A 139,214-nucleotide genomic window follows, 5' to 3' on the forward strand; every position below is an offset into this window, starting at 1 on the left:
TTAGTATAAGGAGTGGTTAAGAAACATTGACGTGGAAATGGGTGGGCAAACATGAGGAAATTGCAGCTATTAATACTAAGCAGGTATATGATTAAATGAAATTGGGTTTTGGACACAAAGACCTGTCCCTATGTGGGTTTGGAACAATAGGCAATAAATCAAAACATAAATGCAACATACATTTGCAGATCTTAATGGTCAAGTTATTACCTCTGTAAAATTTCAGGATTTATATGGAAAGTTATTGAACCTTAAACCCCTTTAATATTTAAAAATATAATTTTGAAGCAAAAACAGCTGTGGGAGAATATCTGGATCCAAAATTTCATTTTGGATTTTGAAGTGCATTCAAACATTCCTTTGAGATAAGTAATTTATTTGGTAGTGAAGTGTAATTTGAGTTATTAATTTACATTATCTTACAAGGTACCCTCCCACTCTAAGCCTAAGTTTTTATTGGACATATGAAGTAAAAGAAAAACAAAACAAGGCAAGTTTGACCACAGTTCTTACTTTGTTCTCTTTTGCTCTCAATACAGTAATAATTTTTATGAGAAGTTCTAAATATTTCATAGGGTTAACTTGCCTCAGCCAGTAGCAAAAATAGGTTAACCCAAAAGATTTTGGGCTTATGCTAACTAGCCACAGTTTAGTATCGCTACTGTTCCCTAGTTTTAACATAGGACATCTGCTGTCCCACAATGAGTATTATACCATGTGTCATGACCTTGTGATTGAGTAAAAAATATATATTTAAAATAAATTTTAATTTTAAGTATTTTTCTGACCAATTATAAGATTATGGCACTTGAAGTGACACTCATTGTGAGCGAGCAGATTTGCACCCTAGTTTGAAACTAAACATAAAGGAGGCAAAGTGTGTATATATTATAATTTTGGTCAAGAGAAACTGTGAACAAAGTAAAAACTGAAGTCAAATCCCAATGTAATGAAACTTAGTCACATTGAAACTGTGGTCAAAATTATAATTCAAGGCAAGTGTACACAATGAAACTTGGTATATAACTTGGAAACTCATTGTACAATTACTCTTGCTTCTCCACTTTAAATTTGGTTGTTAATTCTCTAACTTAGTAACTTTACACTAGAAATTTCTCAGTATTAATTCTTCAATTACATTTGGTCCAAATCAACTAGCCAATCATGCCTAGTGTAAAGGTTGCTGCAGATGCACCACAGAAGGAGCTAACAAATTGTCCCATCCTTTTCTTCATCCTTAAACATCATTTTTAATTTAAAAGTTTCCAAAAAGAACTATGTAATACAGAATTTAATTTTCAACTCTTGATGCTCCTCAAGGCAAGGTAGGCCAATAATCTATAACCCACAAACATGAGGAACAACACCCCAATACTTCCCACAGTGCTAATTTGCTCCACTACATCTTCTTCAACAAATTTGCAGCTGGCCCTATCACTCCCACCATGATAGCATCCCAAAAGATGTAAGATTTTGTTGCCATCACCATATTGGATTCTTATCAGAAGCCTATAACTGTAAAAGGTTGTGGAAATGTATTTGATCCAAGCCATACAAGGTGGCACCTTATGGACATAGTAGCCACCTGTTAAGACAAATGCTAACATTGTCACTGTTGATACTGTGGAAGCCTGTTTAGCATCCATGATTGCAGCACCTAAAGCAAGCCCAAGACCTTGTGACACAAGCACATATCCAAGAAGAACCAACAAAGTCAACACAAAAGACCAAAAATCAGGATTTAATCCACCCATCCAATATGTCACAATGAGGAAAACCGTGGGAAGAATAAGCTCCATGGGAAGGTCTCCAACAATTCTAGCCATAAAATAGGAAGACAATGTGTACATACCAGAAGCTCTCTCTTTCATAAAGATGGCACGTTCTTGAGGAAATGCAAAAACAGAGTTGAAAGATGGGAATACTCCCCAAAAGATGGAAATGAAAAAGAGCAAACCAAGCCTATCTTGAACATTCCTATAGTCTGAGTGCCACCACATTAAACCAGCTAATAGTGCTGCAGCAAGAACTTGAAAGACTCTCAGTGTATTGAAGGATTCATGTTTTCTTTCTTTGATGCTTCTATGGAGCAGAATACTAAACTGGCTGAACCAATCAAATAAGCTAACCCTGTCACTATGTCTACATTTTTTGGAAGGGTTGCTTCCTAAAGGGTGAGTGTTTTTGTTAGGAACACTGGCAGTGTCCATGCAGGCAGCTTTTACCTTAGGAGCCAGTATTGTGTTGTATGAATGAATTAGGTTCTGCTTAATGTTTGGCCTATCTCTTTCACCTAGACCATCAACATGGCAAACACCTGCAGAATTCAAGGCCAAATTTAATTAAATATCATGTAGAAAATGATTTTCCATCAAGCAATATAACGTGCATTCTATATATTGTTGCACTTCAAATATGTAGTTGTCTTCCTTATTTGAAATAAACTAAGATGTTCAGTAAATGAAGGTGAGCAATACTATACAATGACAAAGGAAGATGCAAAATAACTAGAAAAAACCAACAATTGATTTTAGAGTTTGGATTGCATTCAGTTAAAAAAAAGATGGCTTCATAACTCGTTTTTAAACTTTATTCTGCTTTTAGTTGGCATTATACTTGGCAAGAAATATAAATTATTCAATTTTCAACTTTATGATATAAAAGAAATAAGGGACCACAATAGAGGGAGAGAAGGAATTATGACAAAAAAATAAGAGGAGGAGAGCCTTATCTACAAACCAATAATATACAACCGAATAATTACAGAAAATGATAGCTGTGGCATCATGGTGAGGCTCTATGGGACCATATCTTGTAAAATCTATTTAAACAAGAAAATTGAAGCTAAAGAAAGTATATGATAGGTTGAAGTCGGGATAAAGTAAGTAAAAACAAGGAATGTGCTCAAATTAATTAAACAACATTATTCTAAAGGGAAAAGGGGCATTAATAGGAACAAGTATGATGGCAGAACTTGTAAAAGCTGGCTTATGGTGGTGTTATGGTGGGTCTCCATTAATATATATTGGTGCTGACTCTTCTGATTGGGCCACCATCCCCACTTTGATTTGTATAATATCAATATCAACTTAGCTATTTACTTTTGTTTTATCAAACCATTCTGCCAACAGACTTTACTTTTGTGGGAGAAAAATATTTCTAAGGATGTAAAGCAATTCAACACGTGTAGCTCTTCAACAGATCCTAAGATAAAGATTCTATTAAAGTTGGAGGAAAAGAGAAAAGGAAGCAAAGTAAATGAGAAAAAGATATCGTTTGATCAGATCAAAGAAGTTATGGGCAAGTGCTTTTCCACCTGTAATTTTGAATATGCAAACAGCCACCAAGACCATGTTCTAATGTTGGTCAATAATAAAATTGTATGAACGTACATCAATTGTGCAGTGCCACAAGCGAAGCATTTCATGATCCACTCTGAAAAATGGAGTGGACCGGTCCACCATGCAAAATATTTTCTATAGCAAGTTTAATAGGTAACCTTTAAAAATTGTTATTTATTTATCATTACATAATTTAAGGGCAGACAGTGATTTAGATTTTAGTGTGCCACTTTTTCCAGTGCTCTTTTCACTATTTTCTTCTTCTTTCTTTTACAAAAGATAGATGGTTTCTCACGCTAGCAATGTTGTCATCAACTCCTCCATCTCAATATCCATTTGATGAGGCACATATAACTAATAATAGCATCTTTTAGTGCCAACAGCCTAGGATGTTGAACGTCATATAAAATAAAAATAACTAGACAAAGAGCACTTTACCATGCAGTAATTGATGGAATAATTAACTTAAAACTATGCTTAGTGACATTGCCCACCAAATCTATTCTTAAAGAAGCAACGTTGCTGTCTACTGGTATAACACTAATACTTACAGAAAGACCAGTAATCTACAACTTATGACTCCAGTCCACTACCTACGCATTTTCAACTTTATAATGTCACGTCCTCCTTTCACAATAAAATAGCTTTGGCCCACATGACGGACATTTCCAATAGGCACTAAGGATTTCAAATCTTTCAAGATTTTCAACTAATTAAACTCAACTTATACAGCTAGTATAAGTGTATATTTTTATTTATTTTAGGGTTGAACTAGGTAAATATCTTAAGAAATGGAGAAAGAGAACAACAAGAACCAAAACCTTTATTTTCTAATAGGATTGAATGTTGAGTTAAAAATTTCTTCGGCAAAAGGAAGAATAAAAATGAAAAGAAATCCATTGAAAACCAGTAGTGGTTTATCAATTGTTATAAGTGATAACAATACATGCCAATATGTGCAACAAGTGGCTACATTAATTTCTAATAATTTATGTTATCTATGTATAAGGCTTAAATATCTTCTCTTCTCCTCCACTAAATTAAAAATAAGTCAAATTCAAACACCTATTTTTGGACTTCACAACAAATGTGTTTTTAATTCTAATATTATTCTTTACAATGATATGGTTGATAATTAATGGTTCTAGTAATAAGCTGGGGCCATGGCTGAATAATTCCATGAGTGAATAATATGCATCTATATTATTTTGCTTCTAATTCGGAATATGTCCGGACCCACAGAAAGACTTGCACCAAACCAAATTTCATCAATTGGGAATTGGAAACTCTGTCACTTTCTTAAACCACCCTTCTCCGTTTCAGAAAATGGGCTTAACAGTTTAGCCTTCCAATGATCTAATATATATGTGTATACATGTTTTTATTAAGATTCTATCCATGCTGTTAGTAATTCATTACTTAAAATGTTAAAGAGGCATATTTTTCCAACTTAATATATATCTGGGATATGTAGAGTTGAATTTTCTTATCAAACAAGCAGAAGGTAGTAGCTTTAGAGGGATGAACATGGATCCTGCCTCACTCTTTGGTTTTGATGATTTACTTACTTCCTTACATTCCTAATTAAAGTCTAATGGTATGAGAGATTATATTAGTTCAAGTGAAACTGTACAATACATAGATCAAAATTAAGTATACTAAAATAATAAGAATTATGCATATATGAAATCATATCCCTCTCACGTAAATTGTCCTTTATAAAACATGAAAGCAATAGGAGTCAAATCAGGTTGGCCCCAGAGAAAGAAAATATAACCATTAATAGAGAGGCAAGAAAAAGTAAGAGCCAGTGACAGATAGTTGCCAAAAAAGAGGATCAAAGGAATTCTTTAAATTAAAGCATCACATTTCTGATGCAAAAATCAAAACCCATTAAGTATCTCTGATCAAATTGTTCCACTCAAGCTGAGAAGTCTTTACTAAATACTATAATAATATAATATATCCTGATTTAAATGAATTTCTAATCCAATCTTAAGTTTAGAGTTTATTTTTTTTGTCTAGGTTTTGCTTATGTCCTTTCCTAGTTCACTATTCTCTATTTTTTCCTTCCATTTTAGGAGTTTTTGTACTTTTATATGTTGTATCATTAAAGTATAACGTGGTATAACCTTTTCCTTAAAAAAAATATCATAATAAAACGATAAATTGTGTGAATTAAAGTGACAAGGTAAGAAAAAGAAAAAAGGTGACATACCGTTAGCGAGATCGAGCAGAAAATCTGCGGGATTAACCGGAAAAGATGGAGCGAACCCAATCGATTCAAAGTAGCTCATAGCATCGTTTCCTTTTCCGGAATACAAACACTGTCCTTCCGAAAGCACTATCACCTTATCGAACATCTGGTATACGCGACTCGACGGTTGATGCACCGACGTCACCACCGTCTTCCCTTTCTTCGCCAGTTCCCCCAGCGTCTTCACCAGCCGGTACGCCGCCGTCGCATCCAGCCCCGAGGTAGGCTCATCCAGTATCAGCAAACTCGGGTCCACCAGCATCTCATGCGCTATGCTCACGCGCTTCCGTTCACCGCCGGAGACACCACGGATGAAGCTGTTTCCGATTATAGTGTCTTGGCACTTTGATAACCCTAATTCGACGATGACCGACTCCGCCGCCGCGATCTTAGCCTCTCGCGGCAGGGTTCTCGGGAGGCGGAGCATGGAGCAGAAGACGAGAGTCTCGCGAACCGTGAGGTGAGGGTAGAGGATGTCGTCTTGGGTGACGAACCCGGTTCGACGGAGAACCGGTTTGGTTAATTTGAAAGAGTTAGCGAGGATTGTTCCTGTGAGTGCGTGTCCATGGAGTCTCCCTGAGAGAGCATTTAAGAGCGTTGATTTACCACTACCTGATGGACCAAGGATGGCTAAGATCTCCCCCGGGTACGCTATTCCCGTTACGGATTTCAAAATTATTCTCTCTTCCTTAGATATAATTTGATCTGACGGTTGTGATGATTCAAACATAGCCTTAATGATGCACCCTCTTTTATTATCTATCATCTTAACTCGGTAATTCACGTCCATGAACTGCATGAAAACAATAATATAATCAAGAAAGGAAATAACAATACTAGTAGCAATATCAATCTAGTAGTGTAAGACTATACTGTCGAGAGTTCGATTTTTGGAAGCAACATTTGTTAGGGATAGTAAGGAATCATAAAAAAGATTAGTTTTTTACTAAATTTTTTAATGAAATACTCTTAGTAGTATAAAAAAAACTAAAAGTGGTAGAGAATGAGTTTAGTAAGTTTGGTACCTTAAGAGTGATTGGGTAAGAAGGAGAGAATACAGGGTGAAGGGTGTGTTTGGATGAGTGTTCATTTGGAGTTTCTAAATCTGTTGCTGTTGTTCGTGTTGGCATTATTATTATTATTAGTATAGCTTTTGTTTGGTATATACTATATACTATATATATAGTTAAGGGATAGAGTGTTAAGAAAGAAGGAAGAGAAGGGTTGGAAAGAGAGGGAGTGGTGTGAGCAGTGAATGAAGAAAGAAGTGAGAGGAAGAGAGGATTGGAGGGGGTATTTATGGAGATTGAAAATGGAACTACCAAATGGGGTTTGCTACGTGGCAACCATGTAGGTGCATTGCACTTTGCACCTGCTAAAATGCTTCATGCAACACTTTCTAATTTACCTTTCTCTCTCATCAATAACTCACACTTTAATTTTAATGCCTATAATAAGTGTAATGTTATATGTGCAACAAATAATTTATAACTTTTTTCTAATTTTTTATATCACCAACTATTTACGTTGTGTTATTCAAAATAATTTTTCACCAAATATTTTGAATACATTAGATATTAATTAAGTAACTTACATAGTAGAAACGAGATTTTCAAATCTGGTTAGGGGCGCACCTAGGCCACCACGTCCCTGATCAGTCGCATTCGGCTTGTGGTTCCCTTCTTCTACCTCATCTTATAATACAAAACAATTCTCACCTTACTATTTATATATTTAATTACAGTTACACGTAACTTTGGATACTGCCTTAAATTAAAGCCTAGGGATTTGGAAACTAGGAATAAGATGAAAGAAGTTACATGTCCATGATATAATACAAATAGAGGAGTGTGGAGTAATAAGTAAATGACATGATAGCTAGGCTAATTGCATGCATGCCAATTTGAGATGAATTTCATCACCCAGAGATATTTTTGTGTCTCCATTTTCTTCTACTACTCAATCATAAAATAGTATTCTGATTTACATGTGAAAAAAATACACATAAACTGCTTTTTGTATCGAATTGATGGATATAACATGTCATGACCATAAATCTCATTAGACTCTCTCTCTCTCTCTCTATCCATTCATAAGTTGTGATTGATAGTGACTTCAACGCTCTTGTGATATTTGACCTGTTCTCAAATATGATTAATGCATTGAACTTCTTCACTTATAGGAATGTGACTTCATGACATTGGTCATCATGCATGAAATTATTTTTTTTGCAGTTCTCGGCTCACCCTATAAACATTTAATAATATTATCTGATCTTGAAATTTACTTTACTTATTTGTTGTTATTTCATCGTTCAGACTAGCTTTTAAACCCAAACTCAACCATAGATTTGATTAAATATAATATATTCCATTTTTAGATAGTCTTCTCAATATAGACTATTATGAAAATGTAAGTTCACATATAAATTATATATATATATATATATATATATATATATATATAGATGTTTACTAATAACAGAGGAAGTATAACTCCACCCCGAGAGTTGACATTTCTAATGGTCCATGCATGCATATTATTTTAAAACTTGTACCTTTGTGTTTGTGCATATATAGCTTCGGAATCAGTGTCATCAAATGTTTGCATTATCCACACTGAGTTGGTCCAGTATTAGTGTTAGGTCTCATTCTTCAGATATCATATATAAGATTAAAAACAATTACTCAGAAGAGCATCTATAGACCCCAAACAGGTACACTTTTTTTTACCAATGGGATAGAATATCCTTATTTAAAAAAAAAAATTACAAATAAATGATTTTTTTTAAACATTATGTTGGAGATTTGCTTTCTTAAGAATTAAAGAATGAAAAAATCCGTGTATAATAAATGGGTTTTGCTCTATGTAAACTTATCCCTCAAAATTTCTTCTAATACAAAATAAAAATGTACCCATTATATTAAAAATATTTAAAAAAAAATATCCTCTTTAATTATTTAGTACTCAAGAGTGTATGGAGAAAGTAGATTGATGGAGAATTTATAGGGAACTGGCCGCGTGTTTTTAAAGGGTTGACTGTGGTGTGTTTAATTTATATTAGAAAAATCTTCTATGAAGTGAAATTAAGTATAAGTGAGAAATTAAGAATATAATCAGCAAAATTTCCATGAATACATGTTTTCTTTCTCAATTATACTCAAACTCAATTTAAAGAAATCTCCCCATACAAATTTCCTATATTTTTAACTTCTCTAATGTATATTTTGATGATATGCATTAATCTAGAATTTTGAATATAATGAATGATTGAGATTATTTCACTTCATTAATAAACCTATGGCTATGCTTGATCTAAGATATTGCTTATTAAAATTTAATATGCAAATTAGAGGAACCCCTCCCTCTAAAAATATTAAGAAGTACCCATATTGATCTGGATTAAAAAAACATTAAAAGTGATAATTTAACAATTCTAACACTTGTTTTTCGATACAAATTTTCCATACTTGAATTGACTCATGACTCCATACCCTTTAGTCTATTTTGTCTGTGGGTTTATTTTAAAATGGTGAGATTTAAGGCGGTGAGACTTGTACAGAAATTTATGAATGCATTATCCATAGGTCATAGCAACCCTCTTAGTTAGATATTTTGTATACAATCATGTAGAATTGATAAATGATTATGAGAACACACACAAAGTATAAAATGAGAAAGTCCTCACATGAAATACAATTTTAAACAGAGTGGGGGACTAGCACACAAATCAAAGAAGGGTACATAAAATTCCCAAATAAGCTAAAATTCAAAGCATGGGTCTTAGTTTATCAAACTACTTGTTTTCAAACATCACATTATCCTTCAACAACCAAAAAGACCAGATAACAACATGCTAAATAGATCAGATAATTACAATATCTTTAATTAGTTATTTATTCTTCTTTCTATTAAGAATAAATACGGTTATTTTAGTCAAATTATTACAATAATCTTTAATGTTTTTGGAGCTTTTAATCAGGTATCCCGGAAACATAATTCTGAGGCTAAACATTATGTTTTAGTTGTTTAAATCAAATCAGGTAGCAAGTTCAGTATAAAGGGTACTCAGATATAGAAAGAAAAAAATAATAAAAAAGACTTTAACTTTATATGAGGTATAGACACGTGTAGTGGCACGTGCTGGCCACTAGTTTTTAGGGTTAATGCACAGGACAAAATGAATCTGTTTGCCCCACTCTGTTTTGTTTTGTTTATTTTTTGTGATGTTGTGACCTTCTCATTGGGCCACATATATCCACTCAAACTCAATACTTGCCCTTAAATTGTTAGGTACATTAACACAAGCCACTTACTTTACAAAAGTAATACTATTAAAAACAAAAGGAATTGTAACCTTTTTCGTGTAAGAAGTGTATCATTCTTTCCCCCTATAAAAATGTATATATTTATTTGTAACGAAGGATAGTCAGAATTTGAAATGAAATGAGTTATATTTGGTTTTATAATATTATATTACAGCAAAAGGGCTCTTTATTTTTAGTGAGAGTAGTTAAGTTTATTTTTTTAAAGTTAAAGTAATCTTCTGCCAACAAAAAAGTTAAAGTAATCTACTATTTAAAAAAAACATGCATATCATGTGACGAATGGTATAAAAAATAACAATGATAATTATTATATTAATTGTGCATATAACATATGAGTATGACATATGTGCTTCGGTTAGACAAAAAAAGGTTACAGTGAAACCCTTAATTATGTCATGTAGTAAAGTTTAAATTGTGTAGGACTAAGGATTAGGCTTAATAAGTGTAGCAAATATATATTTCAAAAATTAGCACTAGCATACTATTATGATTTTTTTATCTTTTAAGACAAAGATTAGGCTCATCACAACAATTGTTTAGATTCATATAATGAGAAGTTGGCTAGAAGCGTGAAGAGATGTTTTGCTATAATTTATGCAAAAGTCGAATATATGTTTAACGAGTTTCCCACTTAATAGCAAAAGTGCTTGTTCAACGAGTCATTTATCACACATATCATGGTCCTGTGACGCGTAATGCACACACGGTTAAATAGACTTATTTAAACATATTGTAATATTCATTGTGTTTTTTTTTCTTTGTATGGTAATGGTATTACTATTTTCGAATCAGTTTTCGTGCAAGTGAGATATTTTGGCAAAACTAGTTATATCAGGCAATTGCTTTTAGTAAAAAAATAACTAATATTAGGCACTTGACAAGACACATTCATTTATCTATTCCATATTGAATTCACTTACTTGTTTTACTAATGCACACGTATCCAAACGTTCAAGCAATTCAGCTAACAAAACCACATTTAAATGACAAAAAAGAGTGCACTTCCGGTTTAAGATAAACAAAAAATGGTGGCATATGACCCAAAACTCATTGAAAGGAACTAACTGTTCCCCTTTAAAAACAAAGAAAGAAACAACACAACAATGCATAGAATATAACTTTTATCAACTTGCGCACCGTATCACGTGAGCAGCTGTAATATTGTGGTTGTGGTGATCGCCGCAACCGCATCACACCGAATCAGTGATGCGACCACAATAAGTTGTATCACAACCGCATCAGACTGCATTTTGACTGTATCAGGCAGCAACACAACATCAGGCCGCATTGCATCGATGTGAAAAACATGTTTTTACTCACAAAATAAAATTCACATCGCAACGGCCACAATCCACATCATGAAAGCTACAATGACTACTATCACAATAACTGCAATCACAATTTAAAACACCTTCATTTACTGAACAAACAAAAATACAAGAATAAATATATAACAGGCAAACAAGGTAAAAGAATAAGGGTGCTAATTTATATTCATCAATGTCCATGCCGTGGATAATCAAAGAGGAACATAGCTACGAACTCTGAAACTCAATTATCCAAAACTTGAACAACAAACAATTCAAAGAACATCAAAATCCACAACATAAATGTGTTCACCAGATAAATTAAACAAAAAATAAAAGTAAATTGTGACATATATGAACCCTAACAAACAATCACAGCATACCTCAGCCTTCATAAACATATTTCAAGCTACTAGGTTCCTCGCCATCCCAGGCACGATCATCATCCCGCGACGCTGATCTTCCACGATTCTTAGACGTCGTAACTGGATCTTTAACATTATCCTCATCACCGCTTGATATGCTCAGCATCTCAACTTCGGAATCGTCATCGTCGTCATCATCATCGTCGTCATCATCATCAGACTCTGCCTTTGGTCGACGTTCAAAATGGTTTGCAATTTTGCTTTCACATTAAGAAACCTTTTTTCTTCTACTCCTGAGGTGATATGGATGTTTACCTCAAATAAATAAGGGTAGAGATTCTAATGAAAATAATAATAGAATCTGAACTTTTTTATTGAATTATGCAAAAATTACAAGAAGAAGAGCGTATTGTGAATGAAATTGTACATGTTAAATTAAGCACCTAGTTCTACAAATTACTTATACAACTCATTTCCCTATCAATGTAATTTTTAAGTTTGAATGTTAAACTAAGTAACTGCTTCCTCTTTTTAAGTTTCAATGTAATTTTCATTTTTTGGGATGCTTTGAAGTGGAAAAGGCAAATGTACATAGAAACCATTATTTAAAACCTTATATTGCAATAATATACTATGATAAGTATTTTACTTGTAATTGATTCAGTCGTGACAATTCCCTTTCATGGATTGAACCAAACACAGCATTGATAATAGTTAAGTCCTTGAAATTTCAGTAATGTCCAGTTTAATATTAATGCTCTTGCATTTTTGTTTTCAGTATGGAGAGTTTGCATTGATGATGAAAAATGGAGATCCAGAAATATAGGTAAGAGCAGAACCATGAAAGTCAATTTGAACTTCAACATAAAAGAGTACTAGTAGTAGTATATAAAAACTAGACTCTGGTTATGGCCATTAATATACCAAGTTTGTTTGGGAGCATTCATATGGTTTAAATCTGATTCTACAGTGTCATATTTACTTTATTTTATTGGTTTTTGTTTTAGTGGCCCCCACTCGTATTATCATGGAGTTCATTGTTCATACACTTTTATCATTAAATTTCATCATTTGAATAACAAAGCTCAAAACCATAGATAATTGGAATAAGTAAGTGTTTACACCAAGGAATTAGTGTTTTAGTATTCTGTTTATAGGCATACTCAGTTTATTATTACAAGAACTAAGAACAATGTATCTTGACCATATTATTATGTATAATTTTTTATTTTTGGATCTGGAAGTTTACAAAAGAGACTTGTTAATTTTGTTTCATTGATATTTTAATGGAGTAATGGTATGTGGATTTTCATATATATAATGAAGAATCAAAAAATGAAGGGGTAGGATGAAGAATGTTTGTAAGATCTCATATGTTTTGTAAGTACAATTTACAATGTATGTTTCTTGGTTGTGTTGTCTATGTAATGGAATGATAGACATTTATGAGTTGAATGAAACAAATATGGTTCATGAATGTCAGAGATTATCTACCTTATCCCAACATTATGATCTAAATTGTCCACTTTTTGTTTACATAAGCATTGACAATTAACAATATTCTCATTCTTTATTTTTTGCTTTTTATATTTTAAGTGTGATTTAACGTGGTTTCCTCTAAAGAAGCATGGACTAAATGCTATGAACTCTGAGAAGTTTTACAAATGTGGAATGCCACGTTTATTGAGCTGGAAATGAAGATGATAGAAACCAATTTTAAAATGGTGAATGCATTGCATTTAGAAAGTGGTAGGGGAATAATCCAGGGTGGTCTTATTAGATAGAGAAGTGTGTGTGTGATGAAAGGTGGTGGTGGTGTAGAGAGATAGGTTGGGGTGGGTGAGAGATTTATTGTCTCATATCATATCTCATACATTGTCTCATGTTAATGAAAACATGATTAAAAAGTTCAAACATTCATAATTATTATTGTTGTTTTTGCTTTATTATCATTGACCCGAGACAACATATGAAATACAATCTGGGACAATAGAACTCTCCATTGGTTGTGATGTGAAGAATCATGTGGATGCATGTGCAATTGGATTGAAGAACATGCCCAAAGCTACAAGCAACACATTTAGGTACACCTGTCTCTCTCCCATTCCATTGGAAGCCTCCTTAGAAATTGTTGTGTGGCCCCCACCTTCTAATCCTTTAAGTTAAAATCTCAATTATCCTTAATACCTGCAAGCTCATGCACCATATATAAATATCCTCTTGTTATGTGTCATTTCATCTATAGCCCTTGTCTTGGATCCTGAATTTAAAAACTCAGAGCTCCATTAATCATAGTTGAGAGAAAACCTTGTGTTGAAGCTATGGGAATTTCTTCACAGCCTTCCCTTGTTTCCATGTCTTTGACAAATCTGCTTCAGGGAAGTGAAGGACACAGAAACTCATCATATGGGTATTTGTGGAACAAAGTGTTGGAAGGTGGTAAAGTCACAAAGAAAAGTGTCCAATATAAGAGGCCAAGAAGGATTCTAATGAAGAGAAGGGTTGGTTCTAGAAGAGGGGTTAAAGGAATACAGAGAAAGGTTAGAACATTGAAGAAACTTGTACCAAACAGTGAATCTTTGGAGTTGGATGGACTCTTCAGAGAAACAGCTGATTACATATTGGCTCTACAAACAAGAGTGAGAATCATGAAGGTTCTGGTTAATGTGTTGACAGGGTCTGATGAGTGATTCATTCATTTGTAAAGACATTATATTTATATTTTGTTTCTGTGTGGCTTATATAGTTATAGAAAGATTTGTTTTGGATGTTCAGTATATGTTTATTTTCATGTCATGCAAATTTAGATCAGTTATTTTTTATCATTTGAAAGTGTCAAAAGGTGAACCTATATTACTGGTTTATCCCAATTCATTGTTCTTAGTCATATATGTCTTTTTTGTATTAGTCAATCACCAATTGAGATACTTCTTATTTTTCACATTAAGATCGTAATCTTTATAATGTTTACAATAAAGAGGAAATGAAGTTAATATAGTTTTAACCATTGTGAATTCTTGATGTAACCAGTTCAATAACAAATTATAGGAAATGAAGTTAATATAACTAAGCACTATGAAAACATAAAAACTGATTACAGAGTGAAAATGATGCAAAGTATCCAAGTATTTTTTTTGTGTGACTTCATAAAAGGTGAAGGAAATATACTGGATATACATGTTTTTCAGTATATGCTTTCATATTATTGACCTTCTTATATGCAAGGTTGGTCCATGATATGATACTGTTATATATTTTTGCAAATCACTTATATCCATGATATATAGCTAAGCCACCATATGCTGATGGTGCTGGAAGTAGTTGCATAGAAAGTACAAAGTATACACATTCGTGGACCCTTTTGACCATTCCATTTTATATCTATAGTAAAATTATATTGAGAGATATGTCTCTGCAAAATTATTGTCGTGTACATAAATTATGTACATTATGCAGGGACCACACTACCTATAAGTAAGTTAGAGAGACAAAAACTTAAGAACTTCTTTTTTAACCCAAAAAGTTAGTGTTTTTAACAGAAAAAAGGGAAAATATTTTTAATGGACAGAAAATACTTAAATAGATATATAATATATGATACTTGGATTTGTATGTAAAGAATGATATATGACACACTAAGAATATATATTATGAAAAATGATGATATAGTATTATTTAATTTCCAATAATATTTAGTGCATGGTGATGCAGGAAGATATTATAGAATGAGTGGATTAACCCCACCAATAATATGAAGTAGCTTCTCAACCATTGAATATCAAATAACTAATTCAATCCAAGTTTACATTTACCCAAAAAAAACTGAGAGATCGAAAAAAAGGTAAAGAAACAAACTTTAATATCTTCAGATCATAACCATTTTGATTTTTCACCATTTCCTATTGAAAATTGAGATGCAGAAGCCTAACTTAGCATCAAAGTCTTCTTCAAAATGCACTACTGTGTTACCATATGAAACACCAAGGCTAAGAGATCATTACCTTCTTGGCAAGAAACTTGGGCAAGGCCAATTTGGGACAACATATCTATGCACTCACAAGGCCACAGGGAAGCTCTATGCATGCAAATCAATCCCAAAAAGGAAGCTTTTATGCAAAGAGGATTATGATGATGTGTGGAGAGAGATTCAGATCATGCATCATTTATCTGAACACCCAAATGTGGTGCAGATACAAGGAACCTATGAGGATTCTGTGTTTGTGCACCTTGTGATGGAGTTGTGTGCAGGGGGTGAACTTTTTGATAGGATTATTCAGAAGGGGCATTATAGTGAGAAAGAAGCTGTGAAACTGATCAAAACTATTGTTGGGGTGGTTGAGGCATGCCACTCTCTTGGTGTTATTCATAGAGATCTCAAGCCTGAGAATTTCTTGTTTGATACCCCTGGTGAAGATGCCATGATGAAGGCCACTGATTTTGGCCTCTCTGTGTTCTACAAGCCAGGTTCTTCATTCATTAATTTAATCATGTTTTGTGTATAACCCCATCTTTATTTTATTTTTATCATTAGGAGATTAATCATGTTCTGTGTATAACCCCATGTTTATTGTTCTTTTGTTTTCATCTTGTAATTTTAATCACTAGGAGATTAATAATGTTGTGTATAACCCATGTTTTTTTTATTTTAAATGATTTATTATCGAAAATTATGTCATCATTCGATCAATCATGTAGACGACCCCACCTAACCGACATCACTATTTGTATTGAATTTCACAATGCATGTACATGTCTTGGGTGATTTTACCATTGGTGTGTATACATTATATGCAAGATAAATTTGCATATCTCAGCAAAAATTAGTACCCAAAAATGGTTAGATATAGTTACCACAAAATATAAAATAAACACAGGGGAAGCAGGAGTCTAATAAAACACCCCATTTACAATACTTAATTATGGCTGACTTGTTCAAAATGCATTATTCTTCAGGGTTGTAGATAAAGGTATAGTTACTAGTTAGGTTGAATGTGTAAAGAGCAATGTTGTGCACCAGATGCACTTTCCTCTTAGTTTTGAACATAGATTTTCCATTGGCCATTTATCAGTCCCTAGTTAGTATAACTTATTATCATCCACTTTTATTTGTTTATTTTCTCTGTTCAGGACAATACTTCCATGATGTAGTTGGAAGTCCCTACTATGTTGCCCCTGAAGTGTTGTGCAAGCAATATGGACCGCACGTCGATGTATGGAGTGCTGGTGTTATCCTTTACATCATACTCAGTGGAGTCCCACCTTTCTGGGCTGGTAATGATCTTCATCTGCATTGCAGCTTTGAAGCTTTTCTTCATTGTATGTTCTTTAATCATCTAATTGTTATCTTATTTTTCCCTGAGCTGCTTTCACAGAAACTGAAGCCGGAATTTTCAAACAGATTCTACATGGAGAGGTAGATTTTGCATCTGAACCATGGCCAAATATCTCAGAAAGCGCTAAAGATTTGGTTAAAAAGATGCTGGATAGGGACCCGACGAGAAGAATTTCTGCTCATGAAGTCCTATGTGAGTTCCTTTTGTACTAGTTGTAACTTGATTTTCATGTTTTACTGGTTTATTAGAGTCACTGCTTTGTATCAGATGTAATGACACTGGGGTTTGTGTAATCAGGCCACCCATGGATTGTTGATGATACAGTTGCACCTGACAAACCTCTGGACTCTGCTGTTTTGACACGCCTGAAGCATTTCTCGGCGATGAATAAACTTAAGAAGATGGCGCTGCGTGTACGTTTAGTTATATCTACATGCACCTTAACCCATTTCACCTCGTGTTTGATTTCAACAATGATATTAATTTTGACTGAACTTTATTTTACTCAACCTATTCGTTGAGTTACGCAAATGAGTGATTTATTTGCATGAGCATATCAGTCTACGTCGATTTTATATGATTTTTATGCTCATCCATTTTGTATTATTTTATATGTATGTTAGTTCGAAAAATTGTTTTCAGGTCATAGCAGAAAGACTTTCAGAGGAAGAAATCGGCGGGTTAAAAGAGTTGTTCAAAATGATTGACACAGACAACAGTGGGACGATAACATTTGAGGAACTCAAGAGTGGTTTGAAAAGAGTAGGCTCTAATCTCATGGAATCTGAAATTAAATCCCTGATGGAAGCGGTAGGTAGATCATGAATATCATATAATGGAAATCAAAAGGAATCTGTTTTGTATTATTTCAAATAAGTTCATATTGTTTTTGCTTATTATTTTTAGAATGTTGAGTTGAATGATCATTCCCTTATTTTAAAAACTTTGGCAGGCTGATATAGACAATAATGGAACAATAGACTATGGTGAATTCCTTGCTGCTACACTGCACTTGAATAAGATGGAAAGAGAGGAGAATTTGGTTGCAGCTTTTGCCTATTTTGATAAAGATGGTAGTGGTTATATCACCATTGACGAGCTTCAACAGGCTTGCAAAGACTTCGGCCTAGGCGAAGTACGTCTGGATGATATGATCGAAGAGATCGACACAGACCATGTAAGTTACTCCGAACATGTTTGCGTAATTACCAATAGTACTTGTTGGATTGTTATCACCAACACCATCATTGATACCATCTATATTTTGTCTACAAAGTTAATGTCATCACCTGAACTTGTCTAGATTTTTTGTTTGGATTAGGTAAAGTTGATCTATAAGTCCTATCTCAAAAGAAATGTTACCTTGCTATACTACATATTCATTTAAGTCCTTAGTTCATAAATACAAAACAAATGAAGTCCAAAAAATAGGATTTTTCCTCTTCTTTCTGGTGTAGATATTTGGTTACTGATCCTAATTCTGTTACCTCTTTCTCAGGATGGGAGAATTGATTATGGAGAGTTTGCAGCAATGATGAAAAAGGGTGATCCAGATATGGGTAGGAGCAGAACCATGAAAGGAAATTTGAACTTCAACATAGCAGATGCATTTGCAGCTAAAGAAGATTCTTCTTGATATGCTAACTGAGCTAATCATTTGTACAGTTAGGAAAACATGATGGTAGAAGAAAAACCATATTCAAGTTTATTGTAGATCTACATGATTATCATCTGTCAAGTACTGGAACTTTGTTTACATTTTTAAGCTATTGTTTAATAATTTCTCTGGCAACATCTAATGAAGTTGAGTATTTTCTACACATGATGTTGTCTTGAATAGAAAAAGAAAGCATGGGCAAGTATTTGGTATCTAAAAAAAGGAGCTTGTTAACATGTTGAACCTCTTTTTTAGTTTAATCATGTTAGTATTGTTGTGTAATAAAAGAATGTGACTAAAATGTCCATAATGCTATGTTGGAATAGGTTTGATGACAATTTTCAAACCATTCTAACTAGGTTCATGATCATGAAGTTATGACTCATTCCCTGCTGCATTAAATACACTTTCCCTGTATCTCATTTGCAGTCTCAATCTGCACTAAAGTTGAATAGTTGATTTCAGTCTCCTTAATGTTATGTTATCATTGAGTTTGTGAGTTCAATTTTGAGTGACTAAAATGAACTTATTATCTTAATAAGTTGAATTTGCACCTTACATATTTCACCAAACTAAGCACATTGGGGCCCTAACGAAGATTGTTTTAATAGCTATAGAGGATGAATTCGAAAAGGATTGGAGGGCCCCACATAAATAAAAATATATTTATTGAATTTTTTTAAGAAAGTATTATTTTTTTCTGAAAATTTGTTATATGTGTAATAAAAGAGAGCAAAAAATACAAAAGTATATATATGTAAAATAAATATTTAAAAAAATACATTTTTTGTTTTGTTATATACATGTGAAATAAATACAAAAACATTAATTTTTTTGTTTTGTTATAACACTAAACTGAGAGAATAAACAACGTTGTGGCTGTTATTGCTCACCAGAATCCAAATCTTACACGGTCTACCATTTCCACAAGCATGAAAGGCACTGAAAATACCATAAGGCTATGAGATGATGGAAAATAAGTAATAAAATAGAATAACTAACAGAAAGAATAACGGTAGAGCTTCTCTGCTATATATATATCTTAATATTCAATAAACAAGAATTGGTGCAGAGCAAAAGCCAGTTCCTATATGATGTAAGGCATGTATGCATACACACTGCAAAAGAACATGAATCGAACTACATAGGATTGAACGACATCATATTGTTCTATCAACATTAATAATTTAAATGCTGCCGACCAAACCCCATGAGCTGAGGCTGAACAGGTTTGTCACCACTCACTAAGTGTAGCATCACTATCCCCTCCCAATAAAAAAGAAAAAGAACAAAGAAGAGGCTCCACCCTAAATAAATTGGAGGGTATGCCACTGTTATAATTAACAATAATAAGCCTTTCATTCGTATACTCGCTTCCTCTTCAGAAGCGTCGGAAGTATGGCAACAAAACCAATGAAGAAAAGAACTGACAATGTCTTAATATCATATAGATCCCTCACTGACTTTAGATCTCCAAGAGCAAGACCAGCCTGGTTAAACAACAATGGAGGAGTTAGGAGTATCATAAAAGAAATGCAGAAAAACAGCTCCAAAAAGTTACACAGCAGAATAGAAAATAGTCTATTAATAGCTTCTCCATCCATCAGTTTGGACTTACAACAACCAATCCTTAATTCCAGTGGAGCCGGCTAAATGGATTGAACGACGCCCATCATTTCGGAATTAAAGGAAACAAAAATACATGCTGGTTAAAAATCAAAGCATGACATTCAGGGGTCACACAGGAAAACCATACTGACATGTAATCAGAGAAAAAAAATGTATGTGCAACAAACTGTTTTTTATTGAATAAATGAAGAAACAAATCTGCCATGAAACATTCTCTTGGAAATACATGGTAAGACTGTGTACTGTAGACCACATAATAGACCTTACGCATAGCAAGAGCTTTATAGCACCAGATTGCCCTTTTAGCTAAAAATCGGTGAGTACTGGATGTCAAAATGGAACCAATCTAATCACTTCAATTATAAAATTCTGCCAAGTCACTGAACTTCTGAGCCTATGAGAGAAGAGGGTTTGGATGCAGTTCTCTGATGGCAGAGTACTCACAGGAAAGTCTGCAATATGGACTGGAGGAATCTAAATGTAGAAAAGGATTGGTAGGAAATATGGTTAGTTTTTAACTAGTTAGGTTAGTTATAGGAGCAGAACATATGAATGGGCCATTGGTGTCAATGTACCAAATTATTGAATCATATTGGTAAATATGAATTCATTTTGAGTCTCTCATGAAAGTAGGCAACCACAAGAAACTAACTAAAATGAGGTGAACACACGTCATACTTAATGCAAATAAATAGAGTTCATAACAGCAAGATTTTACCTAAAACTTAAAATAAAATAGCAGTAAGATGGGCACAATAACTTACTCTGACAGTGATATATGCGGCTGGAATAAGACCGATCAATGTTCCCAAGAAGAATGTATGAAATGGTACATCAACAATTGGAGATGCCAAATTGATGAAAAGATTTGGCAATGTTGGGGTTACCCTCAGAAAAAGCATATAGTTAAAGAGCTTATCCCTACGCTTTGCTATCTGATTAAACCAACAAAAAACCAGGTTAACACAGTTGAGTGTTGACTCAATAATATTTCTATGTTAGGTAATCTCGAGATAAACATCATAGAAGGTGGAAAAGAAACACAAACCTCAGCTTGGAAAAACCTTAACTTCTCAGGCCACAACCAAGAAACTAAAGGCCTTCCAATTAACTTAGACAAAAAGAAGCATGACGATGCTCCAGCGGTGGCATTGAAAACAACTAACATGATCCCTCGAACAACTCCAAAAAGAGCCCCAGCTAACAAGGACATGAAAATTGTTCCTGGAATCATAAAAGTCTGCATGAAGATGTAGGTGGAGCAGTAACCAAGAATGAATTGTGCAGGATGGTTTTTTGCATACGTTGAAAGATAGTTTCTGCAGAAAAGTAAACCATGTGGATGAAACACAATAACTATATGTAGGTTGAAAGTTGAAACCATCAAGCAACGCATTACAACTCAAATCCTACTTAGTGTGTGTTTGAATTGCTTTATATCATATTTAGAATAGCTCACAACTAAAATCTATATCTTTCAGAGAGTCCTTTAAGGGAATGTTTGCAAGTTGGGTTTTGAAGGGGAAAGAAGGAAAAGGGAAGACTTCAGAGCCATGAAATACACTTGTGAGATGACTCTGAAGCCTTCCCTTTTCATTCTTTTCACTCCAAAACCCAACTTAGCAGACAAACCCTAAGGGTACCCGAGTTTGTAAAGTTCAAATTTGGTCCCTATGAATCTCCAATGACAATCAGAATAATCCCTAATAGGGACTAATGTGCATCTAAATATTGTCCTGAAATGACTATTTTGATATGCATTTGAGCTTCTCGAGTGCCAAATTTAGATAAAAAAAATTATGATTTTTCATTTCACATGACTAAATTAGATTGAAATTCTTTCCTAGGTGTGAATTCAGGTATTCACTCTTTCCCTTTGATTTAATCTAATCAAAATGTCTAAAGATGATCTCTGCAAGGAAGAGAAGAAATTATAGTAACCGGCTAAATGCAAATAGATTGAAACATTGAAGCTCATCACAATTCACATGTATCACTTTCTCTCTATTCTCTAACCTGCACCCAATAAATAAAAGCGTGTAGGACAAACACTTTTCCTATGACCATATAATCATAAAAACAATAACTCCTTCGCCATAAAAAGAAAGCATTTTTGTACAGCGAATGAAATCAAAAGCTAATAAAAAGAGAAGAAAAATAATGTACTTGAGGAGGCGAAGATCCGAAAGGGTGCGAGGGAGTTTGATGTGACCTTTCTCAGCAGGAGGCATAGTGAGATAAATGAAGAATAACCCTATCGAGAACACCAAGAACACGCCAATGGCCACGCCGAATTCCCACGTCTTGAATGGAAACTTCTCCCATCTAGGCTTCTTGGCGGAAGGGGAATCTTCTTCCTCCGCCTCCGTCGCGCCACCGTCATTCTCTATGTCCCTTGACAGCCAAGCACTGTCACCCGCCGTCGCCAAGTTCCTCGGCGCCGCCATTATGTGGATCCAATCACGGTGATCCCATCCAAGTTGGTGATGGATCAGTGAGTGAGAATTGGAGAAATTGAAGGTGAAAACGAAAAAGCTTAGTGAGAGAGAGAGTGTGTTGATTTGATGAAAACCCTAATAATTGAATTTGGGGGTTGAAGAGAGAGAGAGATTCTTATAATGAAATGTAGCTGGATACGTTTTTGTTAGAGAGAGAATAAAAGCTTTTGTGTTTGAAGACAGTGTGAAGAAGAAAGTCATTATTCATTTATTACACCTATTCTTTTATATTTCATGTTGTTATCTTCTCACCTCAAGAGTTAACTGTATATATCTATATGATATAATTGAGGCTCTTTCTGCCATGTTGTTCTTTTTTTCCTACCATTAAAAATGTGACATATATCATAATTTAAGGATATAGCACTACTTTTTTTTCTATTTGGGTTTCCTTTTTGTCTTTGGCTTTTAGCATGTTGCTACCAAATAAATAAAGCCTCCTGGTCAAATATTATGTATAATAAATTTTGAGTTTGCTTCATTATGTTATATAATTTGCCTCAACTATGATTTATTTACTATGCCCCTAATTTGGTTAGTGCCCTTCTTGTTTCATCATTTTTTGCTCATTTGTTTGTATTAATTAGAAGTTAAAGAAAATTTGACAAAAGAATCTCAATGCAAAGTAAAAATAATGAGATTAAAAATATTGTAAATGATTATAGTTTATTACCTTTTTTTTATCAGATATCATTAACCCATTAGGGGCTTAGAGGAAGTATACATTTTTAGTAAAAGAAAATCATTTTTGCCATAATCAATTATAAAAATGGGCTATTCAACTTGATCTAACTCAATCTAAAAAAACTTATCCTTAATTCGATTATCAAAACAAAGTTGGAGTCTGACTCTATGTAAGTAAGAAGCTAACTCTGAATATTTGTTTAGATATTTCCTTTTTAGAGGAAATATGAAAATATTACCCTATTTCTTTTTTCACAAAATGGATATAATACTTGATGTGTTAGAAAACTAAAATTGCTATATCATTTTGGAGAGTGATTTGAGATAATTTTTTTAAGATTTATTAAAAAATATATATATATCCATGTACCACCAAGAAATTATTAGTGATAACTTCCAAAGAAAGTGACAAAGAAAATCAAGAGGGAAGCATTGAGACCATTTCCTTATAAATATAACAATGCCAAGGTGATTTTCATGGACAGTATTTACTTAGCATCTTTGTTTTATAAGAGTGTTATTCGGTTAGGATATTGGATAGTAGTATAACGGTTTAACTGGTGGTTCATTAATTAAATCGTATACCAATGAAATTAAATATACATATATAACATATTAATTTTAAATAAAACCAATTATTTTATATTTTCATTAAAAAATTAATTTTAAATAAAAACTGGCCGGTATGACAAGTACGGTTCAATTGAAAACCGGTAGGATGAATGGTTTTGACCGATTTTAACTGGTTTTAATCGGTATGATTGCACGACCAATATAATTATTATACCATACTAATATTAAGATGATTCACCAATTTACTGGTTGAAGATGAAATAGTTTTAATAACAATTTATAAGTGAGGATTAAAGAGAATGTACATTTTATAAGTGACATAGGCAAAACCAATAAAAAAGTTAAACTTAGTACAAAGAAGAAGTTAAACAAAAAAGTTTATTTCTAAACAAAGTGACGATTCATTGTTCAGGTGAATCTCCATTATCACGAAAAAATAGATATAATATTATCTCCTAATTAAACCATCTTTAAGAAGCGGGCTTCCATAGATCTCAAACAACTTCTACTTTAGCTTAAGGCAAGATAAAACGGAACACAGTTATTTTCATACCGGAGGTAATCCTATCCGAGAATATCCACAGGTATGTGAGGCTATTTTTTTCCATCCACATGACTCGAACCTAAAACATTGCTTAAGGGGAATCAAACATGTACCAATTGAACCAACACCCATTAGTAAACAAGTTATGAATCAGGAAAGCATCCTAGTATGTGACTGGCTTGATTTTGAGGTTGTAGTTCATGGCTATGTAGCATCATCAAGGGCAAATTTTGATGTGAAAAGTAAGCTGAAGAATCTGTTAATTGTGAAGCAAACAAATTATCCAAGCTTTTCCAATCAACACCACCAACTTGTCCATTGTTATCATTGCACCTTTCATCACTGCAATATTCTTTATTTGTTACACCATTATGATGTTGTAATTCATTGCATTCTTTTATTGCCATATTTGCTGATAGAGATGCATTGGGACTATCTAGCTGTGGAAGCTCAATTTGTTGTTTTTGATCCATAATAGCAGTATGGTTTGGTAGAAATAACTCTTGCTGTTCTGAGCTAAAGGGGATACTACTATTAAAACTTGAACCTTCAGCAAGATGAAGCACATTATTATGAGTTTCATTTAAGATATCTGCAAATGTTAATGGTCTTGCATAGTGTGGTTGTTGGTTACTACACCATGGTTCAAAACCTGGCCTGTGACTTGGAATAGGCTTTTTAAATGCTCGGCACACAACCCATCCTTCTTCCTGCAGTAATCAACTTCCATGTTCAGAATTTTGATCTCATAAGTCTTGAGATATAAGTGTTATTTCTGTATAGTATTTTTCATATAATATATATATATATATAGAATGAGAATATGTGTAGTGAGTTTATTGCACTTTGCTTCTTGGTCTTTAAGAAAGTGAATGTATTGTCATTACATGTTTGAAATTTGTTGTATTAAGGCTTTCTATATATAGCAAAGACTTCTCTAATAGTGGCTCATGCTTGAAAATATGTTATTGAGGGTGTGACACATTTTGTTATAAGGTGTAGAAAGAAAAGGACTATATAAAAAAAGAAGAATATGAAGAGGAAGAAGAACTATCTGGAGTGATTAGAATAGTTTTGACAAGCCTATTTATCAAAATGACATTTAGAAACCACCTTTTCATATTATTATTTAGAGTAAATGGATTATTAGAAACCACCTTTGCATTAATTTGCTTTGTTAGGAGCATATATTATACATAACTGAAATCACAATAGTAATCACAGATTCATGAAGACAGAATAAAAGCTTACTTGTGTAGGACCATGTTCAGAGGTTTGATGCCTATACTCATGCATTATCCAATCAGTTTTCCTTCCATTTGGGGCACGACCCTCATAGAAAACAAGTGTCTTTCTCATTCCTATCATTCTGTTTTTGGACATCACAGCTTTGTCCCTTCCTGTTGCTTTCCAGAATCCAGCAACAGTAGCCCTATTAGTTCTTGTTCCTGTTGGATACTTCTTATCTTTGTGGCTGAAAAAGTACCACTCATTCTGTTCCTCATATCCTTGCTTGCATCTATCTGCATTTTTTCAACCACATAAGTTTCTAACTATAATTGCATCTAGCTCACTCCAGATAGTTATTATGATAACCTAAAGTTTCTTAAATTGCCCATAAATGAAAGATCAAGTCCCTTTATTTGAGATAGAATTATTTACATAAACCCACATATATATATATACACACACAATGTGATTACTCTACGTACCTTGTATGTCCCATGGTTCAATTTTATAGAGATCGATCTCAACAATAACATCTAGGTCAATTTTTAGCGAATTTATCTTCCTCTTGAGGTAATACCCCACAAGTTCTTCTTCTGTTGGATGAAATCTAAATCCAGGAGGTACACATGACTCCATATCCATTGATGGTCTTTCCTGAAAGAAGCAATAAACGATAATGAGTCAAGATTACTGTGGCAAATTATATATGATTTGGTTTTAATTTCAATATACATAATAAAAGCTTATCTCCAACCAAAAAAATAACAGCTTATCTTGTTTCTCATTAATGTGGATCAAAAGAAAAAACTATTACAGGATTAAAGGGAGTATTGGAGGATGAGGACATAATAGTTGGACCACTGCCTTCGTTTTTTATCAATTTGTCATAATAGTTTATACACTCATAGCTCTATACAAAAGCACCTAGGGCTGAAATATATAGTAGTAATGATGATGAAGCCAACAATTATGCAGCATGTGCAATGACAAAATTGGCACACCATGTGGAACCCACCATTAATAAAAACAAATTTACTAATTACATATTATTAATCCCAAGAAAAGCTCATTTTGTTATGCCTTTAGTTGCATGACATGAACTAGAGAAAAAGTATATTGAACACAAAAGCTATAGGCCGAAAAGCTTGACTTTGCTGTCACTAGCATGTCACATTTCTTTGAGTGCAGTGCACTACTCCCAATACCTGCTGCTGGTGGAGAAAGACTTGCCTGAAGAAAATATCGTTGGTCACCATTCATGACCACCACGAATAGCATAGCATGCTAGAGAAACAAAGTTCCATTCATCAACATATATAAGCTAGTTTTCAGAATTATCCAAGGACACAATTGCTGGACAATCAACTATATATATATATATATATATCAAGAAAAGAAAAAGAATTAATAGTTATACTATATGAGGTATGAACACTATACATATAGTATTTTCACTTTGCTGAAATTCCTCGAATATGGTGTTGATTCTTTAAATTAAAAAAACAATAGATATGAAACTCACAGAAAGTTGGGTTACTGTCATATTTCTTCTTTACCTTGTTACAGACACTGGAGAAGAAGGAGAGATGTGTTGGACTACTTAAGGTGAAGGTGCAATGTTTGTTTGTTTAAGGAGAAGAGAGAGCAGCCACTATATATATGTAATTGCTAAAGCACATTTGTATACAGAGAAGAGAATGTTGTACAAAAGAAACATAAGAATTATATATATATACTAAGAATGTTGTAAATGAAGTTGGTGATTGCGCGTGGGGTGGCAAATAGATAGAAAGGTGTTTGTTTGGACGGCGTGGCACTAAGTTTTCACGCCACCCCCAAACTCTACCGCTATATTTTATCCTAAGATACCATGTCACATATAAGTGTAATTTGTACATCATATACAAAACAAATTAAAAGTAAGGTATATCCTAGTAGATGGTTAAGTCGTGCTTGTGAGTGTTTGGGTCTTTCTAATTGCATTATCACATTATCACATATTCTGCATAAGGATCAATTATAGTTTTTACTTGCATTATCACATTTTACAAGGCCAGTAAAATCAACTAGAGGGTAACACACAACACAAATATAATGTACATGAATTTGTCTGTTTGGTGAACGGTCTCTCTACATTTACCACCATTGCTTCCTTGACATGTCAGACTCCAAAGCTGTCTATAACAAGTGTTAATCATTTCTATCTTCCATCACTTTAATGTTTTCATATGCATACCACAAGAGCTCCACCATATATAGTTTATCCATTTATTTCACTGGTTCAGGTTAATTTGATTGATGTGTACGTAACACAAGACCTCCACCATAATTAATATTTTCTATACATGCATATATGAACATCATATAGGTTTTCCTCTTCAATTTGCAGTCTATATACACTGCATGCAATATATATATATATATATATATATATATATATGAAACAAGACCTTCTGTTTCTCTTAACAGATAGTCAGGTAGAGTTCCAACTACATGACTTAATTATTGAGAAAGAATAGTTTTATATATTATCTCTTGCTAAAAGTATTAGTAACTAATGCAGGTTTCTTTGAGAACAATACACTCTTTTAGTATATAAAAAGTAATGAACATAAGTGGATAGAAAAGGTCATTTTATATATACAATGACCTGGTTTAATTTGGTGAAAGATAGTCAAAAAAATATTACCATATAAAAGATCTAATTATGAATGTGTGATAATATAAAAATATGTTAATACTTAATTTTATTGTACAAATAATAAAACCCTTTTATTTATTAAAAAACCGATACTCTACTTTTCAAGGGTTTGTATTATACAAAGCGAACCCATTAGTTTAAAAAATAAATGAGCTTCAAATCTAGCTAGCACACAAATATCACTTATTAAATGAAAGAATAGTGGAGATGGATCAAAAGCCGAAAGCTTGTATAGAAAGGTTAGGAACATCAACTATGAATTAAGTAATGGTTTAATCATGAGACTGACGTCATTTTGTTTCAACACTTTGTTTACATACTTTGTTTGTGTTTGTCTCTACTGTACACTGTTTATTAAAACTAATTAAGGTGCTCATCAGATGTTGGGTTTCTTTAAGTATGACACATCGGATGCGGGAGGAAGGAAATAGTTTATAATTAAAAAATGATCATGAAACTAATACCTTAAAATTTTGGTTTAAGACGTGATGACTCATTTGTAACTTTACACTCTTCCTATATCCGATAATTAAGCAGGCTAAGCTGGTGTGATTGCTACCCTATCCACTTTTTAAGGTAGGTAGTTAATCAAAGTGCTTCAATTTAAATTAATCCCTAACATAATGCCAATGGAGCTACAAATTTTTTATGAAGAACGCAAATAAAAAAATTATCATGTTCAATGACCCAATTACGAATTTTGTTAGTGCAATGTCTAATTGAACTTTGAAGTTTCTCAAAAAAATCCAATAAATATAATTTTGTGTAGTATGATGTATGCACCACTTCCACTTGAACACATTAAAGGCACTCTAGCTGAAAGAAACAAGTTAAATAAATATATGAAAAGTATTCTTTGCTTCTAAATCTATCTCATGTATATTTTATCTATTGGTGTGGAGCAGGTTGCTTATGTACGAGCCCTGAAGTTCTGTAAATTGGTTTATTAGCTTTCAAACAAATAACATCAAATTAAAAATACAGAGTTCATGATTGTATGAGGGTATGAGGGAAAAAAGTGCATTATCATATAACGTTTTGTTGAAAGTTGTCACACCCCTTTTATTATATGAAGGTTGTTCTTATTTGTTAACCAGTAAAGTGTATGATATTCTGTCCGAACAAATATATCTCATAACTTTAATCGATGTTTAAGGATTCAATGAATCTTACACTTATACCAATGACCAGCTCCTTCTTAAATCACCAAGATCATTCATTTTCAATAGTAAACAGAACTTGTCTAGACAAAGCATGGTCATATATGCTAGACATGTCGTAAACAACATGTTAATCTGCAATAGAAATAAAGTTAAAAGCATGTGACATGTACAAAGACTAACTAAATTATCAAACAAAATGTAAGTTATGGCCATAAAGAAGTTTATCGACTACATAATTGACATAACAGTATCTTCAATGGAAGAAACAAATTAAATTAAATTAGAGGTGAAAATGAAACTGATGTTAACGAATCACCTTATCAATATTCTACTCTAGAAAACACTCCTTTAACTAACAAATTTATCTTCAATTTTAATTTTACTAAGAAATAAAGAAAAACAGATGGAAAATCATGGGTCCCATCTCAAATTATCATAGATCACAGAAAATCATGAAGCCCAATCTGATAAAATCATCAGAATCTGATATGATCTACCGACTTTACCTTTTCAATGATAATTTTAATGCTGTAATTATTGGTTAAGATAGGTTTTCCCTTTCTCATTGGCTATATATAATTATATATAATTCACTATCATTCTTTGATTAAGAGATGCTAAATGAGTGTGAAATTCTACTTTTTGTCTTTAACTAATTCACACTATGCAAAGGGTTAAGTCAATTAGTGCTTAACAACAACAAAACTAAACTCATAATTATCATTGGCTCGTGTAGAAGGACTTAATATGTGTGAATCTTATGCCAGAGACATAGACATAGCCTAATAGTAATGGACTAAGATCACCAGTTTCGAATGGTATTTCATTCTATGTCCCAAACCAATTAAAATATGACATTTTATTATTTTTTGTTTTTATAATTTTTCTTTTATTCATATGGCAAAATGTGATAGGCTTAGATAAGGAATATGATATAGTGCATGTGCACGACTATTATGTTTTTTCAGCCAATACATGACCATATATGTAAATATGTATACACAGTCAGTACATCATCTACTGTTTATTTGAATTATTTTGTCTGAAAAGTCAATGATGATAAAAATGAATGTTGGATAATACAATAACAGTATAAAAAACTCTTACATTATCGATGTATACATCTTTTTTTCAATGCAGAATTGTTATTCAAAAGAGACAATAACCATCAACTTTGTCCTCAAGAAATGTGCCACCAAATAAGTTTCAGAAAAAGTTAAAATGTCTTGTATTATAAAATTAAGTTGGTAGATAATTTAAAACTAATATAAATTATAATAGAGTATTACATCGTCGTTCAATCAATATAATATATCATACTGGTCGTTCCACCCATATAATATATCCTACTAGTTTGATTAATCCTAAATTATTGCTATTACCTTGTTGTTGCATATGATTTAATTTAAAATGACACAAAGTAAGTTTCTAAAAGAACTAATCTAGTGACAAATTTATAAAATGAGATTGATAATACTGGTTTTTATAATATTCTTTTACAAAGTATAGCCTCTCTCTTTTTTCCTAGCATGAGATATAGGTATGTTTTGCAAAAGCAAGGAAATGGCTCAGGAATCTTGATTTCAGTGCCAGCACCAAAACTTGTGTGTGAACAAGATGCAAAATTCATTGGTTGAAAGAGAAAAGGCCCATTATTATTTTAGCATGCAACATAAGGAAGAAAGGATAATGATTGTGATATATTTCCTGTTCCCTGATTTTATCAATACTCTATGATGTGTAATACAACAAAAAGGGACTTACATTTTCGCTTGTGTTATTTCTTTCTTTTATTCTATTTTATTTCCTCTGCTTTTTCTTAGACATAAGGATTCACTCAATATATTCAATCATATTGTGGCCAAAAACATGTAACACGTTCACACTGGTTGTGATTCAGCTTCAGTTTTTGTTGGAAGTAGCAGCTATTAGCCATACCAAATTAAATTAAAAAATATTCTCCTAAACCTTCTTTTTGTGTGTAAAAGGTGTAGGGAAAAGAGATATAGAAAGAGAAAGAGATGAGATATATATGATAAGAAGTGAAAGATAAAATGAAAAATCAAATGTAAGAGATAGTGTAGAGAAAGAAGACAAAAATGCACTACTCAATTAAAATTAGTTGAGTAAGCATAAAACTTCAGCCTCAGTTCAAAAGGGTACTGGAATAATTAGCTAGGAACTTATTGTGTTCATATTTAGTACACTTATTTGTATGTTTGAAATATGAATCATGGGTGATTTCAATTTTTTGGTATTTACCAATGATCTCATCAACCAAAAATTGAAGACTAAACCCTTCAAAGTGAACCCTACTATTGGAAGGTGAATTGGGAGGATACTGGACCCTACTATTACAATACAATGCTCATCATTTTCATTAGGAGGTGTGGCGGGTTTGTTAAAATAGTTAAACTTTTGTTAGTCGTAATATTGTTTTCGCTAATCGATTAAGAGTTCAATTAATCGATTAATAAGTTAGTTATTAGTTAGATATTGTAGTATATAGAGAGTTATTCATTTATTCCTTGTAACTCAATTCAATATAAAAAGTTTTCATTTTCTCATTCATAATTTTCTCTCGTACTTCTTGATTAGTCAAGAAGATTTCTTTAATGACTCTACCATTTTAAGAGGGTTACTCCATCAAGCAGAGAAATAGTGCAGATCAAGCAAATTGAGGCATTTGGGGCTGTTTGTGGGACTCCTGCAAGAGGTTGGGGATTATTGAGTCCCACATACATTAAATGTATTTAAAAAGCATACATTTTCAACTGTCCTCATTATATAATCCATACATAGATCTATTGGCTTTTTTAACATCTAACATTCTAGAAGAAAGTTTAAGCTTAACCCAAGTTTGATAATGACATGCCTTGTGTTACAACTCACGTTGTCTCTTTTTTTAAATTCTCCTAAAAATATATGTCAGACGGATTGATGATTACTTTCTGGGATCATTCCTTTTGTTGTTTAGGATAAGGTACACAACTTTTTTTGTTTTTATGTCTCACACTAATCAAATTTTACAAAATAATATTAAAATATTAATTTTTGTTTTATAATTTTTTTTAAATAAATTGAGTTTTTTTATTGAAGTGAAACAATAGAGACATATAATCCATCTTGTTCCTTCCTATAGCTCTATATATGTGATTTTATAATTTGGTACATATATTAATTGGATTTAATATGTATACTGACAGTGTAAGTGTTTTTTACATTATTCTTCATTATTCATGTGTTAAGTACAATTAACTTTTAAATAAAAGTATTACAAATTAATGATGAGTTATGTGTGCGAGTCTCCGAATAAGTAAATGTAACTTATAGGAATATGCAATCGGTGGCAGTATTTATGGTAGCATAATGTTACCTCCACCTCTCTTTAATTTAACCGAATTAATAATTTTTATATTTCGAATATTTCTTTGAAAAAAAACACATCTATAATAAATTTAATTTCAATTGACGAAAAAGCTGAAACATATCGTTGTAGTGTCACAAGACTTCACCAGAATCCGTTTCTGAGTTTGATGGTGAGGTTTGGGGTGAGGGCCAGTGGGACCCACGATCACCCTAACGCCTCCTCCGATCATCTCGCCGTCGGTATTCGCGGCGCTGCTCTTCCTCACAAGCAGCCGCGTCTCCGCCGATCCGCGCGATCTGATAGGGTCCCACAGCTTTCATTGTCTACATTCATTCTCTTTCTCTTCTTCGTACTTCTCCTAACTTTCCTAGCGTTTTTTTACATCTCTAGACAAGGTACGTATAACTTCTACTTCTTTCGTTCTCTGTTTTTCATTTCAGTTTTTTTAGTGTAGATGTGATTCAGCATTGTGAGTTTTGCATGAATTTCAATTTGATTTGTTGTTTGGTTGCTTGGAAGTTGTGAAGTGGAAAAATGTGTTTGAATCTGAGATTTTGAAGCACTTCTCTTCATAGATTGAGTTCAATGCTTTTATCTATTATTTAAACTAAATGTATGATTTGTTTATCACTGGAATATCGTTTTTAGCTGAGATAGTATTTGTTTGTATTTTTTTTAATTTTTTGAGATGATTTTATGATTCCTAATCTTGCTTGCAGAAGTAAGTAACAATGGTGAAGATGATGATGATGTAAAGAGTGATTCTGATTTTCTTACAAATGTTCCACGGATTGATAGGAAGAAAGCTCTTGAGTTTGGGCATGCCTCTGGTGGACATGGCCGAGATTCGAGATATTGGGATAAGGATGATAGGAGAAGGGATGGTAATTATGATGAGGATATGAAAACTAGGGATACTGATGAGGATATTCCTGTGAAGATGAATCATGAGGTGAGGTCTTCCCAAGACGATTCTCACATAAGTTTAAAGCGAAAAGGTGATGGCTTATATAATGAAGCTGGACGTCATGAGCTGAAGAGGTATGAAGCGGAATATGAAGCCTCTTTGAACAATGTGGAACACTCCACCAAAGATGATGGGAAAATGTCACGTGAAGCTGACCTGAGAAAGAAGAATGCAGCGAATAACATCGATGATGACTATGATGACCTTTTCGATTTTCACGATGTACAGACGAATCACTCTGATGATAGTAGAAGTATGAGAGAGAAACCTAATTCTAATGTGGGAAGATTGGAGAGTGAAGTTCAGGATTCTTTTGACGTGGGAGATGATATTGGTTCTGAGGATGCTGAGTGGTCATCTTTCTTAAAAACTTCTAATGATGGAATAACAAAATCTAGACATGAAAGTAATAGTCGATCAAATAGAAAATCACATCCAGAAACAAAGAACAAACCAAGGCGCCGCAAATTTTCAGGTGAAGTTTATATTTTCTGATGGTGTTTTCAATTGACCTCCCAAAATATCTGTTGTTGTATTAGCCTCCTTCCTTTGGAGAGTTATTTGCATTTGCATTCAGAATGAAAATTTATTCATTACCTCATTACTGCAGTTCATGAAGATTAGACTTGCTTGTGACTATGTAGTTCTGTTGTATTCATCTTGTTGATACTTATACTTACAGGAAAATACTATAGCTTGGTTCTGTTGTCGTTTTTTAATAATTAAGTAAATTCCTGAATAAAATATAGAACCTTTGCCTCGTCGGACAGTTAATCTTTGTGTGGAAGTGATTTATCTTCATCCTAGTGAGCTACACTTGAAAACCTTTGTTTTCATCAATCTACAGTTCATTCATACAATCATACTGTCATACACTCATACATAAAATTAGAGTTGTGGCAGCAGCAAAAACTACCTTGAATTTTATTCTGAAAGATGCTGAAATCATTGTTTAACTGTTCTGAATGCTTGCATGCACTTGAAAAAAATTGTTCTTCTGCTTTGTTTACAACTTCACTCAGCAAAAAGAATGATGAAGCTGCTAATGTTGATACCTGCTTTATGCCATTTTGTGAGCTATGAAGAACACTGGTTTCATTTGTCTAGTCTCCAGCTTATGATGTATCGGATTGATATATATATATATATATACACACAAACACATACGCATGGTCTAAGAATGTAGTGATCTAGTCTGTTAGATGATGACTTCATCTCAAAACCTGGAGACAAATATTTTAGGCTAATTATTATCCGTAGAAAAGTGGCAAGTTACAGGGTTTTTTATAGCATGACAAAATTATTTGTCTAGAATTTTCACTTCCTGCTGTCACCATTTTCTCATGGGCAAATAGTCTGAGAGTAACCCATCAAATGACAATGATTTTATATTTTAATTGGCTTGATTAAGAAATGTTTCAGATCTGCTTTTAGATTTACCAAGCACCCATGAAACGACTATTTTGTTTTCAAAATTTGGTTCATGGTAATACTTTTCATTTACTTCTTTTATCCAAAAAATATAAAAACAAAGTAAACAGTGCTCTTTAACCTGCTTGACATGTCACCTGTTTTTCAGGATCCTGTGAGATGAAGTTGTTAAACTCAACTTCCCAGCTTGTAGAACCTCTAGAAAGTCGAAAATTTGCAAGATTTAACTTACAGTATACAGATATACAAGAGAAGCCTCTGGGAGAAGAACAACGGGTGCCCAGATTTGCAGGCCATCAGAGTTTGGAAGATAGGGAAAAATCATTTTTTGCACGTGATCAGAAAATAAACTGTGGTTTTGTTAAAGGTCCTGAACGGTTCCCAACCACTGGGTTTGACTTGTCAGAAGATGATGAAAGTTACATTAGCAGATGCCACATTGCTGTGATTTCATGCATATTTGGAAATTGGGATCGCTTGAGGACGCCAGCCACTAAAACGGTAATGGTTCTAATTTATTTATTATTTAAGTATGTGGAGTTGGAGAGTTGTTTGGGGATTAATAATCACATAGTGTGATTTTTTCAGTAAATTCTAATCTAGAGTTTGATTTGAGAAACAGTGGTGGTGATTTTACTTTGCGCTGCAACTACAATTATTCTGATCTAAATCTGCTTATGAATTTGTATTTAATATTGCCCGAAAGTGTCTCTAGGAATTAGCTACTAATTGTCTGTGTTTTAGCATGGTTTTTATAGCATACCAAGTGCATGTTTGGAACAGTTTAGACAGCAAACAGAATAGGATTATTTCAACAATGAGATGATGGATATATATTTGAAAATTTATGGGATTTTTATCATGCAGCAACTGAAAAGCATTCATACTTAACATGCATTACGGGAAAGTAAGTTTCCCTGTAAGATTTGGGTATCAAATCTTTGGCTTCATAATTGGGTAAAAAAGGTAGATGCCCACTCGTGCTACTTTAATAGGTGACTAAAAGTGATGAAGGATTTTAGGCATACTCAGTGGTAATATTTTGTGTGTTACCAATTGATTTAATCACAACTTACCTTTCTCAAAATTGACATTTCATTAAGCATTAAATGTTATGTATTTGAAAGTGAACTGTTGTAACTGTTGGAATATGAAAGACCGAGCCTCTTATCAGCTTATGTGGTCAACTGTCAACTGTTGACGCAGTTGTCATAAAGCATGTTTAGTTACATTGATCTAAACCGTTGCAATTTCAGATAACTCATTTTTCAAGGAAGAATGTCTGCTTTGTTATGTTTACCGATGAAGTTACGGTGCAAACACTTATTGCTGAAGGTCACGAGCCTGATAGAATGGGTTTCATTGGCTTTTGGAGGTTAGTGGTAGTGAAGAATCTACCCTATGATGACATGCGGAGAGTGGGCAAAATACCCAAGTTATTGTCACATCGGCTTTTTCCTTTTGCAAGGTGAGATTGAGTAGACATATGTGCTCTTTTGATTTTGACTATTAATTTGGATGCAATTTTAGTTATGGTAAGTACTAAGTGACAATAAACACCCAGACAACTTTGATGATAGTATCACTTAAAGGTAGATCATAATTATGATTCAAGTGAGAACTATTATTATTGTGAGAAGGGAGAACAATTAATATGAACTATTAGATCGTATTTGAATGGTGAAGATTAAAGATCACATAACTTTTATTTCAACCAATGAAAAGTCATCTCATATGTTAGATACTTTACAAAATAACAACCAAGCTTTAGTCTCACTAGGTGAGGTCGGCTATGTTAGATCCATTATATATTGTAAATTTGTAATGCTCAGGAAACCATGTTCATTTTATTCTGAGTTTCAAAGTAATAAATATGATTGGCTGATTATTAAACTATTTTCATAAGTTGTTTGCTTGATTAGTTACTATTTGTGTACATAACTCTCTTATATTTTCATTAAGTTTTGGAAGTTCGTTTCAGGTATTCAATTTGGTTGGATAGCAAATTACGCCTTCAGCTTGATCCTTTACTTATCTTGGAGTACTTCTTGTGGCGAAAGGGATATGAATTTGCAATATCCAATCACTATAATAGGCATTGTGTGTGGGAAGAGGTAGCACGAAACAAAAAATTGAACAAGTATAACCATACAGTTATAGATCAACAATTTGCGTTTTACAAGGCTGATGGACTGAAAAGATTTAATGCATCAGATCCAAACAAGCTTCTCTCTAGCAGTATGTTCTTTTAATGATTTGTTTCCTGACAATTCTCCAAATTACTCATTAAATATACTGCCAATGACCGACTCCCGATACACATTTATTTTCTTTTGACAGATGTACCTGAAGGTTCATTTATTATTAGGGCTCACACCCCCATGTCAAATTTGTTCTCCTGTCTATGGTTCAATGAAGTTGACCGGTTTACTCCTCGTGATCAGCTTAGTTTCGCATATACTTACCAGAAGCTGAGAAGGATGAATCCTGACAAACCTTTTCATCTTCACATGTTCAAGGTGAATAAACTCAAACACAACTATATACAGATGGTTGATTTCTGCTATAATAGTTTATTCCATTGGGGTAGTTATGAAAGCCCTAGGGATGTAAATTTCATGTTTTTTGTCGTTTTTTATGCCCAGGACTGTGAAAGAAGAAAAATGGCCAAGTTGTTCCGCCATAGGGTGGATGAGAAGAGGAATACTCGTCAAAAAGCAACAGAATAGAGCTGAATTTTTATCAACATTTTGTTATACTGGTGGGCTTGATATGATTTACATGGCCAATCTCTTTCATATCTTTTGAAGTTGTGAAAACTCTGCTAGCCATCTGTTGCAGTGTTTGTGCCACAGCTCCGAGACTTGATTCAGCACCTGGTGTTTCCCAAAGAAGCAAGGTGTTTCTCAAAGTATGATCTACAGTGATGCAGTGTCATCATCCATGTTACATAATATTTTGGTATGTTTCTATGATAGCTCTTGTATCCATCCATTTGTGACAACATTCATTTATTCCTTAGAAGATAAGGCAAAGCATCCAAATGACCTTACCATCACTTCCACAACAACACCTTCTAGTCATAATTCACTTCTAAATTCCAAATTGGGATTGTTTTGTTGTATGTAGAAATTTTGATAGGTCATTCACATTCATGTTAGAAACCTGACTTATGATTGTATGCCATTGAATTTATTGAAGATTTCACTATACTCGCATGGACAAGTTATAAATTGTCATTGTTCTAACCTCAATCCAAACGTAGCCTTTAGGCTTCACTTTCTTTTGGACTACTATATCATTGACCTGGTTCCATGCAGATGGTTTGAAATTTCGAAGACCAATCTTGTTCCATTTCATAACAAATGGTTATTTTTTTTGTTTCTTTTAACCATTCTAAAATATGATTAAACTCAGCCCTAACCCTTATAAAATAAAAACCAACTAATTCAACATGGTACTAAATAAGTAACTGGTGGATATTTTAAAGGCCGAGTTTAGCAAAATCTTATTACATCCCATGAAAAACAGAAAGATCAACAAGAGAGAAAGAAATGAAAATGGAATGTTCAACAAGAGAGAAATTGTGACCTTCACATAGGTCCTTACTATCACTTCACATCAAATGCTTTTATATTAAATTCAAAGTTGCCATTGATTTATTTATAAAATTCCATCACTCCCAAAGCAGAGAAGGCGCAACAAGGAACTTGAAATTGAGAAAATCGAAATAGGTTGCACAAGTTCTCATATTGTTCACAAGTTCTTTCCCTTCCACCAACTGTAACAAATATGAGGCTGTCCAGAGTGGAAACAAGCTTAGATTCTCCACTTGCTTCTGGCTATATAGAGTCCATAACAACCACCTTCCCTACCTTATGGCACACAGCAAACAATAATTGTGTCAAGGGCATAAAAAGATACCTCTAGACTCTAGTTAATGAGAACAATTTTCATTTTAAAAAATTGATCACGTATGATCCCTTAAAAGTCAAGGTAGCCTGTAGTAGACTATGATAACAAGTTCCCCTCAAATTAGTGTCAGCGGTCTATTTACTGAATCAAAATGTTTTAATAACTTCACGTCACAAATGTACTCCATCACTACCTTTTTTCGTTCTATAACTTGATCACTGTTCAATCTTGTATTTCAATTTTATAGACTTAAAATTCAAAAATAAGCATCATGGTTACACAAATACTGGGACATTATTAAACAGTGAAGAACAAGCAAACAAAAACTTATAATCAGGCATTTAACGAAAAATGAAAATGACATATTTGACTGAAAATCTGATTAAGAAACTACAACTCAGTGTCCCTATTCAAAACTCTGCTTCTGTTCTTTGCAAAATCCTCAGTAGATAGTAATTTCTGCTAGTCTGCGATCATGATCCCACAACCATGATGATAGGTATCATACCCAGAAATGGAAGTATTTCACTTCGTTCCCATGAAAAATGCATCACAGGAAAATGAGACTAGAAAGTAAGATCCTTAGGGTCCTCAATGATCTGTGACAGGGTTTGCAAGAATGAAGCCAGATCAGCACCGTAGATCACCCGATGATCAGCCGTAACATTGACCTGCAAATTTCCATTTCTCCAGTTAAAAAAACAAAAGCCTGGACCTGGATATGCCTTTCTGCAACAACAAAACGCCATACTCCTAGATATATAAATATCTGGATTCACATACCTGCATTTGGTTCTTCTGGCCAATGCGACCGTCCTTGGTAGCCACAGCAGTTGGCTGTGATGCTCCAACAGCCATTATTGCTCCCTACACAAATATATCCAGAGAATGATCACCTTCATGTTGCCCATCACAGGTCTAATTTGAACAAATTGCCAAACTATTGCACAATTTGAAATACAAGTAATAACACTCACAGTTCCAGGAGGCAGAATAGCATCAAAGCGATCAACACCAAACATTCCCAGGTTGGAAAGAGTGAAAGTACCTAGAAAAACACAAGCAAAAATCCAGTAGGCAATTGGCAAATATCAGCAACACAGACAATAAATTGATTCAACTGACACAACAGAGTTCAACCGTAACTAGCAAATAAGAATATCCTGTTTTATTTTCTGGTAAGTATTATAAACGCATATCTTGGTTAGTTAGGTAAACACTTTAAGCATCATTCATTGGCACACCTAAAACTAATGCTTCAAAGCTAAAGCATATATGCGAGATACAAAGGAATGTGAACATGTTTTGTATGTTATCATATATTTACAAACATAATATTTACAAGCAACCACAGTACCTGTGCTGTATTCATGAGGTTGCAGCTGCTTTGCACGGGCCTTATCGACCAACTCTTTCCACTTTCTTGACAAGGAATAGACATCAACCTAGTATATACATCAAATAAACCTTTTAACAACTAAGCACTTTGTTATATTAGAAGGACAAAATTACAGCTGCTCAAAATGAAGTATGAAAAACCTTATCAGCATCCTCAAGCACTGGTGTAATCAGTCCGCCATCTATAGCGACAGCAACTGCAATGTTGATGTGGCTATTATATGTGAAGCTATTACCATCTCTGCAACTAGAGTTTATAACAGGGTGTTTAGCCAGAGCAAGTGCTGTAGCCTTGGCAAGCAATGCTGTCATAGTAACTCCCTTTGACTTGATCTGATATTTTATAAAATTGAATCAAACAATAGACAGATATTAACAGTTTGGACACAAGTCCAGTAGTCCAGTGTACTCATGGAATAAAAAGTGAAGACATTGAACTATAAAAAATAAGGGTAGCATGTCAACATCACAACTTCACGCTGAAAATATACATATCCATCATAAAAATATTTATTTATTTAGCTTAGAAGTACATGAGTTACACTGGATAGCTGCTTGTATTAAATTTCTTCCCCCAGCTTATTTTTAATAATTTTTTGTACTTTGAAAGATCCTGAACCCTTGCACTTAGCTTTGTGAATGACTAAACTACCTATTTATCTCAGAGTCCAAGAAAATCATCCCAGCTACAAAGACATATGGATGTTGTACATTTATCAACAGCTTCAAATAAAATAGAGAAAGAAAAGTACAGGCCATTAATAAACACAACAACCAAGTCTTTATCCCACTAGGTTAGGATAGGCAATTAGTAAATGTTGCAACAAAAAATTGCACAACAAGTAACCTAATATCCACCCTTATTATTAGAATGGATAAAGTGCCATTGAGTATCAGAGCTAACGGTCACCAGAATCTTCAAAAAAACAGTCTAATATTTGTCTAGCATCATGCATATTCATGATCTGTAATTTAATTAAATAAATACATATCATTTACATGAGATACTTAATCTTAATCACAATCCAATCGAACTACATTTACAAATGAATGCATTCCCAGCAATAGCCAAAGATCAATAAGAAAAAACATAAAGATTCTAATAATGAAGCAACTTTCTATCTGGTCATCATTGCAGACATTTCATTCAAGTAATGTAATGGTCTAGCAAATAAAATGATATATATGATAATACCTAAAGGCACCAAGCTTGTAACTAAAATTGGAAAGCATTCATAACAAATTCCAAATCATGGTTTGTGTTTGCTAAACATTGCATTAAACATGTGATTCCAACATAACATAGAGAAAACCAAAGAAAGAAATATACCTTTTTGTAGAGAGCATCAAGTGCATCAGTGGTAATGGTGTAACCAACTCTAAAAGTTGGTACCCCCAAACTCTCCACCATATTCCTACTCACAGCATTCTGCATTGTGGTAAAAGGCACCACACTTCCCAAATCAACCCCTCCCGAAGGAGGCGCCGCCACAGCAGCCACAGCCGCCGGAGTAACAGCGACAGCAGGAGCAGAAGCTGCGAAAGCCTCAACATCCTTTGCCACAATCCTACCCAAAGGTCCACTCCCTACAACTCTCTCTAACTCCACCTTCAACTCCTTGGCCAATTTCTTTGCATACGGTGATGCCACTATCCTCTTCCCTCCCTCTGACGCCGGATGCGTGGACGCAACTGCAACCACCACCGGAGCCTTAACCGCAACCTCACCAGATTCCGAAGCAGGTGGAGCGGAAGATGAATCAGAAGTTACCGTTGTTGCTGCTGCTGATGATGATGATGATAATGATTGAGCTTTGGAAATTGCCAGAGAAATCTCATCTTCGGATTCAGCAAGAAGAGCGATGGGAGATCCAACGGCAGCGACATCACCTTCATCAACCATAATAGCAGCGAGGTAACCGTCATAGAAAGTTTCAACATCCATATCAGCTTTATCGGATTCAACAACAACGACGCTTTGACCTTTAGAAAGTTTATCACCCTGAGATTTGAGCCAAGAGACGATTTTACCCTCAGTCATAGTGGAACTGAGAGCAGGCATGAAAATCTCACGGATCTTAGCACGAACAACATTCGGAGAAGAAGAAGAGCGAGATTGAGTAATGTTAGGGTTAGGGTTAGGGCGAAGAGAAGATGAAGAAGTGAGAAATGGAGTGTGAAGAATGTGAGCCATTTAGAACGGAATGAATAATTGGAATGAATATTTGGAATGAAGAAAATGAGATTAAAAAAGAAAGAGAGTGAGTCAGATATCTTCGATTTCATCGAAAGAAGGCGGATATATCAACTATCAACCACCTTACCGGTCCATTTTACTTTTTAGCTCAGCCCATTCTTTAAAATATAATCATCTTTCTAGTATTATAATGCGGAAGGTCCGAGTCGGACGGTTGATCGGACTTGAAAATGGCTTTGGTTTATCGTTTTAATTGAATGAGAGTTTGACCGCTTTGAACCGGAGAAAATCCAGTCCGACCGTGTTAAACCCGGTTAAACCGGATTAACCCGGGAAGTAAACCGAACGACTCACTTAAAAATAAAAAAATGGGACAACATTCTAATATTTTGTTTTACTACGGTCCAAAAAAGATAAAGAAGTATTATTTCAATATAATTATACATAATTATTAATTATATAAGGTTTTAATTTATATATAACTATATATTTATAAATAAAAATTATTAATTAGGTACGAAATCACCCGGTTAGACCGGACGTTTTAACCGTTTAAATCGGTTAAACCAAATACGGGACCTCTGCCAGTTTGACGTCCGGCCCGGGTTTCACAACATTGGTATAATGTTACTATCTTGGTTTATAATGTAAGGTTATACTAGATCCTCCTCATGATTGAGAGTTCGATTCCTGACAATGACACTTGAAGTTCAGGAAGAATGATTATTATTTCTTCTATAAGACTAATGAATCATCTATACCATAAAAAAATGTGATCATCAGTGCCACTTCCCATATTGATATACACTTCACACTTGTATTTTGAAAGTTTTGACTAATGAATGATACCTAAACTTTTGTTAGCACTTTTCTGTTTTTAATGCGGGGGAAATAGTTTAATTTATTTTTGTAGATTTTTCTTAAATAAATATGACTTTTTAGTTGGATTTTATAGTGTTTATTTAATAAGTTTATGATTTTTTATATTTTCTAAAAATAAATTATTTATTTCAATTATCTCACAACCGAGTTAATCTATATAGAAAATGAGTTTTTGTGTGAAAAATGTTATACAAAAATATATTTTCAATTAAATATGAAACTTGATTAATACATTAATTTATCTATAATTTCTGGAGTACCTATAAATGAATATACATCAAATATCTTTTATGACTATTTATCTTTAGTAAATGATTTATGAATTATATTGCTCCATGATGACTAATTTTATTTATCATAAAGTTTATGATAGAAAATGTTATCTTAAGTTTTAACTAAATATATTTATTATATTATATATATTGTTGCCACTTGAAAATTATATTATATATTATTATATTAATATATAAATATATTATATAATTTTAATAATTTTGTTACTATAATTATTTTTATTTTATTATTATTATTATTATTAAACATATTTTATAATAATATATAAAATATTTAAACATGGAAGTTTCTTCAATATGAACTAAACAAGAGAGGGAACTAGAAATTGATGATGAAAGACTAATTTATTACAAGATATAAATATTATTGTAATTATTCTCACCATCATTGATAGCTTTAGAAAAATTAAAAGTAAGAATTAATACTAAATATTTCAAATGATTATTTCTCTTATTTTTCTTCACAGTTACTTGAAATTACATATTTGGTTTTTTATATATATATATATATATATTATAACTTCAGAGTATAATTAAGGGATGCAAGGAGAAAAGAAAGTTGGGAAAATTGACGAACAGTAATAAATAATATATTATTAATATGATGCAAATCCCATAGATATGCTTATTTTCCAATTACATTATTAGTTACTGTAAATAAGAAGACATGCATTATTGAATATTGAATATTTGGTGATGATAAATCATGGGCACAGTGGCTTTCCAAGATAATCTGGGTGTTTTGCATAATCAGGACAAGCTTCTCTGTTCCCAGAAGTGCCAGGTGGCACACATTTATACAAATTGCAACAAAATAGACAATTTGTTAAGCAATCTTTTGGTGGCGACTTGCTGCATCTGTAGTTGCACTTCCCACCACAATCTGCAATAGTAGTAGTGCTATATAAGTATTTCACTTTCATTTTCCATACCTATCTATCTAGTTATGGGTTCAAAATTAATCACGGATATTTTAAGATAACTGATCTAACAACTGATAATCAGTTTGCATTCATGCGAACTATCTCATAGCTCGAGCTTTGGCCATATAATAAGTATCTCACTTTCATTTTCCATACTATATTACCCATTTAACCACACAACTATATATTATATGATTAAAAGCTAGGACGTATAAATTCCAAAGTTCTTCGAGATTATTTACATTAATTAACATTGACTATATACATGTTTGATGTGTCACTCAATTTGCATTTTTGGTATAAGTTGTACCATTTTTGGATACATAATCTGTTTTTTAAATGATGAATAAAAATCCTAAAGGAAAACATTTGAAGTCAATTAAAATGTAAAATTCTATTTCTCTTACCATAGCCTTGAGCAGCAACCATTATGGGCTGATTTCCACCATTGATCTGTAACTGAAATTTTATTAAGAGTAAAAAGGAAAATTAGCAAGCTTAGCACTATAGTGAAACATCACATCTTAAACCAAAACTTTAAGGCATTAATTTCACGAGCGTTTCCTTCTTATAAACTCTTTCACTCCTTCCCGCATATTCAATGTGGGACTTCACACATGAATAAACCCAACAATAACTAAGGAAGGGGGAATGATGAAAAATTGCACCATGATAGAACCATAGCAAAATTCATTAATGCGAAAAATAAACAAAACATGGATCTTCTTGGATGCTATTACACTAATTACGAAAATAAAGATATAATCTTCAGTTTTAAATAAATTTAAGTTTATGAAACAATGATAGAGAAAGGAACTGAAGGAAATTATAAACGTGATGAAAATAATCCTGAATTACCTCTTGGATGAGAAAAAAGCAGAAGATTGTCAAGATTATTGTGTATTTGGTGAAGGCCATTGTTACCTAGCTTATAAGAAAATTGTGTGAATGAGAATGTTGAATCTCTCTCTATTTATAAAGGAAAAGAATGATTATTGTTTTTACAAAAAACAATCATCAATGTCACTTGTGAATAATATCTAAACTTTTGTTAGCATTTCTTTGTTTTTCAATGTGAGGGAAAAAAGTTTAATTTAGTTTTTTGATTTTTCTTTAAAAAAATATGACTTTTTAGATAGACATTAGATTTTAGAGTTTTCACTCAATAAGTTTATGATTTTTATATTATTTTAAAATAAATTATTTTTTCAATTATCTCACAATCTAGTTAATCAATATATTCTAGAAAGTGAGTTTTTGTGTGGAAAATGTTATACCAAAATATATTTTTGATTAGAGATGTAAATTGATAATATATTATTTTATCATATTATATATATTGTTGTCACTTAAAAATTATATTATCTATTATTATAATATACATATAATATTATAATTATATTTATTTTGTTAGCATTTTTCTGTTTTTTAATGTGAGGGGAAAAAATTAATTTTTATTTTTATTTTTTCTTAAAATAAATATAACCTTTTAGATGGGCATTGGATTTTAGAGTGTTTACTCAATAAGTTTATGATTTTTGCATTATTTATTATAAAAAACCATGGTATCCATAATTTATGGTGTACTGATGATTTATATTTCCATGAATCATTTACCAAATATAAACACTCATATAAGATATTTTATGCATGCTCATCCATAGGTACACCATAAATTATGGCTAAATTATATATTAATGAAACAAATTCCCTAATAAAAAATGGATTTTTTTAATAACATTTTTCACATAAAAACTCAATTTCCAGAATATATAGATTAACTAATTGTGAGATAATTGAAAAATGTTTTGTTTCTAAAATAATGCAAAAAATCATAAACTTTTTTTACTAAACACTCTAAAATCCAATCCCATCTAAAAAGTTATATTTATTTTAAAAAAAATCATAAAGAATAAATTAAAGTTTTTCTCTCACATTATAAAAAAACAGAAAAGTACCAAAAAGACAAATATAATTATAGTAATAAAATTATATACAATATATATGTGAATATTATAATAATAGATTATATAATTTTTAAGTGACAACAATATATATAATATGATAAATATTTGTAGTTAAGAAAAAAAGAAGATCAAATAGATAAAAGTTAGGATAACATATTCTATCATAAACTTTATGATAAATAAAATTAGTCAATATGAGCAATATAAATTGATAAATTATTTGTGAATCTAAGATTATTTACTAATTCCCTAGTTACCTTTCTTTCTTCATCTTGTCTAAATAATTTTCAACTATCCTTGACTATATTGCTACTTTTCCTTTTTACTCTTAATAAAATTTTAGTTGAAGATCATCAATGGTGGAAATCAGCCCATAATATATAGTTGCTGCTGAAGGCTATGGTAAGAGAAATACCATTTTACCATTGTTAAAGCTTACTTGGACAATAAATCATATGCTTGCGTGATCATGACCTAATGCTTGCTAAGTATTTATCTAACATTGAATCTATTATAAATTACTCCTTTGTTTTACAAAGGAGATTTTATTGATTAAGATACATTTTAATTGACTTCAAATGTTTTCCTTTAAGATTTTTATTCATCATTTAAAAAACAGATTATGTACCCAAAATGGGATAAGTTGTACCAAAAATGGAAATTGAGTGACACATCAAACATGTATATCGTCAATGTTAAAATGATAGTGTTAATTAATGTTAATCCTCTCTTAGCATGTATGATAGTGTTAATTAATGTTAATCCTCTCTTAGCATATATGATAGTCTTAATTAATGTTAATTCTCTCCTATGCATGGGGACTCAAGAGGGACAACAAATATTGGTCCTGCTATGCTCACTATGGATATGTGGTGGAATGAATTTTGGATTTTGACTAAAGTTGCTTTCTAAAAGGGAAAAGTTGATCTATGATTAGGTTGTCTCTTTGCTATTAATCCATATTTTATGAAACTATAAAAAAATATTTGTATGATGAGAGTTACAATTTTAATTGAATCAAATCAAACCAAACCAAGCAAATTATCATTTTTATAATCAGAATTACATTATCTTGTTTTCCTATTGCACCTAGGAAATATGAACTTTTGTGAAACACAAAAATAAAAAAAATAAGATATTTTGTTTCAGTGATTAATTTTTTATTAAATAATTTTTAAGAGTATAAAAATTTATATTATTAAGAACAATATTGTTTTAATACGAGCACACATGATGCTAATACCTTTCCCGACCCGTAATCGACTCACGAGCTTAAAACTCAAGTCCACAAGACCAAATTATCCTAATTGAGCATAGAAGAGATTTTTTTACTTTTAACCGCAAAAACATAATGGCGACTTCAAATCAATTAGGATGTAGAAATTGCATTCGTTTCTTCCTAAGTCACAGAGCCGGTTTTCCAACAAAAAAATCGGATCACGACAACTTCAAATGATTCTCTTTATCATTTTTATTCATCATTATTTTTTTTTATAAAATGTACCCCAAAATGGGATAAGATGTACCCAAATAATGCAAATTAAGTGATACATCACGCAGGTATATAGTCAATGTTCATACCGTAGTGTTAATTAATGTTAATCCTCTCTTAGGTTATAGAAGAAGAATTTTGGAATTTATTCGTCCTAGCTTTTAATCCTATAGTAGGTACGTAGTTGTGTGGTTAAATAGGTATATAAATATGGAAAGTGAAATAGTTACATAGGTACTACTACTAGTGCATATTGCCTAACTATATGCATCAGTTGTTACAATGATTTAATTGTGTGCCACCAATCACTTCTGGCAACTGAGAAGTGTGCCCTTGTTATGGCAAATTCCCTCATTATTTTGAAAGGCCCAAGTGGGGATCACATGTTTCCAATGGTGTTTTGTTCTCTGTTTTAAACTAATTTTATATTAACATGTGTATAAAATAAAAAATTTAAAAGCAAAAAGTAATAAAATGGAGAACTCTAATTGACTTGATACATGAAGTGAGATACTGTTTGGAATAAATGATTTCGATATCATAATATCTCATGCATTCAATTACTACTATATTATACTATATATGAGGAGATAGACTACATACCTAGCTATAGTAGTAACAACTTTTATATTTAATCCATGTATGTGGTCATTTTTATGTGTAATTCAAGTATGTTGGAACCATAGTAATCATCTTTTTTCATTCATATGAAACTACTGAAAAGGTGGTGTGAAAAAACATAGTATATTTTATAATTGTAGGGTACCTTTGTTGAAACTAATGGAAAGTATGAGTATATTTCATGGCTCTCAAACCTTTCCTTAATATCTTTTTCTTCATTCACCTCCAAAATCCAACTCCCAAATTAACCCTAATGATATGAATTGCCCAAGTGTCATGTATTACGATCCTTCCACATTCTTTCTTCTCTAATTTATAAATAATTAAAAAATCACTTCAATGAATAAAATATTTAAACAAATCTAAAAAATAGATCAATACTACTAATGAGAGTACCTTTTTAATAAATGATGTGCTTATATATTTCTCTAGTCAAATGATTCTCAAATCTTCAAAATCAGGTTCAAATGTTAAAATTATCCAAATTGGACATAGTGTATATATATAACAAAATAACTATAATTATAATAATAAATTTATTCATTTAGTCAAAACTTTCCAAGAACAGGTGTATATCAATATGGGAAGTGATTGATGGTGATCCTTTCTTTCATGGCACAAATCACTCCTATAGTAGAAAAAAGAAATCATTCTTTTCCTGTATAAATAAGCAAGGCTTCACCATTTTGTTCCCTACAATTTTCTTATCATATAGGTTATAATGACCTTCACCAAATGTACATTAATCTTGGCATTTCTCTGCTTTATCCTTATCCATGAGGTAATTAAAGTAATTAAGGGTTATTTTTCATGTTGTGTATAATTTCCTCACTTCTTTTCTCACTTGTTGACTTCCAACCACCATTCTTCTAGGATTAGTTTGAGAGTTGAATTTTAGAGGGGAAAAAAGAGAAATGGAAGACTAGAGAATCGTCTCACAAATGTATTTGATGAATCTCAAGTCTTTCATTTCCTTTCATTCCCTTTCAAAATTCAACTCCCAAACTAACATTTACTTAATGTTTTTTTTTTGTCATTCCTCCTTAGTTCCTTTTCTTTCTCCATCTTCTCTATAAAACTTTTGAACAATCATTATCTATTGTACTAAGATTGCTACTTTTCATTTTTACCTTTTTATTTTTAATAAAATTTCAGTTGGAAATCAATGGTGGAAATCAGCCCATTATGGCTGCTGCTCAAGGCATAGGTAAGATAAATAACATTTTATTATTGTTTTTTTTTATCGGCAACATTTTATTATTGTTACATAAATCTTTTATTTTAATTCGTTGCTTACTTTGATAATAAATTATATATTTACATGATCATAACCTAATTCTTGCTACGTATTTATCTAAGATGAAAGTGTCACTAAGTTATTTTTCGTTTTATAAATAAAATTTTATTGATTAAGTTACATTTTAATTGGCTGCAAATGTTTTTCTTTATTATTTTTATTCATCATAAAAAACATTATGTACCCAAAAACGGGATAAGATGTATAAAAAATGCAAATTGAGTGACACATTAGACATGTATATAGGCAATGTTAATACAGCAGTGTTAATCCTCTCTTAGCTTATAGAAGAAGAATTTTGAAATTTATCTGTTCTACCTTTTAATCCTATAATATGTAGCTGTGTGGTTAAATTGGTAGATAGATATGGACAAATAAAGTGTAAGAGTTACAAACCAATATCTTTTTAGTTTAGGAAAGGAATCTTATATTCTTATCATCTCAATTTAAATAAAAAGATAAAAATCTCATTTTATTTTACATTTTCATACCTTTCTAAAAAGAAAATCTGAAAAAAACTTGTATGAATATATATGTATGTGAACTTGTCAATACATTAAAAATCTAATTCTAACTAAAATTTAGTTATAAATAATAATACCAAAAAATATAAATACACTTGTCTCGTTTCTAAATATGATGTTTTTTTATGTGTGTCAATAAAGTTTTTCTGGAAAACACTTCTCTCTAGTCACTAGAAAAGAATTTGACTCAATAATTACATAGTAGAATATATAATGTTACATACTATATTACTATTGCAGATTGTGATGGGAAGTGTAACTAAAGATGCAGCGAGTCCTCAGACAAAGATTGCAAATCTTATTGCATCTTTTGTTGTGGGAAGTGTAATTGTGTGCCATCTGGCAATAGAAATGAATGTCCTTGTTATGATAAATGGCCAAATTATCTTGGAGATCCTCTATGCCCATGATGATGAGGAATGGTCACAATTTTATCATCATCAAATATATTTATTTATCATTCAATAATGCAGCTCTTGCTATTTATAGCTAGTAATTAATGCAATTTGTAAACGGATTTGCGTCTTATTAGTTAAATGTTTATTACTGCTCATCAATTTGCCCAACTTTCTTTTTAGCTATTTGACTCTAATTGCGTTTAACATATGGTGAGTAACCATTTTTATGTGCAATCCATGAATGTGGGCGGGCATTTTTATGTGTAATCCAAGTATATTTGAATAGGGTACACATATATTGTCCCATAATTTGTGTCACTCCATGTGTTATGAATTTGTGATTGGTTAGAAAAACAAATTACTAAATATTTTTCTAACCAATTACAAGCTCATGACGCATGGAGTGACAGAAACTGTGGGACAGCAGATGTGTTCCCGTTTGAACCATAATAATCTTTCTTCATCCATATGAAACTACTGAAAAGGTGCTGTATGAGAAATTGCAAGAGATGATAAGGAAAGGGATTTGTTCCCTTTAATCGAGACATGTCCTTATGTAAAGGACAAAAAAAGAAAGCAAATGCTCTCAACGTTCACCTCTTATCATTATTCCCATTTAAGTGGTACATCTACAATTACAGATTATAACAAACTACCACCAGAACAATTTTCCTCTACTACACATGCTCTCATTCTCACATACCCAAATCTAGAATATTTTTTTGGTACATACCCAAATCTAGAATATACCCATGTGATTTATTCATTGCTATAAAAACCTGTGGTAAGTTCCACTTAATTTCACTAAAAGCTTAGATATGCAGACTTTGCTTGATAACAAAGCAAAGAAATAGTGGTACATCATACCCATCTACACAGACAAATACAACAACAATGTTTGCTAAAATCAAATTATCTTCTGCCCAAACCACCTAGTAAAATATCCCTTACTTTTTTCCCAAACACAAAGTATAGCACTGAACCGACCAGTGGCCAACTTGTAGTGATAGCAATATAAACCAGCAACCAGAAGGACCATCTACTTTGTCGAGATAATTGGCCTATGTACCTTTTCAACGGTTTTATTACATCAAGAACCATTCCATCATGCGCACTAGATGCTTGTGCAACGCCAGAGGAATCATCACTCTTTGCATTTGTCACAAGCTCATCTACTTCATTAACCTTTTCCTCTGGAACACTGGCATGTACTTCATGAGTATCCTGTATTACATGTAATTCTTCCACATTGTCCATTGTTGGCTCTTTGTTCAATGCAGCTACCATTCCGTCTTCGGTAACGTTAACATAAGGGCCCTGATCAATTGATGAATGCACTGGTGTGCTTGGTTTAGACATCTGCATTGTCATTAATGAGAAAATAACAGTTTCAGCCAGCAGAAATGCTCTACGTTATTTCCCCAAGCAGAAAGTAACTTATTCTACCCTAATCCCGAAGTACATCCTTTATATGATACCGAAACGTGTTTGGCATTCACAATTAGAACAGAAACAGTGAAGGATGAACAAGATAACCTATCCGTTATTACACAAAATAAGTAAATATAAAGTTGGTACTATATTTAGTACAAATTTTTACTATCTTCATGGGACAGAGGTAGTGGCTTTTACCTTTTTCTGTACATGCATATATTGGCTTGAGTGTAATACACTAAGGAATTCATTAACAGCTCTTACCCACCTGCACGAGGAAAGAAATTGTCCAATGAGTCACATCTTTATATTACTGGGTTCTTAATGATATTTAGGTGATATCATGGTTAATCACTTCAAAGTTGAAAGCAGCAAACAAGGAATGACAATGATACTACAACGTTGCAATAATTAATCAACCCCCCAATAAATAAATTTGATGAAAATGAAAATATTAAAACTACACATATAGTAATTTAATCTAAATGAATAATATTGTTGGATGTAACAAGAGTAGTCAAGTACCATAGGCTGGATGCAGTTATTCCTTCAAAGAAGGCCAGGTGTCCTCCGTGTTTTACAGTAGCCAACACAATATTTTTATTTGCCCTATAAAGAATGTAGCACGTTAAAATTGATGCTGCATAATCCAGGAGAAAACCAATTAATTAGAACAAGGTAAAACAATACACAGCGTACCTGCATTCATCCCAAGGAATGGCTTCCCTGGTACAGACAGGATCATCCAGAGCACTAATACAAAGAAGCGGAAGTGACACAGATTGCACATAAGTAGAACTGCTGCAGCGTCTATAGTAGGTATCAACAGTCTAAGGAAACAAGAAAATTATAGGTAACTGGTATACTTAGAGGAGGTAGAGCAAGAAGAAAAGAAAGCATGAGATTGGAAGCATAGGTGATAGATAAGTACCTCATACTTCCCAACAATGCGGGTAGCATGGTTATCAAAATCACGAATAGAAAGTGACTGCAAGGCAGAAGAACGTGTATGCACTTAGCATTGTTTAAAATTTAGAAACTTAAAGTAATACAATCACATGGACCACACAACATCTAAGAATGCAATGAATAGCAAGAAGTCATATTGATGTTTGAATTTGTCTGAATAACGAATCGATTTTGTTATTTATATATATCAATAGTAGTCGTAAATATGGTATTACAGAGAGCAAGTCTACCTTTTCTATCCCTTCCCAATTAGCAAGGCGGGTAAAGAGAGGCTGGTGTCTGCAATGATATTTAAAATAAAACGTCTAAATTGGTATCTTTTTTCTGAAAATGAAATGTTTACAAGATGAAAAATCAAGAGCTTATCAACAAGATATTTAGACTCAACTGGAAAGTTATACACATACAATTTTGCATAACCTTGAAGTCCAATTGCAAGTGCTCTATCATAAAATTTCTGCACCCTCCTGCGAGTTATAAACCTGTCACCTATCTGCAAACAATATAGAGGTGACATGATTTCCAGTTGAGGTAAAATAAGAGGCAAAACACAGAGTAATTCAAACATTCTGTAGTGTTAATTTGGTAGCGAAACTCAATGAAGATCTTTCAATTATATCAAAGATTGTAAAAAAACAGAATTCTGAATCTGAAGCACATATAACCTGTATGCTAAAAGCCTAAAAGTACATCCTAAACCGAACTTCAAAATTGTTTCAATTATATTCAAACTATTCCGAACCAAAAACATCTTCAATGTTTTCAGTAATATCTTCCTTCCCTATTCCAAACCAAAAAAGATATTGTAATTTATCCAATTCATTCCTGAAGTTGTATAACATGCACCCATATAGAAAGGTGTGAATTGTATATCAAATATAACCTTGAGTCTTTGGCAACACTTGCAATAACACCAAAAATAGGATTAAACTTTTCCGGGGACAAATTAAGAAGGACATATTGACTTTACTATCCAGCAATTTACTCAATTACAAAAGTTACTACTATTCCAGAACTACAATAAATGGATTCCCAATTTTATTTAGTGTCCCTTAAGTATTGCACTTAATTCATCCTTACAATTTTTTTTTCCAAATGGATATATAAAAAATTAAATTGGGTCCAAGTTCAAGCAAAGATTAGTTTTTGGTGATTTTCCATAACATGATACACACACTAATCAATACTATTTGAAAATTGAAATGCAAAAGTTAAAGACTTCCACTTTCAAATCAAAGCACTAACCAAAAGGTCCCAAGGAGAGCAAACAGCTGCAGCACCAGCTACAGGAATTTTCTCACCATCCTCACCAAGATATTTTATCTGCAAAGAATCATTCAAATCAAACAGTGCAACGGCAAAACCAAACACTTTACATAAATAATGCAATATGACAATAAGTTAGCAATTGCATAATTCCATACTTCGAAAAGTTGATAAGAGTATGTATCAAGGTAATAACATAAGTATGATAAAAAAAAATTAAGCATCAATGGAGGAGTTAGAGTTTATCAGAAAGATACAGTCAAGGAATGAGTATCATATTGTCCCAATTTTATTATCTTAATTGTTATACAGAGACTGGGGATATGGTTTTGTAATATAATCAAGATTATTACTGAAATTAATGGTTAAATGATTGTGCCTCCCTTTTAGAAATTGGTATAGGTTTGGGTTCCCTAAATTGTTCATTATAAAGCAGAACTTAAAATCAAAGCAAACAGAGAAAATGAGCTAAAGCCATGAGTCAAAAAAATTACATGAACTGAGAAAATTTGAACATCCCATCTAGACCTAAAATTAATATACACATATGAACAAGTACGTCTGTACGGAACATTAATATACACAAGTGAAAACAGTTTTTGATAGAATATTATGCTAAACCAGAACAATGAAGTGGGGAAAAATGGCTGGGCTCCAACCAATAGACAACATATTTAAGAAAAGTGAAGCAAAAGCAATAAATGTCAAACACTTGAACTAAAAGTAATATAAACCTATATGAACGTGGAAACATTAATATCCATGAGTAAAAATCAGTTTTGATCAAAGATGAGGCTAACCAGTGCCAGGAACTGGGTAATTTTGATCAGGTTCCAACTACAAGAGGGCGTATTTGAGAGCACATTCAATGAGTGGAAGCAAGAAATGTCGAATGATATAACTTAGTAAGTTGCTCCTTGGTCCTTGCTATAACTGGGACTTGAATTTTTATATATTATTATATGGAAATTTCTAGGTTTAGACCATTTCAAACAAGCAATTAAATGAGCTAAATAAGACTGAATCAAGCATGAAATGTTAATATATTTTCTGTTAAAATGCATAAGAGTCAAGCTATGAATTTACCAGAATGTTAGCTCCAATACTAGTTCCAACAAGAAATAAAGTAGTCTCGGGTTGCTCTTTGTGGAGATAATTAACCACCGTGCGGGTATCCTCAGTCCATCCAGCATTGTAGAAGCAATCGGACTGAAATGATTTATTACGAAAATTGCATTACAAGAGGAAGAAAAGAACAAAATAGTTACAGAACAACATGATGACAGGATTGATATGCATAAAAATTCAATTCTTTTCATTTTATGATCAACGGGGCTGAACGCCCCAACCCCAATGACAATTTTCTGCAGCTGCCTATCCTGTGTTATAAAGTAGTTTTCTTAACCTCTTTATGGTTCTTAGCTAATGGTTATTTCTACAACCCTTTTTTTTTGGTTGACATGCAAATAGTTCAGCATCCTTCACTTAGCCATGAGCTTATTTGATTTATTAACCTTAAGTTTTGTTGTTGTTAATTGATTGGTAAGATGACAATCTTACAATCTATTGTAGATATCTAACCAGTCTTAAACCATCATGTAATAGCTTAAGCCTTTTCAGGTTGATTGAGACGCTTATGGGCACGTAAAATATGAATCTTGATCTTCATGTATATCAACAGCGTCCAATCTATATCTTCAAAATGTCTCAGCCTTGTTAGTCTAGATATTTCCATCCGGTAAAAAAACTCACCGTGATTGAAACACCTCCCAGTCCTCGGTGATTGCTGACAACTACATTCCATCCTCGCTTTGCTGTATGATATGCAAGATGTTTGAGATACTACCAAGAGGGGGGGAAAGAAAAAAGGAAATAAACTGTAAGATGTCACTATGATATAAATGAATGTCCTAATCAATAAAACAAAGTGAGACGATAGGAATTAATAGACATTTCTTAAGGGTGCAAGGGAACACCTAGCATATCTGATGCTAACAAAAGAAAAAGTAAATATCACACAAAAAATTAAGACATAAGGTAACAGCGATGGCTGTTGCACATTCTACATTTTGACAACTAGTAATGTTGAGGGAAACAGTTTTTCTTTTTAGCATTAATACCTTAGGCATGTATCAAACGTCAACCTGGTATGTTCTTTGCTCATTTCCTCTTGGTTTGAGCTCTTCATAATCAAATTACCACCATTAAAAATATATTTAGGAAGTATACATTTAGATTGTCATATAATAACATTTGGTAATTGGTTGCAGTGGTTGTTCAATCTCATTTTTTGTACAAAAAAAAGAAGAATGACATAGAATACCTTCAGAATTAATTGTGAATTACTTACCCTTTTGATAATTTAGTATTTTGCAAATATTATGTTATTTATGGATTTTATCTTGTGGGCATGTTTGTTTATAGGGAAAATATTACCTTGTCAGGATTGAGCGGGGATCCACTTACTCCAAAAGTAAGTTTTTTAAACTTACTACACATCTTAGCCATCAATTCTAGGGAAATCTAATGGTTTAAATCTACTCACTAATTGAACCTTTAGATTTCCCCTATCATTGATGGTTAAAATGCCAAGTAAGTTTTTTAAACTGTGGATCCCCTTCTATCAGGATTTTGATTTTAATTAGGATTTGCTACCTTACTCCTTTGTGGGAGTAAGGCTTGGTTGGCTGGGACATATGTGTTTTTTTTCTCAATTCCCTACGAAGTTAGGTTTTGGCAACAAAAAAAGGGTGGGGTGGAGATAAGACTAACATTTAGGCAGAGACACAAGCAGAAAGAAAAATACAACTTACAGCAGATGAAGAGTCACTAGTTAGACCAGGAATCACTACAACAGTAGGAGTCGATTCATGTTCAGAAACAACACTATCCGTATCGACAGCACCACCAGAAACTGTGAAAAAATGATTAAACATGAAAATCTCAGAACGGTAAACTTTGAAATTCCATTATCAAATTAAACTATGCAAGTTGAAAACACAAAATGATAATTGAATATTTACCATCAGAAGCCATAAGCCAGTCCAACGCAAGGGTTCCACCATCAGGAGTAGTAAATAGTTCTCTGAAAGAATTGTTGTTAGATGAAACCAATAACAAGTGTTGATTATGAATTGAAGAAATGAAGAATGAAAAATTGAAAATACCTTTTGTAATTGAAACGTGGAGGCCTACCAAAGAAGTTCAAGAAACAAGTTTGAATATGAGGAGTTGAAAGCCACGGTGTAGTTAAATACTTTCCATGAAGAATCTCGCAATTTGAAACAACGCCATGGTAGATTTGTGAGCATGAATTATAGGTCAATTGAACAGGTGAACCTGTGAATCCGGAAAAGAAATCTTGAAGGAAATGACATTCGATGAAATTGTAGAGATAAACGATGATGAGAAAAGCGGTGGCAATGAGGTAATGGTGAATTGGAATTTGAGATAAGGATTGGAGTATTAGAAAGTACGAATTCGATGCTTGGGAATCCATGGAATTTGTATGATTCAGAGAGGAGAATGAGAATGAGAATGAGTGAATGATTTAAGAGAAAGTGAGTGACCCATGTGAACCTTCCACGTGGCCCTTTATAATATGTCATCTCAAGCACCTCTTGTTAAATATATAATAACATCCATACGGTTAAATATGTACTAAAATATGTTAACCATAAAAGATATTGTCTTGTACCGACACAAAAATTTAATATAGGAAAAGATTTACTACTTTAAGAATAATTATAAAAAACTTATTTCATTTCTTAATTATATATTTTATAAAAATATAATAATTTAGATGTATTTTTTAGATTGATATATTACTAATGTGAAGATATACAAAACAATAATAATTATTTTTAATTGTGTAAGCACTATAACAACTGACAATGAATATTAATTTAAATAATAATCACTTACTAGTAAAATAATTGTGCAATTGCCAAATATATGAAAATTAAGTCATTACTTTACTGATTTATATTACTATCGGCATATCATTTATTGTTATTTTATATTATTTTTATTTAAAAGTTAATAATAATTAATAAATTAATAATTAATTAGTTATTAACTATAAAAAATAATTAACAGTATATATATATTAAACACATTATCTTCAATATACTGTAATCTTTACGAAATATTGGCACTTAAAAAGGAACACCGAGCTTTTATTATGAGATTGGGTAAATGAAATAACGCAGGAAGGTAAAATCCACCGTAAGTATCGTTCCCCAATCCCTAACCCTAATTTCTTATTTGTATCGTTTGCAAGACATTTATTGCGTTGTTCATTCTCACAATCGTATTTGTAAGTTCTTAGGTATTTTCTACTTTCAATTTCTGTTGCACTGCATAAAGCTTTTCCGTCGTGTATTTTGGTTGTTGATTGATTTTCAATTTACTTATTCATTCATTCATTCATTTACGACTGTGGTGACTTTCTGATGATACTGTGAATTCGACTAAGACATTGATATTAGGATGGTTTTGCCAGTTTCGATAGTTTTAGTTCACAGAAACTTTATTAGGTTGAAGTTGAACACTAAAGTTATGTATTACTAGCTAGTTGAGATAATTTGAAGTTGTGAAGCAGGTGTAATATGTAGCTAAGAAAAAATAACATGAAAAGAATTGATCAACCGTCTCTATTTTGCATTGTTCATGATTGTTGATGTTATTTCTCATAAATCAGATTCAGATTAGGTATTTTTATTTAGGGATTTGTGAATTAATTTTGAAACTTCTGAGAACATATTTTGAAAACTATATCTTGTTATATTCAGCATAAGTCTTGCTTCAGTCTCAGTCTGCTGCAATGACCAAAGTCGTTTTGTTTATGCAAACTATATATATACACACACTAAATACCGAGTGTCTAAGACATTGACAGAAGAAACTATTTGGATTCCATAATTTTAGGTTCTGATACATTCTTTGCTGCTGATTGTCTTCCTGTCCTGAACTGAGGTTCCTCCTTTGTACAACGTCCTATTGTGGTAGGGTTTCACGTCTGATCTTGATACAGCTATGTCTGGGAGCTCAAATTGCACTGTTTACATTGGTAAGCACTCTGTTTTATTTTTTATTTTTTTCAGCTTAAATGATCTTTGAACTTTTTCTCTTACATAAATTTGTTTCTTGGTGGTTTTTTTGTAATGTTACTCATTTTTCTTAGAGAAAGAGTCAAATTTCTTACCTGAATGCATCCTTTTTTATCTCACACTGTAGTGAGATAATTTTTGGATGTTATTATGAGGAAGTTATTGTGTGTATTTTTTATGATAATTTCTGCACTTGATAGGAAAATTTCCTTGGACTTTTTTCCATTAACTGGTAGTCTCAGACTCTCGGCTATGCATTTATACGATTCAATCACCTCTCTGTTTAAACAAGAATGCAACATTTAATACCCATTGTCAATGTCACTTACCTGTTATTTGAGCAAAATTACAGATATATGTAATATGTTCTCCAACGTGACAAGATGTTGCAGCGGAGGTTCCTTTTTCTTTTGTAATTCTTTTGGCATGCTTTTGTCACTTTTACCTTATGGTAATTTTCAGGTTGTGTTGTAGTATAAGTTATTTGAAGTTTATTTAATTAGCAGAAAGAAAAAACTTTTTGATCCTTGTATCAAGATATGTTGAAGGGGATTAATGTTGAATATCTGTTTCTCTTTCAATAGGGGATGATTTCGTCCGCATATATGGAGTTATTTTGAAAGTGACCTATGCAAAACACATTTATCTTCACATATTTTTCTGGGGTTTATATTATACTTAATTATTATGGATTTATGGTTTATTGAGACTTATATTATTTGGCCAAAAAACAAAGTTTAACGGGCTTTTGGGCTACCTGTCCAGTATAGAGAATATGGCATCTACATTTAGTTGCTGATTTATGTATATGTATTTGTTTCAGGTAATCTGGATGAGAGGGTGACAGACAGGGTCTTGTATGATATCCTGATTCAGGCAGGACCAGTGGTAGATTTGCACATCCCTAAAGATAAGGAAACAGATAAACCAAAAGGTTTTGCCTTTGCAGAATATGAAACTGAGGAGGTCGCAGACTATGCTGTCAGGCTTTTCTCAGGCCTTGTGACACTCTACAACAGAACACTGAAGTTTGCGGTGCGTTCTTGACATCTATGCTTTCCACCTGTTGAGAGCTGGATATTTTTTAATCTTTATTTGCAATTGTTGATTGGAAGTTCATATGCTCTATGAGCATATTGGCTATAGCTTTATAATAGAAGCATGCATCTTTTTCAATTTTTTTGGATGCATCCATCTATTCCGTGGGACATCATGTAGCAGGGTTCCATATGTTGGATTGCAGATCCATGTAATAAATATTAATTGAAATTTTAGATTTATGTCCTAGTTTTGGGCTTCGTTAATGAAATGTACAGTCTGCTAATAAACAGATATCTGGGAAAGACAAAACTACCTCTAAAGGTTCTACTGCAATTACACCCACATCAAATTCTTCTCAGCGACCAAGGCCTTACCAAATGCCTATAAATAACTCAGAAAATTTTCCGCACTCCAATAGACTATCAACTCCTGACCGGTTTTCAGATTATGCTGTGAATCATTCCCAAGGTAATGTATTTACTTGATAACCTGCTTCAGTTTCTCCTTTTTATTTATCTAAATTGCCGTTTTGTTAATCTAATAATATTCTTGTATAAACATAGTTGATTGCTGAACAACTCCTTTTATTTTTTTAAATCCCATGCCAGTTCCTCCTCTTCATGTGACTGACCAATCTAGTGGGTATGGATCTCACCACACTGTTAACAATTATGAATACAGTCGGAGAGCTTTTGGTGGAACATTGGATAACATTAGCCATTCTAGGTCACGCCGCCATGAGAGAAGTAGCCCAATCACATACCCATCTTACTAATATTTCAAAAGGTCTATCAGAAATTAATTTAAACTTAAAATTGAAGTCTTAGACTCATAGGTCTTAATGGAAAATGCTTTGGCGCAATGCATATGCTTTAAGCAAAGCCATTGTTTTGGTGTACCTATGTACTATTTCTTTATCCATGGAAGTGGGGTGCATATGCTTTAAGCAAAACCATTGTTTTATGTGTACCTATGTACTTCGTTATTCATGTAGGTTGCTGTTAATGAACTTAATGACCAATCCCTGTTTACTTCTGTAGGTTGAACACTGAAATTAAGTATAGATTTCTTAATGCTTTCTTTTGTCTGTATTTGTATTTGTTTAAAACTGGTTTTCTCCAGTGAACTATTCTTTCTGCATTTGTTTGGTTTTCAAAACTACCCAATATTTCACTTTCGAGCAATGCTACCTAGCCAAAACTAAAGGTTATAATTTTGATAGAATTCAAGGGTGGTTGTTCGATGACATAAAGTGATAGGGACCATTGACTTATTCAAGAGTCATCAAGGGGCAATAAAGTTCTAGCTCTGGCATTTTTTTCACTTTAAAATGGATTGACGGATTTTATTGAATGTGTGCTATTGTGTCAGAGATCAAGGTTGAATGAATAGATCTAAGCAAGCTGTAACTCTTTCTTTTACTTTAGGTGTTTGTTTGGTAGTTGACATGATTTTGAGCACATTCATAGGAATGTGATGCTTGATAATGTGATGCATTTGTTAGTTTTCTTCCCATGGCTAGCTTTCACCATCCTATATCCATGAAAGGAGAATTATAGATTTGTATGTACCCAAAGATGTTGACATGCTTTAGCAGGTGTTTTACCCGACCAAGGTAAAAGAAGGGAGATATTCTTATCTTTGTCGTTGATTTATTATGTGCTAACTGTATCTTTCATGTGTACAAACATTGACTCTTGAATTCGAGTATTGTGGATGGAAAAAATTTCCACTAAAAGAGTTAGTCTCACATACCTGTGGATGTTTCCGGCTCGGACATGATTGTCTCTAGTGCGATAATACCAATGAGAAACAAAAAAAAATATTGACTCTTGCAACATGGAATAGACAACAACCCACGGGAGACAAAAACAAGACTTGGTTGGGATAAAGTGTTTTTTCTTCCCAACACTCCAAATATGAGGATGTCAATTTGCATCCTTGTTTGTTTGGGTATCGTTGCGGTTCAATTCAAATTCTAGGAATACCTTTATCCAAGCCACCACGGGGGAGTTTAATAATATCTCACAATACTGCAGTTAGAACAATAGAAAGACCACACGTTCGGGTGCTTGAGGGATCTTAAAAGTAAAAGCACCCATACAACCTTCAGAAAATCCACCCCACCATCGAGCATGGTGTCATCATCAACGTTAGCATTTTTATCCTCTCATCACAGAAAGAAGTTCCAACCAATTGTCACAGGGTTTGTTCTTAGGTACACAGATCGTGGTAAATGGGCAAAGATGTATTCAATACCAAATCATATCCTACACATAAGAAAGTGATACATATTCTTTATAAATCAATCATTAATAAACAATATTATTTTGTGACATGTTAGTTTTCTTATGGTGTAGGAGAATTTTAGGAAGATATATAATTTTTCTAATCTAAATAAACAAAAATGCCAATAACTTGTCATTTTCCATGTAAAAGTGCACAGACATAAATCCATTTTCCATTGCTAAAAATTGAATGAAGCACAAAGCAAACCCAACAGGCAACAGCTTCAGGTCGACGTTGGGATGTTCACCAAACCCCCACCTAATCAATTATAATTTATTGCATTCATTTAACAGGTATAAAGATGAGAAAAAGAAAAAGGCATTTAGAACCTTGCAGCATACAAAATAAGACGTTGACCTAAATACTCCATCTACCCAAATTAATGTTATTAAGACTTATCTGGCCCTTGTACCCTAGGTTGGGCCTTATATTGTGGTAGGAGAACACATCATGCCTCCCTGGCGCCCACAACAAGAAACTAAACTAGTTGTACACGAGTAATAATTATTATAATGAGATACATAATGATGTGAGACTTACTCAAGCAAGAAATTCAAAATGGGGTCACTTTTCTTGAAGCTTTCAATTCAAGGAAGTACCCCAATTGAGGGTAGCTAGCGCCTACTCAACCAAATCCTTGTGAAACAAAATGTCCACGTTTTACTTCTCTATATGGTTGTCTAAGTCCCCACCTTCCGTAAGGGTAGGTAGGGTACCCTTTTTCAAGTTTTGATTTTTGCCCTTTCTTCAACGCTTCCTTTTCCGTGTTTAAGAATGTAGATATAGTTTTTATTTAGAGAATAATGTATCTCCTTATATAAGGAGATAACTTATCTCCTCTAGCCATTAAAAATGTGACATGTGTGCTATTTTGTTTATTTTTAAAAATATTTTTATAGAAAATGATGAAACATGACACATGTCATGATTTCACTGGCAGGAGGAGATAACTTATCTCCTTATACAAGGAGATACTCCAATCCCTTTTATTTATTTCATAACATGGTGAGGGGAGCACATCAGTTGTCCCACAATGAATGATATACCATATGTTATAACCTTGTGATTGATTAAAAAATATATGTTTAAATTAAAATTTAATTTTTAAATATTCTTTTAACCGATTATAAGGTCTGACACATGAAATGACACTCATTATGGGGCAACAGATGTATACCCGATGTTGAGACATATAATTGCCTTTAAATAGGAATTGGTTTGAGTTCTAATGGATAAGATTTCCAACTCAGGGCTGACCATATATCTTTCACTATTCGGGAAAAAAATAATATTATGATTATACTATCTTTCTTTTTTCATTGCCAATTGTTTAATGTAAAATTTTCCATGAAAGCAGGAACGTGGAGCATGATTCATGCTTACCCGCGTTTCCAAGAAATATAGTATTATTCATATTCATAGTCGTAAACTCGTGCTGTGTTTCATGCTGATTATAAATTATAAATAAAGAGAACATAAGACAAGTTTAACTGTGGTTGATAGACTAGCTTACTCTATTAATCAGATCCAACCCAACTCCTAACCTTTGGATATCAACATCTGACTTTCAGAAGCACATCTGTCACATAATTTTGTGTCACTCTATATATCAGGAGGTGTAATTGGCAAAAGATATATTATAATTACACCTTTAACTTAAATAGTTTTTTCCAACTAATCAAAATTGATGATATATAAAGTGGTACGAAAAATTGAACAACAAATGTGTTCCCATTAATTGGTAGTTAACATATTACTGTTAATCAAAAATTTTGTTACGCATGATTTGTATTAACTGTATTCTTATTGGTGCCCTTTTATTATAAGTCAGGAACTATTCATTTGTGCCAAGCGTCTTTCGTAATAAATATCACTCTCAAGATTCAAATCTTAAATTTTGGATTATATGATCCAACAAAAACTCTCACCATTAGAGGATTGATTTATTCTATTCATTCTTACTCTAATACAGTACGGTCCATTCATTATTTATTTTTGTTTTATGGGAAGCATAAATTCATTAATGTGACAATTAAACACTCCATTATCAATGGAGACATTTATTATTAACGTATTTAATTTATGTTACTAATAATGTTTTTATACAATTTATATCTTTTACTAAGCCAACCATGCATAGCAAATTCAATTACATTTATGAACTCAATCTGGAGACATTTGATTATAAATATCAATTTGTATTTTTGAGTATCACTCGTAATCGCAACTTAGTTTTTATGAAATACTGTCAAAAAACGAATAAAATAAGTAATTTGAACAAAATTTATATATATTATACCATAAATAAATAACTACTCTATCAATTTATTTTCAATTAATACCAGAGTACCTTTTAAAGTAACCTCAAGATTAGTTAATTATTATAAGTAAAAAGAAAATGACTAAATACAAGATCAAGCATGGCTTAAGCCACCAAAAGTTCACATCAAAAGTCAACTTCTCAATTGATTCATTTCACCAACCATTTAAGAATAGGTGAGGAAGAATACAAGTTGAAATATAATTATCACAGTTATGCGCACATCTGTTATAGAAAATAATGTATTACTTCACATGTTACTACTTATGATTGATTGAAAAATTGTATTTAAGTTAAAAAATTAATATTTACATTTTTTCTGACTAATCACATACACATTGAACTACATTTTGGATAGAAAATATGGACCGACTTACTCAAGAGGTAAGTTAAAAAAAGTTACTCATATCATATTCATCGAACAACCAATAGTTTGAATGAGCGAGTAGATATAAATCATTAAATTTATTTAGAATTGATGATTGGATCTCAGTCATTAATTAAGTGTAAATATCCCCTCGTGCTGCAACAGGCTGTTCCCGGTAACCACTTTTACATCGAACTAGAGTAGTTCTCTTCTTTCGCTATAAATATCAGCATTCCAGAATTTCATCATTTTTTCCTCTCCCCTTTTTCGTTAACCGTCAATCTCTCCGGCCGCCATTTACCGGCGATTTCGCCGGCGAGTCACCGTTGTCTTTTCCACTGTCTTCAGATTCTCCCCTTCTTCTCAATATCCTTCGTTTTCCTTTGGTATTCTCAGATCTGTCTTTATTTCTCTTTATTCATTAATTACTCTCATTCCGAGTTAACACTTTCCGAATTTGTCTGTGTTGTTAGCACTTTTTTGCCTCGGTTCATTCCTACTTCACACTTTCGATGAATCTTGATCCGTTATTTGTTTTTCATTTAATGTGTTACTTGTTGCTTTGTTGTTACATTATTTACATTACATCTTTCAAATTTGATGATACTATTGGAAATTATTGAAGATTTTTTATTTTGTCAAATATGCACTGAGATGTTTGTTTTTTCTTCCACTTTGTTCCCATTTCTGGAGCTTAATATTCGAAACTGGGTCGTGTAGACTGTAGAGTATAACTGGTTTTAATCAATTGGATTGTTTTGATTGTGACTTTTAATTGTGCTCATTGAAGGTGATGCTGTTTGTAGGTTGAACATGTTTTGTTGAAAATACATTGAATGTTGTTTGGTTTTTGTTTCAGTGTTTTCACTTTGTTCCCAACTATGAAGCTTAATCAAAAGTTGGATTTTTTAGTTTTGCTCTATTTGTATATATTCTTTTTACTAATTTGAGCATTAGAAATGTGTTCCTTCCAGTTTTGTATTTGACATTGGAGAGTTATTAATTTTCTGCCAGCAGGTAATATTTAATTTTGATATATTCATTTTGGTACTGGAGAAGTGAAGAAAATGGATGGACCTTTAGGACTTCGGAAAGTCGGCTCACACTGCTCTATCTCTGAGATGGATGATTTTGATCCCTCACGTCTATTTGACAGGCACCGGTTGAACATAGAGAGGAAGAGGTCGTTTGATGAGAGGTCATTTAGTGAACTGTCAGCTAGTTTTTCTAGAGTGGGCTTGGATAACTATGACACATATTCACCTGGAGGAAGATCTGGTTTTAACACACCTGCCTCGTCTACACGGAATTCATTTGAGCCTCACCCTATGGTTGCTGATGCATGGGAATCCCTCCGAAAATCTCTAGTCCATTTCAGAGGTCAACCAGTTGGCACTATTGCAGCTGTTGATCATCAATCGGAGGAAGTTCTAAACTATGATCAGGTGAGTTCCTCAATCAACACTGAAATGTCATAATTACAATTTCGAGGCGCGGACAATTTTTTTGGGAACCTGTGAGGGTGTGAGCAACGGGAAGAAAATCAGCTGTTGAACACGAAACATCAACAACATGAGACATGACAGTGAATGCTTAGACTTTACTTATTAATCTACAACTTTGGATGTAATGATCCTAATGATACTACTAAAACACATTAAACAGAGGTGTTACAAATTAATATATATTTGATTGACAATGAAAAAAATGAATTGACAAAAAATGAATATTATAGTTGTTGGATGTTTGATAAAGTCGGCAGAGGCGCGGAGCCATTTGTTTAACATACAACTTCCTATTTTGGAAATTACAATATTTAGATGAGTGTTGGTAAAATAGCTAAGCAAATAACAAAGTGGAGAAGAGTTTACGGGATTAATAAAACATACTTTCCAAAAAAATATTAAAAGATAGTATTTACTAACAACAGTTTTCAGCACCTTGAGTTCTCTCATAAGCCACAATTTCCCGGAGTTGTCAGCTATTCTTTTAGTACTGGACTTGTATATACTTTTGTTTTGATATGCCTTGTGTTTCTTGCTAAGCATGCATAATGGATTGTTTCTGTCCTTGATTTTTTGTTGATTATAAGAAGGAACTCTGGGGTTATGTTAGTGGGGCCCCTGACATACCTCAATCTTTCTACTATTACACATTGATAGAGGACAGCTAAGAATCAGTATGATATTTATTGATATGTTTTCTTTTCTAGGTTTTTGTTCGAGATTTTGTGCCAAGTGCTCTAGCCTTTTTGATGAATGGTGAACCAGAAATAGTTAAGAACTTCTTATTGAAGACACTGCATCTTCAGGGGTGGGAAAAAAGAATAGATCGATTTAAGCTTGGTGAAGGTGTTATGCCAGCTAGCTTCAAAGTCCTTCATGATCCTGTTCGGAAAACAGATACTCTCATTGCAGATTTTGGTGAAAGTGCGATTGGAAGAGTTGCTCCTGTTGACTCTGGATTCTGGTGGATCATTTTGCTTCGTGCTTACACAAAGTCTACAGGGGATTTATCTCTGGCTGAATCATCAGACTGTCAAAAGGGAATGAAGCTTATATTGACTCTATGCTTGTCTGAGGGATTTGATACATTCCCAACTCTGCTTTGTGCTGATGGGTGCTCCATGATTGATCGAAGAATGGTAAGGCATAATTTGCAGTTGTTTCTCAGTTTGTTGATAAAATAATGTTGCTTCTTTTTTTCGATATTACGAATGGTGTTTGTTTTACACCATTGTACAAAGCTGGCCATTTTTAGCGCAAGGCGATGCAAGTGCAATTAGATTTGTTGTTACAAGTCTTGCTCTTATTCAACTGTTGTTTATCATATGTAGATTCCAAGTTCAAGGAGATATGGTTTAACATTCACTCATATATTTAGGTTATTTGGAAGAACTGGCATATTTTATTAATTGTTTCTCGCTTTTTTTCTGCAGGGAATTTATGGCTATCCTATAGAGATTCAAGCACTGTTCTTTATGGCATTGAGATGTGCTTTGGCAATGCTGAAACAGGACGATGCAGAAGGAAAAGAATGTGTAGAGCGCATTGCGAAGCGTTTGCATGCACTAAGTTATCACATGCGGAGTTATTTTTGGCTCGACTTCCAACAACTAAATGACATTTATCGATATAAGACTGAGGAGTATTCACATACTGCAGTAAATAAGTTTAATGTTATTCCTGATTCAATCCCAGAATGGGTGTTTGACTTTATGCCAACGCGTGGTGGCTACTTTATTGGAAATGTCAGTCCAGCCCGGATGGATTTTCGATGGTTTGCTTTAGGTAATTGTGTTGCAATTCTATCTTCTCTAGCAACTGCAGAGCAATCAATGGCTATCATGGATCTTATTGAAGCTCGCTGGGATGAGCTGGTTGGAGAAATGCCCCTAAAGATATCTTATCCTGCAATAGAGAGCCACGAGTGGCGAGCAACATGGAATAGACAACAACCCACGGGAGACAAAAACAAGACTTGGTTGGGATAAAGTGTTTTTTCTTCCCAACACTCCAAATATGAGGATGTCAATTTGCATCCTTGTTTGTTTGGGTATCGTTGCGGTTCAATTCAAATTCTAGGAATACCTTTATCCAAGCCACCACGGGGGAGTTTAATAATATCTCACAATACTGCAGTTAGAACAATAGAAAGACCACACGTTCGGGTGCTTGAGGGATCTTAAAAGTAAAAGCACCCATACAACCTTCAGAAAATCCACCCCACCATCGAGCATGGTGTCATCATCAACGTTAGCATTTTTATCCTCTCATCACAGAAAGAAGTTCCAACCAATTGTCACAGGGTTTGTTCTTAGGTACACAGATCGTGGTAAATGGGCAAAGATGTATTCAATACCAAATCATATCCTACACATAAGAAAGTGATACATATTCTTTATAAATCAATCATTAATAAACAATATTATTTTGTGACATGTTAGTTTTCTTATGGTGTAGGAGAATTTTAGGAAGATATATAATTTTTCTAATCTAAATAAACAAAAATGCCAATAACTTGTCATTTTCCATGTAAAAGTGCACAGACATAAATCCATTTTCCATTGCTAAAAATTGAATGAAGCACAAAGCAAACCCAACAGGCAACAGCTTCAGGTCGACGTTGGGATGTTCACCAAACCCCCACCTAATCAATTATAATTTATTGCATTCATTTAACAGGTATAAAGATGAGAAAAAGAAAAAGGCATTTAGAACCTTGCAGCATACAAAATAAGACGTTGACCTAAATACTCCATCTACCCAAATTAATGTTATTAAGACTTATCTGGCCCTTGTACCCTAGGTTGGGCCTTATATTGTGGTAGGAGAACACATCATGCCTCCCTGGCGCCCACAACAAGAAACTAAACTAGTTGTACACGAGTAATAATTATTATAATGAGATACATAATGATGTGAGACTTACTCAAGCAAGAAATTCAAAATGGGGTCACTTTTCTTGAAGCTTTCAATTCAAGGAAGTACCCCAATTGAGGGTAGCTAGCGCCTACTCAACCAAATCCTTGTGAAACAAAATGTCCACGTTTTACTTCTCTATATGGTTGTCTAAGTCCCCACCTTCCGTAAGGGTAGGTAGGGTACCCTTTTTCAAGTTTTGATTTTTGCCCTTTCTTCAACGCTTCCTTTTCCGTGTTTAAGAATGTAGATATAGTTTTTATTTAGAGAATAATGTATCTCCTTATATAAGGAGATAACTTATCTCCTCTAGCCATTAAAAATGTGACATGTGTGCTATTTTGTTTATTTTTAAAAATATTTTTATAGAAAATGATGAAACATGACACATGTCATGATTTCACTGGCAGGAGGAGATAACTTATCTCCTTATACAAGGAGATACTCCAATCCCTTTTATTTATTTCATAACATGGTGAGGGGAGCACATCAGTTGTCCCACAATGAATGATATACCATATGTTATAACCTTGTGATTGATTAAAAAATATATGTTTAAATTAAAATTTAATTTTTAAATATTCTTTTAACCGATTATAAGGTCTGACACATGAAATGACACTCATTATGGGGCAACAGATGTATACCCGATGTTGAGACATATAATTGCCTTTAAATAGGAATTGGTTTGAGTTCTAATGGATAAGATTTCCAACTCAGGGCTGACCATATATCTTTCACTATTCGGGAAAAAAATAATATTATGATTATACTATCTTTCTTTTTTCATTGCCAATTGTTTAATGTAAAATTTTCCATGAAAGCAGGAACGTGGAGCATGATTCATGCTTACCCGCGTTTCCAAGAAATATAGTATTATTCATATTCATAGTCGTAAACTCGTGCTGTGTTTCATGCTGATTATAAATTATAAATAAAGAGAACATAAGACAAGTTTAACTGTGGTTGATAGACTAGCTTACTCTATTAATCAGATCCAACCCAACTCCTAACCTTTGGATATCAACATCTGACTTTCAGAAGCACATCTGTCACATAATTTTGTGTCACTCTATATATCAGGAGGTGTAATTGGCAAAAGATATATTATAATTACACCTTTAACTTAAATAGTTTTTTCCAACTAATCAAAATTGATGATATATAAAGTGGTACGAAAAATTGAACAACAAATGTGTTCCCATTAATTGGTAGTTAACATATTACTGTTAATCAAAAATTTTGTTACGCATGATTTGTATTAACTGTATTCTTATTGGTGCCCTTTTATTATAAGTCAGGAACTATTCATTTGTGCCAAGCGTCTTTCGTAATAAATATCACTCTCAAGATTCAAATCTTAAATTTTGGATTATATGATCCAACAAAAACTCTCACCATTAGAGGATTGATTTATTCTATTCATTCTTACTCTAATACAGTACGGTCCATTCATTATTTATTTTTGTTTTATGGGAAGCATAAATTCATTAATGTGACAATTAAACACTCCATTATCAATGGAGACATTTATTATTAACGTATTTAATTTATGTTACTAATAATGTTTTTATACAATTTATATCTTTTACTAAGCCAACCATGCATAGCAAATTCAATTACATTTATGAACTCAATCTGGAGACATTTGATTATAAATATCAATTTGTATTTTTGAGTATCACTCGTAATCGCAACTTAGTTTTTATGAAATACTGTCAAAAAACGAATAAAATAAGTAATTTGAACAAAATTTATATATATTATACCATAAATAAATAACTACTCTATCAATTTATTTTCAATTAATACCAGAGTACCTTTTAAAGTAACCTCAAGATTAGTTAATTATTATAAGTAAAAAGAAAATGACTAAATACAAGATCAAGCATGGCTTAAGCCACCAAAAGTTCACATCAAAAGTCAACTTCTCAATTGATTCATTTCACCAACCATTTAAGAATAGGTGAGGAAGAATACAAGTTGAAATATAATTATCACAGTTATGCGCACATCTGTTATAGAAAATAATGTATTACTTCACATGTTACTACTTATGATTGATTGAAAAATTGTATTTAAGTTAAAAAATTAATATTTACATTTTTTCTGACTAATCACATACACATTGAACTACATTTTGGATAGAAAATATGGACCGACTTACTCAAGAGGTAAGTTAAAAAAAGTTACTCATATCATATTCATCGAACAACCAATAGTTTGAATGAGCGAGTAGATATAAATCATTAAATTTATTTAGAATTGATGATTGGATCTCAGTCATTAATTAAGTGTAAATATCCCCTCGTGCTGCAACAGGCTGTTCCCGGTAACCACTTTTACATCGAACTAGAGTAGTTCTCTTCTTTCGCTATAAATATCAGCATTCCAGAATTTCATCATTTTTTCCTCTCCCCTTTTTCGTTAACCGTCAATCTCTCCGGCCGCCATTTACCGGCGATTTCGCCGGCGAGTCACCGTTGTCTTTTCCACTGTCTTCAGATTCTCCCCTTCTTCTCAATATCCTTCGTTTTCCTTTGGTATTCTCAGATCTGTCTTTATTTCTCTTTATTCATTAATTACTCTCATTCCGAGTTAACACTTTCCGAATTTGTCTGTGTTGTTAGCACTTTTTTGCCTCGGTTCATTCCTACTTCACACTTTCGATGAATCTTGATCCGTTATTTGTTTTTCATTTAATGTGTTACTTGTTGCTTTGTTGTTACATTATTTACATTACATCTTTCAAATTTGATGATACTATTGGAAATTATTGAAGATTTTTTATTTTGTCAAATATGCACTGAGATGTTTGTTTTTTCTTCCACTTTGTTCCCATTTCTGGAGCTTAATATTCGAAACTGGGTCGTGTAGACTGTAGAGTATAACTGGTTTTAATCAATTGGATTGTTTTGATTGTGACTTTTAATTGTGCTCATTGAAGGTGATGCTGTTTGTAGGTTGAACATGTTTTGTTGAAAATACATTGAATGTTGTTTGGTTTTTGTTTCAGTGTTTTCACTTTGTTCCCAACTATGAAGCTTAATCAAAAGTTGGATTTTTTAGTTTTGCTCTATTTGTATATATTCTTTTTACTAATTTGAGCATTAGAAATGTGTTCCTTCCAGTTTTGTATTTGACATTGGAGAGTTATTAATTTTCTGCCAGCAGGTAATATTTAATTTTGATATATTCATTTTGGTACTGGAGAAGTGAAGAAAATGGATGGACCTTTAGGACTTCGGAAAGTCGGCTCACACTGCTCTATCTCTGAGATGGATGATTTTGATCCCTCACGTCTATTTGACAGGCACCGGTTGAACATAGAGAGGAAGAGGTCGTTTGATGAGAGGTCATTTAGTGAACTGTCAGCTAGTTTTTCTAGAGTGGGCTTGGATAACTATGACACATATTCACCTGGAGGAAGATCTGGTTTTAACACACCTGCCTCGTCTACACGGAATTCATTTGAGCCTCACCCTATGGTTGCTGATGCATGGGAATCCCTCCGAAAATCTCTAGTCCATTTCAGAGGTCAACCAGTTGGCACTATTGCAGCTGTTGATCATCAATCGGAGGAAGTTCTAAACTATGATCAGGTGAGTTCCTCAATCAACACTGAAATGTCATAATTACAATTTCGAGGCGCGGACAATTTTTTTGGGAACCTGTGAGGGTGTGAGCAACGGGAAGAAAATCAGCTGTTGAACACGAAACATCAACAACATGAGACATGACAGTGAATGCTTAGACTTTACTTATTAATCTACAACTTTGGATGTAATGATCCTAATGATACTACTAAAACACATTAAACAGAGGTGTTACAAATTAATATATATTTGATTGACAATGAAAAAAATGAATTGACAAAAAATGAATATTATAGTTGTTGGATGTTTGATAAAGTCGGCAGAGGCGCGGAGCCATTTGTTTAACATACAACTTCCTATTTTGGAAATTACAATATTTAGATGAGTGTTGGTAAAATAGCTAAGCAAATAACAAAGTGGAGAAGAGTTTACGGGATTAATAAAACATACTTTCCAAAAAAATATTAAAAGATAGTATTTACTAACAACAGTTTTCAGCACCTTGAGTTCTCTCATAAGCCACAATTTCCCGGAGTTGTCAGCTATTCTTTTAGTACTGGACTTGTATATACTTTTGTTTTGATATGCCTTGTGTTTCTTGCTAAGCATGCATAATGGATTGTTTCTGTCCTTGATTTTTTGTTGATTATAAGAAGGAACTCTGGGGTTATGTTAGTGGGGCCCCTGACATACCTCAATCTTTCTACTATTACACATTGATAGAGGACAGCTAAGAATCAGTATGATATTTATTGATATGTTTTCTTTTCTAGGTTTTTGTTCGAGATTTTGTGCCAAGTGCTCTAGCCTTTTTGATGAATGGTGAACCAGAAATAGTTAAGAACTTCTTATTGAAGACACTGCATCTTCAGGGGTGGGAAAAAAGAATAGATCGATTTAAGCTTGGTGAAGGTGTTATGCCAGCTAGCTTCAAAGTCCTTCATGATCCTGTTCGGAAAACAGATACTCTCATTGCAGATTTTGGTGAAAGTGCGATTGGAAGAGTTGCTCCTGTTGACTCTGGATTCTGGTGGATCATTTTGCTTCGTGCTTACACAAAGTCTACAGGGGATTTATCTCTGGCTGAATCATCAGACTGTCAAAAGGGAATGAAGCTTATATTGACTCTATGCTTGTCTGAGGGATTTGATACATTCCCAACTCTGCTTTGTGCTGATGGGTGCTCCATGATTGATCGAAGAATGGTAAGGCATAATTTGCAGTTGTTTCTCAGTTTGTTGATAAAATAATGTTGCTTCTTTTTTTCGATATTACGAATGGTGTTTGTTTTACACCATTGTACAAAGCTGGCCATTTTTAGCGCAAGGCGATGCAAGTGCAATTAGATTTGTTGTTACAAGTCTTGCTCTTATTCAACTGTTGTTTATCATATGTAGATTCCAAGTTCAAGGAGATATGGTTTAACATTCACTCATATATTTAGGTTATTTGGAAGAACTGGCATATTTTATTAATTGTTTCTCGCTTTTTTTCTGCAGGGAATTTATGGCTATCCTATAGAGATTCAAGCACTGTTCTTTATGGCATTGAGATGTGCTTTGGCAATGCTGAAACAGGACGATGCAGAAGGAAAAGAATGTGTAGAGCGCATTGCGAAGCGTTTGCATGCACTAAGTTATCACATGCGGAGTTATTTTTGGCTCGACTTCCAACAACTAAATGACATTTATCGATATAAGACTGAGGAGTATTCACATACTGCAGTAAATAAGTTTAATGTTATTCCTGATTCAATCCCAGAATGGGTGTTTGACTTTATGCCAACGCGTGGTGGCTACTTTATTGGAAATGTCAGTCCAGCCCGGATGGATTTTCGATGGTTTGCTTTAGGTAATTGTGTTGCAATTCTATCTTCTCTAGCAACTGCAGAGCAATCAATGGCTATCATGGATCTTATTGAAGCTCGCTGGGATGAGCTGGTTGGAGAAATGCCCCTAAAGATATCTTATCCTGCAATAGAGAGCCACGAGTGGCGAATTGTTACTGGTTGTGATCCCAAAAATACCAGATGGAGTTACCATAATGGAGGATCTTGGCCAGGTTCTCCCTTTCTTCCATCATGCTTAGGAATTTAAGCTGCATTTACCATGGGTTGTGGGCTGGAATCAGGATAACATCTAAAAATGTTTTTTTATGTTATTTGCACAAATTAAATGTACACCAAACCTTAGTCACTTTCCACTTTGGGAAAACAAAGGAAAGTGACTAAGGCATTGTCAAAATCCGGAAAAACTTTTGCTATTATCAGTATTTATATTTTTTGACTGAATGATAGTCTGAACTATGTATCAGAAGCATGCTTGATAATTCTTCCGATATGTTATGAATAAAAACAATTATAAACATACAGTTCTGATGGTTTTATTTTTTGACTTTGCTACTTGGTTGAGTGCAGTGCTCCTTTGGCTAGTAACAGCTGCTTGCATCAAAACGGGGCGACCACAAATTGCAAGACGTGCAATCGAGCTTGCTGAGAGTCGTTTACTGAAGGATGGGTGGCCTGAATATTACGATGGTAAACTCGGGAGATATATTGGCAAACAGGCAAGAAAATACCAAACATGGTCTATTGCAGGCTATCTGGTGGCAAAGATGATGCTGGAGGACCCCTCACACCTGGGGATGATTTCGCTCGAAGAAGACAGACAGATGAAGCCATTGATTAAAAGATCATCTTCTTGGACTTGCTGAAAAGATTGAGCAATAGTTAAGTAGTACAAAAGTAATAGAAAAAAAACTTAGAAGGTGAGAGATATTGTTGTTTCATTACATGGCACCATTCTTGACAAGGCTTGGTTGAAAGTTTAGTTTGTGTAAAAATAGCTGCTGCTGAGACTGGCATCATGCTTTTCCCAAATAATAGAAAAGACACATATGTTCATATGTTTTTAGTTCCATGCTATTAATACCAACTTGTTGCATGGGATTATTAGTAAGAAGCAAAAGTATGAGACATTCTTCATTAAGTAATGTGTTCCACCCATTGATCTATAGTTATTAATAAGGTTTATTGTTAAAAGGGACGAGAAAAGAAAGCATTGGCTTCTTAGTGTGAAAATTTTACTCTTCACAAATATAATGAAACATTCCCTATGAATTTTATCAACCTTTCTTTTACCAAGAAAGCTATTGTAACAGAAGTAGATAGCAGTTTTTTTGTAGTTTATTGATTTAATAGACTGTTATGCATCTAATAATGCTATTGTAAAAGAATACTATTTAATAGACAGTATTCTTTTAACATATGAAACCCTTTGTCAAAGATGTATGAACCCATTGAAGAATACAAGCAAGAAAGTGATGATGAAGAAGAGAAGAAATGAAATGCAGAGAAGACAAAATTGCCTTATGCAAAGAAAACGAAAAAGTCTTCTTTATTGAGTGATTCAATGTAAAAGTAAAAGTAAAAGTGTTGAAGAATTGAATGGATAAACTCATTCTATAATCTAACTTTCCTTATATAGCAAGAAAATTAGTTACAATCATTAACTAACTCTACCTTTTTTTAGCCAGCAACTAACTAAAAATACAACCATATGAAAAATCCCTATCTAACTTATTCAGCTTCCCAAGAGGTTCACCATTTGTGTATGCTTTTTCTGATTTTAATCTATTCATTTTGCATTTTTCACTTTAATCCAATTATTTGCTGCTAGATTATTAGAAATGATTCACTTATATAATTACTTAACTTTTTGCCTCAATAAATAACTCAAGGACAATGAAATCCTATATAAAAAGAGAAATAGCTGAAATAGCATCATACTCTATTTTCTGCTTTTTTTTTTGCCAATTATGTTGTGGTGTATCGGAATTGATTGATTCTCATGTTTTGAACCAAGCCAATTATGTTCTTTACCTTTTCTACTTATTTAATTGTTTGCTTTCATGATTTTTATTACAGAGAAAAGGTGGACTAATAAGGCCTTTGATGAGGTATGGTAAACTTTAATGGGTTAAATAAAAGAGGAGCCGATTTCTATATACAATACTTCTTTTGGGGCTCACAAATTTCTATTATTAGAACAAATTCCCATGGAATATAATTTTTGGACCCAGTAATCTAACACAAATCTTGAATCATCAACCACAAACCCATAATATTGGGCTTTCTAGCTTGCAAATTTGATTAACTTTAGCATCTTCTTTAAACCATCAATGATTCAGGTTCACTTCCTTTCTAAGAAAGGAAAAAAAAAGGCACTTAATGCAATGTCGGGAATCATTCTAAACTTGTGCTTTTTTTGGTACTAACAAAGTCATCTCTCACCATTTTGGGGTAAGGAACTAATCCCTTTCAGGGTTTGTGGCTACCCTTCTCAACAACCAGGAATCGAACCGTTAACATTTTGATCATCTAGGATCTAACAAACTTATACTATTAGACCAACATCTTGTGGTTTGAAATAACAAATTTCTCTCTATGCTACTTTTGTTTATGATAAGATAAACTCTAAGACACAATTTGATTTTTTGGTACCTCTTATTTATTTATTTATTTCAATGTGTACATATATATATAGGAAGAAACACTAAAGTTTAACCCCTAAATCAATGGAGGAAGTTCATGTTTCTTTCTAAATCAAGAAATTAGCTTAATTGGGAAATCGTGGTTAAGAATAAAATATGGACCATGCCTTGTTTTATAAAGACATTATAAAACAAAATTAGTATGAGTGAGCTGAAAAAAATATATTATATTGTCTTAACTTTGTGATTCATCGAAAAAGTACTTGTATGGTGGATGAAATGTACAAAATAGGATTGAGAAACCTATGGCTTCGATATTCACATGTGATTTCAACAAATTCACATTTAACTCGAGTTCCATTGTTACATGGGTACAGGAAGAGTGGAGAGTCAGAAGTGAGACACCACATTTTGAACCAAGACCTTAAGGTATTAATTTCATGGGTCTTTCCTTCTTATAAATTCTTTCACTCCTCCCCGCATATCCAATATAGGACTTCACACTTGAATAAATTCAACACAAACAAAACCACCAGTTCCATGATGTTTATTGAAAATGAATTATTAACGTTACTTTAAACTGTGCATGTTTTGTTTAATGCCATTATGTTTTAGATTCTGGCTTTGAAGCTATGATTTTTCATGTGGAGAGGGTGAGGTTATCAATCAGAATAATAAGCACTTTCTCTACCTAGAGAATCTATAATTTGTCAAAGTGGGGACACATTTGTTGTAGTTTTAGTTACAAAACTTACTCCCACTTGAGAAACCACTTTTTATTAATCATTTTTAGCTACAATGTCTTATTGTTTGACCTGACACTGACATCATGAAATGGCAATCATTTCTCTACTTTAAACATGATAATCATTATCAAATGTTCTACGTTAATCATAGTTGTGGCCATAGAAGTCTCAACACCACCATGATCATGATAATTATGGCCAAAAATACAGAAAATAATAATCATTCATGTTATGGTAATCACAATCTACTATTCAAGTCCTGATACATTGTTTTTTGCTTCAAAATGATAAGGAAGAAAATGTTTAAGTATGAAACAGATTGAGATAATGGAAATATGAGATATCATCCTCAGTTACAAGTTGATTATTTGAAATGGGGTACGACTATTATACACAAGTGCTATCCACCCATTTTTTGAATGACATTGTGATAGTGCTTAACATTCATATATATCACTACATTTTCTGGTATAGGCTAGAAAATTTGTGAAATTGATAACAAAATAATTCTCTATAGGAGAATCTCTCTCTATATATATATAGTGTGTGTTTGTTTCTATGTTACATGATGAAATTTTATTTTGATAAGTTATATTTGATAAAATTTAGCTGTCAAATTTTAAATATTGATTTAAAATTATACTCTTACCAGAAAAGGAAACTTTTGTCCAAAAAGTAATTAATTATAGCTTTTGCCCTAACGTGATATTAGGATCTTTTCACCACAAAAACTAAAGACAGACTATGATAGGAATCATATATGTATTGGTGTATCTCTCATTCAAAATATAATTTGAAATTATAAATATGTATCTATTATAAAACTTAATAGTAGTAGATCATGTATCAAAATGCGTAGTACGTGTTTACCATGAAACTGAATCTATATTAATTAGCACTATTCAAAGTTTATTTGGTTTATATTACAAAACTCCACAATCTTGTTAAGTTTTTAAATAAAAAAAGCACACCCAATATAGAAAATGTTGTTTGCAATAGTATGTTAATAATTTTATGAGGATTAAAGATGTTGGTAGTTAGTGATTTTCCACTAATTTGGGCACTGTATCAAGACTAATTAATTTGATTCAACATTACGCCAAACTTTACAACCATATCATTTATTTGTAAAGGTCGATCTTTAATTAGCTCATGCTAACTTTGGCTTTAATTTCTTCCTAAAAGGTTGATATTCTTCATGAATAATAAGAGGTAACACTAATCTAAACTAAAAGTAAAACTATATCTGTAACAACATAGAAAACGTGTAAGGAAGATGAATAAATAAGTCCAACTTAGCAATGACGCGTGGACCTTAATTTTTGTGTTAAACCCACAAATATTGGAAGCCAGTTTTCTTGCAATATTGCAATGGTGCTATGTATGTATGAAATTCCAATAAAAGTGTCACTTCTTCAAAGGACAAATGGAATCACAATGTTTTTTCTTTCTTACTGAAAGTGACTATATATAAGTTATGGTACCATTATACCAATAGTTGGAGAACAATCATCATGAGTTGCATTGCATCTAAGTAGTAGAAGTAGTTGTTAATCAAATAAACGATTAATACCAAATGTGTTGGTTCAAGTTATATATGATTGATTTCTCTTAAACAATGTTTCAGGTTTAAGTTTTGTGGATAGAAAAAATATTCGTTAGGATTACCTGTGGATGTTCTCGGCTCAGACATAATTACTTTTCGTGCGAACATAAATGTGAGAAACAAAAAAATGATTGATCATGCTGCCTCATTAATTATATTAGTAATTAGTATCAAATGTTTGGTTGATATCAAGATCAGATTAATTGATATAGAGGAATGTTGGTGTGTTATGTTTAAGTCATTCATGCATGATACTCATGATGTTGAAAAGCTGCTTTTAAGTCGGTTTTCTCTATTAATTATAGTCACCCTCTGCTTAAAATGTAATCTATTCCAGAACATTTATATTAGATTTTTTATTTTCTTAATCTTATTTAGGTAATAAAGTTGAAATTTGTGTTCAGATAATTTTTGACATTTGTGGCATATATGTAACTTTCTAACTAGGCTTGACTGACTCGGAATTTTTTTCTTAATGGTGACAAAGTTTAGTCTCTCCTTATAGATTCAAAACATTGATATTCCTCCTTATAAAATACAGCTATTAAAAATAAAAAAGTATAGCTGCTACTTGAAAACAAACATGGCAGATTGAGAATTATTGATGATTTTTCAAAGCATTATTAATTAGTCGATTATAAAAAGCTATAAGATCAGGAACAATGATTTAGCATATATGGAATGTCGTATGGAAACAAAACAGTTTTCAATAAATTGAATTCAAGTGTTAATGGTGTAATATATAATTAATAAGACGTGACTTATGATGGACTCCAATATTATTATTTTTATCCCACGAAGATTTTTACATTGAAATTTGCATTACTAGACCTTTGAATGTTTGAAATTCTGTGTGAACATAGTGATTTCATTAACACTCTTTCAATGATATGGTAATGCATAATTAATAAATGGTAGTGTAAAAAATTATACTAGAAAATATATATCAAAATGAAATAATAAACTTTGTTGTATAAGTGGGAGATTATATTTGTAAAGCATATGCTAGTCAGCATTGGTGAGTTGATATATATTTCCCCTCGTGGTTCTTTATCCTTTTGTTGACTTTTTTTAATTATTATTATCAAGCAACCAGAATAATGTTTTTTAAAGTAAGAAATCTGATTTAATTGTAAAAATGTTGCTTAATATGTCCTTCTTTCAAGAGTGATCATTATATATTAGATTTGCATTCTCATTAAAATTATATAAATCACTCATATTTGGTATGCTCATACATCTTCCTCTGATTCTTATACATATATTACATTGGATATCAGAAATAAATGTTATCTTTTAAATAATAAATAATTATAAGTGTAATTAAGTTATTGAGAGAAATCCAAATAGTATATGGTCAATGCATTTCTATTATACGGTCAATAATTCTAAAGATATATTGTTTAAATCATTCTTATATTATATTGTAACGAACACAAAATAATAAAAATGTATTGACTCATATACTATTTAGATTTGTTTCCACAATATATCATATTTTGTTTAACCCTATGATCATTTTATTTAAAAGATCACACTTATTTCATATACAATGATTTTATAGGTGTAAAACTTAAGGGATAATTTATGTAACTTCGTTGAAACTCAAGGAATGTATATAATTTACTATTATATATAATGTAAGATCACTGGTCCATATTAAATATTAGTTATTGATAATGCATTAATAGTTTAAAACTGAATGAGTAATTTCAAATTAAGGATGAAGATTTGATTAAGACCATTAGTTTTTAGATCAAATAATAATAATATCTCCTATTTTAGAATACTATTTAGTTGGATTACTTTTTCTAATTTTAATTTGTGATGAATCTTAAGCGTGTTTGTATAATAGGAGACAGTTTCAACTTTCAACTACCAGTATTGGAAATTGATTAACCTTAATTAATATATTAGGCTAAAGAATAGGGCCCAGCTTCAATGTGCACAACTTTATTCATATTTATTTACTGCTTTGTCGGAAACTCATCATAAAATTTCCATTATACTAAAAATGAGGTGTGTGGATTAACAAATTTTGATAGAGAAGGAGAAAGAAAAAAGAGGAAGAAAAGAGAGAGAAAAAAAACACTTACTACACATTTTCTTTAATGAAAGTAAGAAAAAAATGAGCACGACCCAATTTACATAAATCCATTTTTTATCGTGTAACCAAATTAGGTAAAAGATAACTCAAATACATTTTGTTCTTTTCTTTTTTCCTATCTTACCAAATAATATAAGAATTTATTTATTTTGTTATCATTTTCTTTCTTACCAAAATGTATAGTTTAAGAAACTTGAGGAGTTTGATGATATTCTGAAGGCACGGTGTAATTATTCTAGGCAATGTCATATTAGAAGTATTATAAAAATTAATAACTTTTTAAACATCCAATAAAATTGAATGTCAATACGACTACTCAAGGAAACAAAATTCCACATAATCTATTACACAGTTCTCATTCTCTGTCTCAAGTCAATCATGTATTAACACATGGATAAAATAAAAATTTTAAAAACAAAAAGTAATAAAACAAAGCACTCTGATTAATTTGAAATATAGAGTGTAATACCATTTGAGACAGATAATCTTCATCCATAGTACTGATTGAGCTCGTGTTAAACTCTAAAGACCAAAAACTTCAAGGTTAAACGACCCATTGAAGTAGTAGTATGGAGAGTGTACACTACGTTGGGAATGGACTAAATTACAGCCTTAAACTGTGGGATAGAGTAAACGAAGTTGAGTGTGGTTCAAATACAAAACCATTTTACTAACTTGTTTATTTTTCAACTTAAAGGGAAATGTAACAAATGGAGGAAGGAATAATTTGCTTCAAATGTCACAATCTTCTCGACTTCTGGATATATTTAAGTCATGACTTTGTTTATTCTATTTCCTCTAGTCAAAAAATTTATTTTCTCGCACTTTATTTCCACGAGCTTGGGCGCTTAGAGGTTCTTTTTTACACAAAAATTGAGTGCTGGTGCCCCACAAAGGCCTTAGCTTTTGTACTATCTTTTTTAGTAGGCACATTTTAATATAAAAAAAATGATAAACACGCATTTATTAATATATGGTTCTTATAAATTGAACAACTATTATTGCTTTATTTTTTTGATAAGCAAAATTTTATTCCAACAAAGTACAAGAAGGAAGATAGAATCAGTCAACCGACAAATACAAAGTAAATGGTTCAAATTAAACACCAAACTGAAAAGGTTTCAGACTTACAGCTATAAAGCCTATAGCACAAATATTCTGCAACCATAACCAAATCTCACATTGATTATATAATAAGACAACACTATCAAACTCTTCTTCATTAGATATCACATTAATAATCATCAATGTTAACTGAGCATTTGATTATTAGTTTAAATGTTTTATAGAGCACAATTAATAAAGTTTTATATTATAGTGATTTCTAGCAGAATTTTTATATAAAAACTATTATTATTTGAGTGATTTCATATATATAAATAATTTACATTAATTATTTGAGTAGTTGTATGTGTTGCAATAAAATATTGCTACTCCAACCAAGTAGTATATTATCTTATGAAATATTTTAACACATGCATATAGAAAAACAAGTTGGAATAGTCATTTCTTAGAGATTCTTGCCCAGCCATATAATATATTCTAGATCCATCTTTCACATGTTGAGATCCTCTCATGTATATAGATATATTGATAGGTGACAATGGTCCATATATGAAATTAAAGATTTAACTTTTCCCTCACAATACCTAATTCTTCACCGAGAGAAGGATAAATCGTCCTAAATATGGTCCCAAACCATGTAATGAACCAATGAAAATATATCATATCAATTAAAAAATTAAATATTTATTATTATTTTTATTTTTGTTTCAATATTATTGGCCGAACAAATAATTTGGAACTGATGTGAGGGCATGTTACCAGTCCAACATCTATATAACACGTTGGCACTTATTTAATAAGATTTGAGAGTAAGAACACGGATTAGATTATATATTTATCACGTGAGAAATGCAAGGTTTGGTTCAAATGTGACAGTTTGTTTTCAAAAGACATACAGTCCTAACTATATAGGGCAACTACTACTATACCTGTTCGGTTGTTTTCTCTCCCCATATCCACAAATTTGCTTAACTTAATTTACAAGGCATATACTGTATCTGTATCACAACAGTGGCATGCTTCCAAAGTTGGGAACGGATTCTATGTACATGAAATTGGATACCATATGAAGGGAACAAGAACAACTATTACTGTATCAGTTTTTTGAACTCCAAAAGTCTCTTACTGTTTTGGTAAGTGAAGACCAAACCGTTCATTTTGAACTAAGAGTATTGAAAGCTACTCAAATATTATCCAAAATCTAGTATAAGGGTCTGGTGAGATGAACTTACATACATAAAGAGCATTAGAGAGAATATGATGCATGTTTTATTGACTTTTAACTAATGTGATAACTTGTTATTGAGGCCATGTCATAGAAACCCTAGTTTTATTTCAATCAAAACATGTTATTTAGAAAAGTTTTAGTCATGTGTCACATTAAAATGGTTGGTTACTGTACAGTAAGATATGTATGTTTTCTTGACTTTGAAATTCTCAGACTCACAGAACCAAGTTTCTAGTTTCTTCTTTTCTATATCTTAAAATCAAAATCTGAAGTAAAATAAAATGAAATAATGTAACTAGTAAGGATTTGATTACATGTAGAATTGTGGACCTAGCCGCATTTATGGAGAGAAATGTATGAGACAAAATCACTGATTATATAATTGATCCCTTTATTTTCTAATAGCAAAATTTCATGCTTTTTATGATCATCAAATACTCTAGGGTTAATAAGAGAAAGAACTTAAACATTTTCAGCTGAATAAAATAGGTGTCTTTTTTTCCATCTACCTAAACTGCAAACTGGCATGGACAACTTCCCTTTTTTATCTGATTCATTGCGTAATGGATTTTGTTCATGTGTTTCTAATTGTGCATATATATATATATATATATATATATATATATATGTGGTTTTCCCATATGTTTGAAAGCTTATCACGCAACTGCATGTGCTATTATTGCATGCATCTTTGGTCTTTGCTCATTGCTCAGATTGATGCTATAATCATCTATATATACTATATAATATCATTTGCAACTAAATAGATAGCTCATATTGTTACTAACCACGCCAAAACTTCAGACAATGTCTATTAATTGGCGTACACATTTTCTTTTGATTCAGTGAAAAAATTAATAATAACTGAAAGTTTAGAAATTGCCTTAACAGCATGAAAATGTCACATAAATGATCAATACATCATAAGCTAGGCAAAGTTGTTGTACAAATGCACATTGATATATTACAATATAATCTTAATATATATTTTAAATTAATTACCATTTTGATGTAGTTTTTAGGAAATCATAAGTGTTAGAGACGATTTCGTATGAAATCATGGTTCAGAGAAACGAAATCCCTATAAAACTCATAGTTGGTATTCACGAGTTTATTTTTTAAGCAAACTTGTATTTATTTTTACTAAAGTCGTGGTCCATACACATAACTCTCTTCTATGTAAATTATATAGAAAGAGTTCCGTATCACATTTGAAATATGGATTTAGATGTTATTGGAGTTGTCTAGTGAGCTCCAAAGATAATCAAACTATCCATCATAAAATCCTACTTCTTTGCAATTCAACATTAAGAAATACATATATTCAGAGAAAATGAAAATACCTAAAGGTATTCTTTGTAGTAATATTTCTAAACAACCAACTAGTCAATAAGTGACACCTATTAAACCACTTTTTCAACATTCATTAACTAGTTGAGTTGATAATTGTTCTCATGCAATACATTATCTATTCTTTTTTTGTGATCTTCACCTTTTGGATAAGGAATTAATCTATTTCGGGATGTGTAGTTATTCATCTCAATAAATGTCACTTTCAAGAATCAAATTATTGATATTTTAGTCATCCTATAAATCTAGTAGAAACTTACACTAAATTAAATTAAAAAATACAAAAGTATTTTTTATTTAGTTGACATAGATTCATTGACATATATTACACTGGATTAACGTCTTGCTAGTATACATTATTAGTTTTGAAAATAATATGTTAATGTTCATGAAAATAAACATTGCTTAAAAAGTAAAGTTTGACACGATCTAGTCCTATGGATCACGATTTCATATAAAAATTGTATCGATCATCTATGACACCCTAAAAATTACACTGGAAATTAATTTAAAAGGAATATTAAGGCTATAATGTATCAATCAAGTTGCACATGTATATGATAAATTTGTTTTATAAGATGTATTTCATAGAAGTGTCATATGTGCTTATGAAAATATCATAAACAGAGCTTAGCTATTTTTGTAAGCTCTCTCAAACTTTTTGATAAGTGCTTAAACTATAAGATAAGTTCAACTAATTCTTCCAAATGTCACTTAGACACTATCAAATAAGTTAATTTTTCTGTCAAAAAACTAGCTAATTAACTTATAAAGTAGATATTACACATGATAGTACTCTTTCAAAGTCTTACGAAAACAAAATCCATTCATATATCTTGTTAACCAAGTAACTAATTATGAAGAATTGGTAAAAAAAACATTAAATATATTCAATTTTGGTAGGCAATTTTTTTTAGAAGAAATCATTATCTACCCCACACTCTACGTTGTTATGCCATTATGAATTTTTCTATACTATGTGTCGTTTTAAATTCTAAAATTTTCTGTATCATTTTATCTTCTTTTTTACCTTTGCCGAATATTTGTTCTTCTAATTCTAAAATTGTTCATTCATTTTCTTCTGTTTATTTGTATTTGTGAATTAGACAAATTGAAAATTGTTTTATTTAATTTACTCTCTTAAATATGGCAAAACATGATTGATTTACAAAACCTTATACTATTGCCCATGTGGAATCATATTACAATTCAAATTATACAAACATGTTCCTCAACAAATGTCAAAAGGAGAGAAAATCTGTTTCAACTCAACAATTTGGGAAAAATATGTCATTTGCAAGAAAAATAGCCCAAATATTTATATTCTAAACGTGTGCAATGGATATTTACGTCCGGATAAAGTTTTATGTATAGTCATTATATCAACGATTATCCGTTTATATTTTTATATTTAAAAAAGTAAATAATAATTAAATATAAATAGTTTTTTTTATACTACTAAGAGTATTCCTCACCTATTTTGGATAAAAAGCTTATCATTTTTTAGGTTCGGTTCGTGGATACCCCTTTAAACAAGTGTATTCAAAAAAATCAAACTCTCAATTTTGAAATCTAATGGAACCTTACATAAATAGATCAATGCCTTCTCAGTGAATAATGAAAATAGTTAACAATATAAAATACTTCCTCCTAGTACTTCCTATATAATTCGTATAAGAATAATTGATATGGCTTTATTCAAAATATATAGTCATGTTTACTTTTATTAATTGAATGAGCTAGTCTGACCCAACGTGGTGCTTCTCCCTTTGGTCTCTCTCTATATATAGCCACTAAAACATCCTAGTTTTTGTGCTCTACCAATACCAAAAACATAATCTCTCTGTTTTCCTCTGTCTCAAAACACAAAAAATGATGAAAAACACAATATTATCAACAACAACAACTCCATCAACCCAAATAATAAACCATTTTCCAACCACCATGCTCTCAAATTATTCTAACTCTCCTCCATCTTCATCTTCTTCACCTCCTTCACTATCTCATTCACTTTCACCTTCTCAATCTCCTCCTCCTCCATCAGCTATGCCTCCTCCTCCTCCACCAATTGTGGTGGTTAGCCCTTGTGCTGCCTGCAAGATCCTCCGCCGGAGGTGTGTGGATAAGTGTGTCTTGGCTCCTTATTTTCCTCCTACTGATCCTCTCAAGTTTACCATTGCTCATAGAGTCTTTGGAGCAAGTAACATCATCAAGTTCTTGCAGGTAAACTGCATCACTTTCTCTGCATTCTTTATTTTTCAACACTGTACTACACCCTTTACATTTATTTCTATATCCAACTTAATTTTATAATTTTTTACACACATTTAGAAAAGAAAATTATATATGAATTAAAAATCAGTGTCCCTGTTTGAATGTTCAAAGAAAGAAATCTTTTTGTTCATGTGTGTGTCACCATTTCACACTTCAAGGGAAAGACATAAAGACAAAAAATTAGTTAAACTGTCTCTGATTATTTCAGAGAAACAAAATTATGGGTTTTGGTCAAAAGTGGAAGGAAAAGGTAGCTAGGGGCATACCCATACCTAATTGATGAACATGATCATGGGTTGTTTTCTAACTTCCAAACACATCAATTTTATGCAGAATTCTCACTTCTTTCACTTGGTTTTCTCTGTTGTGTTACCACTATATTGGATCATAGGTCAAAAGTAGGTACCCACATTTGGAATATTAGTTTTTCCTAAGGATTAAAATAATCAAGGAATCAAAAAATTAAAAGTTTCATTATAGTGAATAGTCTTTTTTTTTTATAGATTAAGATGTGACATTTTTTAGTCTTTAAATAAATAAAGTCTTTAAGTGAAACTCATAACCTCCAATAGCCCAATTTTGTCTCCTCTAATTAATTCTCCAATTCTACATACCCAATAGTTGAATTTGTAGTTAACAAGAATAGTTTTGCATTAATGTTCAGGAACTACCAGAATCACAAAGAGAAGATGCAGTAAGCAGCATGGTATATGAAGCAAATGCTAGGATCAGAGACCCAGTGTATGGTTGTGCTGGTGCAATATGCCAACTTCAAAAGCAAATTAGTGAGCTACAAGCACAACTAGCAAAAGCACAAGCTGAGGTAGTTAACATGCAATGCCAACAAGCTAATTTAGTTGCTCTAATTTGCATGGAAATGACTCAATCACAAGATCAGAACATGCTTCAGCCTCAACCTAATGATGATGATATGAACTGCTTCTTAGATGACACAGATTTTGCCTCTGCTTGGGACCCTCTATGGACATGAAACTAATTAATTCTATATATCTTTCCTTAATTAGATATTATATCATAGATCTATACCATAAGATTCGACAAAGTTTTACTTGTCTATGAGATCAACATAAATATGGTAGATATGGGTCATTGGTGCTTGCTACTTTATTATTATTAGTCATTTCAAGAGCCAAAAATTTGACAATTAGGCAAAGAATAAGAACACAGTTAATTATGGTCTTCTCCAGTGTAATAATGATTTAAGTGAGAAAAGGGTAACAGAAGAAGAAAATAAGTACTATTAGTTTGAGTCAGCATATCTTTGAAACAGATGTGCCACTGTTTAGCTCACCTAATTTTTCATCTTTAATTTGACAAATGAAATTTAAGGTAGGTAATTTTTGGAAAATTATTTGGTTTATTACTATATGATTCATTTGATTGATGAGAAATAAGGTTTTCTTCAACAATACCATTAGGCTATATATATAAGGTGTAACTCAACTTCAAATGCTAGGATTAGAGACCCAATATTTGTTACATAGGTATATATTGATATCTCACTTAGGATGGGTAATAGTCAAATATGGATTTTACAGGAGTATGTTTTTCGTCTTAAAAATGTGTCACTTTATATACCATTTCTCTAATTAGTCAAAAAAACATTTTATTATTAAATTTTAAACTTAAATATATGTTTTTCAACCAATTAAAAGAAAAATATCACACGAAGTAGCACACTCTTATGGTACAACAACACAAATGCTTAAACAATTCGCAATGTTTTTGGGGTGAGTTAGGCCCAACCACATTTAATATGATAGTATCAAAGCTAATAAATATAGATGGCTTGAATTTGTACATATGTTGTATATTTTGGCATGTTCCCTGCAAACTTTTCAAAGGTGAAAACCAATGAACCAAGATGATATAATACAAATATATGTTATATACAAGTGAATGTGACAAATTACATCTTTTGATAATCTCAAATTCATTACGTATAAGGAATGATTACGCAATCTTTACTCTTGTTCTTTGATTTATTGTCTTGTTATGATTATTTCATTTTTCTCATGCTTACCGAGTTGCCAAGTCTAGCAATTGCATTAATGCCATTCTCTGCCTGGGTCAAATGCTTCCACCTTAGAAAATGAAATTTTGTAAACATAGTAGAAACTGAAAGAGATAATGAACATTTTTCTTTAGCTGACAAAAATTGATGACCCACAATGCTTTGTTTTTCTGAATGTCATTTAGCAGCCCATAGCCTTGTTTTTTTTCTCCTCAAAATTTCATTAATTCCTAACATTTATGGATGGAGCTTTTTGTGAAAGAATTGAGTTTGTGCATGGTATACATATCTTTCATATTATTAATGATTTGGTTAGTAGAATTAAATATAACATGATTTCACATCCTCTCTTATTATCTCTCCTATTAGAGATTCTAGAACTACAATATAAAGAGAAATGAGAATCTATTAATTTTAAAATTATTTCATTGAAAAATAATTTAAAATTACCATCATTTAATATTTATTTTAATCATATGTCATAAAGGTTTTTGAGGATTTGGATTCATGTAAAATATAGCTACCTTAAGGGTTAGTTTGGGAGTTGGATTTTGGAGGGAAATGAAGGGAAAAAGAATACTTGAAAGCCATGAAATACACTTGTAAGTTGACTCTCAAGCCTTCATTTTTCATTCATTTCTCTCTAAAATCTAACACCCAAACTAATCCTAAGTGGCATGTGACCTAATGATCACCAAGATTGAGACTTGAAACATATAATTTTGAAGTAATTCTCTTGCTTTAACTTTCAAAAAAAATATAAAAAAATATGGCCACGAGATTGAAACTTAAGGGCTATAATTTTGTTTATGAATAGTTAGTGATATCTCCACTACATGTATCATATCTAATCTACCCTGGGCCATCATTGAAGTACGACTAGTACTTGGAATTGTTTAAGTTGGCAAGTAAATATATATAGTTTATATACGGTGAGTGTAAAAATATATACATGTTCAACATATTATCTACGTTTATTTGTATTATTTTTAAAGTTAATGATAATTAGATATAAATGGAGAATGATGTATCGATAGTATATAAAACTTTTACACTATCAATATATACATTCTTTTATCACATATGTATAAATATATGTGTACTTCCACTACAAAGATCTGTACATATTCAACATATCATTCACCACTCATTTGTATTATTTTTATTTAAAATTTGATAGTAATTAAACATAAACAATGTATTGCAATGTCAATATGTCATTACAAAAAACTATTGCACTATCATAGTCATTGTTTACATCCCTTTCTCATTTTAAATCATACATAATGATTATAAATTTGTAATATAACTAATGTTGAATTATATGCAAAAAGTAAGTATTATAGTGTGGTTGAGAAATTTCTTGGTCGTGCTTCTAGACATCGTGTAAGACGGTCTTCATTGTTCTTCCCCATGTTGACCTTTTGAGGAGATTATGAGTAATCAAGGAACCTATTACCTATACAAAGAAAAAAGAAAACATGAGATCATTGTGTTTTTAGAAATATGAGTATACCACAAATGAGTGCATCCTGGCAAATAATAACTTGGGTTGGAGTCTTTATAGAAAAAAAAGAAAATATCCCCTTGCAGATATATATTTCTATACCCCTATAACGTAACATGAGTTTTAATATAAGTATCCTAATTATTTCTCTCTTATTGAATATGTGATTTGATCTTAAATTCATACATTATGATTTAAAATAATTAATCAATAGTGGCAAACAAGATTTTAATTACCAAAGTTCATATATTACATTAGCAGTGGCTATCTAACATTGCTAGAGTGGAGACCAAGAAAATATCCCATAGGAAAGCACATGCAACAAAGTTAATTATAGAGTTTTTTGTAATGATATTTATTCACTCTTTGAATAAGGAACTGGTTTCTTGACATGCGTGATTGTCTTTTCTAATAAGTGTCGCTCTCACGAATTGAACCATTGATTTTTTTTGTCTTTCTGGTCTTCTGAGATCTAGCGTAACCTTACATCATTATATCAACGCCTTATTGATAGTTAAATATAGAGTGTCGCTCCCGACTTTTTGGTTTTTCTGGGGATATAGTGAAGTCTTATATCATTAGACCAATGCCTTGCTGATAGTTAAATATACAATATCACTATCAAAATTTATACATAATCAATACATCATTCACCGTTCATATATATTATTACTTTTTTAAAATTCAGTAATAATTAAATATAAAAATGAGATAATATAACGAGAATGTAAAAAAATTCTTCATACATTTTTCTGACTAGTATATATGTAAGTAGTAGGGAGCAGTTTTAGTCTAAGTTGATGATACAATTTCCATCAATCTGACTTCATGTTGAAAATAATATATGAATGGTTCGGTCCAAGACTTGTAACCTAATAGGGTGAGTTAATATTTTTTTGTATTAATCCGAAAGAATCTCTTTCGAATTTAATTCTGGAGGAAAAAAAAGAAAAATTTAAAGTCATAAAATATATGACCTTATTTTTTTCTTTTAAAAAACATATTTTCCCGCATGTTATACCTTAAGGCCGTGTCTTTAAAAGATATTCGCATGTGACTTAAGGTTGTGTTCAACAATAACTTTATAAATATTTTCACAAGTTCACCTCTACAACAATGGTGCATCAAAAAATGGTTATCATGAAAGTAAAACCAAAATCTTACAAAATGAAGTAATTAGTTACAAGAAAAGTTAACAACAATGTTGAGAAGGGATGTTGATTAGTAGAGATAAGGAAAAATAGGAGATTTGATAGGTAGAATGAAAAGGTACAAGAAAAGGAGTTTTTAATAAAAATGGTTAATGTAAAAAAAATTATAACTAAAAATGAATTATAAATATTGTATGAGTCTCAAATCCATAGCCTAATACATAGGCATATATATAGATAAGATGAATGATGTTTTCTCACTCTATTTTATTGACTTTGCTCCCATGAACATTACATTTTATTGCAAGCAAAAGATTGAAAAAAAAAAAATAGAGTATTAAATCTATGCACCGACAGTGTAAAGATGTATACACAATTAATGCATCATTTACTGTTCATTTGGATTACTTTTTCTGAAAAGTTAATTATAATTGAAAATGAATATTAGATGATGCAGTGATAGTATAAAAAACTCTTACACTGTCATTGTATACATCTTTTTCTCAAAAGAATACATTGAACAAAGATAAACCCTAACAAAATAAAAAAATATGGTGCAATAAATAAACCTAAAAGCAGAATAGGAATCTGGGCCGGTCCACATTGAAGCGGGCCCATAGTAGAAAAGAATGAAGTGACATAGCATAGCATAGCATTCATGAGCTTGTGTGTTTGGAATCAGAGAAAACGAGAATGAGTGGAACAGTGAAGAAAGTCACCGATGTCGCATTCAAAGCTGGTAAAACCATCGATTGGGATGGAATGGCCAAACTTCTCGTCTCCGATGAGGCTCGCAAGGAATTCTCTAATCTCCGTCGCGCTTTTGATGAGGTTAATTCTCAACTCCAAACCAAATTCAATCAGGTAATTTCTCCTTTCTTTTTTCTATATATCATTCGGATTTCCGTTCCTTTGTCTCTTGTATTTTCGATTGTGTTTTATTTACGATTCGGATCATGTAATTAAGATGCCAGGGTTAGGATTATACTAGTTTTTGGACCCGATTTTCATTTTTTTTTCTATTATATGTAACACTTTGTTGAATACTTCGATATTAGATCTTGTTTTCAATTAATTAGAGACTTGTTGAAATTGCTTTTATGTATATGTAGCACTTTGTTGAATACTTCGATATTAGATCGTATTTTCAATTAATTAGAGACTTGTTGAAATTGATTTATGTATATGTAGCACTTTGTTGAATACTTCGATATTATATCTTATTTTCAATTAATTAGAGGCTTGTTGAAATTCCATTATGTATATTTGAGGTTTTTAGTTAATCAGTTTTTTTTTTTAATTCAAACTGGTTTTGTGCTTAATCATTTTTACATGATGCAGGAGCCTGAGCCCATAGACTGGGATTATTATAGAAAAGGAATTGGAAATCGTTTGGTGGATATGTACAAGGAGCACTATGACAGTATGTTTTGTTTTCTATTTGTTTTTTTATGGTACTGGTACAGGTTATTGAAATTGATTCTAGTTAAGAACTTGTTTTTATCTCTTATTTCAGAGATTTACGTCCATTTTGTTGAACCATTGTTGGTTTCGTGTGCAAGTCAATGAATATATCTTGGTTTTACTTCAACAATTCAAGATATTGCCTTTCTTTTAAAAACAAAACAATCTCTAGAAATGAAATTTTGATGGTGGTGAGGGTCTAGAAATATTTGGAAATTCTGGTCAGCAATATATAGGTTAAAGTTTCAAGCAAGCATCAAAAGCATTGGAGGGGTGCAGCTAGGAAGATGATAAGACACTCCAAATTTGATTTTAAGATACAAGTTTTTGGTTGCTTCTCCTGTTAATTGATTTCCTTGTGTTTTAACTGTTTATTTGTTATATCCCAAATTGAAAAAGGAATCTGGTAGACATCATAGGTAATATTTTGCTGCTTCCTTTCAAATTTTGAATTTATCTATTGGTCAAATAAGCTGAGGTATTTTTTGTTTCTGCAATATAAATTGTGAAGTAGTACTTCAACCTCATTTTGGTTTTCTGTTATCATTTGATAATGTGGAATGGATCTGGCATCTGTTTCACATCAGACAAAAGATTGTTTATTATCGAAAATCATGCTGAAATCCTGCGTGTCTGTGTGCATGTGTGTGTATATATATATGTATGGCAAATCAATTTTTTTACTGTTTTGCATACCACCAATTCAACTTATAATGTTTTGTGCAACAACTTTGTGCAGGCATAGAGGTTCCTAAGTTTGTTGACAATGTTACTCCTCAATATAAGCCTAAATTTGATGCACTAGTAAGAACCTTTGAGCCAACTTAAGTTTTTTTTGTTTAATTCTCTCAGTCAAATATGTTGCATACTTAGAATTGTGTGCTATATATATGCATTTTTTGATTGCAGTTAGTTGAGCTTAAGGAAGCGGAGCAGAAATCTCTGAAGGAGTCTGAGCGTTTGGAAAAGGAAATTGTTGATGTACAGGAGTTGAAGGTAATAGGAATGACCTCGTGTATTTTCAGGGTAATAAAATCTAAAAATTTCTTATACTGTTATTTATTTTTACAGAAAAAGCTCAGTACCATGACAGCAGATGAGTACTTTGGAAAGCACCCAGAGCTGAAGAAGAAGTTTGATGATGAGATCAGGAATGACTACTGGGGCTATTGATTATTCAAAACTTCCAAGTGTAGCTAAACATCACAACTTCACCATTTGATGTTTGCATTGTTGGTTTAATAATAATAACTACATTTATTTATTTCTAACTAAGTTCTCATTTTAAGTTCAGGGTTCTTCATATACCCAATTTCGGAATTGTCTTAATTTTGGTGGTCCTGTAGTTCCTTCACTTGCAAATTGTCTTTTGTGGTCAAGAAACTGCTGCCTTATGGTTTCTGTGCAGATACAATTTCAGAAAGAATGTTGTTTCCTGGTTTTCTTAATAAATTATGTTTACCTGGGTAATAAAGATTTGCTGTTATTCAGTTTAATAGAATCACAGGCACTTGCAGGTTCTTCTCAATCTGAAAATGTGGCAAGAACATTGTTTCTTTACATCTTGATAATAATATGGTTGAGTTTTCTAGAGAGCTCCACCTCCTTACCCTTATGGTTTAGTTTTAGTTTCAAACTATATATCATCAATTACTAGTTTTGATAATAAATTAAAAACCTATTATCAGAAATTGAACATAAAAGCTAAATTTCCATACAGCCACCTAATAAATTAGGTTATCCTGTAAAATTGAGATTACAAAAACAGTAAAGGCCTCCGTGTAACAAAAAATAACAAATACCAGTGTGAATTTCATAACTGTGAAAGATTCAGAAGAGTAGGTAAAAGCTAAAAGATTCAGAAGAGTAAAAATCTGTACAATAGATGAAGAAATCAATTGAACCATTTTAGTTTCTGAGTACGGTACAAGATGATTTTTTTTATAGAAAAAATTGTGCTGCTACATATGGCAGACTAAAAAAAGATCAAAATGAATAAAGGAAACAAAATGAGTATTTCAGAACATGAATGGTCAGCAGATTGAAAATCCAGACATGAGCTGCAATAATCTCAAAGGTTGTTGCTGTATGACACAATCCCATTATTCTGACGTGCCTCCCTTAACAGCTTGCTCATTATTTTCATTCATAGCTTTCTTGGCTAACTCATAACCTGCAAAATTCATGGCACCTAGAGGAGCAATCCAAAAGAATCTGGGTATTGCTCCTTTAAACAAGCCAAGGGGTCCCTCATGCCGGAGTATAGAAAAGGCTATTACTGTCATTGACACAGACCGACCCTGTGCAGTCATCATTCTAGTTTTCATCACATCGAACGGTGTCGTGACAACAGCAGCCAAGCCACCGGATAAAGCTCCAACTGCAATTGTTTCCCATGCTTCCAGTTCCCTTCCTAGTAGTTTTTGGAAGCCCTAGCATTCATGACACAATAACATCTCAATGTGGAACAGCCATAATTCATGACTCAAAGTTAAGTCTTTTTAATTTGGATGAATACATACATCCATTATCATATATACACACAAGTTTTAAACAAATTTATCATGCACAAGTATACATACCTTTTTAGATTCAGCATAAAGCCCCATGCCAGCAACATAAAATGGAACCTCACGACAAAGGGTAGCTCCAGTTCCGCGAAAGAACCCCCTAAGACCATCCTGCTGCCAAGTTGCAACTAAAGCCTCACCCGCATTGTCAAAAAGACCAGCCTGCAACCGCTGCTTTAACACCTCACAGGGAATCCGCACAGCTGTTCCCAAGAATGTGCTACAAAATGATGCTATAGATTGTACCTACATAAATGTCAATATGTGAAGCTTACACATTTTAAAAAAGTAACAACAAATCAGAGCCTATATATAAATAATAAAATAAAAAACGGACAAATCAAAATCGACTAAACGACATGTGAACCTACACTGTTAACCAGATATCCAAAAAAATAGAGGTGGAAGTCAAAGTATTTACATCTTAATTAAAAATATGAACTGGTATTTACAAAATATTAATATTAGATATGGGCACCTTAATTAAACCATTCAAGTTATTTTGATAAAAATATGGAGCTAGATATGCAATACAACAGCTCTAATTAAAACCTAACTATATAATGCAGAAGACCTGAAAGATTGATTTGATGGGGGCAAAACTAGGGCATATGCATAATTAGATGGGTGCTAGGTAAATTGAGCACTTCATTTATGTACTCTGCATTCCAAACAGTGAGCAAGGAAAATGAGAGAGAAAGGAAAACATAATCAGTCATAGCACAAAATATAAATAACAGCACAGGGTTACAATTACCTGGAGTTCTGGTAGTGTTGGAGCAAAGTTTATCAACAACAATTTACTGGCTTCGAATATCCCAGTTCGCAGGCCATGGCTGCATTATAAAGAACTGGCATAAGCTAAAAAGAAGAAAAAAAACACTATCCTTTTCCCACTTATAATGCTAAGGTGGGAGGGAAGAAAAGAAGAGAGGCCAGATAAAAAACCTTGAAAACTGTCCAAGTACTGCAGGGATTGAGCCCCTGTATAAACCCCGTGCTCCAATCTGTGGCACCTGGGCAATGATTTCAGGGAAGGACATGGTGGATGCTTGTACTCGAGTCTAACATACCAAACAAGGCAACAATGAGGTCTCTCAATGGAGCAAAAAATAAGACAGTTCGACAGCTATTAGAACAACATGAAATTATGAGCAGCACATGAGCAGACAACAATCAAACCTTAATCCCACTAGGTAGGGTCAACACAATACATAAGCAGACAACATTGAATCACTAGAAATTACACAAATCGTTAAGTTAAGGAAATTACCTTTATTGAATCAACTGGATAGAGTAAAGCGCAGGACAGAGCACAAGATAGGCCACCTGCCAATGCAGATCTTAGAACACTTCCGGCTGGAATTTCAACAGGTGGTGGAAAGGCAACCACAGTAGCAGCTTCAAACCAAATACTCCTGAATTAACCATAACAACAATAGTTACAACCACGGTGGATATTAAACATCGATTGCTTATGGTAGTTGAGACAAAAAGGAAATTATAGTACAAACTACAACACTTCTGCATTATCTCTAATCTTCTAGCAAAATTTTAATTGAACATGCTGGCTATCATTCTAAACAAATAAAACAAACAAAGTTGAATAACTACGTTACTGAAAGATATTAAAACCAACAGATACCTTACAAACATCAAAGTTTGACAAGATATTCGGTTAAAAATGGAAGTAAAAAATAATAATAACAAATTCAAAAGGATTAATGATGGAATTTTTATCTAATACATGAAAGAAGAAAATCTATCAAATGACCATATTTATTATACCTAGGATCCTCTTGAAGACGGTCAGAAGGAAGCAGAAGCATGAAATTGCGAAAATGTCCATATGAAATAGATTCTTCTGTGTCTGCATTCAGAAATCGCATCATAGCAACTGCATTGTCTTCATTTGCAGGGAGTCCTGCATTCTTTAGTGATTCCAATATTTCACTCTTCTTGAGTGTCCCTGACTTGCTTAGACACAGAGAAGTATATGCACGAAGAATTGTTGTCTCCTTCTGCTCTACCAACGATAAGAACTGTTTCCAACCAAAAGACCTAGAAAATAAGTGACTTCTAGCACGGCTCATAAATTCTGTAGCATATCTTCGTGGAAGCTTTCTCCTTCTCATTGCAATTTCTAGATCTTCCAGAGTTACTTGGCCATCGCCATCTCTATCGAGTTCCTCAAAGAACCTCCTCCCTGTATGATAATGAAGGTGAAAAGAAGTATGAAATTGCCATTCCATAATAATATCACAAACAAAAGAACAATGCATACATGAATGTCAGAAACAGATCAATTAAAAGATATCTTACAACTAGTGTCAAGTATAAATATACTCCATGCAGGTCGGTATGAAACTAGGGTGCAAAAAAAGGCCAAAAGAACACAACTGCATAAGATCTAGGGCCTGTATCCATTGTAAGAAATACTGATATGATTAGGCAAAAGAATTCCGGTATAAATATTTTGATATGTAGGTTGTATAATAGAACAGTACCCAAGGGTGGGGGCTCCTTTCTTAATCCTTTTGCACTTTTATCACAAGTGATTTCTCCCCATGAGCTTGTCACATATATCCTCCTACCAAATCCTCTTACATCATACGAAAGTGACATATGTCACTTGTAAACCAATCATTAATAAACAAAGTATTACCTTGTGACACATGTTACTTTTCTTATAGTATAGGAGGATTTGTAGGAGGATATATCATTTTCCTTTCAGATATTCACTGAAAGCGATTTAAAAGCTGAATTATAACTCCCAGATAAACAGGTTGTTTGGTAGCCTCAAGAGGTTTCCTTAATACTTTTTCCCCGGTTGTGATTATTTTTCTACAAGATCGGCATACATCTAAAGAGAGAATAATCTCACACAGTAATAGATAGTAAAGTATCTTGAACAAACATAACTGCTTGTCTTTGGCTATAATCTACCCATCTTTCACAGCATTAACATCGGGATATTACCTACCAGTTTATATAAAATTATAAGCTCATGCGCTTAATTCCATTATTTAGTATGACAACCAAGATATGGAGACATGACATGAAAAATTATGCGAAAAAATATATTGGGACGCTTGGAATCCTAAACGGGCATAAAGAAGTACAAAATGCATAACTACGTTTGAATTATAAACTATTTGCACAAGACCATAGTTGTCATAGATGCCAATATTTACTTAATAATGCTAATCCGAATTCTTTCTTATATCAGTTACTGTTGAGTGTTAGCATTCTATAACCTCATCCTCAACTCCTGCAATGCTCACCTACTGATAAGATCAATGCCATGTGACTGTGGTCACAGGTTCTAGACGTGGTCTCGTAAAAATAGCTTCCATATTTTTTCATTCTTATCACTCTACAAATTGCTCAAATAATTTTAAGCCAGATTTTTCGATCTGCCAGAATCTCCCAGCAACCAATTTCCATGAATGGGCCACTTTTTTATGTTCAATCCTTTGTCTTTACAAACTAAAGCTATAAAACAATCTTTGTTCTCAGGGAATTAAAACCCTGCAATTGAGAACCACTGGCAGATTTATCAAACTAACCTACATTACTGCTCACTCAAATTATATTACCCCAGTAACCTTAAACCCCCCTATCATACTACTCTGAACAGAATATATGAGCTAATCTCCGATATCATTATATCACCATAAAACTGAGAAGTTGGATCCTTTTACACTTTAAATAAACTTATTCTCCTTTATATTTACTGAAACAGATTCCTCCTAGTTAATCACATTAACATTCCCACATATCCTACCCTGTCCATGCATGCCACATACATATTATATCATCTTGTACAGGTGTATGGGGATAGTTGCATTTACTACAAATTAAAATTGCACCCTAATCCAAGGGGTTCTATCAATTACTAATCAACAACCCAAGTTCCTCGGGGGAAAAAATACTTGTACTTTATGCAACTAATTCAAAAAAAATATTATCCTACTTAAGATGAAATACCTTCAGCCTCAGTGTATCTAAAGAAATCTTGTACAGAAAATAGTTTCTTCTTATCAGGATGGTCTTTGGATGCTTTACCCAGCTGAGGCAGAAGCTCAACCAATTCTGCAAATGAAACAGTGGAAAGTGTAGACTTTAGACGCTCCACGTTTGATAGAGGAATGCTGAATATGTTATTAGCAACCTTCTGCGGTAAACTTCCTCCATTTTCTTCCTTGTTTTCCTCACTACCATTATTATCTCCTTCCTCTTTTGGTGGAGGGTATTCTTCTCCAACTACACTTGATGGCACACCACCCACCTTTGCAAATCTTAAATTCCCAAAGAAGCTATTCATATCTACTTTGTGCCCTTCCAAGAAATCTGTGAAGGCATTCACATGACCAAATTGAGATTGGAATAGAGAAGTTTTCTCAGTCGCAAGTTCATTTTCTTGCAAGCTATGGTCAATACTCTGAAGAGTGTGAGACAACTGATCAAAGATAAAACCAACAAGGCATTCAAGTGAAACATTCTTTTCATCCTTCTTCCACACCCCATTTTCCCTAACTTCCCTTTCACTCTGCTTCACTTCAAATGATGAAATAGTAGGCTTCATGCAAGAACATGGTTTATCTTCATCACCACTTATCTGAAATTTCTTCCTCCCAGATTTGAAAGGAGATGGAATAGCCTGAAGAAAACCATTAACCAGAAAAGACCAAGTCATAGCAAACTGAAAACAATTGGTGCAAGAATGACCATTTTCCTTAGCTACCTGAGCCCTATTCTCATTCCCTGAATTCTGTGAGAACATGCCCAAGAAAGCCTTCAAAGGAACCTTTATTGACAATCCTTTTTTCTTCTCATCAACAGCACCAACAAAACATGAACCATTATTGTTCTTCTTCTTATTCTTCTTCACATCACAGATCTGAAATTGATCACCTTCCCTCACTTGGGCAATCAAACAAACACCTTTACCCTTGTTCTTTGGCAACAAGCAATGTTCAAGATCCTTCACCGCCTTGCGAATACCCACTTCGAGTGGCGACAGAGAATCCTTCATAACTTGAATGGAATTGAAGAAAGATTCAGCTGGGTCGTTATTAGACACCATTTTTAATCAACCCTTTGAAAAAGTTACAGTCTTTTTGCACTTAGTTATAAAAACAAAAACAAAAACAACACCTGAAAGTGCAAAAGAAATTGAAATCTAAAAAGTGTGTATCGAATTGTATTTAAAACGGGATTGAAAGAGATTAAACTAATAAGCTATCAGAAATGGAAAAGAAAGTATTTCAAGATCGCGAAATTGATGAAAATTGAACACTTCAGTTGAAGATTGGGTTCATTTTGGTTCACTAAAAAAAAGAGATTTTTGTGTGTATGAGATTGGTGCAAGAAGTGGAAAATGAGAAAGAGTGAAAAGAAAATGAAGAGAAAAAATAGGATAAGATTGGGAAAAGATAAAGCGGTGGTTTTGGACAGAATTTGCGTAGAGACCGATATGGGTAATGGGTGGCAGAGGAAAAAGAAGAAGAACAACAACAACATTAACAAAAGGGAAGTGAAAAACAATTTTCTATATTTCTATATTTCTATATTTTTATTTTCAGGGGAAAATTCAAATTATTCAATGTGAGAAAATAAAAGTTCATTATCCATATCATGGTCATGATAATATACTTGGGGGAAAATTTATGATGATGCTTTTATATTTGGAGAAATCCATCCACTTAATTTTTAATATTAATTTATTCTTAGTATTTATTACATAATGTATTTGTGAAACTACAAATTCAACTCTAATATTAAATTTAATGTTTTTCTATACCAAGAAAAATAAAAAATAAAATAAAATTGTCTCCATTTAAATTGGTAAGTAATTAGATGGTTTATCATAAAACTAATTAAAAAATCAAGGAGACATTAGTTTAATAGTATAATGTCTCATTAGATATCTAAATATTGAATTAGTGTGAAAGTTTAATTCCCAAAAATAACATTTGTTGAGTAAGACAATCATACGTTTTTTAAAAAGATTAATTTGTTACTGGTGACATCCGTTATATGATTAAAAAGATTTTTCTTTATTTCTTGAAATTTTAAAAATTTGTCATCTTTTATGGCCAGGTAAGTATAATACATGTAATCTAAATAACTATTAAATATAAATGATAGTCATGAAATTTATATAGTAAAAAAATATCTATCTATGAAATTGAAAAAATATATTTAATTCCTCACGATAAACATCACATTTATAATTTTTTATTCACAGAACACAGTTTAACATCGTCCAATAATATATTATTATATTTAAGATGTAAGTTGGGCATGTATAAGAAACTAACTCCTTTAAAATATAGAGATGTTAAAGTAGATTTTACTTATTTTAACAAAACGAAAATCACACATAAGTTAGAAATCAAATTGTTAACTTAAGCATAAAATATATAGTGTCGTTACAAAAATATGTTATATATCAACTGTATTAGAAATATATTATGTAGTAAAAATAATGAAATGACAAGCGCATTATAAAAAAAAATTGTTTATTACACACATGACCAAAATCAAAAATCATATGAACTCACTAGATATTATATATTTTTTTTTGTTTCCCACAAGTATTCTCTTATTAAAGGCAATCATGTTCAAGCCGGTAACATTTACAGGTATATGGGGCTAATTCTCTCAACGGGTATTTTTTTCATTCAAAGACTCGAACACGAAACTTTACTTAAGGGGAATCAAACATGTATATAATTATGTATTGTTTAACTCCATCCACAAATATGATCATTGCTTAACCATGGTCTAGAAAACAATTTACTGATATGAATACAAAGGCAGTTGCATGATGAAAGTGCCAAATTACATTATAAAAAATGAATATATATATAACTATATATTGTCATAAAACTATAGAATCAACCCACAAAACCAATCCTGTTACACAACATCACAAATAGTGGTGCTGGATACAGTTAAGAAATACAAAAAGTTGATATAGACAAATAAATATCAAAGATGATGTATATATATATATACTTTTTTATTCATTCACAATTCTATTCTATAGGATTTCTGCACCAATGACATTATCCCTACCTGTTCCTTCAATTTTTCACTTTGCTTTTCACTTTTTCATTATCTTCAGGGATTGTAGCATTAGCAACACTCTTATTGGAAACAATTCCCATCTTAGTTGGAACAGAAAGCCTTCTAGCACCAGATGGAGAAGGTGAGAAAGAAAGCCTTTTCTTTGCAGAAACCACACCTCCTTTTTCAAGTATTGTTCCCTTATTGTTAAATGGACTTGGAATTTGGGACTTGGACTTTGCAACTTTTATGGATGGTATACGAGTTGGAAATGCAGGTGAACTAGCAATGCTCTCATCGTCTCTAACAGAAGATATCGCAATGCTATGCCTGCGGTTGCTTTCGTGGTTTATTCTAAACATGCTTCTTGAGTCATCGACGTTACCACCCCATGAACCACCCTGGCTTGTTGATGCCTTCACTTTTGATATAGCCTTTGAAGCTGAAGGGGGATTTGTGTGACTGTGAACATGGCTCGCTTTTTGGTTAGTAGCAGGAGAATAATTCTTACTCTCATGATGGTTCTGATCGCGGAGAGTATACAATTGGGTGATTTCACCTACTGACATTGTCGCGTAACTTGAAGCACTCTTTGCAGATGCATGATCATTGTGTTGTTGCATAATGCTTTGCCCTTCCCATGGTCGCGAAGCCATCCATCGCTCTAGCCAATTCCAGCCCCAATGAGGGTCGTTTGGATCCATAAATGTGGCATTCGCCGATTTTGGAGAGTTCCTCCACGTTTGCTGTTGGAAAAAAACAATTAGTTATGGATAGGAAGTCATTTATATGACCAAAATTGTAGGCCTATCAACATGAACAATCATTACAATAGGAGTCTATACTCTACACATGCATTTTCAATCTGTTTTACAGTTTTCATTTACAACAAAATTATCAGTAATATGCCTTGGTAAGTGTAGGAGTTTCATATGAAGTGTTTTAGACTTAAAATTACCATTTAAATCATTGTTGTGAAAATGAGATTTCAGATATCTTTTACCTGATGTGATAATGAATAGGCCAAAGCTTTCTCTCTTCTCATAGCAGCTACTTGCCTATGCAACATTTTTGCTTCAATTTGCTCTTTTGACTTCAAGCTAGCATCCCATTTTTCTGCAACCTTCTGCAAAAGTATTTCCCACTTCAGTACAGTTTTCAAAAACAGAATGTGATATATCATTCATTTAAAACATAGAGGTTTTAAGAAAATCACATTACTATCCAAAATAACAGCCAGAAATATGTACCAATACCACCAAACAAAAGTTCTGAAAAGATGTGAGCTTAATATGAGATCATTTGATATAGAAAGACCAGAAGAAGAATAACTCAAAATGTCGACCATACCATTTTTCTGCCCAAAGATATTTGACCTGAAGTTATTTTCTTATGCGTATAGATGTTAGCACTCCGATATTTTCATAAGTTTTGAAAGGAATGGTGCATAAAAATGCAAAAGAAAGGAAAGTGGGAAATAAGTAACAATTTGTCATAAGAACACTAGACTTTGTCCATATAGCAAAAAAAATCGTAGGTAATAAACACAGGCATTATACAGGACATACTCTACGAAACAAAATACAATTGTATCTGCAGATCTCGCTGACAAATCCACTCTAATAACATGCATTGCATTTGCACCATAAACTGCACTACAACAGGCAAATATACATAAAATGCTTACAGCAGCTAGCAACTTCTCAAGCTCCTTTTCACGTTTTTGATTGAGTTGGCGCTGAAGAGCTTGGTTCTCCTCGGACATTCTAATCCTCCTCGCGTGAATCTGAGACTGCAGGCGTGAAAAGTTTTGCATGCATTTTAAGGCTGTAGTTGTTTGCCGTTTAACAGATTGCCCTTGTATCAACCTTTTCAACCTCACCCATCCTCTCATCCCACGTAATATTCTTCTTGCCTGAAACCCCCCAAATAAGTAGTCAAGAACTACTATTATGCATAAAAATCACAATTGCAGTATAGATAGTCATACAGTTTCTCTCCAAAGTAAAAGAAACTAATTGGTTTTAGAAATGCCATGGCACTTTCAATATGATTATAGCATGGACCAGGTCATATATTACATTGAGAAACCAAGATTTTGGTACATGGCCATGAAATTAAATTATGTGGGAGAAAAGTAAAATGAACACAAAAACTTTTGAACTTCACAAAATTAAAAACAGGAGTTATGTTTAAAACAAATTTGGACAAAATTCTACAACTTCTCTTACAACAGATTAAACTATCTCCATCTCTCACTTAGCTTTTATCTCTTATCCCTACATCCATCTCAAAAAGTTCATGCAAAAACCAATGGACAACTAAAAGTTGTCACATGTTGGTTGTTTAAGTAGCATTTTTGTATTTCTATATTGCAAAGCACAAGTACTTTAAACTAAAATCTAAGGTTGTCTGAAGTTATGAGAATAGATGTTCAAAAAACATTTTAGTTACACCAATCCAATAACCCAAGTACAACAATATTTGGATGTGCATAGTGCTTTCAGCCTCGTTTTTCTTTTGCATGAAGAAGAAGGACGTCTATGAAGCAAGTCCATGAACAGCCTACAACTAACATTGAATGAACAAACTTTATCCCCAAAAAATGGTTTGAACCTTTTGTGTGTAATTATTTGTTTGCACATCACTATTTTAAATAGAAACTCTATTATTTGAACACCAAGCAATAGCATACAACACCTAGACAATACCTCACTCACATCTATATAATACATTCATTCTTGCTGTGTATATGATAGTATATGTCAAACTTGAGTCTACACATTATTGTGATATATGGCCATCTGAAAGTACTATTCTGAGTCATTTACTATGCCTTGTAGAATAAGGCAACCTCTCATGTTCATAAACTTTATTGTAAGAAAAAAAATATAGAAGGATAACAAGTCCATACCGAATATCTACGGAACGCAGTCTGAATCTTGATAGCTGATACTTCTTCCCTGGATTTTCCAGCATAACGAGAGACATTGTTGAGACGGGCAACCTCTGCAGCAGCAGCAGCAGCAGAAGCAGCAGCAACAGCAGCCCCTGCAGCAACAGCAGTGGCTAAAACCAAAGACAAAGCTTGCTTGCTCTGTTCATTCTCTGTCTCCCTTGGTTTAACAACAACAACATCTTTTCTAGGTGGAAGAGAGGGAACAACAGCAACTGGTGCTCTTGCTTCTTCAGATCCCGATTCAAGAGTCTCGTGATACCCAAAACATCCTAGATTTGACTTGTTGTATTTCTGTTTTTGTTTCTTCATGGAGAAAAAATGAATGGTTTGAATGGAAATTTTCTATGATTTCAAAAGCAGTATAATGTAAAAAAAGTATAGAAGACAATTAACAAGTATTATTCAAACCTGTTTTTTTCTGGAATCTGAACCATTAAGAGCCTTCTTCACTGTAGAAAACCAACTCCCTTTCCTCCCCATGTGTAATTCTTTTATCTTGATGAAAATATTCCACACAGAAAAAAAAAGTTCAGATTTAAAACTAATAATAAGCCAAATTACACAAAATGAACAAAACTTCATCCATATAAAAGGGAAACAAAGAAAGAAAAAATTATAGGAACAAACTTGTGTTTGAAGTAATTTAACTCAACCCGGTTAAAAACATCATGTAACATCTCAACTTAATGCATATTACGGTTCAAAAGAAAATAGAATTACTTGAATTGAATTGTAAACGTACAGGGACAAAGAAACTTCAACATAGCAACAAAATGAAGACCATAAATGCTGGAAGCATATAAATGACCAACATATTCAATAATAAAACTTAAAAGCCAGTTATTCACATGAATCACATCCCTATTAATTAAGAGGACTAGAATCTGAATAGGAAACAAATTAAGAGAAATTAAATACACAGATTCAACAATGAAATGTTGAAGAACCATCAAAATACAAAATGTCATCAAACCCAGATCAAAAGTTCCAACCTTTAACGCTCAGTTTCAAGAGAAAACGTAAAAAAAATAGTAAAAGATGAAAAATTCAATGGGAAGAACCCATATACCATAATTCTGGGGGGAAAAGATCAATAATCATTGATAGCCAAATGAGAAAATAACCAAAACAAAGAACAAAATGGAGAAAAAGCATAAGACAGAGGCAAAAAATGAAGTGTTTGAATTCCAAAACCTTTGCATATGAGAATGAGAAATCTTCAAAGATTGACCCTGTGAAGAGAAAGAGAGAGAGGAAGAAGAAGAAAAGTTGAACAACAGAAAAAACAGAACAATTACAGCAAGGAATTGATGTCAGAATGTGGGACCCAATAGAGATTGTGACTCATAGTTTTAACATTAATTATATAACACCGTATCATAACAACAACAAAAACTCATAACAAAATAACAACATCCTTCGGTGTCTTTTTCCAGATTTAGGATTTACTTCTTCAACAGAGAGTGCAATTTCTTTCTATGGTTTTTCTATTTTCTCAATAATACGCGCTTACATAATTACATTAGAACATGAAGGATATCTAATAAAAAACATTTTTATTCTCTAAAATAAAAAATACAAATATAATATTTAATATAATATCATAAGAATGCGAAACAGTAGATACAAAATATCTGTCGATACACTAGTATAAATAAATAAATAACTATGTGAGACTGGCATATGTATCTTGAGCATAATAAATTAAATGGAATGTGATCAAATTTATAGAGAAAGATAAAGACTAAGAAAATCTATAGGGAAATAATAAACAATGATTTGAATATTAATATTTTATTAATTATATAATTTATGATAAAGTATTATGATTTTGTTTACCGTGCGTCACAAATAAGAGTCATAGGCCCACATCCGTTAGTCCACTCTATGCTTACATACTACAACAATATTTCTTACTATCCACAAACAAAAGCAAGTAAAATCAGCATTATTAGTCTAGCATAAGGATCCTCTCTATTAAGAAAATTTTGTCACATATATTAAGTCAATCAAATTTCATACATTAGTATATAAGTATTAATTTATATTATTATAATTTTTATTTTTAATTAAATAAGATTTTTCTGATAAGATTTTTAATTTTAATACTCTATGATTTAATCTAAGTACTTATTAGTTCATTATTGTTTTTAAAATTAAATGGTAAATGCATTCCATCTCAATAAAATCACATTATCTTACTTCTATAAATATGTATCATCAAAATCAAAATATATCCCTATCACATGACGAGTAATTAACGAGATTAAGACCGAATCAAAACAATAAATATATATATGTTATAGCTGACGACTAACCAGATTAAAACCGAAAGTATATATGGGAGACTTCAAATAAATAATAAATGTACAAGTTTAATAATATGGACGCGTATGTAAAATTCATAAATTTGACATTATTGTTTTTGTCTAGATGTTTTTGACAAGTATGACATTTTTGTTCTAATCCAAGAGATTACTCATTTTTAGATTATGTGATTACCTTTCAAAATAAATAATGTTCTATGCTAATTTTGTTTCCATAAATATAATCTTTTCCTCCAATAGGTCAATTAAGACACTCACAAATATATGTATGCTTGTTCTATAGTAAAAAATACTAAAATTTTATATAGAAAAAGGAAGTCATTAAAAACCTTTTTTTTTACTACAAACAAATATACTTTTAATTAAAATTTTAAAATCACATAATTTATATTATTTAGTTCTCACTAAGTGATGTTGATACTAATGACAATAGTGATAATTACAATTAAGATGGAGTTGCAAAAGCAATGGTCTTGTGGGAAAGGTGAAATGAACTCATGATGTGGTAGTGTAGATAGAAATGTTTAATATTTTAAACTGGGGTTGTAATTTCATTTGTGATCGTCTAAATATAAATATTGACTAAATAATGAATAATGAATATTATGATATGTAAATATATAACAAATAATAATAACAATTATTAAAAAAAGTTTAATATTTATTCACTACTAGTATAAACTCCAATTCATGAATGAGCCACTAAACATAGAGCTGATAAAACTGATTTAGTGGGTGACATATAAATTTGAGTAAGGATCCCTCACCAGCCAGTACTACAAAAAATAAAGAAAACAATTATATGATAAAATATTTTTATTCTTTTATATACAATGAAATGATACTTTTACTACTAAAAACATATATAAACTCTCAGTGGAAAGGTACATTGTTCTATAAATTCCATTAAATCATCATAAACAATGTGTTGCATGATTCTTCTCTTCATAAAATATGATCACACAAAAGCAGCCTTTACTACATCATTTGCAAGCTTACTACTTTTGCACCCTAAACCCAATGAAATTGTTCTCAACACCTTCCACAACCCTTTATAGTTCCTTCTTACTTTGATCTCCACCTCTTCCCCACCATGCTCCGGTGCCGGAACCATACTCACCACCACCGGTCCTCTCCGGCTCCGGCTCCGGCTCCTTCTCTGCCTGCTTCTTATGTCTCTCAGTTCCATTTCAGTGTTGGAGGACAACCTTAACATTCCAGACATAAACAAAAACCACCTTGACTTTGTTGTTGACCTTACCAATGATACCTTCTCTGATGATGATGAGTACTCAGTGGTGTAACTCTTTGCTTCTTTTGGTCCCTTCTTTTGGGTATTGTTCTTGCTTTCGAGCTTCTTCCCTTTCTCATGAGAAGGAAGATCTTTGAATATAGGGATGAGTTTGCCACAGAAGATGATGTTTTCTGCAGTTGCAATATGAGTTGAGGTGGTGAATTCTTCACTAAAGAACTCAAAGAAATCATCATCATCATCATCATTTTCATCATTTTGTGAGTTTTGTCCATCTTCTTTGTTGAAATTATCATGACTACTCCATTGAGCTGAAGAAATTGAATGAGCATCACTGTAAATCGGAAGGTCACTAAGGGATAGAGTTTCTTCTTCTTCATCATCATCATCATATGGATCTTGCAGCACAGTATTTTCTTCATTTTCTGCTTCTTGGTATGAGTAAAACTCTTCGGCCATCATTGATACTTAAGGTACAAACAAATGAAAGAGAATGAGAAATAGATTGATATGAAGAATAAATCTGTAAATGTTTAGTTGCTTGTTTGATTGTCTATATTCAAGTATTCCTACTAATATATATATATATATATATATATATCTTGGAGGAGATTTAGAGAGAGAAATATTGATATGTCTATGTCTTCTAGATGAATAGGAATAAAGCAAAAAAGAAATATAGGTAAAGGAAACAAAGTATTTAAATTATGCATTTCAATAATGAGATACTTTCCTCTTTAACAATTTGATCTTGGAAAATGAAAAATTGCTCAAAGATTAAAATATAAGTTGAAACAGTCCTTATTAAAGATCATTAAAAAATATTTAAAAAAATACTATTTTGATTCATATTAAATATTTTAAAAATTATTTGGGGTTTATTAATTTTTTAGGAACCTTACAATAAATGTATGAATTAATTAACGTGGAAGAGTAGGCTTCAATTGCTAAAATAATTCATATACATTCAAAGACCAGTGCTTCTAGATGAGGGCATGGGACATACACACTTGAAAAAAATTGTTTATTTAATGGAAGTTGTTGAGGAAGTTCCCACATGTCTATGCTAAGTTTCTGTTTGGCTCCTGTAAGGTCCCACCAGCTCACAGTGAAACAGGTACACAGTACATGGATACACATTATCTCATAATGAGTATCACTTCATGTATTATTATTATATGATTGATCAGAAAAATAATTAAAAATTAAATTTTAATTTAAACATATATTTTTTAACCAATCATAAGATTATAAACATATAGTGTAGCACTCGTTGTCAAACACCAGATCTACTCTCTATACTACATACTTTATTGAATGTTGTTTGGCACAGTTGACAAGCCTGCATCTTCATGTGCTCTTGAACTATTAACCCCAATTATTTTATAAGTTAGACTATGTTATATGTAAGGTGGCCAACTATGTATTTATAAATCAATTTAAAGTACATTAAATATTAATCGACTATTAATGTAAGGATTTAGGTGACTTAGTTACAAGTTGCTGGTTCGGTATTAGATTTAAATAACCTGCTATGATTTTTAAATGTTACTTATTTAATGGTTAATTTGCCTATATAATATTTATAAAAATAATATAATATTTATTTGTATTACTTTTATGAAAATTTAATAATAATTAAATATAAATAGTAGAAAATAGAATGATAAAATACAAAATTAGTACACCGTAAATGCGTACACTTCTTCTCTAATATTTAACATGAGTTTTGTTTTGCTTTAGTATATTGCTTACCATTAGTTAATAAGACATGTTAGATATAACACACAATTAAGTTTAATATATATGTATTAATTTTTTTACTGGATTATATCACCTACCATATATATATATATTGTTTTTATTTAAAGTCAACAATTATCATATAAATGATGAATATATACAAATAAATACTATGTTAAATACTATAAATTAAAGCCTTTTTATAGGTTAGCCTTTAATTTATTTGCATATTATTTATAAATATATATCTATACTAATAAATAACCAGAAAACATAAAATAACTTACATAGTAATTTATGTTTCTTGTTTTGCCCTTTGTAATTTTAATTTTATGTTTCTAAATATTATATATCTCTAAATATAAATTAATATTTCATTTTTTACTATTACATCAAATTTTAAACCTCCCATTCTCAAACTGATATAATTTTTTCAATATGATGATCGACATGGAGTGTTATTATCTAGTATTTAAAAATTTAAACATTGATAAGTAGGTGGAGTGGATGAAGTGAACCCTAATAAGAAGAACGTGAACCCAAAGACAATGAGTCGGGTCGACCCATTTACCCGTGTCACTCCCTAACTTGTGCCGCCATAAGAGATAAAGCGAATTGTGCCACGTAAGCAGAACAAGGACACATCTGGAATTATAATACCAAAAATCAAGGACAATTCCGTCAATTTGAGAAAAGTGACTTATGCTATATAAATGCCACTCTCCTCTTATTCTCTTCCTCTTTCGCTCCTAGGGTTTTAGCGCAGCTTCTTATTATTCAAAGGTATTCTTTCTCTATATCCATTACACTAATCTTATTATGTTCGTATTCGATATTCTCGTTACCTGTTCATAGTTCTATAATTGAATTCATTATGGTGGATGCTTGATCATTAACTGAATTGGTGTTTAATTGATCGACTATGTTGGATACTTACTATTTTATCTATGATGTTTTATTTTCATTTTTTCACTTTGTTATTTCTTATTTTTGGAATTAAATTACTGGATCTATGTATTTTGAAAACTGTTCATATTCTAATAGGAATCATGAGTTTTTGTTAGTTATTCACGCATGGAATTGCTATTTTTTTTGGTTGCTTGTTTTTCTTTTCAATTTCGTTCTTGTAGATGTAAATGTTTAGGTAGGCATTGATATCACAATGATTTTTTTCCTAATCATTCAACCTGTATTAATTTTCGTGCATTGTTATTGCTCGATCTGGTGCAACATGTGGTATCTGATGTGCGTTGTATGATTTATTGAGTTGTATCTTGTATTTAAACTTGTCAACCATGTTATTAGGATTGTTATTTGGCTCAGCTTATTTTATTCTCTTTGATAATTGGATTTGATATTTTTTTGTATGTTCTTTTGTTTTCGATAGCATTCTCATTGTTCGTTTTTTGCAGAGATATTTGTTTCGTTTTTGAAGCAAAATGGGTAAAGAGAAGTTTCATATCAACATTGTGGTCATTGGTCATGTCGACTCTGGGAAGTCAACAACTACCGGTCATCTGATCTACAAGTTGGGAGGTATTGACAAGCGTGTTATCGAGAGATTCGAGAAGGAAGCTGCTGAGATGAACAAGAGGTCCTTCAAGTACGCATGGGTGCTTGACAAACTTAAGGCTGAGCGTGAAAGAGGAATTACTATTGATATTGCCCTCTGGAAGTTTGAGACCACTAAGTACTACTGCACAGTCATTGATGCTCCTGGACACAGGGATTTCATTAAGAACATGATTACCGGAACATCCCAGGCTGATTGTGCTGTTCTTATCATTGATTCCACCACTGGTGGTTTTGAAGCTGGTATTTCCAAGGATGGACAGACTCGTGAGCATGCTCTCCTTGCTTTCACTCTTGGTGTGAAACAGATGATCTGCTGTTGTAACAAGGTATATGTTTTGTCATTCTTTTTTACCTTGCACCTAAGTAACACACATTTGTTATCAAGTTTGATGTCATCATTATCATGTTCTCATTGCTTGTATTCTATTATGTGCAACAGATGGATGCCACTACACCTAAGTACTCCAAGGCTAGGTACGATGAAATCATTAAGGAAGTCTCTTCTTACTTGAAGAAGGTTGGATACAACCCTGACAAAATCCCATTTGTTCCCATCTCTGGTTTTGAGGGAGACAATATGATTGAGAGGTCTACAAACCTCGACTGGTACAAGGGTCCAACCCTTCTTGAGGCTCTTGACCAGATCAATGAGCCCAAGAGGCCATCAGACAAGCCCCTCCGATTGCCCCTCCAGGATGTCTACAAGATTGGTGGAATTGGAACTGTGCCTGTGGGACGTGTTGAGACTGGTGTTGTGAAGCCAGGAATGGTTGTTACTTTTGGACCAACTGGATTGACAACTGAAGTTAAGTCTGTTGAAATGCACCATGAAGCACTTCAAGAGGCCCTTCCTGGTGACAATGTTGGATTCAATGTTAAGAATGTTGCCGTCAAGGATCTCAAGCGTGGTTTTGTTGCCTCAAACTCTAAGGATGATCCCGCCAAGGAGGCTGCCAACTTCATATCCCAAGTTATCATCATGAATCATCCTGGCCAGATTGGAAATGGTTATGCCCCAGTGCTTGATTGCCACACCTCCCACATTGCTGTCAAGTTTGCTGAACTTGTGACCAAGATTGACAGGCGATCTGGTAAAGAGATTGAGAAGGAACCCAAATTTTTGAAGAATGGAGATGCTGGACTTGTTAAGATGATTCCTACCAAGCCCATGGTAGTTGAAACTTTCGCTGAGTACCCACCACTTGGCCGTTTTGCTGTGAGAGACATGCGTCAAACAGTGGCCGTTGGAGTCATCAAGAATGTGGAGAAGAAGGACCCCACTGGAGCCAAGGTCACCAAGGCTGCGGCAAAGAAGAAGTGAATCGTGCTGGATGCTTTATCATGGAAGATTTATCATTACAATAAATGTTGGTCACTTGTTTGCAGTACTATTTGTTTTCTATTTAGTTTGTTTGTGAGACACAGTTTGAAGTTTGCGCCATCATCTCTCAAGTTATTTACCCAGAACTGGGTTCTGGATCGCCGGTGGCAAGGCTTTTATGTGTTTATGCATTTTCTACATTTGTGTCATTGTGTGAACACTTAATTATTATAAACTGCACTGGGTTTTAGGACTCTGGTCCTACTGCCTATTTGTATCTGAAATATCAACTCTATATTTGTCTTTTATATTCTCATTATCTTTAATAATCACTTGGTAAGTTGGTAACTGATTCAATTAACAATACCAACTAGAAATGGTGTTAGAGTGGTTGAGTCCTGATGAGTTAATCACAAGTCCCAAATGAGACCCCATAACTCAGCTTTTAAGGGCTGAGCTTGTCAAAATGAAAAGACTCAATTGGTATATTTGACATTTGATCCTTATCGAGTCATGTAGAAGACTTTATTCTTAAATGCCAATTTCCATCATGACAATTTTCACACTTCTTTGATATATAATATTTTTGATCGTATGTATAGTATCTACATTTCAGTAAAATTAAAATTGACTTTGAGTGAAGAAAATAATCAAAATGAGATAGCAGTTGTTTCATGGTGTTACTAATGAACTGAGATCTTTTGTCCAATGTCCCAATTCAATCAAATACAATTAAATAATATAAATAAATTATTTTTTGGTCTTTTTAAGTATATGTGAACTTTTAAATGGCTTGAGACAGGACAAGTGATTTTCATTCTTCATCACCATATAATTTAGTAGTCTCTCTTGATTAAGAGACTTTTAAATAAAAATAGAAAACTGGTTCAAAAAATCTCAATATGATTTTAGTTGTAGTTATTTATAATTTTTATAATATTTCTTATTATCATCTTACACTTAAGATCTAATTAATCAACCAACTTTAATACATTTCTCCAATTTAACGATTCATTTTTCAAAATTTCAGCTAACTTTTAAAGAATGTATCAGTTCTTTTATATAATTTTTATATTAGGTTCTTAAAATAACAATTTGCTGTCAAATATCTTACGACATTCTAAAATTGAACTACCAAAAAATATTAATTTATACATATATTTTTATTTTAATATGTCAAAACAAATGATTTCGAGTTATTGCAGTATAAAATTTATATACTATCAATATAAAAATTTATACATATAAACTTAATTATTCACCATTCATTTGCATTACTTTTTTTTAAAAGGTTATAAGTAATTAAATTTTAATGATAAATGATGTGATGATACCGCATAAACTCATAACTTGATAGGTGGATGATATTATTATTAACTCCTGAATTTAATAAGCCATTTAACAAAAAAAAAAAGAGAGATGAGTACGGAAAAAAGTTACTAGAGTACGACGTCGTAGATAGGTGTGTATTCCGCTTATTTGAAGAAAAAAAAGGTAACAAGGTTTGGAAGAAGAGAATAGCAGAGTCACTGAGAGAGAGAGAGAGTTATCATTCATTGTTGGTAATTATTTTCGTTTTCTTTTCTATTTTCTCTTTTTTTTTCCACTTCTTCCATATTAACACCTATTTGCTTTAATTCCCTTCTATTTTTTTGAACTTTTCTGTGATCGATTAACATGTTTCATTTCGATCTCTCACTAAAAATATATAACATGGATTCATCACTAAATTTCATGGTTTTAAATGATAGTGATTCCAAAGAGGAGAATATGTACCCTCTCAAACAAACATGTTTCTAAGATTTGAATCTATCACTTCCGGGTCACAAGACAAACAATCTTATTATTCCGCCGAGGTTTACCCTCGGACTCCCTTGTGTTTTATTTTGCTGGGATTAACCTAGTTTCCTGCTTGGTCAGCCGAGGAGTAAAAAGGAATTGATGAACTTTTTGCCTTCATTTTCTAACTGAGATTATTGTGTCTTTTTGTTCTTAGTTTGTCTTGCTAAATGCCATTATTACATGGAATATTATTTGAATTGAATAAGGAGGCATGTTATGTCTTCAATTTTAGGTGATCATGAAGTCTTAGTTCATTGGCTTTCTATATGCTTGATTTATGTAAAAATCATGTTTTTTTTGGTCTACTAATAAGGGTATCTCCTCACCTTTTCGGTAGGGAACTAGTCCCTTTCAAGGTGCGTGATTGCCCCTCCCAACAAGTGTCGCTCGCTGGAATCGAACTCTTGATGTTTTAGTCATCCTGTGGATCTAGGGGGGCCTTACATCACTAGACCAATTCTTTGTTGGTGTACAAATCATGTTTGACGCTTGATGTAAATTGAAAATAGTTTAGGTTGTTTGACAGGTTATCCTCTTTGCTTGTAATAAGAATACAAGATCAATTATGCAATGTAGGTACTAAGTAGAATTCTAAATCAGTCATGGCATGATTATGGTAGTATGCTTCAGTTGTCTTCTCAATTTTTTTTTTGTAAACAATTTCGCATTAGTTTGAATGTATTTAAATAGTTCTAAGAAAGGATCTTTGATTATGTAGGTGAAATGCAGAATCCAGATTCAACTCAGCTTCCTGAAGTTGATTCATTGCCAGATGGGTTTGTTGAGAGCACTACCGAGCCTGTTGCTCCTTCAACTCCTTCCCCTGAACAAGAGAAACCACTGAATAGTTACAAGGAGGATGGTTCCTCCGACCTGGGTCTTTCTAATGTATCATCAAATGAGTTGGGAGAAAAAGAGTTTCAAAACAACCATGGTAAGAAATATTTGTGAGAAATTTAAAACTTCTCGATTTCTATCATCTAAAGCATGTACTTTTGATGTCTCAGACTGCTCCGAGGAAGTTTCTTCTGATGGCTGTATGCATCAGACAGAAGATACACAGGTTATACCTTTGCAGGCAAATTCTGTTTCCGAGGCTCCACTATCCAGCGGCTGTACAGTGAAAGAGGAACAACAACAAGGAGAATGTCAAGGTTCAGATAGATGTAATTATCCTAAGCTTGAATGCCCATTTTTGTAGATTTTGTGTTTCTACTGATTAATGATTATTATTCTTTTCATACCATGGGATCTTGAGTCTTGACTCTTCACTAAAGGTATTTTGTTTGTGACTCTAATTTTGGAAGAAAGAATTTTTAGATTGAGATCAAAATGTCAAATTGCATATTGATGATTAAAATGTTCAGATCACCTAGATTCATATCTATGATTCATGTACCATCCAAAAACAAATTCAGTGTGCATGATTTTAAGAACTTTTTGTTAGACAGTTGAACAAGCTCTTTTAAACTAACATTTGGTATGCTCTCTTGCACTGCTGGATACTCTTACCCATCCTAAATGCTAAATAATTTCTAAATATTGATATATGTAAAGTAACACATGCAATTGATTGCCTTGTGTGCTTGAACATAGAAGATAGTTTTTTATGTTCTAAATGAAATCAATAAATTCTTTTACACATGTCCCCAAGCCTGTAAAAACACATGCACTGATGTCTGCTAGTTCCTCCTGAGTACCTGACATGATTTTGTTAATGCTGCAGCAAGTGTTAAACCTTCAGAGACAAAAGCACTGCCTCTAAAGGATGCATATTCAGCAGAGATTGATGATTCTCCAAAAAGTAGAAAACCGGTTAGTAATTAATTCTCTTTACTCTTGATTCCTATGTAAAACATGCATTGATACTGTTAAGATCCTACATTGGTTAGGTATATGGGCAAAGTACCTTTTATAATGACTTGGGCAATTCCCTTCGCTTGAGCTAGCTTGTGGGGTAGAATTAGGCCCTCTCCATTCTGGATTTTAATCTCACAATGGTATCAGGGTTTGTATTAAGATCCCACATCAGCTGGTTATATCGGCAATGTACCCTTATAATGATTTTGGCAACCCTCCCACTTGAGCTACATTTTGGGGTTGAGTTAGGTCCTGTCTCTTCTCAATTCCAATAGATACATATAAATTTCTCTGCCCTGCTACATATTTCCACTTTATTTTAGTTTCCCTCCCTCCACCTCTTTAAATTTCTGCTATTTATTTCGAGTGGTACATTAAACATGTCCTTGACTTTGTATCGGTCATATTTTATCTAACTAGTAACTAGTTTGAGTTTTCTGTCAATTTATACTAGCTGAGTTTGTAAAGAATACCGATCCGAACTACAGCATGGTAGGTTAGTCCTACAAGGCTTTAGCAGTTTGGTTTTTTTTACAGTGTCTTACCGTCTTCACAAAAGAGCCAAGTCAACTACAAAAGAATGAATCCGAGAATTAAAATGTGATTATGATTTAGATTAGGTTCTACTTAGTACATAATTCATATCGAGGACCCTAATTCTTTCATGAAAAACCATAGTTATCTTATTTTGGACAGAGTGAGCACATTTGGTTCATGTTTCCTTCTATCTTTTGGTATGTCATATATGTCTATTTTAGACTACACTCAGGAGAGACTGAATAGTTGAGTTTTTTAACTTCTTAGGAAACTGTTGAAAAGCGCAAGAGTTCAAAGCGTGCTCTTAAATCAGAAAAGGAGCTTTTAGAATTTTCACTGAAGTATCAACAAGTTTTGGCAGAAAGAGATGCAGGTATGTTGCAATGAGTATATCTCTGACTTTGATTAATGAACAATTTGAAATATGCCTTGAAAGAATTTCTGAAGTTTGTGATGAGTTATTGGAGTTTGATATCTGTAGCAGTGTGTTAGTACTAGGGATTTTCACTGTATTAATCAGTTTCCTCTGTAATTGAGTACATGAGTGGTTCCTGTTATATACTAATAAGTGTAATGACCAATGTTATTACTCTAAAATGGCCATTTAAACATGTTAAACTCTTTTTTTCTTTTGGTGGTTTGGGTTAGGTTGGAAGCTTGGGTAGCCTTCTGAGTTGTTTTGGGAAACACTGTTTGTGAAAATTGTAGATCTTATAGACATTTTTGTGGAATCTTAAATAAATGGCATACTCTAATCTGTAACTACACTGATGTTTGTTTTTGTCCATTGACTGTTGCCCTTCTTTTTTGTAGCCCTTGCTGTCCGTGATAAGCTTGAGTCACTATGTAGGGAGTTACAACGTCAAAATAAAATGCTGATGGTATTTTTCAATTGTACTGTTACATCTTAAACAGATTGTATAAACATATAAGTACTTACAGGTGTGGAATACCACACACATATTTTCTCTTTAATATGCAGATGATATCCATTGATTAATTATGCATAATCTGGTAGGAAATTAAATACCCAGTTTGAAACTAATACTTCTTGGATAAGTTTTATTATAGAAGTGATAAAGTCAGGGGGATAACATAATCCCTTGAACAGAGAAACAAAAGAATTTCTTGTGGGGAATAAGTTCATCTTCTCACGAATTTTAGTTTCCTTAAGTCACACAGAAGTCAACTCTCTTGCCGTGCTTCACCGTTAATTATATTATATTTGCTTGATCTGTTTCAAAACTATCTTGGAATAGTATGGTCAGCTTCGTAATCATCATACTTTGAGATGTACATCTTGACTTTGTTGATAAACAGACGAACACTCACTTTATTATTTTCAGGAAGAATGCAAACGTGTATCAACTGAGGGGCAAAACTTGAGGCTGGACTTGTCAGCCAGGTTCCAAGATGCAATCAAGGTTTGATCATTGTCTTTTCTTCAGAATATATGATATTCTGAGCATAGATGCTTTGGGTTATACTTACACTTTTTAGCTTCTAGTGTAAAAGGCAGATATATTGTTGGTGACTAAGGAAACAGTTTCTTATTTATAATTATTTGTTGTGCATTGATAATACTTAGCAAAATGAGCTGAAACTTTGATACATGAGATGGATATAGACAATACCACCTGAATGCACAAATCAAAATATCAAAATTACTATAATAATAGAGTTTAATCTTTGAGCAGAGAATAGAGGCCCAGTAGCCATAAATATTAGACAGATTTATTTGAAGTCCAATATACAGAAGAAAAGGGAAACACCACCTGCCTTAAATAACTTGTTAGATAAAGATCGAACAATAATTATTATTTGGTATATATGACCAGAAGGAATACCTTTTCTTTATAGGATGCGTGCTTGTTTTCAGACTTCCTTTATGACTCTGCTATTTTCTTGGCCTCTATTCAGTGCTCGGCTGGTGATATATCTTTAGGCCAATATCTGGGATATGCTAAGTGGTTGCGTTGTAGTGAGGATTTGATGAAGTTGCTTGTTGCAGCTCTGCCATTTTGTTGTATTTTTGTTACGCAGGATACCTTATCCTCCTCCATTTTTTTCTACTTTATTGGGTCTGCAATATTTCCCCCCTATATAACTCTTACATGCTAAATGCTGCGTAGTAGGTGGAAAAATGGCTAAAACTTGCGTTATAAATGCTAAAGGTATAGAGAAGTTATGCAAAAGAGCAAGATATATCATGGATACTTTTCCCTAAATCCAAATATCTTCGTCAAGGTTTTCCAACCATTATTTTAACCTCAGGACTGAATAAAAAATATATTCTCTAGCTGGCCCAAGGTTATAGCATCAATTATCTTATTAAAAAGTGGTAAAAGAACAACCACCTAGATAATTTACCTATTATGGTCCTTGGCGCAATGGTAAGGTTGCATGACATGTGTTCAAATCCTGGAAATATCTTTGCTTGCGAGAGTTAGGTTTTGTACAACTACCTTTCCCAATCCCCCATTAGGTGAGATCCTCGAACACTGGACCGCCCTTTTTTTAACAATCTTCTGACATGAACTTGGCAACAGTTCTTCTGGTCGGGATAATATGTTTCAATGTTTTTATACCTCCAATGAAATTTTAATTTCTTTTGTCATGAGATAAACGAAATTTCTGCGATTACATTGTATGTCCGTATTTTTCTGACCAAGTCATTTATTTTTTCTGCTTTAATTTCATTCTTCAGTTGATGTTAATTTCTCTCTGCTACAGGATGTGAGCAATAAGCTTGATGAGCGAAAGGACGAGTGTCTTTCTCAGCTCAAGGAGAATGAAATGTAAGACCCTGAAAAGTCGAGAATATAATTGTGTGGTTTAGTTGCCCATAATATGTGCAATGGTTATAGGCTTATATCTATATAACCAGGTTATTGTTTCACTGGTTATTTGGTTGGTTATGAACTTATTATTAATCCATTTGTCTGTTTGCAACTTGCGGGGAAATCTCCAAACAAAAAGGAGTAAAAGAAGAGAAGCTCAATGTTTATTTCTTGTTAACGTAGTGGAACTATATTTTTTCCAGTCATGCTCCCTGTGAAGGAATGCCCAGAAAGCCGAACTAAATTACAGATATTTCACGTAGTTTGCTAAGAAATTAATAATATTGTATGTTTCGCTTGGCCCTTCTTTTATGGAGTAAAATATTTTTGAACGGGAGTATTTTATGATCAGATCTGTAATATCAGTGCTTTTGTGTCACCTGTTTCACCCCTTCCCAATCTACATCTCTTCTTGTTTCATCATTGTGTTTTTTTTCTGTGTCATACATTTTCACTTTTAAAAAAGAATAAATAAAAGCTACAGTGTTGTTTTTTTAGGGATCCCGTAATTGTTTCATGCTGACATTAAAATAAATTACCTTCAATTTCAATACAGGCTAAGAAACAAGCTAAAGCAGTTTGCTGATCAATATGAACTATCTGAGCAGCAACATGCCCAGAAGGTGATGTTTATTTTGTATTATTTTGGTTGACATTTGTGATACAGTCTTATTTATTGATTGACGGCACTGATTTATTTTGATGATTTTGTACTTGAATCGACAGTTGAAGCAAAAGTCATTGGAACTACAGCTTGCTGATTTGAAAATTAAGCAACATGAGGAAAGATTGGCTCAGGAACAGTCTCAAATGAAATTATATGCAGAAAAAGTATCCGAGTTATTAGCATCCGAGAAGAATTTACGCTTGCAGCTGGCAACTGATGGAGATAAATTCCAACAATTCCAGGTTTTATTTTGATTTCTTTTTTTTTAATCAGTCACAATTTGAATTTAAAACTTATTCTACTACAATGTTTATACATACATTGGTACATATACATTACTCCGATTGCATGTTCTTTAACATGCATTAAATTTCAGGATGCATTGTCAAAGAGCAATGAAGTTTTTGAAACATTTAAACAAGAGATTGAGAAGGTAAACTTAGTTCCTTTTTCAACTTTTCATTTGTTCAAGAGTCACCTTTTTGGACCCTATCTATCTTGGGTGAGTGAAATTCTGAAATCCTCTGCCTTTTCCTTTATCGTGGTTGTAAAATCAGATGGCAAAATCAATCAAGGAACTCAAGAAGGAGAATCAATTCTTGAAGAGTAAATCTGAGAAGTCTGATGTTACACTTATAGAGTTAGTTGATGAGGTACATAGCTTTCGTATCCGATGGTATATCAATCATGCATTTTACGTAGTAGTTTATTGGCGAAATGTATGAAATTTATTTTTGCATTATCTGAGCAGCGGGAGCGCTTGAAGAAACAACTGGAGAAAACAAAAAATCAGAAAGAAAAGCTTGAATCCTTATGCCGGTCACTTCAGGCAGAAAGGAAGCTTGCTTCCTCTGAGAACAAGAGCAACAACTCAGTTCCATCATGAAGAAGATCTAGTTTTATGCATTACTAGAAAACCACTTGTGGGAAGTAAATGCAATAGTTCTTTATATATGGCAAGACTTGTTTTGTGAGGGAACTTGCATGCAATTGCATACTTGTGGCTCTTTATGAACTTCAGAACATCATTTGTTGTATTCCAATTCCCATTTTTAGATCTTCTGACTTGTTTTTCTGTAATATGATTATTTGGAAGGAGGCATAAAATACTGTGTATTCTACATTTGTTGGGTGTGCTTTGTTCTTTCAGTTCCATATTCTATAAAAATATTATCCCAAAATAAAATGCATTCCTGATTTTTCCCACGTATTGCTGTAATAATTGTTTGAAGTTTGTACTCAAGTAGTTTTGTAAAATTGTGCAACTTTTTTCATAATTGATCTCTTCGCTGACAATAGAATAATGTTATACAGCACGAAATCAAATGTGTTTCATGATGGAGGTGGGAATAACAATAACAACACCAATATTGATCAAGACTTTAGAATAAGAGTAAAAAAGTAGATTAATGATATATCCTCTTACCTACATATATTCCTATCAATAAAAATGACATATGTTAACAAAATGATTTGAGTATATGAATGTGTGTTGATTCAAGTGGTACATGTTTGATTCTCCTTAAGTAAGGTCTCGGATTTGAGTCTTGTGGATAGATAAAATGTCTGCTGAAGAGTTAGCTTCACGTACCTGTGGATGTTCCTGGTTCGAATATGATTGCTCCAGTATGAGAATACATGTGGCAAACCAAAAAGTGATTTGAGTATGAAGATTTACTAGCACCATAGGTCATTTTCCTAGAAAATAACATCATAACTCATTCTTTATAGAATAGAAATACACTTTAGAAAGCAATATATATTAAGACAACATAATAAATCTATCTTATTTGATCGGTTCACCAACTTAAAATAGAGACATCATCATATTTTATTTTATTCTCCAAAGAAACAGATACATAATAATTACATGAATGTGCATAAGATTAAATTTTTGAAGTGTAACTATTTTTTATACTGTTAGTCAATCATTTACCATTAATTTATTATCTACTATTGACTCTCAACCAAATAAAAGTAAGTAATATAAATATCAATGGTGAATGATATGAATGATAGTGTAAAAAGTAGCCATATTTTAAAGTGTTTGAAATTGAAGGATATTGGAAGCAAATACATGGTATTTATTTGATGCAAAAAGTATCCGTTTGAATAACTTGATTTTTGATTCTGTCTCATTATCCTCTGTTGATGTCAATGGGAAATGAATCGAATTGGGTTGGTAAGAAACCCTTGAGACGCATTGGAGGCATGTCCGATGCTCTTTCCATTGCTTCTGATCTTGGTTTCTCTCTCTCTCCTCCTCCTTCTGATCTTCAAAATTCCACTCCCGAAATGGGTCACGACTTGATTAGGGTTTTGAGAGAACTAACCTCTGTTCAAAGAAAAATAGCTGATTTGCAAGTCGAACTTCAAGGTCGAAAGGTCTATATCTGCATCTTCAATTCTTCATCTTCTATAATCATGTATTTCGATTTTCATTAATGTTGCACATTTATAGGATGATAAAAATGTTGCACATTTAACACATGTGAGTGAAATGGAAAAGAAGATTCAGACTTTGGCAAGAATTACTACTATACTTAAAGATGTTATTCAGAATAAGGTAACTTTACTTTCCCCTCTTTTCTTAATTCCTAGGTTTAGATATTTGCTTTTCTCATTTATCAATTGTTCATGAATTGAGGTATTCTCTAATTTCTTCATTTGAGGGGATCAGTGGTATTAGTGACTGCGTTGCGTTTCATGTAATGCGAAAACAACATAAAGAAGAGAATCCATTTAATGTTTTTTGCGTCCTCTTTCGATGTCCCTTTTATGTTTCTTATCCTATTACTTTCTTTTCCTTTTTAACTAATCCTTTTTTTCCCGTTTGAATCAAGCTATTCAGATTTACTTGACAATTATATTGTACTTTCGAACATGAGCTGATTGCTTAAGTTTGCCAGGATCGAATTATTGCTCGCTTGCAGCAACCATATTCCCTTGATTGCATTCCTGTTGAAGCAGAATATCAGGTCTGTAAACTTAAATTGTTATTGAGTTAAGCTACTCACGCTAGAAATTTCGTAGTAAGGTTTTGATATTTGTGTGTGTGCCATTATTTATTGTTAAAGAGCTACACTTCGCAATTCACAATATTGTGTTTACTTCCTGATTAGTTTATAATGTGATGTTTTTTTTACTTTGCCTAAATAAAACATGTCAACAATAAAATGCAGCATTATTGAAAAATTGATATGATGACAGAATGACTTCACTAAAAGCTTTTAGAACTAAATCAAAGATTCTGGTATGCATTATATGCTATACGTTGAGGGGCTTGATCATTGTCATCACAATTCATTTTACATTGGAAATCGGGAATATGTTTCATCATTTTATTGGTCAAGCAAGTGCTATTCGGCATATGCTATACTGTACTACCTTTTGTAGTTTGTACAAAGAATTAAAGTTTATGGACCATGTTATATCAGCTGCACAAGTTCAGTCATTTATTCTCATTGCTTGAGCTGCTGAACTGAAATTTTCTTGTGCACAAGTTGTTGTATAATTACAATACAATGGTTATATATTCTCAAAGAACTCTGGCCATTTAGAACCATTACAATCCTTCAGAGCAAGCATGAAACTTCAAGGCATAATTAGTCTTTTTATCCCAATATCTTTACCTGGTTAACCCAATTGAAAACTATATTTTAAATCTTGGTGGAAGGAACAAGTAGGTTCCAATCTTATTATGCATCACATACCCAAACTTAATTGAAAATTGATGTAATTTTTCGAGTGTAAATTTTCAATCTGTGTACGAAAGGCAATGTAATTCTCGTGTGACACGTTTATTCTGTTTGTGCAGAAGCAATTCTCTGAACTACTGATGAAGGCAGCTAGTGACTATGGTGCTTTGACAGCATCGGTGGCTGATTTTCAGTGGAGTCAGAATTTCAAGGAACCGCCTTCAGTTTGGGGGGTATGCTTCTGCGTACATAGTATTATTTTAAGATTTAAGTCTAGATGTAGGTATAATGACTTTTCGTTTCTATCATAAATCTTAGCCAATTTGCATCCCTGGTCCTTAATATTGACCTTTTTTCTTGTGTGGCTAATTTTATTACAGTTACTTCTATGCATGAAAAATATGGATTGGTGACTTCGGCATTGTTCTTTATCACTTGGAAAATTAAGAATAATTGCTAGTCTATTTAAGATCACTATGCCACACTCTAAATATGATTGGTAAACCTGCAAATGCCATTAATTTGATGACTAGAAATTGACATCTGTCTTTTGCACGCTCTAAAGGTTATGCGTTTTATTGCTTTCAACGTCTTTTAATTTGATGACTAGAAATTGGCAACAAAGTGCATGTACAGAGAGGTCATCCCTGTGCAAATGATTGTCTTACCGTCTGTGTTTGCTCTTGCATTTGAATCCAAACTACTTTTTTTGGTCAGGAAATGCTTCGACCAATTCCTGTAGCTTTGGCATCTTGCACTCGGTTGTTTGAAGCTATGTCTGCCACGAGAGAATCATTTGCAGCACTTCAAAAACTGCGGGTCGGTCATTTTGAATCTCCTATACCTAGGACACCAGCCAGAGATCCTTCCCAAAGATTACCAGGAGTTTCAGATTGTCTGACTCCACCAACCACCATGGAAAACTGAAGCAAACTTTGATGACTTATCTGTCAGAAGCCAAAGGAGGCAAGAATTAGATCAGCAAGTAGAAGATGCTGACAACTGAGTGAGATTCATCATGATAATGGTACAAGCCGAAATGTTTGTATCTTTTGTGTAATATATTATACTTTATGTTTTGTGTGCAGATCAACCATTCAACCTCATCATTATTGATAGTTAACCAGTGCTGCATTTGGGTGAATGACCCCTGACCCATACACCAATCACGTTGTGTTGTAACTTTACAATGCACCTTAGACTTTGTTGTGGCCATATTAGCCACACCACCTTCGAGAACATGAATTATTATTTTGTTTCTCCAACCCTTTTTGTTGTGTTTGGCTAAGACATTTACAAGTTACTAATATTTAAAGGATTTAATATGTATACATTGACAGTTTACATTGTCAGCAAATCATCCATCATTGATTTATTAACCATCATTGTCTCCCAAACAAAAGAATACAAATCAATGGTGGAAGATGTGCTGATTTTATACTGTCAATGTACAGATTTTAAACTCATATTTACAAGTTACTGATAATGAGTCACAATGTCATTAGCAAGTATATAGATCTAATAAAAGAGGGCAAAGATATGCAAGTTGTATTTATCTAAGATGTTAATTCTCGGGAATATTTTCAAAAACTTTAAGAAAAAAGTTGGAGTAGATGTTAATAATGGTAGGTATTTTCATTTATACTATGGAAGCATGACACATTCCTTTTCAGGATGAAAATTAAAATCTGACAATATAAAATGTCTCATTTAATTTTTTTAACACTTCTTTCTTATTTTACTATATATACACATTCAAATTTAACCAAAACGCAACATTTTTTAAAGTCACAACTCACAACGCAACATATGTGGTGCGTATTATTGTAATTTTTTATATAAAAACTACAACATGGCTAATGCTGTTTCACACTATGCCTATTAACACTTCCACTTTTCTTACTATTGTACATTTCAAAGCTCTAAAAAAATAAAGCTATTCACACTTCATTACATGCCTTTTTACACTCTCTCACTTTTATGATATTTTATTATTATAAAAGTTTAATGAAATTATTTTAAAACAAATAAGTCAAACGAAAATTCATATAGGGCATCCGAAAAAATTACTTGTGCAATGAACTTTTCAACTACCTCTCTGTTACTACATTTTTATGGTCAAAATGTATAAAATCTTTTTAAGACAAGTTCTTGGAATGCAGAGGTCATTCAATTTGATTTCTGTAGGTTACTGGCTGAAAAAGATATTAGCATCCAATTTGTTATTCTAGACAATATCCTCATTAATCTCATTAACTTTATTACATCCTTAATTTAAAAATTTAATTGACAATCCAATATTTTCTTTTATATGATAAAATTAAATCTTTTTCATACGGATCATCCTGAGTAATAGAGAACCAAGACTACGTAATTTTATAATTAAAAATTATTAATTAGTTACTTTGTTTTTTATGAAAGAAATTATTTAATTAATCGAAGTGAAATTAATAACAGACCAATAGTAGAGACAATATAAATAATTACAACTCCTTCTAAGTTCAAAGCACAAAGTAAGATACAACATGAGCTATAACCTTGCTTTTAAATTCCTCAAAATAATTTTAGTTGAAACATTATTATTTTTTATAAGAAAAGTCATTTAATAATATTATTAAAGACAATATTGATTATTAACTGACTTCTCATTAAGATAAATAATAGACACAACACTAATAATTAGAAACGTTTATTAGATAGAACTAGAAAGTATCTAGGACAAAAACCATAATTTAAGTTATTAAATGTTTCATTTATTAATGAACAATTTAATAACTTAAAATATATTTATTACTAAAGATCTCATTATAATTATTTTATTTATGTGAACAATATTAAAACTCAATTTTGATGTCAAACTTTTCACCCACCTTCTAGATAAAAGATATATAATAATATTGTATTTTATTCTCCAAATAAACCAAATATATAATAATTTATATTTTTTTGATATTATCAAGGGTATCATTTCATCTTTTTGGATAAAAAACTGATCATTTTTAAGGTTCTTGACTATTCATCCTAACAAATTTCGCTCTCAGAATTCGAACCATCAACTTTGGAGTCTGATGAGACTTTCCACTACTAAATTAATATCTTGTATTATGAGTTTAAAATTTGTGCATTGACAGTGTAAAGTTTTTTTACACTATCAGCACATCATCCACCGTTGATTTGTATTACTTTTGTTTGAGAGTCAATGATAATTAATAAATCAATGATGAATGATTGACTGACAGTGTAAAATATTGTATACGTATTAAATCCGATAATTATATGAATGTGCATAACATTAAATTTTTTGAATATTCCAACCACATACATGGTATTTATTTTTGTAAAATCTATCATTTTGGATATCTTCAACTGTGGCTGGTGGCGTGTGCATTCCACAGCCATAATAGACTGGCACTTTTTATTTTTTCCCCATTTTGCTAAGATAAACAAATTTGAATAATACTTTAATCATTAAATGATTATAATAATAATAATTAAATAATAATAAAGTAGTTCCTAATATAAATAAATAAGTTATCTCCTCGTACCATTAAGATCATGACATATATTATATTTCACCATTTTTATGAAGATATTTATAAAATTAAATAAAATAATACACATATCGTACTTTCACTTATTTGTGGTAGGAGAAATAAATTATCTGATTATACGAATACATTATTCTCTACTTAAAATGAGAAGAAGAGAGAGAATGAAAGGGCATTGACGTTGTTGGCTTTTGTTTTCCACAAAACACATTTTTGATTCTCTCTCATCAGCGTGTGTGTGCCTCTTGTACGCTCCATCAGGTAAACCACCATCTTTCACTTTTTCATTCTCTCTCTCTCTCTCTCTCTCTCTCTCTCTCTCTCTCTCATACGATTACGCTATTTAGATCGGATTACTCATTCAACATTTTCACCGATTTGCCTCTTTTTTACTCATAATTGTTCTCTTTTTCATTGAGGTACTAATCTTCAAAAGTTTTGATTTTTTCACCTGCTTTGAGTTTAATATGAAATTTGATGTATTGGGTTTGAGTTATTATTCATGTTTTTCCTTAATAATTCTAAATCTTTCGAATGGGTTGTTTTCATGTGATGAATAAGGTTAAATCCAGAAAATAAATTCATTGGAATTAGCCTTGAGTTAACTTGTCTTGATGCAAAAGATTTGAGATTACTGAACTTCTATTGTTGTAAATCGAGTTAATGTAATTTGGAAATTGGACATGTTTTCAGCTTCCGTAAATCTATAGTATCACTATTTGAAATTCTAGGGTACCCTTTTTGGGTTTGATTCAATGAATAAGGGATGGGGAAATAGATTCAAGTCTTGACAAGTTGAGTTTTTTCCCTATATACCAGGAAAAATCAGAAAATATAAAAACTAAAAAGGTGAAAAAAATTCTAATGTTGCTTCATGATATCTATTCAGAATTCATGTGGATTTTGACATTTTTCTGTTAAAAACTTAATACTAGACAGAAATTTAGTCTGATTTTTTCAAACATAATGTTTTCTACCATATAGTCTATCCATTTATTTTATTTGTCCGAATTCTGAAAATTGAACTCACTGAATCCTCCATACTTTATGTCTCTTATCCACAATTCCATGAAGTATTTCTTATTTATGATTTTGTTCAGTTTGCAGGTCTTCCAAAATTTGAAGCAGAAGAATGGACTTCTTCGGTCGAGACATTAATGAGGACTCTTTGCTTAGATGTCCATTCTTGAGGAACATCAATGAGCCTACTATCTTTTCATTCTCGTCACCTTTGGCTTTTCCAACACCTGTAAGTTTTCCTTTTTAGTTGATATGAGTCACTTTATCTCAATATATGTTTTGCTGTCGTCTAACATGTTTATTGAGAATCACGATGTCTATATCTTGCTCTTATTTCCTAGATCAACCTGTCCATCTGCCCAAAACTATGCGCATTCTAATTTCTTAACTAAAGCTTCCATTTCATGAAACAAATTACGAGTCTTAATGAGCTCCATGTTTTTGTTCCTTTATCATAATATATGAAATTATCTGTAACTCGTGGAGCTGGGACTTAATGCTGCAATCACGCCATTTACTGTTCTGTTATCAGAGTAAATAGAAATCAGCATTCTTACAAAATCTCTCTCTCTCTTAACCCAGATGCGTGCTGCTAAAGGTCCAATTTTTGAAGATGGTCCCAATTTTGATTTAGCATTTAGGCTTTTCCATGGGAGTGATGGTGTAGTTCCCCTGTCCGGAAGATCTGCTCAGCGTTCTGATAAAGTACAGCCTCCTACATCCCAATTCAATCCATTAGCTGCAAGGGCCGCAACCATTAGTCTGTCATCATTTGGATTTGGCGGGCCTTTTGGTTTTGATGCATTTTCTGAGAAGTGGAACAACAAGAAAAGAAAATCGAAATCATCCAAGAAAGAATCTTCTTCAAAGGTATAGACTATGGCACTACCGATTCGTTTTCCGAAGTAACTTGTTTTAGGAGAAGAGAATGTTATACACATGTGTGGACAGATTTTGCACAAGTTTCAGTCATGATTTGGATTATCTTTTCAGTGTCCCTGATGTGTATTTAATTAATATTCAGGATAGTTCGAAGCATGAGGCTGCTAGCGATGAGTGGCTGCAAAGCGGGAACTGCCCAATTGCAAAGTCTTACCGGGCAGTCATTAATGTTGTTCCACTTGTTGCAAAGGCCATTCAGCTTCCTTCTGGCATGGAGTACAAGTGCCCACCCGCAATAGTTGCAGCTCGGGCAGCTTTAGCACGCACTGCATTTGCGAAGAACCTCCGCCCTCAGGCCCTACCAACAAAAGTTCTTGCGATTGGGATGCTTGGGATGGCAGCTAATGTTCCACTGGGGATATGGAGAGAACATACTAAGAAATTTTCACCATCATGGTTTGCCGCTGTCCATGCAGCTGTTCCATTCATAGCAATGTTAAGGAAGTCTATCTTGATGCCGAAATCTGCTATGGCATTTACTATTGCAGCTTCAGTGCTAGGCCAAGTCATTGGATCTAGAGCAGAGAGGTACAGGCTGAAGGCACTTGCTGCAAGAAAGATGTCTATAACTGATACCTCTGAAGTTGGTTCAGCTCAGTTACCAGTTGTGAAAACAAAAGAGAGGCACTGTGGTGATACCACTAACTGGAATTCAACCTCTCTTCAGCTTGCAGCACCTTCCTCAACTGATGTATTTTGCTGATCATTAACTCTGTGTAATCTGTTGCAGCTTTTGTTTTGCTCAGTAAGGAAATAAATGTATGATACTCTGTCTTCCCATTAAGATTTAAGTCTTCATTGTTTCTTTTATGCCCTATGGGGGGGCTATGTCAAGTGTGCTTGGAACATAAACAAATAAATTAAAAGCCAGTATAGAACTAATGCTGTGCAAGCTTTATGTGTTTTTCATTACCAACTTTCATACCCTTATACTTTGCAAAAGGGAAAGCATAAAAGTTCACCAATGATGTTTCTCCTATTATTATAGCACATGCCTCACCTTGTTAGGATTAACTTATTGTCAAGAAAAATGCAAATAAATTTAGTTATTTAATTACTCAAGTAATGAAATTCAGGGTGGGTAAAGTAAATGAGAAGGAAGTTGAGAAAATGTGGCAAATGTGATAATATATTATACATGGAGTTGTTGTAAAGTAAAGAGAAGCTTTGACTATTCTAACCTGCTTCTCTGGCTGGATGGACCCAATGGGAGAGATAACCTAACCTCATGGCTACATTTCTTCACCTTTATGCAAGTATTTTTCTCAGAAGCTACCTACTTAAATTCACTCACAAAATTCTTTCCTTCTCTACTTCTAGCTCCCACCAAAGTATACCTTATGTCTTACTTGAGTTAGCAATATTATTTGATAATAAAGTATCTCATCATATTAGGAGATAAATTATCTCCTCCAATTACTGAAATCATGACATGTGTTCTATTTTTTAAAATTAATTTGAAAAAGAAGATTAAATGAAACACGTCATAATTTATGTGGTTGAGGGAGATAACTTATCTCATGACATAAATTAATACTTTATTCTCAGTGAACAACTTGTATAGAGACATATACAATATCAAGTGGTACATGCTTGATTCCCCTTAAGCAAAGTCTCGGGTTCGAATCTTGTGGATGAAAAAAGTCCCGCTCAGACAGAATTATCTCCATTACGAGGATATCTGTGGAAAACTAAAAAAATAAATATATAATATCATATTTAGGATGACTATATTTTTGTTGTTGTTAAATTTTAATTAAAATTAAATGTTAACTAGATGTCTTTCATCTAATTGTAAGTCTTTATCTTATTCTCATATTAGTTATGCTTAGGTTACATGATTGGTGCTGCTTAGGTGTTAAAGCAAGCTATTCCACCAATGAAAAGTGGATGAATAAATTGTGATTGGTACCCAATGTATGGGGAAATATGTTATTATTAAAGTGTTGGGTCAACTAACAAGATATACCCAATAATAGGTGGCAAATTAAAGATTGCTTTAATCTAAACCAAGTTAGCTAAGCTATTCAAGATTCTCCTAAGATGAAAATAGAATATTTGTATTTGAAAGGTTAAAAAATAATTTTAATGGGGTAGAGTTTAAAAATTATGTATCTCCTAAAACAATATTACATCTAAAATATTTGACAATTAAAAATTTTAAACTCAAATTACTAATGGGTATATAGTATAATCACTATATCAACATAAGATATCAATTGATGTGGTATATAGTACAAAGTTAAAGGTTGTATGACCAATCATGCAGAATTCATTATGTCAGGTACTGCTTTTAAGAGAAAAATGTTATACTAACACTGCAGACAACCTGCTTAAGCTGTTGCAGTTGGTTGGCTTTGGAGAAATGGAAATTTTCTAGAAGATTCTTAACATTCTAGGAACTTGCTTGAAATTATGAATGTAATTTGAATGTGAGATTGAGAATCTTTGCAAACCACAACACTGACTGATGTGTAAAAATCACACAGGGCTGTTTTAAAGCTAATTTCAAACCTGGTCCTATTTTAATTTTTTTGAGAAAAATAGTTTATTATTGGTTAGAAAAATAATTATTAATTTTTTAATTTAAATATATTTTTCAACCAATTACAAACTGATAATGCATGCACAGACACAACTTGTATGATAACAGATGTAGTCATTATAGACACTTGAGAGACAGGTCAATCAGCATGGCAGGTGGAATTCTTGTCAGCTGTATGGTCTTCAAATTGTGTACTATAATTGCATTCAAATCTGGAAATCCAGTTCTTGAATCAATCCAAACTCCAATCTGGAAATTTTGCTTTATAATTGCACTCAAATCTGGAAATATGCTATCATGTTGTGTTTGCTGCCACACTATTCACTCAATAACTTGATAGGGAAGCTCTGTCCAAGCCTTAAACTAAACTCAGACACACCAACTCAATCTGTTGCTGGAAAATCAGATGTGCCCATTTCCCAACTCTGGCACTCAAAAGCAATGCAAAACAACTGATTCCATTTTTATGCTTACCAATAGAATGGACAAAACTTGAATCATCTGGGCATCTAAAAAGCCAGATAATTGTTAGAATGAACATTAATCACAACATGGGATCCAAAATGGCAATGGCAATCGCCCCACCGAACTTTTTCAGCAATTATTTATGGATTCTCATCAAATACAACAAAGAGCTGCTGCCATATTACAATCACCTAAATATAATAGCAAAAGGACGGGTTTGTGAACCATAATAAAATCAACCCTACACTGTATTTGAGCAAAATAGCAAAAACTATAATACAGGATGGTGCAGAAAGACATTTGTCACTGAGCACATCAACTACCTGCCCAGATCCCCTTTTCCTCCCCAAGATTCACCATTTCTTGTGATGCTCCCAGATTGACCACCATACTTGTCAGAATTGGAATAATGCATTTTGATTGCAGCCACAGGATCTGAAACCCCTCCCATAAGTATCCCTGGTTTTCCGATGCTGTTCATTCCCACCATGCCTCTCCCCTGATGCTGTAAACTAGAGATTGCTTCAAAGCCATTTCGTCTCTGCAACTCAGAGAGCAAATCTTGGCGGTGCTTGGCATCTACCATAAATGGCGGCACCTTTAGACCATCCCGACTTCTAAACATCTGATAATCAATCAAACCATTGCTGCCATTGATGTCTCTAGTTGTAAAAGCAAATGCATTATTCAGATGTCGTTCATTATTCCTGGCAAATGCCTGCAATGACTGTTGCTCCACTTTAGCAGAAGATGCAGAATAATTACCAAAAGCAGCAGGATACTTTGCTAGCAAGATGGCAGAATCAGACAATGATGAGAGACAAGTCTGTACTCCATTCCCATCCCTATAATCATAACTCCTCAGAGGAACATTTTCAAGGCCCGGGTAATCATTACGGTCTAACTTCAAAATTTTCAAATTTTCATCAGCATTGTGATGACCAGATAACTTATGACCGGAAGACTTGCTGCTTAACTTGGAATGATGGGTACCCTTTTCTTCACTTGCCTTGGAAGTCAGATTAGGTTTCAGGGTGGACGAAGGATTGGTTAATATCTTCCCAAAAAGTTTTACATCACCATTTCTGGATGATTTTTCTGAACCCGACAAATGCTGTAACCTTGTTTTGAATTGATCGCCTGCTTGTTCATCATTTTTGGACAGAAGAGGCAACTCAGTGGCTGAACTGCTGCAATTCCTATCCCCAGTCACTTCTTTCTTGAAGGGAACTTGCAAGGGATAGCCACGTAGGATGTTAATAGCCTCAACATGGTTTCCAGGAATAGGAAGCTGATGGCCACCATTGCTAATGGAACTATGACAATGCATATTGCTACTTCCCTGAAAATCAGAAGTGGAAGACAATCGATCTTGGACAGCTGTTTTCTTACATTTAACATTAGCAGCAGCAGTATTTTGCAACAATGAATTTGCAGTTGCATGATGATCCTCAAATGAAAATGCTGACATATGGGGCCTTCCAACGGAAACATGCTTATTTTCAGTATCAAAACTCAATAATGAGCAGGAATTTCCCACAGATGAGAGTGAAGCATGTCCTGTTGTGCTTGAACCATGCACTGAATATTTCAGTTTAGCTACAGCACCTGTATCAGCTTCACGTTTATCGTCTCTATCATCAAGAAATTGGAGTGAAGTCACTCTCTGCCTCCCCAATTCATTTCCAGGACCCCCAGAAAAAACATCAGAAACCAGTCTATCCTCATCAACAGAATTAGACTTGCACGGTTCAAATATCTCTTGAGCAGAAATCAACTCTGTAGTTGCACCTCCAGTTTTATCTGCTTTCCCTTTTCCAACCTCAGTGTTATCTGACATAATTATAGTTGCCTTCCCAGAGACTGAACATGACTTAACAGAACTGCACAGCATAACATCACTGCCATCAGAGCCCACTTTAGGTTCAGTCTTATTTGCACAAGCATCAGAAACTTCATTTACATCTTCATGATCTACTTCCACCCCACTAATTTCCTTTAATTTTTTCAATTCAACTGACAGCTTCCTACATTCCACAGCAGGGGAATCATCATGGTATGTGTTCATGACAAAAGAAGGAATGTCCTCATCGGTTTTCATGCCAGACTTATCGGTGCCATCTGTCGAGCATGTCTCTACAACACCTCCATCATCTGTGCCACTCCCACCATCATTGACATCATCATTTACTGGGGATCCAGCATTTTCAGATATAGAATGCATGAGCTCCAATCCAAGGCATTTTCGAGCCTTGCTGAAGAAAACTTTGCACTGCTCTTGAGACCTTCCTACACACTGTGATATCTTCGTGAAATCCTTACCAAAGGATGATACAGCCTGAAGAAAGGATGCCTTCTCTTCATCTGTCCACTCGGTAGGATCCATTTCACCACAGCTCTCATCTGAACAAGTCCCATCATCATCATTCTGAGTAACATCAGGTATCAGGGGTTGTTCAGATAAAGGTTTTGCTTTCAGGAACTTCCTATCCATACTTTCTTCAACAAGATCAGCTGAACTTGTTATGCTAGCCTCATATGATATAGAACCACATATGCCAGCCAATACATCAGCTGCAGCAGTCTCTCGTTCATCCCCAATAATATGAATTTTGGCAGATCTGTCTGTGATGCTATCATCAGCCCTTGATGCTTTTACATTACCATATCTCCGCAAAAGGAGACTTCCTGCATGCATTCTTTTATTACTAGATATGCCATCCACCATCACTGAAGCTGCACTCAAAATCTCGAGTGAAGCAGCATCTACTTCACGATTCCATTTTCTGCCTGATGTCATCATGTCAGTTTTAGCTGAAAATGACTTCCCTAGCTTACCAACATATTGCTTCTTAAGTTTTTCAAAACACTCAGACTTGTGATTTTTGTAATAGAATTCTACACAGTCAGCAGTTGTCTTGTGGTCAAGGAAAGAAGCAATTTTCCAAAAATCTTTTCCAAAAACAGCATATTTGTCCAAGTAAATTTCTCTCTCTTCTGCCGTCCAAGGGTTGATCATAGTCCGTTCTTTCTCAATAGCCAAGGGATCTTCAACAAGCCCATTGCTAGATATGAACTTGGAAACCATCTTCTCCTTCTCATCCAAAATTAAAGCTGGCATTTTCAGAGCTTTTCTTTGAACTTCAATTTTAGGTTCTGAAAGCAGTTTGCTTGTATAGTTAAGTATCTCAGAAGTTGGAACCAAACTTATGTGATCTCCTACTGAAGATAGTGAAGATGAAAACAAAAAAAAGCTTAGTTATTCATCGGAGCAAAAAGGCTAAATAAATTAGGATAAACAGA

At 32.7% G+C, this 139,214-nt stretch overlaps 22 protein-coding genes and 2 long non-coding RNA genes across 41 annotated transcripts in view; 13 read left to right on the forward strand and 11 right to left on the reverse strand.

Moving 5' to 3' along the window:
• LOC109336052 (ABC transporter G family member 25-like) lies at positions 948-6,765 on the reverse strand. The gene is made up of 3 exons (XM_019572399.1): positions 6,624-6,765; positions 5,560-6,391; positions 948-2,317 (listed from the first exon to the last, which is right to left on the reverse strand). The coding sequence occupies exons 1-3, from the start codon at positions 6,726-6,728 to the stop codon at positions 1,299-1,301; spliced, it is 1,956 nt and encodes a 651-aa protein (XP_019427944.1). The 5' UTR covers positions 6,729-6,765; the 3' UTR covers positions 948-1,298.
• LOC109336055 (transcription factor UPBEAT1-like) lies at positions 13,792-14,366 on the forward strand. Its single transcript, XM_019572402.1, has one exon. The coding sequence runs from the start codon at positions 13,920-13,922 to the stop codon at positions 14,286-14,288; it is 369 nt and encodes a 122-aa protein (XP_019427947.1). The 5' UTR covers positions 13,792-13,919; the 3' UTR covers positions 14,289-14,366.
• On the forward strand, positions 15,375-18,753 carry LOC109336053 (calcium-dependent protein kinase 11-like). Its single transcript, XM_019572400.1, has 7 exons — positions 15,375-16,062; positions 16,726-16,869; positions 16,971-17,123; positions 17,229-17,344; positions 17,574-17,741; positions 17,884-18,108; positions 18,430-18,753. The coding sequence occupies exons 1-7, from the start codon at positions 15,513-15,515 to the stop codon at positions 18,565-18,567; spliced, it is 1,494 nt and encodes a 497-aa protein (XP_019427945.1). The 5' UTR covers positions 15,375-15,512; the 3' UTR covers positions 18,568-18,753.
• On the reverse strand, positions 19,591-22,902 carry LOC109336054 (uncharacterized membrane protein At4g09580-like). The gene is made up of 4 exons (XM_019572401.1): positions 22,384-22,902; positions 21,266-21,536; positions 20,982-21,152; positions 19,591-20,078 (listed from the first exon to the last, which is right to left on the reverse strand). Exons 1-4 carry the CDS (start codon positions 22,662-22,664, stop codon positions 19,947-19,949), a joined length of 855 nt encoding a protein of 284 aa, XP_019427946.1. The 5' UTR covers positions 22,665-22,902; the 3' UTR covers positions 19,591-19,946.
• LOC109335369 (NAC domain-containing protein 30-like) lies at positions 24,583-27,348 on the reverse strand. The gene is made up of 4 exons (XM_019571510.1): positions 27,269-27,348; positions 26,229-26,400; positions 25,768-26,039; positions 24,583-25,226 (listed from the first exon to the last, which is right to left on the reverse strand). Exons 1-4 carry the CDS (start codon positions 27,287-27,289, stop codon positions 24,660-24,662), a joined length of 1,032 nt encoding a protein of 343 aa, XP_019427055.1. The 5' UTR covers positions 27,290-27,348; the 3' UTR covers positions 24,583-24,659.
• Positions 33,098-38,538, forward strand: LOC109336717. Its single transcript, XM_019573482.1, has 7 exons — positions 33,098-33,375; positions 33,700-34,422; positions 35,527-35,879; positions 36,635-36,846; positions 37,360-37,616; positions 37,719-37,897; positions 38,024-38,538. The coding sequence occupies exons 1-7, from the start codon at positions 33,147-33,149 to the stop codon at positions 38,105-38,107; spliced, it is 2,037 nt and encodes a 678-aa protein (XP_019429027.1). The 5' UTR covers positions 33,098-33,146; the 3' UTR covers positions 38,108-38,538.
• LOC109336395 (dihydrolipoyllysine-residue acetyltransferase component 5 of pyruvate dehydrogenase complex, chloroplastic) lies at positions 39,509-43,000 on the reverse strand. The gene is made up of 6 exons (XM_019572966.1): positions 42,022-43,000; positions 40,833-41,024; positions 40,651-40,738; positions 40,271-40,341; positions 40,077-40,160; positions 39,509-39,964 (listed from the first exon to the last, which is right to left on the reverse strand). The coding sequence occupies exons 1-6, from the start codon at positions 42,883-42,885 to the stop codon at positions 39,860-39,862; spliced, it is 1,404 nt and encodes a 467-aa protein (XP_019428511.1). The 5' UTR covers positions 42,886-43,000; the 3' UTR covers positions 39,509-39,859.
• On the reverse strand, positions 44,632-45,970 carry LOC109335746 (peamaclein-like). The gene is made up of 3 exons (XM_019571912.1): positions 45,845-45,970; positions 45,394-45,445; positions 44,632-44,946 (listed from the first exon to the last, which is right to left on the reverse strand). The coding sequence occupies exons 1-3, from the start codon at positions 45,902-45,904 to the stop codon at positions 44,768-44,770; spliced, it is 291 nt and encodes a 96-aa protein (XP_019427457.1). The 5' UTR covers positions 45,905-45,970; the 3' UTR covers positions 44,632-44,767.
• LOC109335733 lies at positions 49,755-51,316 on the forward strand. Its single transcript, XR_002106240.1, has 3 exons — positions 49,755-49,847; positions 50,222-50,273; positions 51,128-51,316. It is a non-coding gene; the product is annotated as an uncharacterized LOC109335733 (long non-coding RNA).
• LOC109336561 (embryogenesis-associated protein EMB8-like) lies at positions 52,022-58,512 on the reverse strand. Of its 2 annotated transcripts, XM_019573234.1 has the most exons (13): positions 58,122-58,512; positions 57,978-58,039; positions 57,768-57,868; positions 56,707-56,796; positions 56,041-56,163; positions 54,934-55,011; positions 54,096-54,181; positions 53,919-53,967; positions 53,651-53,707; positions 53,419-53,549; positions 53,245-53,328; positions 52,918-52,987; positions 52,022-52,644 (listed from the first exon to the last, which is right to left on the reverse strand). In XM_019573234.1, exons 1-13 carry the CDS (start codon positions 58,451-58,453, stop codon positions 52,198-52,200), a joined length of 1,710 nt encoding a protein of 569 aa, XP_019428779.1. In that variant the 5' UTR covers positions 58,454-58,512; the 3' UTR covers positions 52,022-52,197. The 2 variants fall into 2 exon arrangements, with proteins under 2 accessions (XP_019428779.1, XP_019428780.1); XM_019573235.1 differs by lacking the exon at positions 56,707-56,796.
• Positions 59,101-62,244, forward strand: LOC109336716 (RNA-binding protein 7-like). 4 transcript variants are annotated; one of them, XM_019573479.1, is made up of 5 exons: positions 59,101-59,181; positions 59,884-60,025; positions 60,889-61,100; positions 61,382-61,574; positions 61,715-62,244. In XM_019573479.1, the coding sequence occupies exons 2-5, from the start codon at positions 59,992-59,994 to the stop codon at positions 61,879-61,881; spliced, it is 606 nt and encodes a 201-aa protein (XP_019429024.1). In that variant the 5' UTR covers positions 59,101-59,181; positions 59,884-59,991; the 3' UTR covers positions 61,882-62,244. The 4 variants fall into 4 exon arrangements, with proteins under 4 accessions (XP_019429024.1, XP_019429026.1, XP_019429023.1 ...); XM_019573481.1 differs by having other exon boundaries at positions 61,397-61,574; XM_019573478.1 differs by having other exon boundaries at positions 59,153-59,284.
• On the forward strand, positions 66,286-69,575 carry LOC109335383 (alkaline/neutral invertase CINV2-like). The gene is made up of 4 exons (XM_019571521.1): positions 66,286-66,430; positions 67,100-67,527; positions 68,295-68,726; positions 69,021-69,575. Exons 2-4 carry the CDS (start codon positions 67,150-67,152, stop codon positions 69,573-69,575), a joined length of 1,365 nt encoding a protein of 454 aa, XP_019427066.1. The 5' UTR covers positions 66,286-66,430; positions 67,100-67,149.
• On the forward strand, positions 72,872-77,083 carry LOC109335820 (probable alkaline/neutral invertase D). Of its 2 annotated transcripts, none has more exons than XM_019572024.1 (5): positions 72,872-73,046; positions 73,678-74,105; positions 74,873-75,304; positions 75,599-76,160; positions 76,516-77,083. In XM_019572024.1, exons 2-5 carry the CDS (start codon positions 73,728-73,730, stop codon positions 76,809-76,811), a joined length of 1,668 nt encoding a protein of 555 aa, XP_019427569.1. In that variant the 5' UTR covers positions 72,872-73,046; positions 73,678-73,727; the 3' UTR covers positions 76,812-77,083. The 2 variants fall into 2 exon arrangements, with proteins under 2 accessions (XP_019427569.1, XP_019427568.1); XM_019572023.1 differs by having other exon boundaries at positions 72,872-73,008.
• On the forward strand, positions 88,525-90,179 carry LOC109335821 (LOB domain-containing protein 1-like). Its single transcript, XM_019572025.1, has 2 exons — positions 88,525-88,915; positions 89,631-90,179. The coding sequence occupies exons 1-2, from the start codon at positions 88,565-88,567 to the stop codon at positions 89,955-89,957; spliced, it is 678 nt and encodes a 225-aa protein (XP_019427570.1). The 5' UTR covers positions 88,525-88,564; the 3' UTR covers positions 89,958-90,179.
• Positions 94,317-96,613, forward strand: LOC109335822 (ATP synthase subunit d, mitochondrial-like). Its single transcript, XM_019572027.1, has 5 exons — positions 94,317-94,523; positions 95,001-95,082; positions 95,863-95,927; positions 96,033-96,119; positions 96,195-96,613. The coding sequence occupies exons 1-5, from the start codon at positions 94,353-94,355 to the stop codon at positions 96,294-96,296; spliced, it is 507 nt and encodes a 168-aa protein (XP_019427572.1). The 5' UTR covers positions 94,317-94,352; the 3' UTR covers positions 96,297-96,613.
• On the reverse strand, positions 96,999-103,217 carry LOC109335818 (mitochondrial substrate carrier family protein C-like). Of its 3 annotated transcripts, none has more exons than XM_019572021.1 (8): positions 102,107-103,217; positions 101,684-102,070; positions 99,482-99,899; positions 98,967-99,111; positions 98,642-98,757; positions 98,451-98,529; positions 97,706-97,939; positions 96,999-97,555 (listed from the first exon to the last, which is right to left on the reverse strand). In XM_019572021.1, the coding sequence occupies exons 1-8, from the start codon at positions 102,780-102,782 to the stop codon at positions 97,226-97,228; spliced, it is 2,385 nt and encodes a 794-aa protein (XP_019427566.1). In that variant the 5' UTR covers positions 102,783-103,217; the 3' UTR covers positions 96,999-97,225. The 3 variants fall into 3 exon arrangements, with proteins under 3 accessions (XP_019427566.1, XP_019427567.1, XP_019427565.1); XM_019572022.1 differs by having other exon boundaries at positions 101,684-102,384; positions 102,551-102,657; XM_019572020.1 differs by having other exon boundaries at positions 101,684-103,217.
• LOC109335166 (protein IQ-DOMAIN 1-like) lies at positions 104,543-109,216 on the reverse strand. 3 transcript variants are annotated; one of them, XM_019571263.1, is made up of 6 exons: positions 108,924-109,216; positions 108,138-108,224; positions 107,685-108,032; positions 106,458-106,685; positions 105,774-105,896; positions 104,543-105,519 (listed from the first exon to the last, which is right to left on the reverse strand). In XM_019571263.1, the coding sequence occupies exons 2-6, from the start codon at positions 108,207-108,209 to the stop codon at positions 104,788-104,790; spliced, it is 1,503 nt and encodes a 500-aa protein (XP_019426808.1). In that variant the 5' UTR covers positions 108,210-108,224; positions 108,924-109,216; the 3' UTR covers positions 104,543-104,787. The 3 variants fall into 3 exon arrangements, with proteins under 3 accessions (XP_019426808.1, XP_019426806.1, XP_019426807.1); XM_019571261.1 differs by having other exon boundaries at positions 108,854-109,216; XM_019571262.1 differs by having other exon boundaries at positions 104,543-105,516; positions 108,854-109,213.
• Positions 110,963-111,844, reverse strand: LOC109335958. The gene has a single exon (XM_019572241.1). It carries the CDS (start codon positions 111,768-111,770, stop codon positions 111,015-111,017), a length of 756 nt encoding a protein of 251 aa, XP_019427786.1. The 5' UTR covers positions 111,771-111,844; the 3' UTR covers positions 110,963-111,014.
• LOC109335956 (elongation factor 1-alpha) lies at positions 113,709-116,260 on the forward strand. Its single transcript, XM_019572237.1, has 3 exons — positions 113,709-113,834; positions 114,464-114,952; positions 115,066-116,260. Exons 2-3 carry the CDS (start codon positions 114,491-114,493, stop codon positions 115,945-115,947), a joined length of 1,344 nt encoding a protein of 447 aa, XP_019427782.1. The 5' UTR covers positions 113,709-113,834; positions 114,464-114,490; the 3' UTR covers positions 115,948-116,260.
• Positions 117,385-124,816, forward strand: LOC109335957 (alpha-taxilin). Of its 3 annotated transcripts, none has more exons than XM_019572238.1 (13): positions 117,385-117,509; positions 118,508-118,723; positions 118,776-118,955; positions 119,516-119,604; positions 120,454-120,559; positions 121,000-121,067; positions 121,533-121,610; positions 122,920-122,984; positions 123,583-123,649; positions 123,753-123,935; positions 124,070-124,126; positions 124,251-124,346; positions 124,445-124,816. In XM_019572238.1, the coding sequence occupies exons 2-13, from the start codon at positions 118,513-118,515 to the stop codon at positions 124,577-124,579; spliced, it is 1,335 nt and encodes a 444-aa protein (XP_019427783.1). In that variant the 5' UTR covers positions 117,385-117,509; positions 118,508-118,512; the 3' UTR covers positions 124,580-124,816. The 3 variants fall into 3 exon arrangements, with proteins under 3 accessions (XP_019427783.1, XP_019427785.1, XP_019427784.1); XM_019572240.1 differs by having other exon boundaries at positions 117,386-117,509; positions 118,797-118,955; XM_019572239.1 differs by lacking the exon at positions 117,385-117,509 and adding an exon at positions 118,252-118,256.
• On the forward strand, positions 125,818-128,646 carry LOC109335843 (AUGMIN subunit 2). The gene is given in 6 exon segments (XM_019572065.1): positions 125,818-126,078; positions 126,155-126,259; positions 126,603-126,671; positions 127,511-127,624; positions 128,109-128,297; positions 128,299-128,646. Coding segments are annotated over 6 exon segments (810 nt in total). The 5' UTR covers positions 125,818-125,844; the 3' UTR covers positions 128,398-128,646.
• On the forward strand, positions 131,082-133,813 carry LOC109335841. Of its 4 annotated transcripts, none has more exons than XM_019572062.1 (4): positions 131,082-131,195; positions 132,036-132,188; positions 132,542-132,829; positions 132,984-133,813. In XM_019572062.1, the coding sequence occupies exons 2-4, from the start codon at positions 132,072-132,074 to the stop codon at positions 133,602-133,604; spliced, it is 1,026 nt and encodes a 341-aa protein (XP_019427607.1). In that variant the 5' UTR covers positions 131,082-131,195; positions 132,036-132,071; the 3' UTR covers positions 133,605-133,813. The 4 variants fall into 4 exon arrangements, with proteins under 4 accessions (XP_019427607.1, XP_019427606.1, XP_019427609.1 ...); XM_019572061.1 differs by having other exon boundaries at positions 131,108-131,200; positions 132,040-132,188; XM_019572064.1 differs by having other exon boundaries at positions 131,117-131,200; positions 132,047-132,188.
• On the reverse strand, positions 131,139-131,361 carry LOC109335844. The gene is made up of 2 exons (XR_002106266.1): positions 131,278-131,361; positions 131,139-131,242 (listed from the first exon to the last, which is right to left on the reverse strand). It is a non-coding gene; the product is annotated as an uncharacterized LOC109335844 (long non-coding RNA).
• The window catches only part of LOC109335840, a 7,847-nt gene continuing 4,757 nt past the window's right edge, over positions 136,125-139,214 (reverse strand). For 3 of the 4 annotated variants that reach the window (XM_019572059.1, XM_019572058.1, XM_019572057.1), the window contains one exon: positions 136,125-139,130. In XM_019572059.1, coding sequence (XP_019427604.1) covers positions 136,231-139,130 — 2,900 coding nt within the window. In that variant the 3' untranslated portion in view covers positions 136,125-136,230. The remainder of the gene's footprint in view (positions 139,131-139,214) is intronic. The other variant, XM_019572060.1, reaches the window with a different exon arrangement.

Source organism: Lupinus angustifolius, chromosome LG20 (assembly GCF_001865875.1).
Source record: "Lupinus angustifolius cultivar Tanjil chromosome LG20, LupAngTanjil_v1.0, whole genome shotgun sequence".
Taxonomy (NCBI): Eukaryota; Viridiplantae; Streptophyta; class Magnoliopsida; order Fabales; family Fabaceae; genus Lupinus; species Lupinus angustifolius.

What these genes read in the sequence shown, in the direction of transcription:
- LOC109335956 (XM_019572237.1), top strand. Translation starts at nt 114,491, where the DNA reads ATGGGTAAAGAGAAGTTTCATATCAACATTGTGGTCATTGGTCATGTC. An exon ending in TGATCTGCTGTTGTAACAAG is followed by an intron (nt 114,953 to 115,065) that starts GTATATGTTTTG and finishes TATGTGCAACAG; the next exon opens with ATGGATGCCACTACACCTAA.
- LOC109335821 (XM_019572025.1), top strand. Translation starts at nt 88,565, where the DNA reads ATGATGAAAAACACAATATTATCAACAACAACAACTCCATCAACCCAA. An exon ending in ACATCATCAAGTTCTTGCAG is followed by an intron (nt 88,916 to 89,630) that starts GTAAACTGCATC and finishes ATTAATGTTCAG; the next exon opens with GAACTACCAGAATCACAAAG.
- LOC109335820 (XM_019572024.1), top strand. Translation starts at nt 73,728, where the DNA reads ATGGATGGACCTTTAGGACTTCGGAAAGTCGGCTCACACTGCTCTATC. An exon ending in AAGTTCTAAACTATGATCAG is followed by an intron (nt 74,106 to 74,872) that starts GTGAGTTCCTCA and finishes TTTCTTTTCTAG; the next exon opens with GTTTTTGTTCGAGATTTTGT. An exon ending in TAATGGAGGATCTTGGCCAG is followed by an intron (nt 76,161 to 76,515) that starts GTTCTCCCTTTC and finishes GGTTGAGTGCAG; the next exon opens with TGCTCCTTTGGCTAGTAACA.
- LOC109336052 (XM_019572399.1), bottom strand. Translation starts at nt 6,728, where the DNA reads ATGCCAACACGAACAACAGCAACAGATTTAGAAACTCCAAATGAACAC. An exon ending in CTTACCCAATCACTCTTAAG is followed by an intron (nt 6,392 to 6,623) that starts GTACCAAACTTA and finishes GTTTTCATGCAG; the next exon opens with TTCATGGACGTGAATTACCG. An exon ending in TCTGCTCGATCTCGCTAACG is followed by an intron (nt 2,318 to 5,559) that starts GTATGTCACCTT and finishes TGAATTCTGCAG; the next exon opens with GTGTTTGCCATGTTGATGGT.
- LOC109335166 (XM_019571261.1), bottom strand. Translation starts at nt 108,931, where the DNA reads ATGCAAAGGTTTTGGAATTCAAACACTTCATTTTTTGCCTCTGTCTTA. An exon ending in CCATTTTGTTCTTTGTTTTG is followed by an intron (nt 108,225 to 108,853) that starts GTTATTTTCTCA and finishes ATTTTCATCAAG; the next exon opens with ATAAAAGAATTACACATGGG. An exon ending in TTGAGAAGTTGCTAGCTGCT is followed by an intron (nt 105,897 to 106,457) that starts GTAAGCATTTTA and finishes ATACTTTTGCAG; the next exon opens with AAGGTTGCAGAAAAATGGGA.
- LOC109335746 (XM_019571912.1), bottom strand. Translation starts at nt 45,904, where the DNA reads ATGGCCTTCACCAAATACACAATAATCTTGACAATCTTCTGCTTTTTT. An exon ending in GCTTTTTTCTCATCCAAGAG is followed by an intron (nt 45,446 to 45,844) that starts GTAATTCAGGAT and finishes ATAAAATTTCAG; the next exon opens with TTACAGATCAATGGTGGAAA. An exon ending in GGTTGCTGCTCAAGGCTATG is followed by an intron (nt 44,947 to 45,393) that starts GTAAGAGAAATA and finishes CTACTATTGCAG; the next exon opens with ATTGTGGTGGGAAGTGCAAC.
- LOC109335841 (XM_019572062.1), top strand. Translation starts at nt 132,072, where the DNA reads ATGGACTTCTTCGGTCGAGACATTAATGAGGACTCTTTGCTTAGATGT. An exon ending in CTTTGGCTTTTCCAACACCT is followed by an intron (nt 132,189 to 132,541) that starts GTAAGTTTTCCT and finishes CTCTTAACCCAG; the next exon opens with ATGCGTGCTGCTAAAGGTCC. An exon ending in AGAAAGAATCTTCTTCAAAG is followed by an intron (nt 132,830 to 132,983) that starts GTATAGACTATG and finishes ATTAATATTCAG; the next exon opens with GATAGTTCGAAGCATGAGGC.
- LOC109335822 (XM_019572027.1), top strand. Translation starts at nt 94,353, where the DNA reads ATGAGTGGAACAGTGAAGAAAGTCACCGATGTCGCATTCAAAGCTGGT. An exon ending in TCCAAACCAAATTCAATCAG is followed by an intron (nt 94,524 to 95,000) that starts GTAATTTCTCCT and finishes TACATGATGCAG; the next exon opens with GAGCCTGAGCCCATAGACTG. An exon ending in TTGATGTACAGGAGTTGAAG is followed by an intron (nt 96,120 to 96,194) that starts GTAATAGGAATG and finishes TTATTTTTACAG; the next exon opens with AAAAAGCTCAGTACCATGAC.
- LOC109336717 (XM_019573482.1), top strand. Translation starts at nt 33,147, where the DNA reads ATGGTGAGGTTTGGGGTGAGGGCCAGTGGGACCCACGATCACCCTAAC. An exon ending in AAGGCGCCGCAAATTTTCAG is followed by an intron (nt 34,423 to 35,526) that starts GTGAAGTTTATA and finishes CCTGTTTTTCAG; the next exon opens with GATCCTGTGAGATGAAGTTG. An exon ending in AAACAAGCTTCTCTCTAGCA is followed by an intron (nt 37,617 to 37,718) that starts GTATGTTCTTTT and finishes TTCTTTTGACAG; the next exon opens with ATGTACCTGAAGGTTCATTT.
- LOC109336395 (XM_019572966.1), bottom strand. Translation starts at nt 42,885, where the DNA reads ATGGCTCACATTCTTCACACTCCATTTCTCACTTCTTCATCTTCTCTT. An exon ending in TTGATGCTCTCTACAAAAAG is followed by an intron (nt 41,025 to 42,021) that starts GTATATTTCTTT and finishes ATAAAATATCAG; the next exon opens with ATCAAGTCAAAGGGAGTTAC. An exon ending in CTATTCTGCCTCCTGGAACT is followed by an intron (nt 40,161 to 40,270) that starts GTGAGTGTTATT and finishes ATATTTGTGTAG; the next exon opens with GGAGCAATAATGGCTGTTGG.
- LOC109335369 (XM_019571510.1), bottom strand. Translation starts at nt 27,289, where the DNA reads ATGACAGTAACCCAACTTTCT. An exon ending in TGAACCATGGGACATACAAG is followed by an intron (nt 26,040 to 26,228) that starts GTACGTAGAGTA and finishes GAAAAAATGCAG; the next exon opens with ATAGATGCAAGCAAGGATAT. An exon ending in CTGAACATGGTCCTACACAA is followed by an intron (nt 25,227 to 25,767) that starts GTAAGCTTTTAT and finishes TGATTACTGCAG; the next exon opens with GAAGAAGGATGGGTTGTGTG.
- LOC109335957 (XM_019572238.1), top strand. Translation starts at nt 118,513, where the DNA reads ATGCAGAATCCAGATTCAACTCAGCTTCCTGAAGTTGATTCATTGCCA. An exon ending in TTTGGCAGAAAGAGATGCAG is followed by an intron (nt 120,560 to 120,999) that starts GTATGTTGCAAT and finishes TCTTTTTTGTAG; the next exon opens with CCCTTGCTGTCCGTGATAAG. An exon ending in ATAAATTCCAACAATTCCAG is followed by an intron (nt 123,936 to 124,069) that starts GTTTTATTTTGA and finishes ATTAAATTTCAG; the next exon opens with GATGCATTGTCAAAGAGCAA.
- LOC109336055 (XM_019572402.1), top strand. Translation starts at nt 13,920, where the DNA reads ATGGGAATTTCTTCACAGCCTTCCCTTGTTTCCATGTCTTTGACAAAT.
- LOC109335383 (XM_019571521.1), top strand. Translation starts at nt 67,150, where the DNA reads ATGGATGGACCTTTAGGACTTCGGAAAGTCGGCTCACACTGCTCTATC. An exon ending in AAGTTCTAAACTATGATCAG is followed by an intron (nt 67,528 to 68,294) that starts GTGAGTTCCTCA and finishes TTTCTTTTCTAG; the next exon opens with GTTTTTGTTCGAGATTTTGT. An exon ending in CCATGATTGATCGAAGAATG is followed by an intron (nt 68,727 to 69,020) that starts GTAAGGCATAAT and finishes TTTTTTCTGCAG; the next exon opens with GGAATTTATGGCTATCCTAT.
- LOC109336053 (XM_019572400.1), top strand. Translation starts at nt 15,513, where the DNA reads ATGCAGAAGCCTAACTTAGCATCAAAGTCTTCTTCAAAATGCACTACT. An exon ending in CTCTGTGTTCTACAAGCCAG is followed by an intron (nt 16,063 to 16,725) that starts GTTCTTCATTCA and finishes TTCTCTGTTCAG; the next exon opens with GACAATACTTCCATGATGTA. An exon ending in TTCTGCTCATGAAGTCCTAT is followed by an intron (nt 17,124 to 17,228) that starts GTGAGTTCCTTT and finishes TTGTGTAATCAG; the next exon opens with GCCACCCATGGATTGTTGAT.
- LOC109336054 (XM_019572401.1), bottom strand. Translation starts at nt 22,664, where the DNA reads ATGGCGGCGCCGAGGAACTTGGCGACGGCGGGTGACAGTGCTTGGCTG. An exon ending in TAAGGTTTTTCCAAGCTGAG is followed by an intron (nt 21,153 to 21,265) that starts GTTTGTGTTTCT and finishes TGGTTTAATCAG; the next exon opens with ATAGCAAAGCGTAGGGATAA. An exon ending in CCGCATATATCACTGTCAGA is followed by an intron (nt 20,079 to 20,981) that starts GTAAGTTATTGT and finishes TTGTTTAACCAG; the next exon opens with GCTGGTCTTGCTCTTGGAGA.
- LOC109335958 (XM_019572241.1), bottom strand. Translation starts at nt 111,770, where the DNA reads ATGATGGCCGAAGAGTTTTACTCATACCAAGAAGCAGAAAATGAAGAA.
- LOC109335818 (XM_019572020.1), bottom strand. Translation starts at nt 102,782, where the DNA reads ATGGTGTCTAATAACGACCCAGCTGAATCTTTCTTCAATTCCATTCAA. An exon ending in TAGATACACTGAGGCTGAAG is followed by an intron (nt 99,900 to 101,683) that starts GTATTTCATCTT and finishes ATTATCATACAG; the next exon opens with GGAGGAGGTTCTTTGAGGAA. An exon ending in TTTATGCTGAATCTAAAAAG is followed by an intron (nt 97,556 to 97,705) that starts GTATGTATACTT and finishes CATGAATGCTAG; the next exon opens with GGCTTCCAAAAACTACTAGG.
- LOC109336716 (XM_019573479.1), top strand. Translation starts at nt 59,992, where the DNA reads ATGTCTGGGAGCTCAAATTGCACTGTTTACATTG. An exon ending in AAATTGCACTGTTTACATTG is followed by an intron (nt 60,026 to 60,888) that starts GTAAGCACTCTG and finishes TATTTGTTTCAG; the next exon opens with GTAATCTGGATGAGAGGGTG. An exon ending in ACAGAACACTGAAGTTTGCG is followed by an intron (nt 61,101 to 61,381) that starts GTGCGTTCTTGA and finishes TGAAATGTACAG; the next exon opens with TCTGCTAATAAACAGATATC.
- LOC109336561 (XM_019573234.1), bottom strand. Translation starts at nt 58,453, where the DNA reads ATGGATTCCCAAGCATCGAATTCGTACTTTCTAATACTCCAATCCTTA. An exon ending in CTAGTGACTCTTCATCTGCT is followed by an intron (nt 56,797 to 57,767) that starts GTAAGTTGTATT and finishes CCCTCTTGGTAG; the next exon opens with TATCTCAAACATCTTGCATA. An exon ending in ATTGGGAAGGGATAGAAAAG is followed by an intron (nt 53,708 to 53,918) that starts GTAGACTTGCTC and finishes TCTGCCTTGCAG; the next exon opens with TCACTTTCTATTCGTGATTT.